At 36.0% G+C, this 144,060-nt stretch overlaps 5 protein-coding genes and 1 long non-coding RNA gene across 6 annotated transcripts; 3 read left to right on the top strand and 3 right to left on the bottom strand.

Moving 5' to 3' along the window:
* Window positions 1-226: 226 nt before the first annotated feature.
* On the bottom strand, window positions 227-6,088 carry LOC121409099. The gene is made up of 3 exons (XR_005969117.1): window positions 6,004-6,088; window positions 971-1,181; window positions 227-737 (listed from the first exon to the last, which is right to left on the bottom strand). It is a non-coding gene; the product is annotated as an uncharacterized LOC121409099 (long non-coding RNA).
* Window positions 6,089-6,126: 38 nt separating this feature from the next.
* On the top strand, window positions 6,127-22,356 carry LOC121409098 (E3 ubiquitin-protein ligase RNF34-like). The gene is made up of 7 exons (XM_041600916.1): window positions 6,127-6,294; window positions 12,181-12,586; window positions 12,815-13,375; window positions 14,349-14,486; window positions 16,026-16,227; window positions 19,079-19,111; window positions 19,563-22,356. The coding sequence occupies exons 2-7, from the start codon at window positions 12,302-12,304 to the stop codon at window positions 19,748-19,750; spliced, it is 1,407 nt and encodes a 468-aa protein (XP_041456850.1). The 5' UTR covers window positions 6,127-6,294; window positions 12,181-12,301; the 3' UTR covers window positions 19,751-22,356.
* A 1,081-nt stretch (window positions 22,357-23,437) lies between these two features.
* On the bottom strand, window positions 23,438-34,979 carry LOC121409100 (guanine nucleotide-binding protein subunit beta-like protein 1). The gene is made up of 9 exons (XM_041600917.1): window positions 34,883-34,979; window positions 31,842-31,966; window positions 30,850-30,972; window positions 29,654-29,772; window positions 29,196-29,309; window positions 28,238-28,366; window positions 27,608-27,696; window positions 26,645-26,751; window positions 23,438-26,323 (listed from the first exon to the last, which is right to left on the bottom strand). Exons 2-9 carry the CDS (start codon window positions 31,952-31,954, stop codon window positions 26,146-26,148), a joined length of 972 nt encoding a protein of 323 aa, XP_041456851.1. The 5' UTR covers window positions 31,955-31,966; window positions 34,883-34,979; the 3' UTR covers window positions 23,438-26,145.
* Window positions 34,980-38,443: 3,464 nt separating this feature from the next.
* LOC121409101 (centromere/kinetochore protein zw10 homolog) lies at window positions 38,444-71,486 on the bottom strand. Its single transcript, XM_041600919.1, has 21 exons — window positions 71,343-71,486; window positions 61,005-61,201; window positions 57,400-57,507; window positions 56,784-56,864; window positions 56,250-56,315; window positions 55,366-55,501; window positions 54,707-54,784; window positions 53,901-53,980; window positions 53,373-53,547; window positions 52,522-52,601; window positions 50,994-51,057; window positions 50,112-50,185; window positions 49,624-49,719; window positions 47,951-48,087; window positions 46,250-46,328; window positions 45,697-45,882; window positions 43,610-43,714; window positions 42,658-42,789; window positions 40,633-40,725; window positions 39,401-39,511; window positions 38,444-38,802 (listed from the first exon to the last, which is right to left on the bottom strand). Exons 1-21 carry the CDS (start codon window positions 71,377-71,379, stop codon window positions 38,689-38,691), a joined length of 2,229 nt encoding a protein of 742 aa, XP_041456853.1. The 5' UTR covers window positions 71,380-71,486; the 3' UTR covers window positions 38,444-38,688.
* A 9,696-nt stretch (window positions 71,487-81,182) lies between these two features.
* On the top strand, window positions 81,183-85,551 carry LOC121409102 (5-hydroxytryptamine receptor 1D-like). Its single transcript, XM_041600920.1, has one exon. The coding sequence runs from the start codon at window positions 82,104-82,106 to the stop codon at window positions 83,304-83,306; it is 1,203 nt and encodes a 400-aa protein (XP_041456854.1). The 5' UTR covers window positions 81,183-82,103; the 3' UTR covers window positions 83,307-85,551.
* An 18,042-nt stretch (window positions 85,552-103,593) lies between these two features.
* On the top strand, window positions 103,594-103,986 carry LOC121406965 (paired box protein Pax-6-like). The gene has a single exon (XM_041597839.1). It carries the CDS (start codon window positions 103,594-103,596, stop codon window positions 103,984-103,986), a length of 393 nt encoding a protein of 130 aa, XP_041453773.1.
* The last annotated feature ends 40,074 nt before the right edge of the window (window positions 103,987-144,060 follow it).

Genomic DNA, 144,060 nt, shown 5'->3' on the forward strand with positions numbered 1-144,060 from the left:
TTCATTCCGTATCTTTACATTTTCTTGAAGTGAATTATTTACGCCACAGTGGGCATCGCAGTGGCGGAGCCAGCTTTTTATAAAGTGGGGGGTTGGGTGGTACGCGAGGGAGCGTAGCGACCGAGTCCAAGCGAGCGGAGCGAGCGAGGGGGAGGGAAAATTTTTGAAAATCTGTGTGTGAAAATGGCGTTTTATTGCATCCAAAACACCACTATTTTTGGTATAGAGGTCGTTGCCAAATTAACCCCCATGAAAATTTGTAAAATTAAGTTGCATTTTCCTGCAATGTAAGGTCAGTTAACCTTGGAATAAGCACTGTTAGCCTAATACTTTTATTATGAACAGCTTGTCGCTGATACTCACTGGCAAATCTCAGTCAAATATGATGGACTGGCAGATGAGACGCCTTGGATGTTTCTGTACAAATCCCTGAACTATTTTGCTGGAACTTAATTAGCTGCAGGGTTGCCTGGTAGTGGATAGCCATGAGGGTGAGTCCAGCAAGCCTCTCTTCCCCCTTAGTCGATCGAAGATATGTCTTTACTCTTCTTGAGTGCCGAAAAGAACGTTCAGCCTCGCAGCTGGTGACTGGAGACGTGCAGCCCAGAATGATCAGCGTCCTGCTGTTAGGAAAAAAAGTCCTCATCTGCATGTCCCAGGCAGTCAACCAAGTTCTCAGGAAGCTGAGCTTTGTCCATGTTTTGAAAAAAAAATCTTGTCCAGCTCTGGATCTCTGCCTGAAACATAAATATATTAAATATCACAGTGCTGTCTCTTGGTGTCAAACAATTATTAATATTGAGTACATTCAAGTGCCAGCATAAGTATACAACTGTTTTCTGCATGGTGGGTGTCGATGATCCCGGGGGATGGGGATATATCCTCCCCCCCCCCCCTTCATGACCCATAAAATCAGCCCCCACCCAATATTGAAGGTCATAAGAATAAGAAAACTGGGAGAAAATGGTACCTTTATGTTTTCTGGTGAAGGAAGATCTGCTTCCCAGAACATCAGCTCCTGCATCTATTCGTCAAGAGCCTCTGCGTTAGTCAGGAGTACGCTCGGAAGAAGTCCCATAATGGACCTCATGCATCGGTTTTCTGGGGAGAATCGTTCTGTCAGACCTTGGCTGAAGCTAGAAAGGGCACAGCTATCGCTCTCTTGAAATATGTGCTATAACCTAAGAGAACAAATGACAATATATTGTCATCATTGAAATATACTATCTTTACAGAACATATAATTGCATTTGGAACTGTATTGTTGAAGATAACTTTAATTCAATAGAAATACTATTTCCGTGTTACTCAAAAACTGGTAGAAACTATCCATGCTCAAGGAGAATAATTCCGCATACTGAGGAAGGGAATCCCCATTTCTTTAGTGACTGACATGGAGCTACTTGTTATATATCCTTTATCAACTAGGAAATAATGACAAGCTGTACAAATAATAGAATTATAGAAAACGAAGATGGTTATTTTTAGCAAAAGATGACCCCTCCGAACATTAGGCTCCCATCTTATTGGCTAGATTACTGATAATGCGTCATTAAAGTCAGTAGGTATATCGTTCCTTAGTATTGCACATTGTCGTCAAGAATGCACAAATAATAATAATAAATGAAATAAATACGCAGAAATAGAATAAAATAAAGTTACAAGTTTAAAAAAATGGTCCCCGGATTTTTTTTTTTTTTTTGGGGGGGGGAGAGTTGCACCCCCCCCCCCCCTCTAGATCCGCTTCTGCATCGTATATATAACAGAGAACGGTTCGTGGTGAAATCGCGGGGCGCGATCTATAGCGCACTGTATCTGCGCAGAGAGGACGGTTCGTGGTGCGTGCGACGAATTCTTAACCGATTTAACATCATTAGGGAGGGAATTCCAAAGTTGTATATACCTTTACAAATAAGAGGTTTTTTTTCCAATTTGACCCTTTCTTGCCCCCCATCCCCCAAAAGAAATAAATTATTAAGACAAAAAAAGGAAGAGAGAAGAATAGGGTAAAATGTGATATATATTTTTTCAATAATATAATACTCCCAGGGAGTGGAGTATGTGCATACATTGTGTACGGGAATGACTGATTGAATCCGATGACCAGGGTATAATAATATATCTGTAAAGCCTTTATAGACACCAGAGGCGTCGATCCTGGGGGGCAGGGGGCGATCGCCCCACCAATGAAAATATTGGGGGGGGCAAACATATAATTTTGCCCCCCCCCCCTCGATAATTCCAGACATACCAACAACAAAAACCAAGATTGTAATGTTCAGCAAGCGAGATTGAGATACACAACTCGTTCTTTATTTAAAATCGTGCTCAAAATGTCTGCTTTTCAGATTGGAATATAAAATTTTTTAGCTCGCGCTTCGCGCTCGCATCATTTCTGTAGCAAAAACACATACTTTTCATGATTAAATAGGTAAATGTAAATGTCCCATTTTCAGTTTTAAGCTTCAAAAGAACTCCTGCTTTGATTTGCAATCATCTTTTCTTTTCTATATCTTGTTCTTTATCAAAAACTTCCATTAAACTGTCATATTTTCAGATCGAAATATCAAAATTTTCAGCTCGCGCTTCGCGCTCGCATCTATTTTTCTTTTAGATACTAATTTTAATCATGAGTACCAATAATGCTTAGAATATCAAGCTTTCAGGTCAGAATATAAATTTCAGGTCACGTACTATCTGTGTAGTGAGATATGTATCCTCCTCATGATTTACAAACAGGCACGCTTTTCCTGTCAGTATACTAAAAAAAAAATCAGCTCGCGCTTCGCGCTCGCATTTATTTTTTGGTGAGAGATATATATATATGCGTGTGTGTGTGTGTATGTGTGAGGATGTGTGGATGGGTGTCTTGTACGATCGAGCGCCTTTGGAACGTTAATGATTTTGCCCCCCAATCTGAAAAACGGATCGACGCCCCTGATAGACACGTCGTTCTGATGTATTAAGCGCTACATAAAAGCAGATTGTTATCAAAGGACAAGTCCACCCCAACCAAAATTTATTTGAATAAAAAGAAAAAAAATCCAACAAGTATAAGACTGAAAATTTCATCAAAATCGTATGTAAAATGATTTATGTTTCGCTTATCACAAAACAGTTATCTGCACATCCTGGTCGGTATGCAAATGAGGAGACTGATGACGTCATACACTCACTATTTCTTTTGTATTTTATTTTATAAAATATTCAAATTTTTTCCTCATTGTCAAGTGAAACAGTGACTAATTCCTCCCTGAACATTTTTTTTGCTTGTCTCTTTTCTGGTGCGAAATGTCCTTTATTTTTTTTGGTGGACGAATTTGCCCCCCCTTTGGAAAATCCTAGGTACGCCACTGATTAGCATTGTTATATGCAGAGGCGTCGATCCTGGGGGCAGGGGGGCGATCGCCCCAAAAATGAAAATATTGGGGGCAAACATATCGTTTTGCCCCTCCCCCCAATAATTCCGCATGTGCAACTAAAAATAAAATAAAATTGTAATGCTACACTGAAATCAGCAAGCGAGATTGAGATACCAACTCGATTTTGATTTAAAATCGTGCTCAAAATGTCTGCTTTTTCGCGCTCGCATCCATTTTTTTTTTTTTTTTGCTTGTCTCCCCAGAGGTCGGTCTGGTCAAGGAGTTATCGGGCAAGAGCCTGATAACTCCTTGGTCTGGTTACGGACAGTTCCCCTACCCAATAATGTATATGACAGCAATAATGAACAGAATCTCATGTTTCCGACGAAAAACACAGAAAAATTTTTCGCTCGCTTCGCTCGCTCCATTTTATTATATCTTTTATTTCCGCATGTCGCCGACATGATCACGGTATCGCCATTAACAAGGCCATACATGATTATCATGATGTATACTTATGAATACAAGTGAACCAAGACAAAGACATACGTTTTCTTACAAAATATGTTTTACCAACATGAAAACCAAAATGACGGAAAACGCTAAAATGTCGGTTAGCTCGCTCCGCTTGCTCGTAATAATTTATGAAATTCCATAAGTATCTAGTCTCCTGTTCAAGGCCGGATTATGAGTGTTACAAATAGAAGGACATGTAGCATCGACTAATACTTGATTTACTAACAAACTATTGACAAGAAATGTATGTTTTGACGGGAAAAAGCGAAAATTTCGGCTCGCTCACTCCGCTCGCTCGTAATTTTATGAAATTTCTTAAGTTTCTAGTCTCTTGATCAAGGCCAAATCATGAGACTTACGAGCAGAAGGACATGTATCATCAACTAATATGTAATCATTACCAACAAGCTATTGAGAAGAATTGTATGTTTTGACGGAAAAACGCAAACATTTCGGCTCGCTCGCTCCGCTCGCTCGTAATTATTCATGACATTTCTCAAGTTTCAAGTGTTCTGATCAAGGCCATATCATGAGTGCTACGATCCGAAGGACATGTAGCATCGACTATGATACCAACAAACTATTGACAAAAAGGTTATGTTTTCAACGCAAAAACGAGAACATTTCTGCTCGCTCGCGGGTCATGACTAGTCTGCAGGCACAGACCCTCATTGGAACTTTGATTAACAAGTGTGCATCCACGCAAAGACTAGCACATACAAAACTTGCTGTTCGAGAGCCTTCAGTACACAAGGCATGAGTAGGCTGCACATTCAGACCCTTATTTTGAGTGAAGGGTTTGCCCAGCAGACTAGGTCATGACCGCACTGTTACATACCCCATCCCCACTTAAATGTTATTGTCTTATTTGCAGCGCTGAAAAAAAAGGAAAAAAAATCATCACCTCCCCCCCCCCCCGCTCATCACTTTTTAGAGACTGGGCGGGAGATAAAAAAAAAATCAGCTCGAACCCCCCCCCCCCCCTGTCAAAAATCCTGCGTACGCGCCTGCTCGCATCTATTGTTCTTCTAGATACCCATCTTAATCATTGTTACCAAAAATGCTTAGAATATCAAGCTTTCAGGTCAGAATATAAAGAAATTTCAGCTCGCTCTCTAGTCATGTATCCATCCTCCTCATGAGTTACTACAAACAAACCTAATCATTAGGTACATTTTTCCTGTTTTCATGTCATACTAAAAAATATCAGCTCGCGCTTCGCGCTCGCATTGTTAGTGATCAAGCGCCTTTCAAATTGGAACGTTGATTCATGATTTTGCCCCCCCCCCCATCTGAAAAATCGATAGACGCCCCTGGTTATATGGTTCAGTCAAGTCGGTCCCTATGGTCAAATCTGTAAAAAATGAAATATTGTATAATTCAAACAATAGAAAACAAAAGAAATAGTGAGTGATGGACATCATCAACTGACTCATTTGCATGTCACTGCAGTTGTGCATATCACTGTTTTGTGGGGAAAAATAAGCGAAACTTTAAAACGCCATATAACTTTCTTATTAGGGGCCTGCATCCAATTTTGATGAAATTTTCAGCGTTATGCTATAGTTTGATTTTTCTCTATGTATTCAAATCAATATTTTGCTGGGTCAGACTCGACCTTTAATAATATATCACAATTTATTACAAATTGTTTGACATTTTATTCAAAATATACTACTATATTTCACTTTTTCTTTATTTGATTTCTTTCATATTGGTTTCTCTTTTTTGTTTCTTTTTTGTCGATCGTGCTGGGGTTGTGAAACTTTCTTCGTTGGGGTATCAAATCTAAATTTTCTTGCGGGACTGGGCCAGAGTGGGAACCTTTCTGCCATTTCAGAGCAAATGGTAACATATTTTAGAGCGATCCATAAACTTTCTTTTTCACTTTTTTTTTTGGGGGGGGCGTCATTTTGGTTTTCATTAAATGCTCCGTGTCGGATGCACACCCCCGTCCCTGAAAATAACTCCACCTTTAATAAAAAAAAAACAATATTTTATAAAATTAGCAAAAAAATTACAATTTTCGAGGATTATTCCCAATTTAAAAACCGGCGAAAACTCCATGAATTGGCAACTTTATTTTCGTTAGCACTACAAAATGTTTTCAGTTATTTTATTTTACCTTCGTACAGTTGGAATCTGCTCATTTGCGCAAGCGTACGTGTGCGTGTAACTTGCTTTCGATTTGCGATTGCACTCCTTGTTGCCTTGTATCTGTGTTGTGTGCAAATAGTACGTATACGGTACGGTAGTCCTTACGTACGACAGAGATTCCAATTGATGAATTTACCGTTGTCAGATGTAGAATTATTATTGATTTGGCATTTTCAGACGTAGTTTCGTGGATTCATGATGCGGGAATTAGATCTGCAGTAATGTTACCTTCAAACAACGACAATAATTGATTATTACGGTGAGTAAAAGAGTCATAAACTTAAACTTAGAGAGAACGCAAGTGAGTGTGACAAGAGAAAAGACAGTGACTGAGCGAGCAGTGGCTGAAGGTCCGTAGGTAGACGCCGCGCCAGCGGGGCCGGCGGCAGCCGGCAGCCCAGGAAGGCGGGATGGTCGATGGTAACACAATGCTGGAATTGGACTTTACTGCAATAATTTTTGTTCTAAAGTGTGGCCTTTTCACAAAATGAATTTTGCATCAATGTTTGTTAAATAGGCCTAGGCTTAATATAAGGCCAAGTAAAAAAAGTTGATCATCCTCGCGCGCATCTATTTTGGCCGCTGCATGGAATTTTTTGCTATTAACTTTAAGCCTAGAATCTAGATCTAGGCTACTATTTTCAAAAATTGGCAAAAAAAAAATTGTGATGTTCCTTTTTTGATGTTCCCTTTTTCATTGCAGCATCAATTTTCTTGATATTTACTATTTTTATGGCTGCTGAATAGCGAAAAAAATCCTAAATTGGCGAGCGATTTGCTCTCATGTGCTTTGAGTTTGGGATCTCTCTCGCAACTTCAAAAAAAAGGCTGATATCGCCGTAATTGCAAGAAAGAAAGAAGTGATTTGGTTTTCTATTGGAATTTTGAAGATACTATCATAAATTAGTGAGAAAATGAAGTTTGCAAACTCAGGAAAGATCACGGATTTCTTCATTTTTAGTGCATTTTCGGGGACCCCGCTTCCTGAATCTGAACTAATCCGTCACATGCTTTGGAAATATGGCGCAGAAAAATCAATTTTAATGACGTAAATTTGTATTTCGGCGGGTTTTTTGGTGAGTGATAGCACCTGTACTTCGATGTGTGTTACGGTGGTTGACTGCATGACTTGTGTGCTGGGATGATGTTATTGACTGCGCTGGCACAACATGTGAATTTGTGAAATGAATTGAATTTTCTGGCGAGTTTTCTAACGTCAGCAGGCAGTGCATTGAATATTTAAAAAAATAATTTCAAGTGGGTTATTCTTTATCAAGATTGGAAATTATTCATGGGATTCCAAGAAGTGCCAATTCTGTTCAAATTTGATAAACTTTATTCTTCCTTGAGCTATTCAATTTGATGGAAAATTGTAAAAAATTAGTTACTGGTAGTAGATCTAACACTAACAGTTACAAACATGGAATAATAAACATTATGTGAACAATTAACAATTAATTCAATCATCATTTAACATTTGATATCAATTAAAAAATTAATAAAAGTTGAAAAGTATTAAACAACATGTAAATGAATATACAAGCAGCTGGAAAATTGTGATGTGAAACCATGCCCAGAGGCCAGAGCTAAAAAAAGAGATTGGCTCTGGAAAACTAAAAATTTCTCCATGGTAATAAAAATGACCTCACCCCCATGCATTTTTTACCTTTACATATATATTAATATAGAATAATGTTTAAATCATTCACTTGACATGAACATCGGCAGAGCTGCCAAGTAGTACGGATTTTCAGTATTTAGTACTGAAAAATGAGAAGAATACTGATGGTTTCATGCAAAATACTGATTTCTCAAGTTTCAGTTTTCTGTGTTGTCCTATGGTATTTCTTTGAAAATACTGATTTCCTCCCCAAAATACTGATTTTCAGCTTTAAAAATACTGAAATGTTCTTGTTCAGGTTGGCAGCTCTGCATCAGTATACATACATGTATGTAAATACATCAATAGATTTTTATCGCATAATACATTTTCCATAGATTTCCAATCAATTGTATGTATATATATTATGCACATTTCTACTTATTTGTTTTTAAGATTGAGCCTGCATCGATCACATATTTCTACATGTAGCTTGACATGGCCTGACAACCATATAAAAAATAGAAAAAAAAAATAGTATATATTAAGGACCTCCCTCATCACTGATGTCAAAAAACGGGCCGAGAAAATGCCTCCTTGTTTTTAAAAAAAATAGTAAGATAGCAAATAGTAAGGACCTCCCTCATCACCGCTCTCAAAAAAACCCGGACGATCAACTACTTTCTTTTTTAATTGGCCTAATATTTTTTTTTTCTGAAATGAAATATCGTCTTGAGACAATTATCGCTAATCAGAACTTTGACTGAGTTCGCAAAAGGGGGCCGTTGCACATGTGCACTAGTGGACAGTGCGCGTGCACAGAACTAGCTTACTGCCCCATTTGCGATCCCATAATGCATTGCGGTTCTGATTAGCAATATATACCTTATGACAATGTCATGAATGTTTGCTGTTAATGTTAGCAAATGTTTGTTCATCCCATAATATCCAGACAGTAACATTGTTGATGTACTTGGATGTAGAGACATAAAGCTGGAAGCTTATTTGCCCCTCGTCACCTAGGGTTGTCTCTAGTATGATTGTAATTATTGGAACATATTCCCCAGATTGGAACATTCGTCAACATGATGCCTAGAAACTTAAAAGTGAAGGCACTGGGGATTACTGGTCCTACATGTACGTATGTATGCTTCCAAAACTTTAATATTACTACATGTAGTATGCAACACTTTCAAGTATTATGGGTCTATGTACAACTTTATCAAGTCCATTTTGGTGAGCCTCATTCTGCGATTGCAATTATATTGTATAGGCCTACATGTAATTAAAAAAAAAGAAATAGGGGGCCTAGTGAGGGATTTCATTGGTCTCTCGTTTGAATGTCACAAAGTATTGCGACATATGTAGTAGGCCTGAGTCATCGCGGGTTTTCCTCAAACCGGGTTTGAATGGGAAAAAACGGGCGGGGACCGGGTACCCGAAAAATTAGAATCATATTTCTTTGAAACTTTGACTGCTATGGCGCTGCCTGTATGAGAACCGATGATACACGGGGGAAGCAAGCGCCGAGAAAGCGATGATTCGGACAAGATTTAACTTTTAAAAAAAGTTAAGCAAAATTCAACTATTCCTATTTTTGAATATGAAATATTAAATCACACACAAAAAAATCACAGCAGCTTACATTTTTCTTGTCATGTTCGATCTTGCCTGGCAATGCCTGCTTCCGACGCGATATCGACGATCTTGGTTATGCATAATCCCAATAAACTCGAACAAAGAGAAAGATCTACGCATGTGCTAGCGCTAGCAAACACACCTACCTCAAATTAAACTCGCCCAGTCATGATTCTGGATATCGCACAGTGCAATGAGCCGAGTGCAAGAGAGCGGGGAGAGGAAAAGGGAGAGAAGGAGAAAGAGGGGGGGGGCGGGCGGGGCGGGATGTGCCAAAAAGGCCCGAAAAAACCACATGGACGAAAGAGATTTTTTTTGCGCACAACATAAACAATGGAATGGGATAATGTCTGCCCTTTGATTTAACAGCCATGCACCTCATGTTCAACTTTTGCCTTCCCGTCATGGAAATGACTGTCTTTGTCCAAACTCCAAACTACATGTAGCTCTTGATTTTATTTTTGCAACATCATCATCATTCTCATTTCTCATCACAGTCATCATCACTTTCCATGCATGGCCATCTCCAAAATCACAATTCATGATCATCATAACGAATTTCACCATTCAGGCAGTGACCACCATCATCATTGCAACCATGATTCAGTTGATAACATCATCATAGTTACCACCGCTGCCACCATCATTCATTATCATTATCTTATCATTATTATCATCATCATATTCGTCATTTTCATTAATCATTGCCAATTTGCCATTATTCAAAAGTCAAAACTCATTTATTAACAATATACTAGCTGTCTAGTAAATTTTATTATTTTTTTGAAAACCACTTATGAATACCATCAAAATGATCAAACGAATACGATCGCCATTGGAAAAATAAGTAGTGTCAGAGTTGTACTTCTAGCTAGGGCCTAGGATAGGATCGAAATAGTAGTGAAGGGAAATAAAGAATTTCATGATAAGCCAGGGCAAAACGCTTCTGAATTTGAACGAAACATGATAACAGAGTACATGACCTAACACATTACATAATATTGCCCCAAGAACGAAACCACACTCCAGAAACCGAAAAAGCAAGGTTAGGTCCCTGGATTGAACAAGCAGAGCACGTGCGATCATGCAAAGGGGAGACATTAACATAAACGCCTTCCACTTGTTCTGTCTCGCCAAGCATATGGATTATGTCTGCCCGCTGCATTAATCATGTTCCATTTTCTTCGACGAGAAGCATGATTACAAAACTTCCCATCGGCCGTCGTAAGTCTATTTTAACTAAAACCAAATTTGTTTAGACGTGGGGCCCTTCAAGTTCAAAAGTCATTGCAATTGATTGTCAAATGGAATGATAAATTCGGGGATAAATTCTTCCATTATTCGCATTAGATTTGAAACTACATGTATTTCTAGATAATGTTACTCATTTGGGCCGCACACGCTTGCCGCTTCAGCGCAACTGCGTGCTCAGGCCAGAGATATAGGCGTGGGTCCCGGCGTGGGTATGGTAGGCGCGCCAGCGATGTGGCGTAGGCAAGGCTGGCATAGCTGGCCGTAGATTGGCGCGGCTCTTCCAAATTGATTTGACGTTGACATACTTCTGTCTTCTGGTCATGAAGTTCACAAGTTTCGCTGCTTTCGCATGAGCACAAAGGCGGTTAACTGGTCACAAAGTACATGACAGTGATTTGAGAAGGTAGGAGAATGTTTGAAATAAAAACACGGAGGAATGATAAAGGATTTTATGGGCAGTTATTGTATGTGGAAAACCCGAAACCCGAAAAAGTAAAACCGGGTTTTAGGGCGACGGGCGGGGCCCGGTCGGGGAACCGTTTCGACTCAGGCCTAATATGTAGACCCCAATAACTGTTTTGTTAAAGTAACAATTTGAAATAGGCCTATTGTAACCTTCTTATGTTGCATCCAATTTTGATGAAATTTTCAATATTACAGTAGGCCTATGCTTGTTTAATTTTTCTCTATTGATACATGTACAAATCAACATTTTGCTGGATGGACTTGATCTTTAAGTAAGAATGTCATAAATTACACACTTCCGGAACGGCAAAGTAATTATGGGTAATTACTAAATATTAAGACACTGATTCAAAACACATACCTTTACTACACAACCGTATCGCGCATGAGCACACACACATTGATCGTACACAAAAGTGCATTGACGTACATGTGTACATGTAGCTGCATTCTCAAAACCTCTCGGGTAGAGGTCTGTGTTGGAACACCACCCTCTTATTTTAACAAAAATTATCACCCCCATTTTCAAAATGGAATGATCGTGCACAATTTTTTATAAACCTTATTTTGATACCAAATAATGGGAACTTGCTTGGGCAGCTTGATTGCTTTAGTGGGGCCATCTCAAACCGTTGCCCGAGTGGCAACTATATGTAAAAATCACACCGTACATGAATGTGCAAGTCAAAAGTGGACTGCACTTAAATCCTTTTTCTTTTTCTTGATATTTTAACCAAATGTTGCAACATTGCAGGGAATTATACAGTACAGGTACCAAAGATTACTGGTAATATAATATTTTTGTCAGGCAATGACTAATGAGTGGCACAGCAGTAAAAAAAATGCTGAACTAGCATGTTTGCATGTTATACTTTTCATGCCTATTCATGAACATCAATTACAGGTACATGATATTCAAGCCCTGTGTTACTGTAATTCCATAAAGAACCTAAACTTAAAATTTTGCCAAAATGCTAATTACACATGCAACTTTATTTTGTTGTTGAGAGTTGTAAAAAAAAACTGCCGAACCTCGCCAAGATCCACACATTGTGTTTTTGGAAGATGCACTGTGCAAGGATGTTGAAAAGGATACCATAAGTATGGTACTAAAAAAGTGCATAGGCCTAGGCCTTGATAGTTCAAAAATAAAATATACAATTTTGTTGATTTTGTTCTTGCTGACAGGTAAACATAGAGAATCCCGGCTTGTACCAACCTGTGTTGTCTTCCACCCACAATTCAAATCTTGTGCCGATTACATGAGTCTACTGTACCCTATTGTCCTTCACCCACAAACCTGCATCCCATGGGTTCAGGTGCAGGCAAACCTGTTGTGAGTCCTTCGGCAACCCCAGCCTACACATTTTGTTATAGCGGTGCTGGTGGTCTCCCTACCGGTGTCAGCCCACGGGAAGCCGGTGATAGTGTTGGTGTGGGAGTCCAAGCAGGTTCATCATCAACCTACCCAAGTGGGGACAATACCACAAGTAGGCCATCCAGCCAACAAAGTATTTACGGGGAAACTGTAGACGAAAACTGCAATATGGTGTGTGAAGCCTGTTCAACATCTTTTCATATCTTCAAAAGGAAGGTAAGGAGTTTTGCAATTTTGCATAATTGAGTTTGTTTTGGAGGTGGAATTATTTAATTTGATATTTCTGTGTCTATCTGCTCTGTATAGAGGAGGACCAATTTTTTTAATTTCATTTTTAGAATTGATATATTTTGTGGTACGTCCAAACTATTTATCTTTTTGTTGTTTTGCTTTTAGATACATGCATGTAGCATTACTTAATTAAATTTTCCTTTTGTTTTATAGTACCGTTGTACAGACTGTGATAAATACTACTGCTCCAATTGCTTCATTAAAGAACCTCGGAAATGTTGCAGTGCATGCAGTGCCATACAACAGAGCCCCACAAGGGCAGAACTAATGACCCTGAAGATTAAGGATCTCAGGTTGTATTTGAACACTCATAGTGTGTCAACCCAGTCTTGTAGAGAGAAGGACGATCTTGTGGATCTAGTGATGCAGTATGTCCAAGCACATCCTCAACCATCGGTTCGAGGTAATGCGGGAAGGGCGACACGGTCCTCGGCTTCAACATCATCGAACAACAGGACCAGCACAGCAAGACAGCCTGGAAATCGGGCAAGTCACCCACAGGCACAGCAGCAGCAGCAACAGGAACAGCAGCCGCAAGGACAGAGAGTGACCCAGAGGTTTGAGGAGATAGTCAATGACATTTTCTCCAGATTGTCTGATCAGGGAACAGGGAGCAGTGTTGATCCACCAAACTTTAACTTCTTTACTAATACATCTACTGGATCTCCTGGGGAAGGGATGACCAACAACACATTCAACAGTACTAGTTATTCTGTAAGTCCCCCTCAATCTCTAATGAATTGTCTGCCAATTTGAATGTGAAACCACATTTAATACAATGTTTAAATACAGTTTGCATGGACATTGACTATGTCAGTATTTTGCTAGGATTGAGAACTTCAGACATGAAAGTTTATGCATGGTACTTCCTCCCATTTTGGATTGAAAATCCTTGAAGCCTTCAGCACATAATCACTTTTTTTGAAGCTCTTGCAGAATTTAGAATTCATTATATTGTCACCAAATTTGAAGGGGATATCAGTGTGTAGTGAGATGGTTGGTATGCCCATTGGGGTGTCAGACAGTCTCTTGCAAATCCTAGGAATCAAATTACTGTACATCTTACTTACATGTAGCTTTGCCCAATGCCCATGAGGCTTGTCACTTACCGTATATTTGTCTTTGATTGGAGATGGGCTAAATGCTGTTATTAATCTGTCGGTCACTGCTTTGCCATGGTACATGTAATGACATTATGGCAATGTATGTATCAGGGGAAAACTCGCAGAGGAATGTTTTTATTCAGTTTTTGCACAATGCTCATGAGACTTTGTAGTTGGTATGCACATCAGTGTAAGAAGCTTAAAATGCATTATTCAACTACATGTATGGCAGATTCTTGTTTACCAAAGCTGCATATTATGGTGTTTCACATATAAGGTTGTTCTTTTGGGGCAGGTATTATCACCTTCATTGATAATAGAATGTTTACATTCCTGCACATTGCACATCACTCCAAGGTTTTTTTTTAGAATTTAATTGTCTTTTTGTAGGAGAAACAAAATACAGCATATCATTTGGCTCACATTGTCCTACTTGGATATACCATATAAATTTCATTCCCTATTCAGTGTTTTGTAACCTTGTCCTGTAGGTCAGATTGGATTGTAACAGTGATGCTGATTTCCCTGTCTGCATCTTCATCAGTGGTTGGTTGTTGGTAAATTTTTATTGTAATACTCCACAGGGAAATGACCAGAGATCACAGTCAAGGACAGCATGGACTAGTGGAAATTCTGCAGCATCAAACACAGCTACAACACCTCCCCAAGAGAGCATGCCATCTCAACAACACGAGGAAGCAACATCCACTCAGAATACAGAGGTAAGAGCCAACAAAGAGAAAGTCTGTTTAACATACACATAGTTTATGATCCCTGTACACAAATGGATGATGTGGCAGATGCAACTAATGCAAACAAAGTCATTATTCAAGGAATTATGCAATTTTGAAAAAAGTAAGATTCTTGCTTTCTTTTATTTATTTATTCATTTATTTATTTCATTTATTTATCTAATTTATATATTTATATTTTGTAATTTATTGATTTGTTTATTCATTTTTTTTCTTATTTTATTTTGTGTATTTATTTTTTTGGGGTAGGTAGTCAGTTGTTAGAACTGCCCCAAACTAATTTTTATACGCCCGTCTCGACGGGACGTACATGTATTACGGTATCACGCTCGGTGTCCATCCGTCCGTTAACTTTTCCTTGTAAACGCGATAACTTCATTTTAACTTAACCTAGGCTCATTTAATTTGGTATGTATGATACTAGCATGGATCCCAGGAAGCCATTTATTCTGAGGTCAAAAGGTCAAGGTCACAGTGACCTATTTTCATTGCACCCTTCTGCAGTCCTTGTAAACACGATAACTTCAGTTAGACTTAACCTAGGCTCATATAATTTGGTGTGTATGATAATAGCATGGATCCCAGCAAGCCTTTTGATTTTGAGGGCAAAAGTTCAAAGGTCAAGATCACAGTGACATGTTTTCACCTTACCCTTTTGAAGTCCTTGTAAACACGATAACTTCAGTTTAACCTAACCTAAACTCATATTGTTTGGTGTATATGATATTAGCATAGATCCTAGCAATTCTATTGATTTTGAGGTCAGAAGGTCAAAGGGGAATTCGCCATCTTCCACTCTTCTTGCTTGACCAATAGCTCCATTTTCCGCGTTTGAGACGGGCGTATTATGTGCTCGCCTTAGCAACACCCTTGTTGCTTTTGGATGGATATTTCTTACAGTACAGATGAACTCTAATAGGCCGGGGGGGGGGGGGGGGCATGATGACACCCTCAACGCTTCACATGGTTTTTTGAATTGCACAAAGACAGTGCTGCAAATTTTATGAATTTTTTCTTTGAAGTCGTGCACAACTTTTGAGACCCAATTCACAACTTATGGATACAGCATTGTGATACCATGCAACTTTTATTGAGACAGTTTCATACTGAAATTTTTTACTTTGTGTCCCAAGTCAATAGGAGATGAAATTCCAAATTGGTGATGGATTTTTCATTCTAATTGGTCTGCTTAATTAATTTGGGGTTAAGAAAACAAAGGAAAAAACTAAAAAATTAAATAAATTCTGATAAGACTTTCTGAAAACAAAGAAATCCAGAGATATCAGAAAGGGGGCATCATTCCCCCCCCCCCCATGCTCAATACATTTTAAATTGCCCAATTCTACTTGGGTTAAAACACAACTGTGCTGGCTGAAAATCATTTCTCTCCTCTAGAATCTGTTGGTATGACATACATGTACATGTAGTACTTCATTTAAATCTCTAGGTTATTTGTAATTTATATACACATTCTTGAATGTAAAAAACATTGCTATTGTTCCTCATTAGCAAACGCCTGTCCAACCATTGAGGAAACGAGCATCACTTAGTGATGTCGAGACTGTAGAAGGCATCGACTCACTCTCCATTAAACAACTCAAGGAAATATTAACAGCTAACTTTGTCAACTACAAGGGATGCGTTGAAAGATATGAACTCCAGGACAGAGTCAAAAGGTTATATGAAGAGAAAGAGCATCGTAAAAGGAAAGGTGAGAATCATATTCATTTTTTATCTGCTCATTGTTTGAGATAAGTTTTTGTGGGGGTGGTAGTTAAATTTTGGCTTAAGCTTTAGTTTGTTTGGTTTTTGTCTCACCTTCATAACAGAGTGAGACTGTACTCGACATGTAGGTGCTGTTTTCCGCTGGCAGTGGCGTCAAAACTGAAATGTCAACCACTTGAGGTTAAGTTTTTGAAATGTCATCTTAATGTAGAAAGTATATGGAACTTTTCAGGATACTTAAATATAAGGGTAATGAAGTATCACTGATCATCCTGCATGAGTTTCAGATCACATTACCAAGGTCAAAGGTCTTTTAGAGTAAATGAACTTTGACCATGTTGGGGTATCAACATTTAAATCTTAACCAAGTTCAAGCTTTAGAAGTATCATAACTTACAGGTACATGTAGGAAGTATCTGGACCTCATTCATTAAACTTGATATCTTTTATCACTTAGTCACATGACCATGGTCAAAGGTAACTTAGGGTCAGTGTACTTTGACCATGTTGCGGTATTTGTTGAAATACCATCATAACTTGGGAAGTTTATTGATCTCGTTCATGAAACTTGGACTTAACCCTAAATAGACTGGGCTATTTCGACGCCCAAGAAGACTGGGGGGGCTGATTCAGCCCCCCTTATGATCTCGGCCGTCGATCGCGCGATCGCGACGAAAATTGGCACACGCGTTACCCATGGCATTATCTACAAAACTATAACATCAAATTCTGCAAAAAATCTCATATGTCTCATTAATTATGCTAATTTATGCGTAAAATCATAAGTTTGCTCTAATTAATAAAATAATGCCCCTGAAATGCTAATTTTTGTTTCACATACTCTAGATAGGCATCTGATCAAATTGATTTAAAAAAAAATCAAAATCACATTTATTTTTTATGTATTCTATTGTTTTCTAAATTTCTTATGTATTTCGTTGTTTTTCAACTTTTTGTTTTTTATTTTTTTTTCAATGGAAATTGTCGGGGACTTTATTATGACCATAAACAAGATAAAATTAATTGATTTTAGGCAGTAAAAGGAAAAATAATGATACATTTATGAATTTTGGCTAAGAACACTATTTGCATTGGATTTGTACACAAATTCACGTTTTTGAGTAATTTTGGGTCTGCATGCACTTACGAAATGTTGCGTAATTTAACCGCGTACCTGGGGGTCACAATTGTGGTCTCAAAAGTTGCGCGAGACTTGAAAGTAAAAAGTCAGCGAGCGACGCGGTCAAAAAAATTTGCGCGGCAGATTTATCGGGAAAAATGTCGAGGGGGGGCTGAAGAATCAGCCCCCCCCCCAGTCTTTTTAGGGTTAAGGGTAATTAATCAAGTATTACTGATCATATCACATGAGATGAAGGTCAAAAGTCATCTCGGGTCAATGAACTTTGACCATGCAGGAAAGGTTAAGTTTTGAAATGTTATAACTTTCAAAGTAAATGAATCTATTGCATTCATCTTATTATGAGCAGAATTGTATCACTGATCATTTTGCACAAGTTTCAGAACACATGATCAAGGTCAATTGTGCCATGTTTTCTCATTGTAAGTAGGCACACAATTACTGTAGCTACTAGTCTTCATGTAGCTCACGACTTAGAATCAAGACTACATGTAGAATTAGGTTGGGCATAATTACTGCATGTCTCAGAATTGCTTGCAAAACAGGCATACGCATGTGCAGTTTGGCCATAATGCACAGCAATTCACAAATCATGGTGTACTGCATGTATCTTATACCCCAAATGATTCATGATGAAGTGAATGATGTGACAATTTGTGAACCACTCGCAAATATACTGTATGAACATGTAATTTCTATGCACAAGCGTGTCATGAATGTGGCATGAACTAGTTGGAACTACATGTATGTCAAAATATCTTAAAAATCTGATTTGTTTTTCAAGAGGTTGGTATCTCTGTATAATTGTCATACATGTACCTATCCACGGAGGATTATCTATTGTTGCAATAGAATAATCCTCCGTGGATAGGTCCATGTACATGTAGCAGCATTAATGTAGACAGTGTATTGTTAAAGTCCCAAGCAAGGGAAGAATCAAGAGCTTGTATTTCAGTGTATGCAATTGATGTGCACTGAACCTTTACATGCATGATAGGAGAGAATTCATTGGGGGAATTCCCTTCTTATGATTATCACTGTTCGTAATACCATGTAATTATGGGAGGATGAAATAGGAAATTAACCATTAACTCCATGGGAGGATGTTACAATTACATGTACGCTCTATATGGTTATTCTTTGTTCTAAAAAATTATGCAAATAAACATATACCTACATACATGTTTGTGTTTACAGAAAATGATTTTCAGTATGTTCTTCATTACAATACATTAGTACAATTACATACATGTACAATATTGTCATATTGTACATGTACCGGGTATGTATAATCTCCACCACTCATTACATGTTTAATAAAAATAAAACAAACAGTAGCAAACATGCACCGTCATTCCCTCAGTATCAGGATTTAATACTCCTTTGTACCAAACACAAAAATGCAGCTTTCATTTTTTTGCAGGTTACCAGGGATTCTAAAGGTCAATTGCAGATTATTTCATAGTTGTTTGAAAATGATTAAAGGGGATGGTCACCCAGACCAAAGTTTAATTGTAAAACTAGCTGATAAAATGATTTTTTAAAAATCCATCAAATATTGAAAAAAAGTTTTTCAAAGTTCAATTTTGTTTATTTGTGACGTCGTCTTGTGTGAGCAGCTGGGTATGTATTGTGAATTATGTGTAAATGATGCATAAAAAGTGTGTGTGTTTTTTTCTTTCTTTTTATTTCATCACAGAAGAGAAAAAAGATTCAAGGATTGCAAAGGAAGGTATGTATTGTTTTTTTTATCTCAGTTTTTTTTAGAAAGCAAGAAAGATATGTATCATTTTGTGAATAGGTTATACATTATAATGACACAATTTGTTTAAAGAGGTGAATCCAGCTGATGTCATTTAATTTCTCTGACTTACATTAATGATGATCTCACACATCACATGATGAATAAAACCATGTTTTACATTCTTTGTGCATAAAATTGAAAGAATTGAAATACATACATGTGCTGCATGCATCATGAATTTAAAAAGTACCGGTATTATCTCTTGGCTCAGGTTCATTCATTTCTAATTCCTAAATACATGTAGGATACTTCAATTGTATGCATATCTTGCTGTTTAATGTTTCTTTACAGTATAATTTGACTGATTTTTGGTGTGAGCTAAACCTTTGAAAAATTTAGAAAATACTAATGAATGTTTGTTCTTCTTTCTTCTGTTTAGGTGAAGAAGTACCAATGGATGATGAAGAAGAGAGCACTCTTTGCAAGATTTGCATGGATGCTGAGATTGACTGCGTTCTACTTGAATGTGGCCACATGGTCACGTGTACAAACTGTGGCAAGCGTATGAATGAGTGCCCTATCTGTAGGCAGTACGTTGTAAGAGCAGTACACATATTCAAGGCATGATAGCCTAAAGACCCTCATTCACAGTAGAGTACATGTACTTTCATAATGGTCATTTATTCTTTATTGGAATATGGCAATTCATAATTTATACAAATTATGTTTTTAAAACTAATATTTGCATCATGAATATGCTACCAGGCAAGTCAAAAAAAATGCTCACACCTAAACATGTTTTGGATACCCTAGAAATATTTGTATGAGAAGTAGATGTTTATATACATCATTCATATGAAGAAAGTTTTATCTAGAAACTAGTTGGTATCAATCATTTTGAAGCAAATCTTCATGTTTGGATAAATGAAAAAAATCAATTCACACCAAAGACATGCCTGATGAAGAGACAAATACTCTTCGAGTTGATTCCTCTCTCTCTTCTACAGTAATCCAACTCAAGTTGTCATTATTTTAGGAACCTTTGTGTAAAACTTCTTTATGATATCAAAATGGAATATAAATTTGGGTGTATAATCATAATAAGTTTTGGATTTGGCATCCCAGTGGATTGTCAGAGGTTTCTACCAATTTACATTGTAAATCCCAGGTTAATTGTAATATTATAAATCTGATAGTCTACATGTACATAAATGTTCATTATGCAATGATAATCCAGCTTCTAATGGGTAACTGCGAAAGTGCTGTAGTTTTATACTGCCTCAAAACACAATAGGGAGAGAGAATCATCAATAATTTCCTCTGTTTTCAATATAGAATATAAGAATGATAAAATACACGTATGTAAATTACTTTGGCACAAATTTATTTTGCACTCTTTCACCAATGCCCCCTCATCCACACGACCATAACTTGCACTAAAATAATATCAGATGATTTGGGATAATACACTCTTTTATGTGATGTTTACAAATTTACTATTTTGAAGTCATTTCTGAAGTAATTAGCCATGGTTAAGGTGTTGTGGGTTTTTTTTTACTTGCCATGTATACTGCATCTTTATTGTCACTGTAGAGGGGAAGATGTATACATTAACGAATTGTAAAACAGAAAAATATATTTTGAGTGCAGATTTCATTTGGTTGAGGTAATTTCTATAGTTATTAAAAAGCATTTTGACTGTGCAATCTTTCTTTCATAATTCAAAGAGTCCACCAAGGGTTTTTTTCTTGATGAAAACTTTTTTCTTTGCCACTTTTTAAAAAATTTTCTTTTGTTTTGATCTATATTCCCATTAGGGAAAATCTGCAGTGTTTTAATCCATCATGTTTGAAGATTATGAATACTTTTAGTAAATTCTTTGACTTTCATTCCTCATATAGACTCCATAAAAATAGATCTCAAGACTCTTTCCTATCACAAGGCATTGTTCCATGTCTGTCTGTCTGTCTCACCCTCTCTCTCCTCTTTCTCCATAATACTACTATAGAAATTCTGTATAACAAAGTCCTTTTCTATAATTGACTATATACTGAGTGTCCACTGTAAAATTTGTCCCAAATGCTGCTTCGCGATATATTTTCTATTTTGTTCATTGTTGTCAAATAATTAAAATCAAATCATGATTGATAAAGTTAAAATTTTACATCTCACTTGTGTAACTATCTGAAGGTAATCATGTCAGTTGTACCTTAATTTTGACATAAGTAATTTAAAGGTAGTGTACTACATACAATGCATAAAGTAATTAATCTACCGTGGAAATGAACCATGGGGCCTGAGGGGTTATGAGGTTTTGCATGGTTGAATGTTTGTGCTTTTCTGTTTGCCAATACTCCAAATATAAAAGCAAGACACCAACACATTTCCTGGTGAAATCACATAGAAATACAGTATGCACCTATTGTTACAAATCATAAGTATTCATCACTAGATCAATCGATTGTATTCCAAAATTTGATAGTAGTGTGAAACAAATGGAATGACACTGAGCTTAGTCCATGTTACACTTACTCCAGGATAAGAAAAAAATATTTCTTAAGAAATTATCAGTAAGATACAGAGAAGGCTGTATCATGGTACATGTAGAATATTTCTAAAGGACACATTTTTTTCAGTGAAGGTTTGCTGTCAATGTCCTGGTTTTGGTTTTTATTTTTCTTTTATTGTTTATATCTTACCTACTTATATATTTTATATTGAGTTTTAATTAAGTATGGCCATTTGTTCTTGCTTTAGAATCCTGTTGCCATAGCTTCTGATAATTTTCAAATCTGTGTGGACACAAAACATATTCTGTTATGATATGTGCATCAAGACATGTTAAGATGTTATATTTTGTGAAAATGAAAGTACTATCAAATCTTTTTTATTTGTGTAGCTGTGTAGGCATATAGGTCAATTCTTCAAGTTTTGTAGATGTGAACAATATAGTTATTTTGTACAGACTATACACTTCAGTATTTTATATTTCATATTAGTATGTATCTCTATTGTAAATGTAAATATACTAAAGATTTATGTATAAAACGATCATTTCCAGAAGATTTATTTTTTAATTATAAGCATTTTTATATTCTGTTAGAAGACGTTATAAAGTCTGCCTTATTTTAAGTGTAACCTCAAATATAGAAATTCACTTCATTGCTGAAGTCATGTTTAATGGTGATATTATTTGTTGTACTCAAGACTTTCAGTTAAATGAAGGATTATGCTTTAAAAAAGATGTCACTTTTACAGCATTATCACCCATTGCCAGGCTACTAGAGAAAGTTATTCATCATAGTTTTATCGAAGAGATACCAAAATATTGGGTATTCTGTTTCTTCGTGTCTCGGGTGTTGCAAGAACCTTATTTGCAATCAATTGTAAGTTTCAATATGAGATCACGTTAACATAGAAAATCAATTTATAGTTTCAATCACGAGGCCCAGGGCCTCGTAACATGAAGCTTTGATTGTTGAGCTTATTTCTGCAATCGCTTGCAATTATTGTGTATGATTAGTTGTAAATTCAAGCCACTATCAACCACAAAGCCTTGTTACTCTTAACTGACTCCATGGCCCAGTTTCATGAATATTTACATTAAAAGTTAACTTGCCATGGTAACTTCTGATTTGAATGTATGCTGAGCTCTATTCAGGTAATTACCATAATGGCAATGTTAACATAAATGTAAGTCTTTATGTAACAGGGCCTGTATGTAAATTTACAATTACATGTATAGGAAAGACCTAACATTTAAAGGACAAGTCCACCCCAACAAAAACTTGATTTGAATAAAAAGAGAAAAATTCAACAAGCATAACACTGAAAATTTCATCAAAATTGGATGTAAAATAAAAAAGTTATGACATTTCAAAATTTCGCTTCATTTCACAAAAACAGTTATATGAACGAGCCAGCTACATCCAAATGAGAGAATCAATGACGTCATTCACTCACTATTTTGTTTTTTATTGTTTGAAATATGAAATATTTTGATTTTCTTGTCATTATCATGTGAAATGAAGTTTCATTCCTTCCTGAACACGTGGAATTCCATTATTTTAACATTTTGTGCTTCAGGCAAGGAGGTCCGAATCGTCCAATTCGTAAAAATTGAAATATTGTATAATTCAAACAAAAAAAACAAAAGAAATAGTGAGTGACATCATCAACTCTCTCATTTGGATGTAACTGGCTCCTTCATATAACTATTTTCTTAAAAATAAGCGCAACTTTGAAATGTCATAACTTTCTTATTTTACATCTGATTTTGATGAAATCTTCAGCATTGTGCTTGTCTGATTTTCTCTATTGATTCAAATCAACATTTTTCTGAGATGGACTTGACCTTTAATTAGTTAACCATGAAATGAATTTGAAACATCGATTGATCTCAATTTTCTTGCAATACCTTCAGTGTGTTTGTCTTTGGCAACAAGATAAAATTGTGTTGTATTTATGTAGTTAAATCTACATGATGTACTATTTCTTTCACATACTAGTACACCAATAGGATATTGTTTCTTTTAAATGAACACTTGTGTCTGTATTCTTAAATCATTTTAATGGTAAAATTGATTAATTGCAATCTATTATTTCCTCTTTCATTTGATGTTAATATTTAGTTGTGGAGCAGCAACTCTGAGTCATGTGGTCACAATTATACTTACGCTCACATTGATTGTGAATATTCATAGAAGCTTACCTAAAAGTTTACTGTCTTACTCTGAATCTGGCGGGCGCCAGAGGGGCTTCGAACTCTTCACTTTATGCTTTTACGTATAGCTTGTGATGTATCATTATTCATTTCTTGCTGAAGTGCAATTTCAGATTGAGATCACCATTTTCACTCTTAAATGGGAATCCAACCCCTTCTTAGAAGTCAAATGTGAAAGCACAATAATAAGATGAACAGAATGGTGAAAAGTTAAATCAGACATGTGCCCAGTAACATAAAGTTATGCAATCATAATGTATCATCCATTGTATGATATAATGGTGTCAGCTTTCTTTGCACTTTAGACAATGATTGTTTGTGATGGTTAGTTACTAACAAATATTTTTGATGACTAGCATTTCATGTTAATTCCTAAGAGGCTCAAGCAGGTTTCTGTGAAAGAGAAGTGTTTGTTGAGTTGAACCATACAGAAATATTCTAGTCTACTACTTCATCAAAGTGATATTCATCATGGTTGATTTCATTAAAATGTTTGCCATTCTGTCTCTAGAATTGTGCTATCTAATTAGACTGGAATGGATTTCCCTTTAGAGCATTTCTTGTAAATCTAATCTATCTGGTGTGAGAATAAATGCACCTTTTGGAGATAACTTTTTTTCTTTTATATTTGTTTTTTGTTTTAGTGTACAATCTGTATGTATTGCATCCTATACCAAAACACGAAGATATATACTTGCAAGGTAATCTCAACTTGGGAAAATTGCAACCATATTTTCTTCATTACTCAATTCATACAACATCAGGGCCTCATCTTACTAAGAGTTATGATTGATCCAATTATTTCATTATTTAATAGAAAGAAATTGTCAGTAATTAGAATATCCTTTCAAAGTATCTAAATGTAACAACTTTGTGTACACATACATCATTATTCGGATAAGTATGCCTCTAACACAAAAATATTGCGTCAATAGCTTGCCATAATTGAAATGGATTGAATCAATCACAACTTATGTCCTAACGTTCAATCTTAATCCACCTTTCACACCAGTTTGTTGTATAACAAACTCCTACCATGATATATCTACATAATATATTCTCCAAAACTTGTGGAGTAACCTTTTGATTTTTCTTTTCAGAAGAGGATTTGCTTTCAAATGTTATTGAATCAATGATCTAGAAAATCAATAACAGGGTGTAAAAAAAAGCTCTTGTTGAACTATGAGCACTTTTAATAGTGGTTTTAGTGCTGTAACAATGGGTAGATTATTTTCTTGAATAGGTGATGATGGACTATCATTCTATTTTAATCCTTGATCTAAAAGGTTCTGCTCAGATTTAGTAGTAAACTGGACATCGAATATAATGGTGGCAACAAAAATCAAAATATTTCTCCAACTAATTCAAGCATCATTCATGACCATTATTCACGACAGATCACAGCAGGATGTGTGGTGAAAAAAAGTAGAGGACTAGTAACTTTTTTTTTTTTTTTACTTTTTTGTGTTTTTTTTACTAAATACATCTAAACACCTTCCTGAATATTGGTAAGTCAATCAATTCATAGATAAACACATCACATGACCAAAGACCTTGCTTTCAGACCCCTAGAATAGTTCATATCCCCATTCCTGGTACCAATAGGCCATTCCATCTTTGTATAACTTTTCATATTTCTTTCTAGTTGCATAATAGCAAATTCATGGACAGCAAAAACAGTTGCACTACTTTTTTTCTGTTCACATTTTCAATGGAGAGTTGCAAAAAGTAAATATCGCACATTCAGAGGCAATACACACACGAAAAGTGCATATTTTGGCATTAAATTTATTCTCTCAATGGATTATGGCCATCATATTACATTTCTTCAATCATATCTGTCCCATTATGCTTCAAAGGCCTGCTATATACTCCCATAAAACATCAATGTTTTAATCATAAATACAAGTTGCTTGAATTCTGCACTTTCTTCAAGACTAGAAAATATTAATGTAAACACATTTCTGGCTTTCACCCAGTGAAACAGATTGCATTTTTTTATTTAAAAATAATTCTAACATTTAAGAGAAAATATGGTATGAAGAAACATATTTTGGGGTTGTTATGCAGCACACACCACAGGCTCCATTGCATGACCACATTAGACATGCATTTTGAAGAAATTTCATACCACATAATCAGGTTACCGCTTTCCTCATCTGGTCCAGTTAAGTGCCACAATGCCTGACCAAGGGATATATATCAAAATAATACTATAAGAACTCTCCCACTGGGCCTGGTGCATCTATCCTCTCATGACTTTGTTGTATAGGCCTATGTATCCCTGGTACTAGTATTTTCAAGTCTTAGGGTCATTGTAAAGTGACCAAACACTGATATGAGTGTCTTTGCTTCCCGCAGCCATCAAGTAACCTTTACTATCTGTTCTTGAAGAGAAATCAAGAGAGTTGACTGTTTCAGAATGGTAGTTTAGAACAGCCAAAGGCTTTAGCTTCTTCCAAGTCCACACACGAATTCTAAAATAGAAATACAAATTAAAAAAAAACATGTCGGATGCATACCGGTATTAAAGAGTAAAGCACAAGTCTGCAAACTAATGGACAATTAAACTGCACAAAACAAATTATTAATAAACTTAACCTCTCATCTTCTAGTACCCAAAATCTTGTCAGCTCAATGGTATCAAAACTTTACAAACTGTATCTCTTTTCAGCTTTAAGTCAACCAATTGAGCAATGAAACTGAAAGTAAATTCTTACAAAATATCTTCACAATGCAATAGTTTGCTGTTTTGATCCATTTGTGATCAAGGAAAAATAGAAAAATGTAAATCTTACCTGGAATCCCATCCACCTGACACCAAGATCTTGTTGTCGTCTCGTAATGAGAGTGATGCTACTCCAGGATTTGTCAAGGTTATCTCTTTATCTAGAGTTATCTCACCCTAGATGTAAAAAAATTGAAGTAGATAATTAAAATTGGTTGTTAGTATAACTTTTCACTAATGTTAATAAAAGGCTGATTGATTGAAGATTAGTGTCATCACATTTGTTGCCATTCTTTGGAGAAATGTGTCATTAACTCTGACAGTGTCAATAGGTTTGTTAGCTGCAAGATTCTACGATAACAGTAACAATAGCACTTTTCTTGTGGCCACAAATCTACATATATATCTGTTCCAAAATATCTAGATAGGTTTTCATCTGAGTGCAGTCAAATCAATGCCTACACCAATGTCATCAAGACTTTTAAATTAAACACTATGACTTCTTAAATCTTTGACCTTCGTCAGAGAATCATCATTCACATGTCCATACAACAGCTAAGTACGAATTTGATCCCGAAATATGGCAAGAAAGAGATAATGAACATTGTGACCATTAAACTTTGACATCATGACCCCTAAATACAACATCACCATCATGTCAACATTTTGTGAACAGATGACATTTCAATGTAGATGAGGACCTATGTGGCCTTTGACTTCATAACCCCCAATTCTAATAAGATCATTCTCCCTCCAATATGCATACATGTACCAAGTTTGAAAAAAAAAATATTCAGTTATTGCAAGAAAGATATCTATATTTCAATATAAGACCTCCATGATCATTGACCTTTCTTTGACTTTGATGCTCCAAAAAAGTAGTAAAGACCATTATTACTTCATTTTAAAGATGCATGTTTGACGTTGATTGTCAAATGTCTCTAGTTATCGCAAGAACAAAAAAAAAATGAATAGACAGACTATTCTATTCCAAACATTATGAAACACACTGCAGTTTAACTTTTAAAATTACCTGGGATGTCATAGACCATGAAACTAGCTGATCAGTTGATGAGCCTGAGACACCTCTATTAGACTCTGAGCAATACTCCATACACATAACTGAACATAAAAGAATAATAAAATGAGTGGGAACCTAGTTGCAGATTGAAAACATACACAGAAAGCTCAATAATTTTACACCAAACCTACTTAAAAAAAGGTCGAGTCTTAGATATGTACGAGTACTTGAAATTTTGCAACCAAATCTTAAGGTCAATTTGGAAAATGAGTAAAATTTCAATGTTGATATTTAGAAATGTCCTTGATAAAAAAGTGTTTGCTTGTACTTCAAGCAATAGCTGCAAGTTACTATTTTTCAAGTATACTGTGATACATTCTTAACAAACTCTTTAAATAGTTTACACTTTATACACCACTTATTGATATCATAATAGCTGCTTTACAGGCAGGTTTAAGATACAACTTTTGTAACAAGCCAATATTGATAAACAGATCAATATAAAAAAGCTACTCTTTCTTGCACATGTCTCTTTATTTTCAAGTGTGTCTTGTGAACGAAAATTGCATTGCAAATCTAAAGGTGCCTTATTGCCACTAATTGCTATAAATAATTTTAATAAGAATTACAATCAATACAAACCTGGTTCTTGATGTAGTTTATTCTCACTCTCTATACAGCAAGATGATAGATTCCATGCAACTACACTGCCATTTTCGTAACCAATCAAGAGCCGCGTCTCATCTATGAACTTCATACACATCGGCATACCTGTGTGAATAATCATTTTAGTCTGCAACATCTAACAAGCATCCAATTCATGACAAATGCCCAGGCTGCAATAAATTCTGATTGTGATTTCTCAAAGACAGTGATAGAATAGGAGTTTGATAGAAATGTTGCTTTAGAATAATTGAGGATACAGATTTTTTTTAATTGCCTTTTTTTTAAGATTATAGATTTGACTTAAAGAATTTCACTCATGGGAAGTTGATGTTATTGTCGCAGAAGCCATCAACATTTAAAGGTTTTGTAGTGTTTGAACTGTAACATAAGGAGGGAGTGAGACAGAGATTAGTGAAAATTTCAAGAAATTTCAATACAGATTATCAAGATAATGATAACATGTGACAACAGTGACAAACTAGATTATCTCAGAAACAGCACATCAATTTACTTTTCCATGGCTAGTCTTTAAATATACCTATCGAGATAACTACCGGTATTAATAATACAAAGGATAAATTAGTCTATGATAAACAAATGTTTTTGAAAAAGGAATTGTTCCTATTTTGCTTATTGATAATATAATTATAGTGATATGAATGTATTGAGTAGTGAATTAATGTGTTATCACTTAAGTGGGCCTATATCACAAGACTACCCTGATCAGAATGTATTATGGGTGGTTAACCTGGCCAGGTATGACTAGTTGGGGGCTTGAAGTGGGGCTCGTTTGTTTGCCCTTTAATAGTCATGTAGACAGTAGACATTAAAACAAAATGACAAAATATAACACAGAAGAAAGTGGAGATAAGAAAGATAACTTTAGTAAACTCCAGATGATTATGAAAGGTTGTTAACTGATGATTTGACAAACCTAGAGGTTTATGTCCATGTGATGGTTGCAATTTGGCTTTCTCATGATGACCATCCAGAGAAATCACCCTGACCTCTGATATTTGACCTCCAGAAACTGCCAGGGAGCCATTACCTGAGTGTATACATATTTATAAATATGCTTGGGACATTGGTTTGCAATAAATGTCATGTCCATCAAGAAAGAAACTCTACGCACAGAAACAGATGTTTAAATCAAGGAAAATCTTACAAACACAATTTGATCAATACTGCACAAGAAGAAATAATGAACATGTATATCTAAACATATTGCTTTCAGGATTGAAGCAAGTTAAAACCAAGCTTCATGTAAGTTATGTAAATGTTTTCATTTTTTTAAATACCAATTAAGCAAAATTTATACCATTCGCTAAGGAATTGTAGCCTCATGTATAAGACTATGAAATTTACAGTAAGAATGAATTTGCATATTCCCACCGTGTTTCTGCCAGAGAGCAGTTTGGCAAAAGTTTGTTGTAGCTGATGTGATTGAGGTCTTGATGTCATATCTCCCTTCTGCTAGCTCCCATATATGAACATATCCATCACGTCCATGGCTACAGCAAGATGAAGGAAAAGACAACAAGCTCATGTTTTCACAGAATTCTTACATTATAGAAATATATTTTCTTACTTATTTTACATTTCAATTTAAGGACTGGGCATGTTTAGATACAGATACAAAGCTTAAAATGAAAGATTTTAACAAATTTTTTAACCAAATGTAAAAAAAAGCTGCAAATATTTCTTACATGAAGTTGTTTAAAATATGTTCACTTTTTCATTCTCCTTTGATTTGCCAATGTACAAAATAAATTGCCTATAAGGCATGTAGTATCAAATGTAGATACAGAACCTCACCCAAGTTTGCAACACATCTTGCACTATGAAGAAAGAGAGGACTCAGCATCAGTTGTCCTCCAGGTGATGATTGAATAATCCCACACTATTGCAACACAAGCACTCTCAGACTTAAAAACTGACATTAAAGAGAAATGCCAGTAGTTGCAGTAAACACTGATTTCATGAGAAAGTCTGTAAAACCAGGCTTAATTGTCAGAATATCATCGAGGATCTAGATCTGGTACAGTTACATAAGCTGAACTTTGTGAAATCTTGAAATCTACGCTGAAAAATGTTCACACTGGAGATCACCAACACAGATAGTCACACATGGGACAGTGTATTAATATTGCTGGAATAAAGACCCGACGGAAGTGACCGAATCCGCACTTATTTTGCTTATTTCTCAGCAATTACACAATTTATTCCATAATCCTTTGGCACATATTTTTATTCATACAAACAGGCACTTGGGTGGTCATTATATTAGATTCTGTAAGATCAGATTTTGAGATCGTTACCAAAACTGGAATTCATCTTTAAATAACTGAAATGACATATTCTGTCATATACTTAAATGAGATCCCATCAGAATACACACTTATATGTTGCACCAGAAATTCATGGGTCAAATTGTTTTTCTCCTTTTGTCAATCAAAAAGTTTACCTTCATATGGAAGATTTCAGCAAAGGCTGCATGCTTTTATTTTAGATAAGAGTGTTTATAGTTCAAGAGATGATGTTAAGAAATTAAGAACCTTGGCTGCATTGCATAGGCTACAATAACTGACCTGAGAATTTGGCCATTGTTCATTCCTTCAATGGTCAAGATACCTTGTCCACGATGACCATCTAGTGATGAAATACACCTCCTGGATGAAAGATCCCATATCTTCACATGACCACTAGTGCAACTGGATGATATGCACAGTTAAGGGGAGAAATGTGATCAGTATTAAATAGGACCTCTGTATGTTTCGATGACCAAATATTCAAGACATAGATATGTGCTTCTTAGTCCACAATAACTCATTTTCTACCCGTATTGTTTTATTGTAATCATAACAGCAAAATTCTAATAATGTCCATTGACCACTAATACACTGACTAGTCATTAAATTTTGGCACATCACAATCCAGTTTAAGTATTGTAAGTATCCATGTCATAATTACAAAATGTCCAAAAAAGCAATATCAATGACAAAAAAAACCCACAATGCTTAAATTAAAACTAGACTGTTTAAAGTTTATCTAACTTTCAGCTGACAATCACCTCACTTGATTCCTTAGATGTTTTTTACTGAAAAACTTCTGAACCACAAACCAAAGCTAAACTTTAACCTGTTTATCCAAACTTTATTTCAATCCACTTAAACCCTTTAGGGAAGTTTTTCTAATATTGTAATGCCCATTTGGTCAAATCCTACTTCTGCAACAGGTCTAAAACTAGTTTGATAATTACCAAGCCAATTGTCATTCCTGATATAAGTAGAGGCTATTAATATCTAAGGCCACCCTTCATCTGTGGATTATCATGTTTCATTTTCCTTACTCAATATTTATGACAAAATAAATGTGCCTGATTGAAAATTGTACTTGTTGAAGTCTAGAGCTGGCACTTCAAAAAAGTGTAGTCCATTAAAGTTACACTGCATAGCCAGGTCATCAATTGATCAATGATATGATACTGACTAACCAGTAGGGTGATTATGGGGATAAGCCATTGTGATGATAAAAATTGCCACCAACTAATATTTAACTGCATAACTCCATGTCTACCCACCCTGAAAGAATGTGTTCTCTGTATGAAGATGAATCCAGGGCAAATCTGACACAACTGACTGGAGCATTTGAACCTCTTAAAACAAAGATGGGGTCTGGTGATCTTCTGGCCATGACTCATCACACCTGAGGAAAAAAAGGCATAAATTGAATGATTAAGAGCAAGCAATATTTCTTAAGCTTACAGATCCGACAAAGAATTAGGCAGTCTTTGGTTATGCTTTAAATTTTGATTTTATAGCATTGCAACTTTGCAAGCAGCTTTCCCATACATTATAAAACATATATGCATGTAGTCAATATATCATTAGACACATTTATCTGTAGACTCTATTCTGAAGTCAGGTTTAACTTAAGCCTTGGTCTAGTGCTTGGGTTTATGGGGAAGCCGACAACGTAAAAAAAGTTTTCATAGACTTACATTTGTACTATTTTCTTACGTTGACTCATGACTGTGACCTTTAAATTGGATTAAAACAGAATATGGACAATTAAATTCAGCATCTAACATGTTGTATAAAAAAGGTATTGAATCATATCACTATTATCAGCCATTATAAAGATGACAATCATCATTATCATGACATTATTTTAACAAAAATTGTGATATGATATCGTCTATTGATAATTAAGAACTTTGAAAATTATTATCTGTCCTTCATTCTTTCCCATCAAGTCGCAACATGCAATACACAAAATTATAGCTTTTAATCTATTTTGGCTAATATCATATCTAATTAAGAAGACGCTGCGTGTGACACTGTCAAGATTATAATATAATTTATATCTCAGTGATTTATCTCAGCACAGAACTTCAAGTTGGTTACAAATATACAAGCAAAACTCTATCTTCTTTATCTAAAGTTTTGCATTAAATGTAGCTATATTACATGATTTTTCTTTTTTTTAAAATACAGACAAATTATACATCACTTGAAAGGTTTTTTCAAGACAAATTCAATGGTGAAGACCAAATTACAATTGGAGCACCATAACTGAAGATATGGCCTCTTAAAGGGACGCTATACGCGGAACTTTTCTGCCACCCAAGACAAGTACCCATTGGGTGGCAGATCTACAGGTACTTGTCGATCTAAGAAACTTCCATACTTTTTTTTCATGTAGGTTACTAAGTTAATTTGACTAAAATACAACACAAGAGGTGATCTTGTAGAGCATGGCTGTGTTACCTTCATATTTTTCTTATTCAAACAGCTTCTATTTGTGAAAATATAGTATACAAGAAGAAAGATAACAAATTAGAATAAGACAAGAGAAGTGCATGGGACGCTTTGCGTTGTTAAAAAAATTAATCAACTCTTGGGGGTCTCATTCCTCAACAGACTTTAATCAGAAAATAAAAATGAATGTCCCACTATACTTCCCGGTATCTGTAAGATTTATATCATTCAAAAGTAGAAAATTAAGTTTTGCAAGTAATTTTTTTTTTCTTTCTGTTTGTCCATGTTCACTCTGTATTCTGTATAATTACCATGATGTCTCAAACTTGTTTGCAGATCCGAGAATGCGAGATCAGACAGCTGGAGCTGCAACAGTAGCTAGAAATGTACTCCACTGCTTAGAATTATAGAATATATTAACATTAAATATATTGGAATATATAAAGTTAAAAAGCAAGTCTCTGACATTATCTGAATTTCTACTACATTTAAAATCACATTTACAAAATAATCTCCCTCCTAGTAAACATAATAAAACAGGGACCCATTATTGTGTACATCATGTGAATTGATGAGACAGCTTATTGATATGATATGACACAAAACAACAGAATATAGATATAGTCATGTATCTATTCATTTTAATACCAGTACCAGGCAGCAGTCAATGCATGGTCTGCGCCTGTACACCATGAAAAAAAAAATGAGACTGGAATTAAACATGCTTTAATTCCCACCTGTTTTTTTTTCTTGAAATATTAAGTTGAAATTATCATTAATTTATCATCAATACACATAATTCATGCAGAAATCAAATGCACAACTTATCACCTACAACTAATTTCAATGGGTTTAACAATAACATACATGCATCAAGTACCACACCCACGGCAACCACGCCCACTCACTCCTTTCGGTCAGCCATGGCACCAAAATCACACTCTAGGCGGCACAACATGGGCTTGCATTCGCCTCTTGCGCAGCTATGCGACACATTCTTATATATCAAAATTAGATTTTCTGATACAAATACACTTCAAAGAATTAATTTATATCTGATATTTGACTGTTCCCTGGGTAATTTTCTGTTTATACGGCTTTGAAGTAAGAAAATAGAAACATGATTTACCTTAAGTGTCAAAAAAACTCCTTTTTGTAACAAAAAACATTGCCGACATTGAACTGAAATCGTCACTAACTTGTAGAAGAAAGTCTGCCGATTTTAATGATACATAACACATGGTTATTTGATGCCCCTAGAGGGCATCAACAAGTAAAAGTAACTTGCAAGATTAACCCGGTTCTGGAGTCATATTTTCCAAAATGGCGACTTCCATCGTGTGACGACGGACAATTGGTGCTCTCGAAAACGGCCTTAAAAACAACATTTTGGCGATGCAAATGTGAGTAAATTGACTAGAAATAAAAAGTTTAGATATAATAGAAAAAGATCGTAACATTTTATGAAAAAAGGATTTGAAATGTTGATACACTGGCTCAATGAATTTTGCCCATTTTGTGTGTTGGCAGAATAGGAAATGTGTTAAACGCGAACCCGTTGCGATCGCTATCAAATGCCCAAGTGCTTACCTTAACTTAGGGTAAGATTTCAAAGTCCAATCTCTTTTCTTTATTTTGAATACGAAATCATGCGGACTCTTCCGACGAATGATTGCTGTGCAGACAAGTTGACAAAATTGTTCATTGATATTAAGAAATGATTAAGAACAATCACAAAACCAACACAAACACAGAACTCAGTATGTCGGACAGCATAAAAACATCATCGTTAGACAACACTCAAGTTCGATAAAAATAAACTGCTTAACCAAAACTCTGATTATTCAAGGTGCTAACTTACATTTGATTTCAGTTCTATGGACCTATTAATCTGATGTAAGTGAGAAATCTACCCTACGCGCTTTTCCAGCATTCCCAAAACAAATCATGTTAAGAGCAGACACCTCCGTCGATTGGTACCTGTTTAATTACAATGGAGATAACGCCATCTGTTGTTTGAAACATTAGAGTATTAGAATCTAATACTAGTAATCAGATATGGCTATGAAAACTAATAGTTTTTGTATAGTAATAATCATCGTGTCAGACTCTCACGTTAGACTCAGTTAAAATAAAAGTAAATGACGGGATCTTTCTTTTGTGATGTTAGGCAGATATGTCAACAGTATATATAAATAATTAAAAAAAAAAAAAAAAGCTTATTCCTCGCTGGTTTTCAAGATCAGAATCTACATCCTATCATTTATTTGCTTTTCTCCTCCCAAGTCATTTATCCCCCATCCTTCCTGTTTTTTCTATTACCATTCGAATTCTTGTTCTCATTTTCCATTCCCTGTTCCTGTAAACTGATCCTCATCCATCTCCTTTTCCCCACTTTCTCTCTCTTAATCAGTGGCGTAACGATCCAGAAATTTTGAAGGGATCAGATATGGTGTATCAAGCAAAATGTATAAAAAGTTGTGAGCAAGCGAGCGAACAAACATTGCAACATTTTTCTTTCAAAATCAAATCCAGGTTTGTGATAGAAAATATTTTAATTAACCATTATCTCTTGCATTTTCTCTTTTTTTTCTTGGTCATGATTTTCTTTCTTTTTTTGTGGGGGGGGGGCTGGGGGTCAAGCACCTCCCCCCCATCTGTACGCCATTGCTCCCCTCTCTCTCTCTCACTCACACACTCCCATTCTGTCTTGCAGCTTCATATTAAAAAACATTAAATAACATACACAAACAAGAAACATGCAATCATGATTTACAAAGCAGCATATTTATATTTCTATAATAAAAATCTGTACATAAAGAACAGCGAAGCAAAAATAAGATGAAAAAAAATCTGTCTGAAAATAAGGCTTTGAGATGATATACAAGCACTAACTTTGTTTAGGCATTAAACATGCTATGAACCAACAAGAAATGGAACACACACAAAAATTGCCCAATTAACCTGCCTCAGCTGAAACAGTAGTCTACAGGGGCCGTGGAACGGTTTTCAAAGTGGGGGGGGGCTGAACTTGCAAAAAATCACAATCATATGGTCATTTTTACGCTTTGGGAAAAAAGTAGGGGGCTGAAGCCCCCCCCCCCCCTTCCACAGCCCCTTCAAAATATGAAATACTTGGTAACATTGAGGCCCATCAGCAAATCCGAACTCCACTTTAAGAAAAAAATTAGCACATTATTATTTTCTTCTACTTAAAAAAAAACAAACTTGATGTTAGCTACTGTGTCATGAATTGTATTTTATTCACCATGATTATCAAAGTGATACCAACTTGTCATCATAAAGTATGGACTTTTATAAGTACATAGCAATCACAACAAAGATTTTCGATGATTTTCAAACAAGAGCTAACATGCAACAAAACCTGAGGATTGAACATAAATGGAAGACATCACGTAAATAATTATTTCAATGCTGTACAGCAACAGTGTGTGTTGCTTCGCAAAGGGGGGGGGGGGTCATCTGGTCATCAGCAAATTTGCCAATGGGCATTTCAATACCCTAATGCCAGCTCTCAAATCTTAGTCTTTTGGACTTGCATGAATTATACCAGAATTCTTTGGCCTTTCTAAAATATGATTTCCTTCAAAGTTTTTTTTCTGTGTCTCCTAAATAGTCTCTACCTGATAACATAATGATGATTAGTGGCATGAAAAAAGTGAATTAACCTGTCTCTACTATAATATGAAAATTTAGAAGTCAATGGATGAACCCTTTAAAGCTGGGCTATTACGAGATTGCATAGCCCAGGGGAAGGGCTGATTGCGCAAGAAAGAAAAAACTCCTGAAACTCCACGACGCAAACTTTTTTCGTTGAACAGCTCCAATTTATGATGAAGGGGGGGGGGGGGTCGAACAAGCCATCCCCACAGGTACTATTAAAGGGTGATAAGTTACAACAGTTAGATAACAAGAGGTGCAATATTAAGGCAAGGACTCTCTTAACCTTCTCATCTTATCAAGGTGTGAAATTGGTCTAGATCATTTCATCAAATTATAACATAGCTGCTTTTTTTTCTTAAAGGACAAGTCCACCCAAACAAAAACTTGATTTGAATAAAAAGAGAAAAATCAGACAAGCACAATATTGAAAATTTCATCAAAATCGGATGTAAAATAAGAAAATTATGACATTTCAAAGTTCCGTTTATTTTTAACAAAACAGTTATATACACATCTCGGTCAGTATGCAAATGAGGAACTGATGACATCAGTCACTCACTATTTCTTTTGTATTTTATTATATGAAATATGAAATATTATTATTTTCTCGTCATTATCATGTGAAATGAAGTTTCATTCCTCCCTGAACACTCTGAATTCCATTATTTTAATATTTTGTGCTTTAGGCAAGGAGGTCCTAATCGTCCAATTCGTAAAAATTGAAATATTGTATAATTCAAACAATGAAAAACAAAAGAAATAGTGAGTGAGTGACATCAGCGACTCTCTCTTTTGGATGTCATAACTTTCTTATTTTACATCCGATTTTGATGAAATTTTCAGCATTGTGCTTGTCTGATTTTTCTCTATTGATTAAAATCAGCATTTTTCTGAGGTGGACTTGACCTTTAAGAATTCAGCAAGACAGGAGCTCAAAATCTCTCCCTTGCACTTGCATGAACAGATAACCATAACTACATGCAGGACTCTCGAACAAAACCATTTGGTTATTTTTAACACATATATTTTTAAAATGTTACATATGATGGAAGACGGTAGCATTTCATAACTTTATTGTAGCAAAATCTAAACATCATATGAACAATGTTCAAGTATTTCATTTGAGAAAAGGTAAAGAGCTGATAAGGCCTAGTGCCAATTGATCTATTTGCAAATTTAGTATGCTCAATATGACTTCTAAACAAATGAAGATGCAAAGTTCATGCAGTACTTCTTGAAGAAAATAAAATAATACATGCAAATGCAAATAGTTGATTTTCTTTTAAAGAAATCAATATTATTTCACTTATAACTCGAATTCCATTGGATTAAAATGTTGATATCAAAACACTTGACCTAATCTCATATCATACATTTACTGTATGTTTATCCACTGGTTAAACTTCCATCACTGGATGCAAACATTGTGATTAAAAGCCCATATTTTGTAGAGTGCTATGTTTGTTTCAGTTTAAGCAATACAACATCTTTCTGGACCAAGTCTTTGACCTTTAACCTTGTTTGACTTCAAAGATTAAGATCAAAAGCCCATTTTCAAAATAGTTCTTGACCTTTCAGCATGAATTTATAAAATGCAGCAACCAACACTGATTCATCTTTGAGAAAATAAATCAAACATGGCTAGACATTTCTCTGCAATGACATGGCATTCTAATCACACAATGTCTGTTTCCTTGGTGCAACAATAACAATGACTTTCTCAATCATTTTTGCCATGGCAAGCTTCTGATTACATCCCAAATAATGGATCATCAGAATCAGCTCTCATGTCTTTTTTTTCTGAAGCCAAGGGTGTCACTTCATCTGCTTCAAATCTTTCATGAATCATAGTCCATGTCATTAGTAGATCTCATGATTGCTTGATTTATCTTGCATTGCCAGCCCAGCATTTTGAAAGGATGTTCATATCAAGAGCCTGGCTTAAAATTCCTTCATACTAATAGTCTATATTGTGAGTAAATCTCACGATGTTTGCTTGATTTTGCTAAGGGCATTGGCTCTTCTGTCTGTATTCTGGAAAAGAGCTCGGATCAATCCCTTCACTGTAGAAGCAGAGAATGCCAGAGCTAGAGGACCCTGAATGAGATAAAAACAAGGACACAATTTAACTATTAGCAGAAATAGTAGGAGTAACAAAACTGACTGTGTACAGTCATCATGATTTCCCATTGAGTGCTGAATGATTTAATTCCCACATGCTTTGTGCATTGATTAACTAGCTCAAGAAGGCAACAGCTCATTAACACATAATAATAATAATACTAAAAACCATAAGAACACTATATACTAGGTAAAGGCCATTTGTAGAGTGGACTTTACCAATTTGAAATATGAGTGGACTTTACCCATCTAAATATAAGTATAAAGGTCTTTTAAGCAATGATTAACAGCACTGATTAATCTTTTAAACACAATTAGCATGTTTGACGTGGCTACTTCAGATACCATCACTATTTAAAACATAATGGTTGTTTTTCACATAATTTGTTACATATTTTATCAAACTGGAATAACACTTACACCTTTTGATTTACAAAGCAAAAACCACATAAAAAAATGTTTTAAAAAGTTAGAATTATATCAACACCTTATTCAGATCTTCTTGGATAATTATATTAAGTAGGAGGTGAAACGATTAATACATGAGAGAAAATTATAATAACATATAAAATACCTTTCCGTCTGCCCATCTATCCACTATGGCTTGCATGGAAGCCTCAAGGATGAAACCAAGCTCTAGAAATTGCCTCCATTCTTTTACCATCACCTCCATTATCACTGGTTCCTAGAATTAAAGAAATTAAAGAATTAGAAGAGTGAACTCAGGAGCTTTTCATGTCATGCTAGTTGTAACATCTGAAATCACCTAGAAAGGAAAAGGATAAAATTTTCATGAAATACATACTCGAAAATGATAATTGGTATAAGTGTCAGGAATGGCAACACACTGGGTTGGTTTCAAGACCTCATATCTTAACTTTTAATTAAATTTCTATTTTGTTGTTGTTTTAATGACAAGATAGTATATCACAACTCTCCTCTTCATGACATGAAGTTACCACACCATGTCAGATAGCAGATTATCTTGTTGGATGAGATATGACTGCCATGATGTTTGTACACCTGATGATTGTACTTATTTAAAAGTATATAGCTTTGTTGTCCCAATGGGGAACTGACAAGAAAAACAAGTGGAATGCCTCTGACAGTCTTGCCTGCATTGTGTGATTCAATATAGCAGCAGTGCTGACTTTTAAAAAAAAACTATTAAAAAATTACTCAATAAAAACATCATTCATATGATAATACTTTGTTAATTGGCAATGACGTTGGTCCTGTGACCTGAAACTCAGACAGGATGTTCAGTAATACTTAATTAACCTTTTGTCCAAGTTTTTTTATGACTTAGGTCCATATACTTATATTTCAAATATTTAATCTCGGTTAAGATTTTAACACTGACGACACAGCCGTCGCCGTCAGAAAAGCGGCTCCTATAGTCTCACTCTGCTATTAGGCGAGACAAAATTTAATGTTACATTGTACAAAGAACTAGTGTATTTTAGGATAAGAAGGGGGCAAACCGAGTAAAGGTAGAAATATCTCTATTTTTTCAGCAATAGACAAATATGAGGAAGGGTGGGACACTATCTTTCATATTTTCAGAAAAAAATATATCAAATATCAATAAAAAAAACTCCATTCCTTGAAACTCTTTATACCATAAACAATACAAAGAATTTCAAAACTTCAGTCAAGACAAAAAATTGTTCTGCCACATTTCAGAATGCTCCCTTTTTAGGAATTTGTTTTCATCTGCTTTAAACAGATACATGGTGAAAGTGCATTCTATGAATCGTCAATAATGCTATATTTTTACCAGGTACATACTTTCAACCATCTTACCTCAGTGTTTGGTGGTTGAAGAATATCTGGAGTCTCCTCCTTGATCTTAGTGAAAATGAGATGGAGCTGAGAAGCATCATCAGCTGAGATGTCCTGATAAGAAAACAGAAGAAGGAGAATAATTGAGTAGGTGAACAAGATGACATAGTACTTAAGATATGTCTTCATCGGTCCAAAACCTTCAAAAGTGATTAGGCTATGAAAAAAATGCATAGCAAAATGTCACTTTATGTAAGCGACTACAGTGTGACATATGACTCCTATTTAGGATTTAAAAAGCAACTAAAAATTGTAATATACAGGAAAAACATAGATTTGTGAAGTTTTTAACTTTTATTATTATGGGTTTCTATCTATCTGCAATTCAAATTTTGATGGATCTTTGACAATGTGATACAGATGTTATGTCTTTGCTTGAGAAATCAAACTATGTAGTTTAGGGATACCTTCCAAAAACAAGTGTATGGGAAGACAGTTGAAACGTCTTCAGTGAGTTTATGCTAATTCATAATTGCTTAATGGTCTTTATCAACTTTTAAACAATATTTATCACAAATTAAATTTAGACAAAAAAGCAAAATTGTCAAAGCTCTGATGTTATCAATATAAAGTGGGTCAATTTTGTAACCCCCATCATACAAACTTACATTTTTTCTCTTCCACATTTCTGTATCATAAAATGAGGGCAACTACTGAAGTTAAGTTTGACTGGAATTACATTTGACAGTCTATTTCCTCAGTAATCAGCTGAGAATATCTACAATCTTTAATTGACCTGAATCAAACCATGTGTCCAACAAAGCATAGTAATTTATTTGTAGGGCTGATTATCATGACTGATTATACTGATCATCACACACATCTTGTCATACAAATCACCTATTAAATTAATAGCTAGACTTGCTTTACAGGGCCTTGAACACTGATCGCAAAAATCGTCAAACGTTCTTCCTTTTCTACACAATCTCCTAGTTTTGAGGTGTAAACAAATAACCTCATGAACCTTTGAAATTAGCACTCAAAGAAGATAAAAGAATGAACAAGATGTTTGAAGCCTACATTTGAATTTTTATAACTATTTCATCTTATATGAATATAGCATCACCTGGAAATCCTACAACATTAAAAAATATACAGTCCGACCTCTCTTATCCGGCCTCCCCTTATCCGGATCTGTCTATTATCCGGACGCACACTTGCCAAGATTTTTTTTAATGTTTTATTTAATCTACTACCGGTACGTGAGGAAATGAGATTTCAATCTAAACTCAATCCTATACGTAAACTCACTTTGATTACATATATGTCCCAACATAGTCACCCTACACCAAACATATTTTTCATGAAAATATCTCACCCAAATCACCAAAAGAACTTTAGGAATAATAATTTCCAGTAAATCAGGGTGCAGTGCAAACATTACATCACGTTTCTCTTTTTGCTTCACGGGAAAAACAACACATGTCTTGCTAGCTAACTTTAGGCCTCAATACGGACAGCGCCATCTATCATGTTTGAGCCTACAGTCAGTGTAACAATGGCTGACATTGCGAAGCTGCGATACCCGCTGCGATGATCTAATTTTAAAACTTGGTTTCATCAAGACATTCTCTTTCTTTCGAGGTATGCTCGATGTATACCTCAGTCATTTTAGCAGGTAAATTTTCCAAGAGTTTTGGCCATCGAAAGATTTCATTTCCATAAAAACACTGCCTATAATTTGCACCGACTCTGCAGTGAATATTGTCTTTACCGTATGCCCACTACAATAGAGTAGCTACAGCCGGTGGCCTGGGGAGGCAGCCGGCAGCACAGCTGCGTGTATTTAATATTGGTTCTCTCAGATCCGGATAAATCCCTTATCCGGATTGGTGCTGGTCCCAACGTGTCCGGATAAGAGAGGTCGGACTGTAACTTGTAATCTCTCCTAGGAAAGGATTATCAATCAAGCATTGAAACTAGAATCAACCTGCATCAACAACCTTGACAAATTATAAATATTGCTATAGAAATCATCATACTAACTTCAAGCCGTGTGATCTGTTCGACAACATGCATGAGAACCGTGTTGATCAGTGTTGCTATGGATTTGGTGTAAACATTTGCAGGAAGTACTTCAGCCCAGACAGCCTTGAGGTGAGTCCATCGATGAATCACCTTGGATAAGCATTCCAAAAAGAGAATAATGAAAACTAACACAATACTTATAATTGCTTACATAGCGCATTGACAGCAGTCCCCCCCCCCCAAAAAAAAGAAGCAATATTGAATATAAAAACTTCAATGATAAGGCTTAGTCTATAATTGTACATTGCTAGTGATCCATTGACCACAATTGTCTGTTTTCTTTATTTTGTTCATGTAAACTTAATAACCCTTTTAGATAAATCCTCATATTCCTCCTCACAAAATAAAGCAATATATCTATTCTCCTCTAGAAAATTAATTTAATTAAGATTACATGTAAATTCAAGAAACAATCAATGACCAACCTACATTTCAAAATCTACCTTTTTTATTCCTCCATTACTGTTTTATCAACATCTGGAATGAGGAGCATTTTCTCAATTCCTCATTTAACAACATTAATTATCCACTCTCTTCAAGTTTTAAGAATAAATTCATGTGAACTTAATGAAATATTTTACAAGAGAAGAATGATGAAATCCAAAGTGGCAAGCTAATGTGTGCATTGTGCCTTATGAAGCATTCATGGACTTTCTATTGGAAGGTAGATTTAGCAGTCTCATATTGACCACACATAATGGAATTAAGAATTCATGTTCAAACTATTTTCTACACTTTGCATACTTTATCATTGTGGTAATTGCTGTTTTAACACAACCTTGATTCATAAATCTATGCAGGTGTATTGAAGAAACAATTAGAAAGATGAAAGAATGAAACTAATCCCAATGTTGCAAATTTGAATATTTAAATGATTAATAAAGTTTTTTTGTACTCCCTTTACACCTACCTGTTTGATAGCACGATCAGCTGATTTTACTTTCTCTGCATCTGCAACCCTTTGGAAGCCTTCAGCTATTCTCACAGATTCAAGAAGCAAGTCTCGTTGAGATCTCTGTCAAATAATGAATATGATGATAATATTACCATAAATGAATACAATAGCAATTAATACTTGTATTCATCATTATCCCTTATTGTCCCAATTACTTGGTTGTTCTTTTTTTTAATGGAGAAAGTGTGGAATAGTAGAAAACAAATTTATCACATTTTTAATGATCATTCTTATTTTGGCACCTTATCAAAGACTGTGCCATGTTTTTAAGCATGAATCCCACTATAAGGGCACAATTGTCTTTTTGGTATTTTAACATCAGTTTTCTTACCAATAAAAGACAGAAAAGAGAAAGGGTAACAACAAAAATAAAGACAAGAGAAAAAAAAGGGATCTTTAGAACAAAACAAAGGAAAAGAAAAGTTTTTAAAATGAAAGAATGAAAGAAAAAAAATAAAAAGGAGAAAAGAAAGAAAGAAAGAAAAAAGAAAGAAAAAATAAAAAGGGAAGAAAAAGTAAGAATAAATGAATGAAAGAATGCAACAGACAAAATAAGGAAGAAATTAAACAATGTGTTCTTAAAACATATAAAAGAATGAATGAAAGAAAAATAGACAGAAAGGTGGAAACAGAGAAGAGAAGGAAAGAAAGAAATAAAGAAGAAAAGTTAAGAGACGGACATAACAAAGGGTGAATGAAAGAAAGGGTGGAAGGAATAGCCTCCCTAATTGTTACTACCAGTGGCCATCGATTTTAAACAAGAAAGAATGGGGCCATTATGAGATGTGATAACCCTCTAGCTATTCTGCTATTGTAAATGTTATCAAAAATATCGTGAAAGATAAGAAACATAAACGATAAGAACTTTTTCAGAATACCATGCAATTATCTCATTCAAGCATAATTATTTTCAGCGCGCTTATGTGCTAGTTATAAATTTAAAGATTTACTACATGTATCAATTATGTAAACTTTGCTATTGTTACATAATTACAAAGTTCCCACAACTGCCTTTGTGTCTTTTCATCATCTTTTAGTCATTGTCTAATATAAAAGTCTTAGGGGATGTTGCAAGATAATATTTGCAATCAATTGAAAAATTCTGGCGCAATTTTACAATTGATTGATCATTTTTAACTATAGCAAATCATATTACACTCGTTTCATGGAGCAGATCAGCAATCAATCGCAAATTTGCAATTAGCTGCACTTCATATGCTTGATTTTGGGAACAAAAATGGACTTGCAATTGATCACAAGTTTCTTGCAATGCCCCATCAGTAATACAGGTCCATGACTGGTATTGACACCTTATTATAGCTACATACTTCTGCTTTGTGAATTAGATAAACATGGACAAGGATGCTGAAAAACATGGATTTGTGAACAGCAGATTTAGAAACTTTTCAAACTATTAAGATGAAACAAGTATATGAGTAGATGAATTAGAACTAATAAAAAATACCCTTGAAAACAACCATTATTGAAAATGAAAAGCTATCAGTACAATAACCATGATTTTATAATTTTGCGTCTTTGAGTCGTTAATAGAACACATAGGCTCCTACTCTGAATTCGGGTTTGATTTAAACTCTAGTCTTAAGCTTTGGTTTAATAGTATGGATAGCCAATCATGACATCACTGTTCTCAAACAGTGGAGGTTCAATTCATGAGCTCATTTGACTCTCAAATCATTCCTAACTGTCTGAGGAGAATAAATAAGATAGCTGTCTTCACCATTAAAGCATTAGGAAAGAGCACAGTTAACATAAGAAAAATACAATGTAAATAATATATTGAAATTGTTGGCTTCCCATCATTTTAGCCCAAGGTTAGACCATGATCTAAGTTAAACAAACTTCAGAATATGGGCCATATAGTGTATGTGATGAATTTAAGATGCTTCCAGTCACATGCAATTTTTTTCTGGGCTTTATATTTGTAACATATCACAGACACATGTGAAAAGTGACCATGCAGCTCAGATTTTTTAAAGTCAAATCAACGTTAGCCCATGCCTTTAATTGAGAAATACTCTCACCATTTGAGCAAGGAACGGTGTGACAGCCTCTTTCCTGAAGACTGGTACAAGATCAACGAATAAAGAAGCTCCGTCGGACAGTGGGGTCGGAAAGGTATGCTGGTAACGATGACCCAACGTCAATAGATGATGGCTGATATACATACAGTTATTATGATGGAGGGCTGATGCTCGAGGTAGCTGATACTACAGAGGACAAGAAAAAACATTAAAAAAAAGAATAAATAAAAGAGAATATTGTAAAAGGAAGGACAACCTTTGTATGTTGCCCCCTGGAAAAGTATACTTGCACTATGACAGCCACTCCGTTTCAATAAAACATCATTAATAATCAATAAATGTTCAATATAATGCAGACAGAGAGTATGAAAAATGAATTACAAATGAGGTACTAAGAATTGACTCTTCTTTCTGAACATACATATTGTTATTTTAACAACTTTTGATTACTTGGTGTCGGGAAGAAAATCTTATTTGCAAGAAAATGTACAGATTGCAAAAGAGTAACTGTTATCACATAGTCTAGTTATATCTAACACTTGGGGATACTCACTAGACTTGTTTTATGATAATGAGGTACGACCTCACAGAAGAGCTGCAACATGTTCCTCACAGTGAAAAACAATTGAAAGCTGCAAACAATAAGGCATGAACAAATAATCAGCAGATTTTATCTTAATGCACATTAGAAAAAAATTGTTGTAATCCATTCAAAGATGATGAGTTGCTCATCTGAGATAATTACTTTACATGTGCTCAAAATGTAGATGTGTTATTATGAAATCCAGTTATAAAAAAACATCAAGGCTTGTTGACCACTTTGGGTATACTATAAATGGAGTTATTTTAAGGCAATACATTTCTATTTCAAAACAAGGCAAAAGCAATTTTGTGTCTCGCCCACTTTATATGAAAATAACCAGAAATATCATGATTTGTGAGGGCACGCAAGAGGATTATATCGAAACTTCATTGTGAAATGACTGGGATGGAATAACACTTGTCATAAGAGCCTTGCACGTAAACTTTAATGTTGACCTGAAAATGACCTTTGACCTTACCATGTGACCTCCGACTGTAGCATAACACGCAGGTCCCCCAAGTCCATCTACCATCCAAGTTTGGTTGAAAAGTGACTTACGGTTGCAGAGTTAGGAGTCATAAGAGAGTCTTGCATGTAAACTTTAACGTTGACCTGAAAATGACCTTTGACCTTACCATGTGACCTCCGACTGCAGCATAACACGCAGGTCCCCCAAGTCCATCTACCATCCAAGTTTGGTTGAAAAGTGACTTATGGTTGTGGAGTTGTGTGTCATAAGAGAGTCTTGCATGTAAACTTTAACGTTGACCTGAAAATGACCTTTGACCTTACCACGTGACCTCTGACTGCAGCCTAACATGCAGGTCCCCCAAGTCCATCTACTAAGCAAGTTTGGTTGAAAAGTGACTTACGGTTGCAGAGTTAGGAGTCATAAGAGAGTCTTGCATGTAAACTTTAACGTTGACCTGAAAATGACCTTTGACCTTACCATGTGACCTCCGACTGCAGCATAACACGCAGGTCCCCCAAGTCCATCTACCATCCAAGTTTGGTTGAAAAGTGACTTACGGTTGTGGAGTTATGTGTCATAAGGTTTGTGACAGACGGACGGACGACATTTGGATCCCTAAGTCTCACCTTCACCTCTGGTGAGCGAGACAAAAATCTTAATAATGTAAAGTACCTGTAAACAGAAAAATCTTCTAATCACCATATTTGCAATAATAAAAAACAATTCATTACATTAATGTGAATGCTTTATAACTTCTTTTCTAGAGCTTTAAAGTAATTAAACTCTAATAAAGTAATTAAACTCAAAATCCATTGTAGTATTCACTGTAACAAGAGATAACCATGTAATGGTCCATATGGGTAAGATCAGACTCGTAAGAGCTACAATTACTGAATCTTTAAACAAAGTTTGGATAGAGGGATTCCAACTGATCTACTATACCAAACTTTGGGGACAGAATTTTTTCCAGCATTTTGGTGAAATAACTACAAACTCTGACAATAACTCCACATACATGTCAGAAATTTGATTTTTTTAAATTTCATTTAATTGATTGTCTTCCTCTCACAGCTTCTTTTCCTCACCATACTCTTTTCAATCAATTCTTTCTCTCTCTCTCTTCTCACACTCTTACTCTCTCTGTCTGTCTCTCTCTTTCACTCTATTTCAATCATTCACCCACCCAACCTTGTACATACCATTGTTCCTGGCTATTGGAAGCCTCACACAAGGTCTGCTGGCACATGTCTAGAAGTTTCTGCACACTTTCACTGATAAGACATTGTGGGAAGGCCGACAACCCTGGTCCCAGTGGATTCTTCTCCTCGCCAGACCCCTACATACATAATGAGTCATATTAGAAAAGCTTTCTATTAGAAATTCATCTTTAAATGCCACTTTGACCTTACTTTCTTCCTTGCTCTCCTTGAAGGTAAAAAAGATAGTTGCAACAAACAATTATTTCATGAGAAAATCTTTTGAATCAAGATTAATTGTAACCATATAATTATATATCTAGATTTGGTACATTAATGTAAATTTATCTTTGTTAAATCATGAAATCTTAGCTCAAAATTTATGGAATTCCATGCTTATTTTCTAATTTCTCAGCAATTACATATTTTATTCTCCCGAGCCATTTGGAACATATTTTTTCCTACACATACAAACACTTGGGTGGTAATGTTATTGGATGCTGTTCAAACTCATTTTGTTACCAGAACTATTATTATTATTATTATTTATTTCGGCAATGAAAATAATAAGAAATTGGTACAGTGTAGTACAAAACATAATAAACATAAAAGAGTATAGATTGAGCACCCACTGGACTGCCAGGGTCAAATAAAGTTAACTGAATTACTGTAGTCAATAAAGACCATTTGACCCTATCCAGTGGGTGCTTACATAAAACAGAAGTGGATAAAAGAGTGAGTGAGTATGAACAAAAAGGTTTAAGATCAATTATAATAGAATAAAATAACATAGGTCTACTTGATAACACTTCATCTTAACTTAGAATATCGAAATTAGCTGTTTAAATAAATAATGTAACTCGTGCAAGGGTGGATATGGTCATTCATTAGGCATAAAAAATTTTCTTTAGTTCATTTGTCCATGAAATAAGTGAGTTTACAACCACCCCAGAGCACAAACTTGCTGGCAATTCATCCCAGTAACAGGGAAAAGAATTGATGGCTGATGGTGAATTTGTTCGCGCTCGGAGGTGGTTGAACTTCACGACCTCCAAATGCAGACTGTTAATCACAACGGAACATCTACATGTAACTGCATCACAACGTACAATACCATACAAAGCCTTGACAACATAAATTAGTAATGAAAATTTCCTCCTTGATTCCAATGTTTGCCAGTTGAGTACTGGTACTTATCTTTAATGCATACATGTATGAAACACATTGGAAAAGATTTGCATAAAAATCAATCTCTAAAATTTACCACTTTGCTCATAGTCAAACTTTTTCTTCCCCCATTCAAATGCAAAAAATTGGAGAAGCTAATGTATACAAGACTTTATTCTCCAAAACCATGTTGTATCTTGGAACTATACCAGTAACACATTTGGATATTAGTAATGGAAAGTGCTGAGATGAAGTAATATCTCAATATCTTAAAAACTTTTTTTTAAATAAATACAAAGAAGGAAACATAGCAAGATAACTTATAAACAAATAATTTTTTTTCAATGTGTCCCTAATCCCATAACAAAAATGCATGGAATTACATGTATTCACTAGCAATATGCCAATATAATAGGGAAAACTTGCATGGGTCTTGGAAGCATGTCCATGTTAAAAGAATTTAAAAAACTGAATATTGAACACATAATAAGTATATCACTGGCATGTACCTCTTCATCTGTTCTTATTTCATTCCCTCCAACTTGTACAGTATTATGAAGATCTTGCTGCATCAATCTTCGAGCTTCGACCAGCAATGCCTGACACTGCATCAGATAATAAATATATATATGCATGTATTTATAAAACTCCATCACACGTAATCTACTTTAAAGTCAAATGAAAATAAAAACAATTCACTAGGCTTCTATCTTCCAGCCACAATACATGGCATAACAATTCTACCAAATTAAATCATCTAACATATTCATGTCAATATAATTCCCCACACAAAAAATGAACAAATAAATAAATGAAAACAGAAATAAACATAAATGCTTAATACACAATGTTTCCAACTGACAAAGAAACTGAACCAAGATTTTATAAGTTCAATACAGTCTTTGTAAAAAAAACCCTCAAATTGGCAATTCAAGTGTTAAGAGTAAAAGAGTTTCAATCAGATACTCTTCATTCAAGAAAATAGAGTGCTACTTACCCTTTTATTAGCAAAATGGATATTGACATTTTTGCCGTAGTCTGTAAGAGGGTGTGAATCAGGTGCGATAAAGCCTGAATTTTCAACAACAACAAAAAAACACCACAGAACATATGTCAATGAAAACTAACACACATACATGCAATATATACATGTATATCTACAGGCACTTAGACATGGAGATATATCTCTTAGAAAGGAACATGTAATCCTTACATTAAAGAATCTGATTTACATCTAAATAGAATCAATATTTCATGACCAAATAGCAGCTTTTTACCATTTTGATGGTATATACAAACTGGCATGAAGCAATTATTTGAATGTTCTGGAAAACATCTTGAAAACCCTCCAATGTTCAGGTGATAATGGATTGCTTTCAACACATTATCTGATAGAATATAAGAAGCAATGAACCACAACAGTCCCTGTTTTTTATAGACTTGTCAGTGTCGGGGGGGCTGCCATTTCTTGACCTTGGATTGCACAATTGTGACCAAGAATTGCAGAATAGTAGAAAATGGCATAAACTATGCAATTTCACAGATAATTCTAAAGACCCCGCTTAAAGTAGCAGTAGTAGTAGTAGTAGTAGTAGTAGTAGTAGTAGTAGTAGTAGTAGTAGTAGTAGTAGTAGTAGTAGTAGTAGTAGTAGTAGTAGTAGTAGTAGTAGTAGTAGTAGTAGTAGTAGTAGTAGTAGTAGTAGTAGTACTAGTACTAGTAGTTGTAGTAGTAGAAGTAGAAGTAGTAGTAGTAGTAGTAGTAGTAGTAGTAGTAGTAGTAGTAGTAGTAGTAGTAGTAGTAGTAGTAGTAGTAGTAGAAGTAGTAGTAGTAGTAGTAGTAAACATTTTGTTGGTATTTTCATAATCATTATTTACCTACCTAAGCCTTGTAGAGACTCCTCAAACTTTCTTGTAGCATCAAATATTAACTTGTATTCATGCAGCTATGAAAGCAAAAGAAAAAAAATGACATAAGTTGTGAATAACATGAAGAAAATAAAAAATAAACCATAAAGCAAATATTAGATATTTTGTTAGGAAAATGTGGGGATCTTAAATGTCAAAAGTTTTGGTTTCTTATACCTTTTTGAGTTTCAGGGAGAAAAAATAACGATAAAGCAAATATAGGTTTATTTTGTGAGAAAAGTATGGAGATCTTGCATGTCCAATATTTTCCAATACTTATTTGAATTGTTTATATACAGGGAGATTCATCGATGTACATGACATGTACAGGACCAGCTAATGCATTACAAGTGACAAAGGTCATGTATGGTAAGGAGTTCTAAAGCTATACACGTCCTTAAACTACACACCACTCATTACACATAGATTTCAATGACAAAATGTGCACTCTGTGAATGGAACTGTGACTGCAGTGTGACGAAGGATTCCTATTCAGAATTTAATCAGAGGCTTAATAAATAGAGACTAAACTACAGAGTAAGCCCTCAACTCTTGGCAGTTATGGAGTTACAATCACTTCATTTCCTATTTTTCCAATATTTTCAATATACTTTAGAAATTGAGGCGCAGGAAATACAAAATTTTTGCAAGATAAATCAAGTACAACTGGGCGTTGTGGCGTGCGCCTGTAATCCAAGCTGTGGGGAAGTTACAAATTGATGCAGAGGTTCAAGGTTCGAGCCCTGATCACGTCTTTCGGATGGTGACGTTAAAGGTCGGTCCCAGACGTAAATAATCATACCTGACTGATACACGTCTGACAAAACTCAAATACTTAGCTTTTGGACCCCTTCCAATTCAAAATCAAAAGGTCTTCTGGGGGCCGTTTCATAAAGCTGTTTGTAAGTTATGAGCGACTTTAAGAACGACTGGTGATCCTTTCTTACACGCTAAACCATCGCCAATGAACATTTTGCTATATACTATTTACCACAAGAAATGATCATCAGTCGTTCTTAAAGTCACTCTTTACTTAAGAACAGTATTATGAAACACCCATCAGGAAACACTGCAGGATTTTTGTGTAGTTAGTTTTGAGATATTCTTAATTGGGTTATGATCTTTCATTGAAAGTTGTCATTTTCTTCAAGCAATCTGCTTATGATGACAAGTCTCCCCCTGCAAATTGTGTTTGTTTATAATGTGGTAGTAGATCATATCTGTTTAGAATGAAATTTTTAGGATCAGTTTCTTTTTCTATGATTCATGCCAAAAACACTAATGAATATATATCATTTTTGTTATGTAATGAAAATTATACATGAATGATATGAATTCAAAAGAAAACCAAATTATATGGAATATTTTTCACAAATTAGAGAAAGAAAATCTGTTGAAATATTCAAATTGTCATACTTTTTATTGCTTATAAACAAAGTGCATAGCTTTAGATCCCCCCATCATACATGAAAATAGACATATCTAAAAATCAAACATCCTACCTCTGTACTGGTAGCTGGTATAGAAGGAGTGAGGCAATCCTTGATGAGGACTTTAGACATGCTTGACCAGATTAAAGAACCTAACAGAGAGGCACAATTCAAGATAAGGAGGAAAATGCTTTAAAGGGGAGGGGCTAACCCCCCCCCCCCTAATTATTAGGGTTAGCCCAAACCAGTTTGGGCTATTTTGGCCCTTTCAATAATGTTGGTTAAATCAACACCCCTGTCCCTGGAGATCTGTCACCAACTGCATGAGTGCTACAAAAATATGCATAATGGTAGTATATGATGTAATCTACAAGGGTGTGTTGTTAATTTCTCTGACATAATCAGATGTTAATTCACATTAATTAATGCATAATTTGCATAATTATTGTAATTTAATAAATAAAGCTCCTAGAATGCTGCTTTCTGTGTAAAATTCTTCTGCACATTCATAAAAATAACAAAATTGTAAAAAAAAATTTGGTTCGGAAATGAATTTATAATGTACTTTACTGTTTTATGATTTCTTGTGTATGTCTTTGTATTTTAGTATTTTTATTTTTGGGGGCAGGGATTATTCATTCTAGAAGCCTTTTGAAAGATATCTATGGTAGGATAAATAATTTCAAACAATAAAAATGTAAATGATCATATCCTTAAGAATAAGGTGACAAAACTCCATTTGCATTGACTTTGTAAACAAAATAATGCTTGTGAAGCACTTTCATCCTGACGGGCACTGTTGCTCCAACCCCTTCAGCCACTTTAGGGTTTTATCTTAAAATGAATATATTCTTATTAAAAAAAATATGCACATGCTTCAAACTCCTAGGGGAGAATTCTACCTCATCAGATGAGAAACCTACCTAGAATACTCATGATACTTGTATCCTGACCATGACCTCGTTTCTTCACTACATGGCTTAAAAGTGGTGTACCAAGGGCTTCAAAGACCTTGATGATATCATCAAAGACACTTGTTGGAGATGGAATGGATGAAGATTGCTCAGTTTTGGCCTTCACTATGGAAATAGTCACTTTCTGTGTCATGAACAACAATAGAAAATAAATCCAACGACCTACATTGTTCATCAAGCAGAATAAAGGTAGGAAACCGGTATAAAAAATCATTCTTTTATCGAGTAGCTCTTCATTTATTGTACAAGTGTATTTATAGTTTGTATTTTAAAGACCTCTAAAACCTTTGATAATTGAACCTGCAACCCCCAAATCTGAATACTTGAACTAATTTCATTTATTCATACAGAAGATTCATTCATACAACAGTTTCAGCATTGAAAAAAAGAACAAAACAGAGAGGACCCATGATCTTAATGCCTGTGGATCCCCTTCTAGGCATCCACTATTATCATATCGATAGAAATAATGGTTACCTGTTGATTTGATTCAATGTTGAGATGGATATCTGTTCTCCTTATGATTGGATGAAGAATGTGCTCAAGTAACTTCTTACCTGAAATTTAAGAGTAATAACAGATATTTGAAGGGATCAACACTTGTCACACTATCATACTGTTCAGTGAGATAGGAAATGGCAAAACAAGTTATCACTTAAATCAAACTTTGGTCATATAATGGCAAATTTGAAGTCCTCATAGGTGTAGTGATTACAAATTTGTACAACTTTTAAACATTCACACCTTTCTTATTTTAATGTTAGTCTGATATTATTCAACCTTTTTCCCAACTCCCTACCTACTTTTTTTTTGCCTCTAAAAACATTTTTCTATCTGGGTTAGATTCCCCTTTATACTTTACTGATGAACCACACAATTAACTTCTGTATATGAAGCAATTAACAAACAAAAGAAAATGAATGTTTCTTAATTTAAGACATGAAAAATGTTACATTGAGATATGAATCATCACATTTTTTTAATGAAAGGTTTATGTTAAGTTTACTGGGATATCAAAGTACTAAAACTAAGGATGCATTGTGAAGTCTACAACATTCAATTTTCTATCTTCATTTTGTTACAAAATTACATATATTGCTGGGGTTGGGGTGTATTTTGAAACATTGATTTTAACTGGATGTACTTTCCGATAGGGGAGGGGGGAAGAATTTGTCCCTGCAATGAAAACATTATTATATCTATTGGGTGCAGTATGAGGTAAGGTTAGTCATATTATTGTCAAATGGAATATGGCATAAAATCCTATTAATGAAAATACTCACTAAAACTCTCAAGTTTGTTATTAAGACAGCCTGTGGTTTCCATTGCTTGAAGTGTACACTGAAACTTCTCATTTTGAACTAGAACAGGTATAGAAAAACGGATATTCAGCACATCATCACAATTTCCATGTAGGTAGAAATTACATTACTTTTCATAAACATTATACATGTGACCTTTGGATATAATATGCACGAAAGGCTGGAGTTGGTCAATTGAAAGAACTTCCTCAAAGTCTTGCTTTAGGACTGTATTTGTGTTCTTAAAATCAGATTTTTCATAATATTCAAGTAACTGACCTTTGAAGAAAATAAAAAAAAATGTAGGATACCAAACTCCTTTCCATAATTTTATCTGACATGAAAATCAAATATCTCAATTATCATCTCAGATACATCTAGCACTACGATTCATTACTTATTTTACTTGTGAAGATGAGTACATTTATTTTACCAGCATGTACAGTACGCCCTCAGAAGGCCAACGCATTTAGTTGAGAGGGGCATCCAAAGCAATTGCCTTCACTGCCTTGTGCTTGAGTAAGGCCTGGGCTTTTACCGAAAGTACATTTTCATTTTTGTCTCGTAAACCTCAAAATAACAAAGATAATAAGACTGAATAAAAAAACCTAAATATAATAAATTAATCTGTAAGACTTTACCCACAACAAGCTGAGGACTGATAACTGACTTGGCTCCTTTCCCTTTACCGCCCTCAACAGGTTGAAACAAGACAGTCTTTGACCAAGATTCTCCAAGATGGAAGAACAAGGTTTCCCTAACAACAGTTTCCTCGCTCTGAAATATGAATTCAATAGAGATGGATCATACATGGAGGTCATGCAAAACAAAACAAAAATAAGAAAAATTCCCCCCCCCCCCCCCACACGATTGCAACAATAATCGGTATGCACGTTACACATGGTATAATCCACAAAACTGTAATCAAATTCTTAAAACAATCTTGTAACTAATTCATTATGCAAACTTATGGCATAAAATCAAAGGTTTGCTCTAATTAACTGAATAAGGCCCAAAACTGCTAATTTTTATTCAAAGACTTTATAGGATTCTGAACAAATATTGAATTAAATTTTTTTCCTTTTGAATTTTATTGTTTTTTTTTTTATTTCTAATAAATGTGACTATTATTAATTATTAAATAAAAGAAATTCTCAAAGGTGAGAATTAAAAATCAAAGAAATATTTAACTGAACGATGGATCCAAAGGGAAGGAAAGAACGATTTATCATTTAAATAACAAGTGAGATCCCGAACTGTAGGACTTGTGTGTAAACTGAGTTTATAATCACTCTGAAAGAGAAACACTAGGATTAATGCATGGTGTTGAGTTACACTGTGGTTGACCAATATCAACCGATTAACAAGTTATGCAGATGGAATCATAATAAGGGCGCTATTGTGTGCATGTATTATGAAAACATACAAATTGAAGAAAAATATTACTGTTGCCAATTTGAAGAATCAAATCTGATCATTTAAACTTTCAAATAACTACATGGGTTAATGAGAAATGGCCTCTTACTTTCAAAGCATGAACTATCTTCATCTCATGGTATCCTGATCTACACAAAAGGTTGAGTTGACAATCCTTAAAGAGAAAAGGCAATAAGACTGATTTGTTTTTAAAAAATAATACAGCAGGGGTTGGGGGATAATGTAATATCTCTGTCTTGTTACATCTAACATTTGATTAATGCAATTAACCTTGCCAACAAATGATCTAAACCTAAATCTAAAATCAAAATAAAATAAATAAAAATATAAATAAAATAGCTGATAAAAATGGACTTGCGAAAGCTCCTCTTTTTTCTCAAAAGGAAATTCACTCAAAAGAAAAACCTCAAAAAAGATTTATAAAAATGAATGCTCCAACATCTGTATGTTAGAATAGAAAATATATTTTGTTTGTTTAAAAAGGGCAAAATATCCTTGTTCAATCAACCAAGTAATTTTGATATAACAATATTTCATGGAATTCTCTTCAAACACATTGACCCATTCTATGCTCTTGTGGTTTAGTGATCATTGGTATTTCATTGTCATGGAAAAAACTTACCAGTGAATCCAAGATGTTAGCAGCCTGCACATATTCCTCATAAAGAATACCTGTGTTGAACTCCTTCAGATCCTGATGAGCCTGCCATAGTATATTACAGTCATTGTAGTGTTAACAAGTTCTTTGACACCATTTTCAGAAGATAAATTTACATGTATGTTACTCGTTAGAAAAAGTAGATATCACATAGATTTTATATTGAAAAGTTTAAAATAATTTTCTTAGTTAAATCTGATTCAGCATTATGCTTGTTTCATTTTTCTCTATTCAAATCACTTGTTAGGGGTTTACTTGACCTGTACCAAAATTTAAAGATGATGAATCAGCAAACATGTACCACCATAGCGTAGAAGAATCTCAGGAGATCAAAATAATAAAAATCTCTTCAACTCCTGGTCTAAAAAATGTTTTGACTTGCGGATGGTTGACTTATGCAGATTCTACTGAATACTTTTTTTTTTAATCTGAGCCATTAATTCCTATAAATTGTTATCAAAACATACACGTGGTGATATTCAATATTTTCATATCCATTGTTATCAGGAATGACTGGGTTAGAAGTTATATACACACAAAAGGACTAGTGGAACAAAAGTAATCAAGTACGTAGAACTACCTTGCAAAGTGTTGTAAGGACAGCAATGGTTGCATTAGACTGATCTAGTTGCTTGCTTAACTCCACAACGTCACTTGTAGATGTTTTGAGTTTCACTCGAATGTCTCCCTTGGGTGGAATAAGAATTAAAGAAAATAAATACAGGCAGAGAACAAACTCAGAGGTACATAATGGGAACTTTCAAAGTAATATGGATCTTTAGCTAGTTAACTTCAAGAACACAATTACTTATTTAATTAGCTGCCCTTATGGAAACCTCAACTGACATGAAGTCAGTTTTCATACAATAAGACCAAGGTCTATACTATTAAATCTTAAATGTTAAAGCCCTTGGTATATTTTTTACCAGACATGAATCTATGAGCTGCGAACTTAATTGGTCAAAGGACAAAATTAATAAAATAGAAAGATTGCTTAACATTTGCAAACAACGAAATCTTACATATAAAGGTAAGATAATTGTCTTAAAAACATTAATATTGTCTACATTTGTATACACTGCTCAAATAATTTTTTGTCCTAACGACCTAATTAAAAAATAGACAAATTAATGATGAACTTTCTTTGGGGATCCAAAATTCACAAAGTAAAAAGAACTATTGTAATTAGTGATTTGTCAAAAGGTGGATTAAATATGATAGATCTAGATATACAGTTAAACAGTTTTAAGTTAAGATGGCTTTTCAAATATTTCGATGATACTAATCAAAATGGAAATGGATGTTTGATTATTTGTTTGATAAATTAGGTGGAAGCTTTATTTTGAGAAATTGTAAGTGTGATCCACAATATATCCTGTCATTGAAAACGATTCCAAGGTTTTATCGTGAAATATTATATGTCTATTTTACTTTAAAAAAAAGAAAAATTGCTTAAGGAAAAGAAAAAAAATAATCTGTGCAGAGATTTGCAAAGAATTGTTATGGTTTAACAACAATATCAGACATAATGGAAGGATGTTGTTATTTAGGAACTGGATACGGTCAAATATTTTGTTCATTGGTGATCTGGTATCTAAGAATACTGTTCTTACTGTAAATAGACCAATTTCACAACGTGAGAGGGCAGCAGACTGGTCGCCATGCTGCGGTGGGCGAATCAACTTTTATAGTACACAAGTCAATAGGGTATTTGGTACATTCGTTCGATTTTTTTTTATTTTGGACCAATTGAGCAGATTTCTTGTAAGATTCACAATGAGCATTAATCGGAAAAGTTCAGGTCGCAGCTGTGCTGTGTTCAATTGCCACAACAATTGGAGAAAGCTTCAGGATTGGAAGCAAAGTGAATGTGAAATTCACTCGCCTTGGACTCATGGAGCCTGTTTGTGTGTGAAGCCGTACTCCCTGCATAGGTTTCCAGGCCGTGATGAAGGAATGCGTCGCCAGTGGCTCTCTCTTCCCCTTCCTCCTTTCTCCTTCCTCTCTGTTTTATTCTCTTGCCTTGCCCCCTCCTTTTGGATACTTATAGGCCTGCATAAAATGTGGTGGTGGTGGTTTTTTGTGGGGGGGGGGGGGGAGGAGGGGGATTTATTTGATCATGCTTAGATGGAAATATCAGTCCCTCCCTCTCTCTCCCTCTCTATCTCACACTATCCCTCTCTCCCTCTCACTATCCCCTTCTCTGTATTACAACCCCGGGATTACAACATCCCCCTCTCCCCCCTTTCTCACACACTCTCTCGCTAGCCAACCCCCTCTCTCTCTCTCACTACCCCCCTTTCTCACTATTCCCCTCTCCCCTCTCACTATCCCCCTCCTCTCACACATACTCTCTCCCCCCTCCCCTCTCTCATCCTCTCTCTCTCTCACTCTATGTCTCGTTCACTCTCCCGCTACTCTCACACAATTTACTAGCAACAAGAAGTGAGCTCCCTGATGAAAACCAACAGCGATTCTTGGTCATCAACTCACTTTTACTGACAAAACTAAGGGGAAAAAGTAGCCAAAGTGCAAGAATTCATCATACCTTCATCGGTCAGATATGGCCATTGTCTTACATCGTCTACCCAGGTGTCCATGCTTTATTTTATTGATTTATGATGAAGTTAATGACACAATATCAGAGCTTATCTGTAATCTTTCATTGAATTTGTACACAGAGCCAATCGCGGTCAGCGCACTTGCCCACCGCAGCAATGGCGTCGCCGATAGAGGGCCAAATACATAAACCGGCCGTGAAATTGGTCTATAAGTTAAAAGAAAAGTTAGTCAATCTTCATGGACAATGGTTGTCAGAATATGCAGTTTGTATAATGTCAATACCAAAAATGTGGAGAGAACAACTAAAAGAAAATAACCTTGCTTTGTTTAGAAAATTTAAAAATTCAATCTTGAATGACGAGTCATGTATGCCATGCCATTTACCAAGAGATGTTGCAATTAAATGATGAAAGATCATGGGCCGAATTATTTTGGAGAGAAATTTTAGAAGAAGAAAATAAGAATTCTTGGTTGTTTACATGGACACTGAAACTCAAAAGTATTCAAGATAATGCCATAGTCCACTTTAATTTCAATCTTATGTTTAATTTATTACCTACTCTCTGTAACTTAAAAAAATGGAATTTAAGAAACACCAATATTTGTAGTGAGTGCAATAAGTTGAGTGATTTATTTCATTTGTTTTGGTTGTGTATTGAGGTTGATAAGTTTTGGAAATACGTTGAAGCACTCGTAAGAAAATGTTTAATTCAAAATTTTCGTTTGAAGCCTCAGCATATTGTTTACGGTCTAAGAAAAGAAAAAGGAAAAGAAATTCATTTAATTTTGAATTATGCATTATATTCTATTTACAAATGTTACAAGATAACATTAATTACAATGAAAAAGATGAAGTTTTATGATTTGAAAATTATGTTCATATATGTTGTGGAAAAAAGATATGATAATGAGAAAGGTAAAGGAAAGGAAAATTTGTATATGAATATGAGCAAATGGAATCTAATACTAAATAACTTGTAAAACTTTTGTTTGTGTACATTATATATTTTTATTCAAATAAAGAAGACCAGTACTGGTTTGAAAGAAAAAAAAATTAAATCTTAACCAACAGGAAATTGGAGTCTGAACTCTGTAAAAGAAGAGGTTATTAAAATTCAAAGCAATTAAACTATTTCACAGTCAATTTACTTTCTTCAGGGTAGCCACAACTCTTGATAAGTTTTGAATAAAACTGATTAGCATAAATTTAGTTTGATGTTTTTTTTTATATTTACAGACGAGTTGAGTGGTGGTAATTCCCAAATTTTAAATCAACCTTTATCCACATGTAAAATTAAAACTAGCAATTCAAATTTTGAAGCAAACTAGCAATTATTTATTTTCAAAGACATCATTTGAAATAACATTTGTAAGTAATCAAGAAACTGATTAGACTGTTGATTTCCAAGTAATAGCTAAACTTATTCTAGAGGTATCAAGTGAAGGCATGAAAATAAAAGAACAAGATTTATGCTTCCACTCCTGCAGCATAGTGCTTAGTAACTCATATAAATTATATCTTTGACAGTGATTGCACAAAACTTTTAATGTAATAAATTGTGATGTCAGTCAAATGATCAACAGTTTTGTAACAAACCCCAAATTAACCTGTTTTTATAGTACCTGTATCTTATCCCCAAGGTCATGCATCTCAGTATCCAAGGACCGTACTCTAGAGTGCATCTTTTCAATCTTATCCTGTGATGGAATAAAGTCCACATAGCGCTGCCTCAGGGCAACACTTATCTCCGCTTTCAACTCACAGATCTGGGTAGAAACTTTATCAATCCTTGTGGCAAGGTCTTCCTTTTCCATCAAACCTGGACAGAGAACAATTATCACAGTCATGCTTTAACACTGGGGTTAATACAAATTGGGCCACCTACCATGCTTCTTAATTTTCAAAGCTCTATAATCTTGAAAACTCCATGTATTAAATCATTCTTCCCATGAAAACGAAGACAAACATTTTACATCCTACCTGTCAATGTCGAATTAAAAAGGGAGAACTTTCAAACAAACTTATAGGTGAATTTACAAGGTTATATCATAACCCACTCACTGCAGCGAGGTTAGTATCCTCTTCCCACCTCACACGAATTTGTGGTTATAAAACACATCAATATCTTTATATATCACTTTCAATCTATAATTATCTTGATTATATCATAGACCCTAGGAGGTAGAGATCTATGTCTAAATTGTTTTAGAAATAAAATTATTAATCCCTACCTCCAAATCTTGGCCAAGCTACTCTGCATTCTTACTGCGGTCGAAATCACGCAAACAACAATCAAAACGTGAATAACAATCTCGATTCAAGCTGTCAGCGTATAATAGGAAATTGTACAAAATCTCTAGAAGTTGCACCTCATGCAACAACTTATAGTTGAAGAATGCCATCTTTTGACAAGAAAGGGCAAGAGCAAAAAAATACTGAGCACCTAGAATACAACCAGCAATACGAGCTTCTGATGTAAACAAAGGTAAAACAAGCGTATAAATAATATAGCAAGCCCCCTCGCAGCTCATGAACAAGAGGGAACCTTTTGGAACCCCAGTCTCGATCGGCCATTTTGTTACGATTCATAACAAAAATGGCCGATCAAAACGGGGGTAGGAGATAGTCTTGAGGACGCAATGATGATTTTTTTAGATATGTCATATACTTCTTCATCATTGACGTCTTGACACTCTCTCCATAGTGTCTTAAGCGAAGGACCAAAACAAAGATGGATTTCCCCAAGAAATCCATCTTTTTAAACCGAAATCACGAAAATTCTATCAATTTTATTAATTCTTACACCTTCCTACGCCTAATGCGTAGGAAGGTTTTAAATATCATTACATAAAAATATAAAAAAATGAAGATTTCTTACCTAACTGATGCCGCGTAGACCTCTCGTTCCACATGTAAACAACGGAAATACAATAGCGTCGACCCTTGAACCGCTTATGTATGACGTACTTCCGGAAAGCAATGCCGTCTAACGAACAATTTAGAGATAAAAATTCTTATTTAACAAATATAAGAATTTATTTTTTGATTGAAAATAATTCATATTATTATATATAAATTATTTATGATCACGAAATAAATTTTAATATTTGTTAAATAAGAATTTTTATCTCTAAATTGTTCGTTAAGACGGCATTGCTTTCCGGAAGTACGTCATACATAAGCGGTTCAAGGGTCGACGCTATTGTATTTCCGTTGTTTACTTGTGGAACGAGAGGTCTACGCGGCATCAGTTAGGTAAGAAATCTTCATTTTTTTATATTTTTATGTAATGATATTTAAAACCTTCCTACGCATTAGGCGTAGGAAGGTGTCAGAATTAATAAAATTGATAGAATTTTCGTGATTTCGGTTTAAAAAGATGGATTTCTTGGGGAAATCCATCTTTGTTTTGGTCCTTCGCTTAAGACACTATGGAGAGAGTGTCAAGACGTCAATGATGAAGAAGTATATGACATATCTAAAAAAATCATCATCATTGCGTCCTCAAGACTAGGTAGGAGAGAACTTTTCGCTTTTTGAGGTTCCAGTTTGTGCCCAGATGTCAGGAAACTCAAACTGCCACTCGTTAGACCTTCATCCATAGGCAATCCTGTATTTTAGGGGTCTAAATTATTTTAGGTTGCTAACTTCAGGCAACAGCTCCACGACCGCTGTTAAAGTAGTTCAGTAATATATATATCAAACCAACGGTAATCAGCGATACTTGTCATGGACATGGTGGGGGGGGGTATAGAATGAAGAAATGATAATTGCATTAACGGCGCGGCCCGCCATACCCGGCACGTACGTATGCACTACTGAACTATCAACTACCGTTAACCATGTTATGTTACCAGCGGTCGTGGAGCTGTTGCCTGAAGTTAGCAACCTATAATAATTTAGACCCCTAAAATACAGGATTGCCCATCCATATAATCGTGGTAAGTGCTTGATTTCTGGGCAGATATGGCATACTCGTGATATAGGCCCCGCTCGAGAAAAAATTTGTAATCGATCATACCTCAATATCTAGGTTGCTAACTTCAGCTCACTATATATACTCGTGATATAGGCCCCGCTGCTGTGTTGAATGGCTTAGAATGCCCGTTCGCGGGGCCTGTTTCACGAGTATAGTACTATAACCGTTATATAGGCCCCGCACTACGGCACTTCAGTCACTCCAACACAAGAGCGGGGCCTATATCACGAGTATATATTAAGCTTGCATTCTAAGATAGTCGCGAAACAGGCCCCGTCCAATGCGCTTGTCCCAGCATTCGCACGTGTGTGGGGCTCGGATGACGGCTATATTAGTATACTCGTTATCGAGGCCCCTTACACCGTTATATCCTGGAAAATAACGTGGTCATGGGGCTTGTTTCCCCGCGGCCGGTGAGAATTATCATGGGCGGCACTGTAGGGTGCCGGGGGGGGGGGGGCTTGGCAACAATTTATGTTCTAAATAAACAAGGAGAGAGGACATTAGTTTACTTCTTCAGAAATTCATGTATTAATATAGTTATTGACTTTATTTACCAATCGATTGTATTTATTAATTAATGTATTTATGTTTTTTCTTTTGTGATATAAAGAGTTAGAAGTATCACTCGTTTTAAATTAGTTTTATGTGCGGAAGTTCATTTATTTCAATCTATTGTAATTGATTAGTTAATGTATTTATGTTGATTAATAAATGTACATATATATTTATTCATTAATCATTTCATTTATTTGTTTTCATTTTTTTTCTTTTGTGATGTAGAGTCAGAGGTATCATTCGTTTTTTAATTATTTTTATGTGTGAAATTTTATTTATTTATTCATCAATCTATTTTAATAATTAATGTATTTTTAATTTATTAATTAATCAATCCAGGTTAATCATTTAATTTATTCATTTTCAGTTTTGTTTTCTTTTGTGATATAGAGAGTCAGAGGTATTATATTCGTTTTTAATTCTTTTTATGTGTGGAAGTTCATTTAATCTATCTATTTTAATTAATTAGTTATTGTATTTATAATTATTCATTAATCATTTGATGTAGAGAGTCAGAGGTATTCGTTTTTGATTATTTTTATGTGTGAAATTTCATTCAATTCATTTTAACTGATTAATTATTGTATTTATATTTATCTATTAATCATTTGATTTATTTGTTTTCATTTTTTTTCTTTTGTGATATAGAGAGTCAGAGGCATCATTCGTCTTTAATTCTTTTTATATGTGGAAGTTCATTATCATTCCCCTTGTTTTTGGAAAATAAATTGGAGCCCCCCCCCCCAGCATTTCATTGTAATTATTTTTTGTGGGGAGGGAGGTGTCATCAATAATCAAATTATATAGTTCTTGTATAATTTCCTCCGAATCTTTCACTTGACGTAATGCTGCGAAAGAATCCATTTATTCATTCATGTATCATATATCTATTTATAATCACCTGGATGTAAGTAGTCAATATATATTTATATACAAATGTATATATTCAAAATTCAATATTGTAGCATTCATCTGGCTTCCTGTGTATTATCAATTTATTATATTTTTTTCTTTCCTTTCATAAATGCCCCCCCCCCCCCCCCCCCCCCCCCCCCGCTTCCCCACTTTTCATCCATTCAGAAAAGAAAACGAATAGGCATATTTATTCGGGAAAGATTTAATAATTTTCTTTTGGTCAATTTCATTATTGCTTGAGGATACAGCTGTATCTACACTATATAATCAACTTAATCTGAGACTTGTCCCCCCCCCCCGCCCCAACAATTGGGGATAGGCCTATCATTATGCATATTATCTATTTTACGTATAAAGTAGGTCCTACTTTCAAAGTACAATTTCTGTTTTTACCTAAATATCCATTTATTAATCTTTTGTCTTTTAAAAAGCTTACAATACCGTTCGTTGATATGCCAGTATGATATGAAAGTATTTATAGCTTTATAGAGTAGAATTAACTGAGTATAATGTCGAAAATTTCATCAAAATCAGATAACAAATAGAGTTATTGAATTTTAAAGTTTAGCAATATTTTGTGAAAACAGTCGCCATGAATATTCATTAGGTGGGCTGATGATGTCACATCGCCACTCGTTCTTTTGTATTTTATTATGTGAAATTAGGTTCATTCAATTTTTTCCCTCCAAGAACTAGAAAATTGGAATGTCAATTGATTTAGTGCATTAGATATTCATAGCTGCAATTTATTTCATTATAAGGGAGACATATTATTCACACAAGTATGAAATAATTAAAAAAAACATGATTTTATGTAGTAAGATTAGAAACGGAAAGTGGGGATGTGACATCATCAACCCACCTAGTGAATATTCATGACGACTGTTTTCGTAAAATATTGCTAAACTTTAAAATTCAATAACTTTATTATTTGTTATCCGATTTTGATGAAATTTTCGGCATTTTGCTCAGTGAATTCTACTCTATGTATTGAGATATAAATATTTTCAGCCCGGACCATCCCTTTAATACTGATTAAGCCACTTGAAGATTGTTTGTAACTGTATTTGATTGTATGGTTTTAATGATAATGGATTTTTGTTTGCTGGAAATAACGGCATTCCGCATCAACAAATAAAAAAAAATTTGATCGATCGTCATTTCATTAATAATTCACTATCCAAATATTGCATTTTTTTCTTCGCCTACACGGTATTCATTTACTTACTAATACCCTCGCCCCCCCCCCCCATTTCCCGTTTTTATTAAAAGATTTAATAATTTCGGAAAAAGTGTCTCAATGTGTTCTTATAATTTATTTTTATGCACGAATTATTCTATTTCCTTTTCTGTGATTTTTCATTTTAAGGAATTTAATGTGTCCCCCAGATCCGAGATTTCGGGGCGGGGGGGGGGGGGGGGTGCAAATTTGAGAAGAAAGTTGGTGGTGCATAGGTCTGTCTGCATGATTGAATGCGTCGTACACAGGTACGGGTCCAGTAATTTTAAAGGGGCGGGGATACAGGCTGGTTGGACACATTGCCATTCATGAAATCCATGGTCGGCCACTCAAAGAGGAAGAGGTACAATTTTTTTTGGGGGGGGGTGATATGGTAGTTTATGTACATTTTACTTTAATTTTTACCTACAAGGTAGGCCTACCATACGGCCGAAATAAACGAGAACGCTAACTGCGAACATTTTGTGTATTATAATCCATGTATTAAGCGCTATGACTAGAGCACACTAAGCTCTCTTTAACCCTAAACAACAAACATTTATTTAATATTTAATTACTAAACTAAAAAAGGGAAAAGGACTTTACAGTGACGCATTAACAGGATATGAAAGGGGCGCGAGCTGATTTTTTTTCACACTTGAAAATAGGATGCGAATGCTATCGAAGTTCGAGTTGAATTTTGTTGATATATATCGACACGAAAAGAGTATGTTTTTAAGCACTGCTGACAAGTAGGAGTGAGAGGGGGGCATCTTGTTCAACACTTAACTTTTCTTGTAGAATTTGATCCATTGCAAAACAAACTCATCATCATCAACATCATCATCATATCACCATCACCCTCAGCTATTTGAAAGAATATGCCCATTCTGCTTTATCAATGTTATAAATGTATTAATTCAATTAGTATAAGTTTGGGATTGTCATTTTTTCAAGCAATCTGCTTATGATGACAATCCTTCTCCTGCAAATTGTGAACATCATATAGTTAATCATTTTTGTCTGGAATTATCTTTTTAGTAATCTTTATTTACAATTTATGCCAAAAATGCTAACATATTATGTTTATTATGTTATGAAAAATGTATTATACAAATGTTATGGATGCAGAAGAAAACAATAAATCAAATCAATCAAATCAAAAATAGTGTATTTTGAATGATTTCCGTATTGGCGTTTTCCTTGAACCGTTGTCTTCTTTGAATAGATGGGAGCATAAAATTATAGGTCTATAATTATTTTTTTATTTGGGAGCAATATTTTTTTTACCAAAATCCCCATCATCTTGGAGTATAATATTTTTTTCTTTTTTTGCCACTTAATAAAAAAACCCACAGCACCCCCTACTTAAAAATCGTTCCCAGTGCCCTGCTTAATCGTTTATCGAACATTTGGCGGGGATATTTTTTGTTCATTTCTCTATATTTGAGATTTACATAATTCTTGGTTTGATAATCAGATCATGCTTTATTTTTCGTTTATATAATTGTATTTCTTGAAGACAAAATGATATGACTGTTGTGTTTCAGTGACATTTGTTACCTTGTCAGTTTCGTCCGTTTAATAGTTTCTGGAGGGTAAGAAATTAACTTTATTTTTAGCATTATATTTACGATATATATCCAAAATGATATTGCTTGCATCATGTTGGATTCATCTGCAAATATCATTATTTGACATTGATTTACATGTACATAGTTTCATACTAACATAGTATCCTGTTTCCAGGCGACATCCAACAATTCTATAGGCGCTGTTTGTCATGCAGTTGCATCATACATATTCAATGAGGTCACAAATCGTGGCATGTTCTGATAATGTTTTTAATAATTATATAAATGCACAAATTTAGAATGAGAAATCAGATAAAGCACAAAAGTATTTCTAATTTCATTTTTCTGTTTTTTTTATATACAAAAGCCAAATCACAACACGTTTTTCTCGTTATGATTTCGTTTTTGTGTTTTCAAAAACCAAACTAAGTGGCTGATTTCCGTTTTCGCTTCTTCATGATTGGAACAGAAAACAAATCAATCAATTAGTACCTTGATTGTGCAGGTTACTGGGCAAGTGAAAGTGACAATTACAATTGACCTTAGCAAGACATCCATTACATAAATGGGTAGAATACAATTTCATATAATAAACACTAATTAAAGTATGATAATTTCATTAGAGAATATCGAAGTTCTTAACCAAAATGCGAGACAATAAAACAAATATTTTCTTCAAACATTTAGTTTAAGAATATTTTTTTTCTATGTTTCTGTTTTATCATCAACTTTGCGTCAGGGTAAAATGCCCCCTTATCGTGTTACTTAATAGAAAACATTTTTTCCCCAAAACACTGCAAACATGAACGAATAAATGAATACATGTATATGAATAAACCAGGAAATGAATAAGTAAGTGAAACAATACGAAGGAGAACGTGAAATAAGTAATGCATTAGCCCCCCCCCCCTCTCTCTCTCTACAGTTTCACGTATTGGCTTTAGTAAGATAACAGAATATATTTTGTTATATATTTCTAATACTATACGGAATACAGAGAGAATCCATAAGCAAAAAAGAGAAATTAACGATAATGGTTGGTCTAACATCAAATAAAACAAAAAGTTTTATACAAACAAATACATCAATATTTAAAGGACAAGTCCACCCCAACAGAAAATTTGTTTTGAATAAAAAGAGGAAAATCGAACGATCATAACGCTGAAAATTTCACCAAAATCGGAAGTAAATTAAGAGAGTTACAACATTTTGAAGTTTAGTTTGATTTAAAATAATAGAAGTAAATGCACATCCAGGTCGGTATGCAAATGAGGAAACTGATGACGCAACCCACTCACTATTTCTTTAGTATTGTATTGTATGAAATATTATATTTTCCAATTTTCTTCTCATTGTCAAGTGAAACAATTCCCTCCTGAACATATGGTTCATTCACGTTGGCCCGTATTGTATAATATGTGAAAATGAAATATTGCATAATTCAAAAAAAAAAAGAAAAGAAATAGCGAGGGACATCAACTGTATCATTTGCATGCAAATGAGTTGTGCATAATATATATCACTAATAAGCGAAACTTTAAAATATCACAACTTGAAATATCCAGCGTTATACTAGCTTGATATTTCTCTATTTATTCAAATCAACATTTCTCTGGGGGTGAACTTGACCTTTAAACAAAATATAAATTCCTGTTATGTAACGAAAAATAAGGTTACTATAACACCTTCAACTACGACTAATTCAAAAAAGGTAAACAATTATTTTTAATTCAGATTATATATTTATGCTTTTAAACTGTCAAAGTCATTCATGCTTGAATGATCGAGGAATCCTCTGAGAATACCAGGTGAAAGAGAAGATAGGCTAAGCTTTACAATGATTGCCGTCATCATTTTGTATAGCCATTATAACTAACCGAATGAATAAAAATAAATGAAAAATAAATTAAATGTATGACCCTGTATCACCAAAAGAACTCAGATGAAAAAGATGAAAAATAATAAATATATAGATAATAAATAAATAAATGAATAAATTAATCAATTAATTATTTTCCAAAAATACAAAGAATTAAAAACGAATAATACCTCTGACACTCTATATCACAAAAGAAGAAAAATATTGAAAAGAAATATATTAAATGATTAATGAATAAAATTATATAAATACATTAATCTATCAATTAAAATAGATTGACAAATAAATTAAATGAACTTCCACACATCAAAAGAATTAAAAACGAATGATAACTCTTACTCTCTATATCACAAAAGAAAAAAACTGAGAACAAATAAATTAAATGATTAATGAATAAACACAATAATCAATTATAATATATTTATAAATGAATGAAATTTTACACATAAAAATAATTAAAAACAAATGAAGATTCTGACTCTTTACTTCACTAAAGAAAAAAAAACTGAAAAGAAATAAATTAAATCAATTAAAATAGATTGATGAATAAATAAATGAAATTTCACACATAAAAATAATTAAAAACGAATGATACCTCTGACTCTCTACATCACACAAAAAAAATGAAAACAAATAAATTAGATGATTGATGAATATACATTTATTAATCAATAGAAATACACTAACTAATCAATTACTAGTACAATAGATTGAAATAAATGAACTTCCGCACATAAAAAGAATTTAGAACGAATGATACTTCTGACACTCTATATCACAAAAGAAAAAAAAAACATAACACTGAAAACAAATGAATTCAATGTTTAATTAACACATTAATTAATAAAAACAATCGATTGATAAATAAATGAACAAGTTAATAACTATATTAATACGAATAAATCGACAAATAAATTTCTGAAGAAGTAAACTATGTCCTCTCTCCTTGTTTATTTGGAAAATAAATTAGAGACCCCCCCCCCCCGCCCCCACCTACAGCGCCGCCCATGATATTCTCTCCTTGTTTATTTAGAACATAAATTGTTGCCAAGCCCCACCCCCCCCCCCCCCGGCACCCTACAGTGCCGCCCATGATAATTCTCACCGGCCGCGGGGAAACAAGCCCCATGACCACGTTATTTTCCATGATATAACAGTGTAAGGGGCCTCGATAACGAGTATACTAATATAGCCGTCATCCGAGCCCCACACACGTGCGAATGCTGGGACAAGCGCATTGGACGGGGCCTGTTTCGCGACTATCTTAGAATGCAAGCTTAATATATACTCGTGATATAGGCCCCGCTCTTGTGTTGGAGTGACTGAAGTGCCGTAGTGCGGGGCCTATATAACGGTTATAGTACTATACTCGTGAAACAGGCCCCGCGAACGGGCATTCTAAGCCATTCAACACAGCAGCGGGGCCTACATCACGAGTATATATAGTCATGATAGTGAGCTGAAGTTAGCAACCTAGATATTGAGGTAGTATAATCGATTACAAGTGTTTCTCGAGCGGGGCCTATATCACGATTTTGCCGATTTCTGTTTTAACTATTTATTCGGAGAATTATTTTGACCATACTTCACGCTTGTCAGGTGAGTATCATATGCCTATGATACACGTAAGGTCCTGGGCTCCCGCGCCCGCATAGCGGGCGGGAGTTCCCTGGGTTAGGCAACACCGAACACCGTTTGTACGGTATCGGTACGTGTACCGTACCGGTATGCATACTTGATCACCTACTCACTCACACTCACAGTCTAGTCAAATGTTCACAATCCCTGTTTACAAAAAGCAGATATATTTACAATTAACAATTCATGGATATTTACCTGTATTCATCAATACTTCTGTCACTAAAGACGCCATGATACACTGAATGCCCGAACCTTTTCCAATAAATTACCGTTGATCTACCGCTCAAACGTGATTGATTATTCATTCATTCGACGCATCGCAATCCTGACCATGGGATCTTTAGAGACACAAATAAATACAGAAAAATAAAGAAGCGCGCTGACTGGGATCATGGAACTAGAACTGGGATGCCGATGTACTGGAGAATTGTCGACTGGGACTACAGGCCAGGAGTACAGGCACCCATTCTAATAAAAACTAATTTGCAGAAGGATCTCCGAACCAAGCGGATGGATAAGAGCAGAAAGAAGAAGAATGTTATATATAAGAAGAATTGAAAGTGCAATTACATTCATTTATTTAGTAATTTCCCCTTTAAGGATCGATATTTTGGAATGATCAAGAACATTCCACAACAAGTTTGTAAAAGCTTTTGTTAAGCAGGCCTCTGCCGATTTAAAGGCCAAGGATAATTGTTATTTGTGAATAGAGACTGCCAAACAATAGATTGCTACACAAGCTATGATTACACTGAGGTCATTCAAGAGTGTGATTGCTCCTGAAAGAAGGAGAATGTTCTTATAAAAGACAATACCAGAAGCTTCCATAATAGTGAATACTAGAAGCCTCTAGAATAGTGAATACTACAAGGATCTAGAATAGTTGAAATTAGTATATAGGAAAGCTGGCAGATCACATCATACCAGATCACTTTATCAGATCACAGCTAAGAGTTTCACGCCAGACTTTATGTCAGAGCAGTTTATTTCCACCTGGAATAATTAACTTCTGTGGAATTATTTGCACACCCTCAATGAAATGTTTACGGTTATTTTGAGAGAGGAATTCTCAGTTCTCATCGAGATCATCAACATCATCAACCCGTTCAATGAACGCTTTTCAACCCATGGATTGCTGAAATTGACTGTTCATCATCAACATCGTCTTCACGGACATTTCAACTCATTACAGTGACTCTTGTTATTCATCATGCTTCAACATCAGTTTCATCATCGCCATCATTGTGAACTTTTACTTTTCGCCAGCCAACTTGGACTCTTATCTGGATACTATCATTTGGAATACCGTATTTGCCAGAACTGATTTCAAGAGACGTAAGACCATTATCATTTATGATTTGTTTGTGTACTATGCTTAATTATTTCTTGTAATAAAAAGAGGAAAATCTAAACCTAAATTTTACTTGTTATTTGTTGCAGTATCGTAACAAGAAGAAGAGGAGGAAGGGGAAGAAGAAGGCCGAAGAAGAAGAATAGGAAGAAGAAGAAGGAAGAAGAAGAAGAAGAGAAGGAGAAGAAGAAGAGGAAGGAGAAGAAGAAGAGGAAGAAGAAGGAAGAAGAAGAAAAAAAGAAAAAGAAGACCACTTCTACGAGGAAGGTCAGAATGAGTCATGGCTGCTACCAAGATGGTTGCAGCTAACCCAATAAACCCTCTTTTCAGGTACAAACTGAAGAGTGGGAGCAGCTTGAGCAGCATGAAGTCATACTAATTTCAACTTGTTATATGTATATATATATATACCTGAAGAAGACGGAGGTCCGTCGAAAATTCGAGGAAATAAAACTATATTGGCTTTGAAAGCATTACCATTTATCTCCAGCATATTTTGTTACTATAGTATTAGAGAAGCCAATACGTGAAACTTTAAGATATATATATATATATATATATATATATGTGTGTGTGTGTGTGTGTGTGTTCATATATTAGGTCCGTGGGACATGACCCACTGTGTCCTGCATGCACCCTTAAAATTCGGAGGGGGATGGGGACTTGCCCCTGTCATACACCTCTTCTGGCTAACTCCAAGAGTTCGTTAAAAAGTTTGTTCACGAATTATCAAGATGTAATGTCCTGACGTTTTCATATTTTTACGCTTTTCCAAGACTATATAATTATGAGGTTCGATAATTATAGCTTGTGACTAGGAAAGTAAAAAAAAACTCTACCCCCCCCCCCCCCGAATCACATCTTTGGTGTCCCTCCCATTGAGAACGCAACCTGATTTTCCTTTTTTTAGATTGTTCTTTGGGCCTAGCTGATGTTGCCATCATAAAATGATGAAAAGTAGCCCATGCCTGCCACGTACCGAACTTTAATTAAATTTAAAGTACAAGATTTTACATCAAGCTAATTAAATGTGAACACTACTTTTTAATCTGTCCATGTTGGGAGCTAAAGGGAACGTGTTGACGGGAAGTGAATTCCACCGTGACAGCCAAGCCGTCCTAAAATTTTGGTGAAGAGAAGTGTTTGATTTTGGGACAGTGACTCTATAGGGGTTGGCAGCTGCTGTAGAGCGAGTCAATCGGACATTTGGAGCCAACGAGGGAAGAATCCCAGACAACTCAAAAGAGATGGTTTCAGGATCGAAGAAGTGGCGGAAGAAGGTAAAGAGAGATGCGACATTTCTTCGGTGCTCGATTGGATAAAGCCCAACTTTGAAAGGGTCTTCAATTCTCAGGAGGCGGAGTGCTTTCCGCTGTAATCAAGATCCAGCTAGTACCAACTCCAGCCCAAAACGGACATGCATGTTCCATTAAGGGCCTAATAATTAAAATTATTGTAGATTGTGACTCTATATCCTAGCTTGAATGAAAGGAGATCTCTCAAGCGGCTCGGGATGTACAACCTCTTCATAGGCGGATCCAGGGGGCGATCGAGTCCCCCCCCCCCCATTTGCGGAGCAACAAAAAAAAAGAAAAAAGGGGAAAGAAGAAAAACTCTAAAACACGCGCACACAGTGTTTATTGAGATATGCATCTTGATCTTTATTCAAAAACGTGCTAGAATTATCCAATTTCGCTCACATTATTAATGTACAAAGATATCAAATCACTCATCCTTTTTCATAAATTACAAAACACAAATGGAGTGTCCCGAAATCTCAAAATTTTTTTCCGCTCGCGCTTTGTGCTCGCATCCATTGTTTAGTTTTATACCTATATCGTTTATTTAAAAAAAGGGCTCTGAACCGCGATTTTTTTTTTAGGTCGGAATTAAAAAAAAAATCAGCTCGCGTTTCGCGCTCGCATTATCTAAAAGTTTAAATATGTATCGTCATAATGGCTAACTGCAATTCGTCCTACAGGTCCCTTTTTGGTCAAGCCAGAATCCATACTAAACAAATTCTGCTCGTGCTTAAGCTCGCAGTAATTATCTAATAACATACGCATCTCTTTCAGGTTATTGCCCAGAATATTCAATTTCCAGGACAAAATACACGAAATTCCAAACATTTTCAGCTCGCGCTTCGCGTTCGCACTATTCAAATATAGGGCTTATAAAATTATTACATTTTCATGTTGTTTTATAAGAATAAAGCTAAGAAATAACTGTAAGGACATCGGCGTTTTGCCCCCCCCCAATTTCCACGACCAAGAAAATTGGAAGAAAATGGAAGGGAAAGGTATGAAGTATAGGCCTATATAAAAATATTCAAATGTTATATCCAAATCTATCACAAACTTTAATTTTGGAATTAAAATGTCAAAATATTTGCTCGCTCGTTTCTTATTAATTTTACGCAATATACCGTATATCGAGCCCCCTCAAAATTTGGGCTCATTACGCCACTGAGACAACCCCTTCAAAGAAACAAACAAAAATGAACTTTGAGCGGCCAATCGGGGAAAATATGGGTGAAAAAATTCGCCCCCCCCCCCCCCTGCTCTTTGCAACCTTTTTGGCAAGGCATGTGACGTAGGGAGCCCAGGTCAAAGTGTTCGTGATTGTGACACCAAGTAGGTGTTACCATCTTGTCTGGTTTTAGGGCTGAGTTTATAGAGAGGAGGGTGGTTCTGGCTTCGCTTCCTGCTGATGATTATCTCTTCTGTCTTTTGTATATTATGATTTTCCGTAACTTTCGCATGCTTAACTAATATCTGATAATTATATTTTTATATTTCAATACGTAGTTTTGCACTAATTGCAGTTAATTTGTTTTCAGATATATCGCACAAAACACATCATTCCAATTTAATCTATAAAATTTATGTTCCTTTTCCACGCAACTCAATTTCTTTGCATGTACATATTACTATAAATAAAAGATGATCAAATCATAACTATGCATTTATTATTTAAAGTTACCTCTTAGAAGATTCTAATTTGTTTCATACGTTCTCACATGCTCCTCCTTACTTTGCTCTTTCTATTTCTCAGATATTTGTTTCTGTTTAATCATAAATGTCTTTTGATGACATTAAAATCTTTGTATTTTTACAAATTTTCATGTTCATATTGTTCGTAAGCCATTGACCAGTCAATGGGAGAACCATTAACATGATTAATATGAACCAGTGTCCTTTTGGCTATCACTGGCGATCAGTCAATTGTTATATATAAGAAGAATTGTAAAAGCAATTACATTCATTTATTTAGTAATTTCCCCCTTTAAGAATAGCCTAGAATGATCAAGAACATTCCAGAACATAAGCTTTTGTTAAGCAGGCCTCTGCCTATTTAAAGGCCAAGGATTATTGTTATTTCTGAATAGAGATTAATTTACAATAGAATTTTATTGGTAGTGGAATTGAATAGGCTTAGCTATTTTGTTGACACATGTTAATTTCAATGAGGTCATTCAAGAGTCTTCTGGAATTTGACTGCTCCTGAAAGGAGAATGTTTTTTAAAGACGATACTAGAACCTTCCATAATAGTTAATACTATATAGAAGCCTCTAGAATAGTGAATACTAGAATGATCTAATACTAGAATGATCTAGAATAGTTGAAATATGCATATATAAGCTGCAGTTTCTACAAGGACATCATCACATCATATGAGATCATCATATCATACCAGATCACTTCACCAGATCAGATCAGAGCTAAGAGTTTCACGCCGTCTTTATTTCCACCTGGAATATTTATCTTCTGTGGAATTATTTGCCCGCCATCAATGAACTAATTGCAGTTATTTTGAGAGAGGAATTTTCAATGCTCATCGAGATCATCAACCTCATCAACCTATTTAATGAATACTCTTCAACCCATGGATTGCTGAAATTGACTGTTAATCATCATCAATATCGTCTTCACGGACATTTCAACTCGTTACAGTGACTTTTGTTATTCATCGTGCTTCAACATCAGTTTCATCGTCGCCATCATTGTGGAATTTTATCTGGATTTTATCATTTGGATTATTAATCGGATATATTGCACATCTGTCACCTCAAGAGGCGTAAGATATTTATTTATGTTTTCTTAGTTTTTGAGTGTTATATTTCCTGTAATAAAAGAAAAGGAAATTCAATCTTAAATCATTTCATTGTTATTTGTTGCAGTATCGTAACACAATGGATTTTTCAATTTTCTATCCTTTTGCCAGATATGAAATAAAATGAATGAATAAAAACCATGCACATCATGTACATAGTGACTGAGTTCAGAATTATTTGAATACAAATTTCTACACGGTTACCCAAACCATTGGAAACATGGGTATTCGTACAGTACAGGCCAAAAATTTGGGGCCATCCTCAGATTTCAGAGATAATGATACATAATGCGGCATTCCGCCGCAAATAAGCAAATGTATTGATACTGAATGGGCTCAGACACTTCCATTACATCACACAAGCATGTTTGACTGCACTTCTGTGAACCCCAGTCGGTTTTCACAATATATTCCAATCTTATGCAAACCTTTAAAATTTGAATATTTTTAAAGCAAAATTTGTTTTGACAACCTGAAAGTTTGCCCGAGGTTTGGCTTCCCTTGCAGCAAATCATATATGCAAACTGGATTCTAGCAGAAGTTTGAAGGTTACATGGTGGCATAAACAGTCACTGAGGTTTATACGGTACACCAGATGACATGTCCTGGAAAGGACTAAAAAAGATAAAAATGCATTGAGGGAGAATAGAAATGGAGAGGCGAGAAAGTAGAGGTTAGAAGGTAGAGTATCTTTCGGAAATTAGTGTAGCATACGTGCAAAGAGGACTGCAAAATTGAAAGCGTGGAAAGCTTGAGCAGTAGGCAGGATGAGAGGTATAAGGCTGGTTTAATTGGAGGGGTGAGAGAAGATTGACTACATTGGAGAAGGCTGGCTTGAGATGGCTAGTAGAGTTGTAGAGCAGGAGAGAAGAATGGACGTTTCAAGCCAAGTTGACTGTCCCATTAACAGGTTGACATACATTATATGTCGCTATGATAGACAAGCCTCAAACAAGCTTTTTGGTTGTAAAAAAACCTTTGCTTTTAATATATTCAAATTTCATGCATACCTTTGAATTTTAAAAATTTGCATAATATTTGATTATATTATGGAATACGACCAGGGTTTGACAGAAGTGCAATCAATACTAGTTTGAAACATGCATGTGTGATGTCTTCTAACTGCTTTAATCCATCCAGTATCAATACATTTGAATGGATGCACAATGCTGTGTTCTGTATGATTTTCATTTAAATCTGAAGGTGGCCCCGAACTTTTGGCCTGTACTGTATGAGCTATATCCCTATATATACATCTAATATATAAGAATGGACGTTTCAAGGCAAGTTGACTGTCCAATTAACAGGTTGACGTACATTATTGTTGCTATGATAGACAAGCCTCAAACAAGCTTTTTGGTTGTAAGAAAACCTTTGCTTTTAATTATTGAAATTTCATGCATACCTTTAAATTTTAAAAATTTGCATAATATTTGATTATATTATGGAATCCGACCAGGGTTTGACAGAAGTGCAATCAATGCCAGCTTGAAACATGCTTATGCGATGTCATGGAACTGCTATAACCCATCCAGTATCAATACATTTGAATGGATGCAGAATGCTGTGTTCTGTATGATTTTCTTTTAAATCTGAGGGTGGCCCCGAACTTTGGCCTGTACTGTATGAGCTATATCCCTCAATGATAATTTCCCATAATTTATTCATTCACAAAATAGTAATAGCAATTTGATGATTATTTTATTTTCCGATTCGTGTCTACTATATGAAATAACTTAATTCTTAAAACGACCACCTCCCTTATTATTGTGATTTATTTCAATTTTAGTTCACTCTCTCTTCCATCCACTTCCCTATCTTCCTCACCCCCTCCCTTCCTCACTCCCCTCTCTCTTTTAAAGAATTATTTGAGGGGGAAATTCCCACTAAAGTGTTAAGTACATCTTAACATCATCAAGATTAGATATCTCATGAGGCTGAACTCATCATGCGAGCGCAATCACAATGATTTTTATCATTTTTCGTAACCATCTAACAGCTTGGTTACGTAAATCACTGAACAGAATCGCTTGCAGTGACTCATGATGAGGATACATATCTCACCAATCAAAAAATAAACTTGCAAAGTTACGATATTTTAGAAAAATACCCTAGACATGGTCAAAGTTCATTGACCCTAAATGACCTTTGACTTTAATCATGCCATACTTGATTACCTTCATCATGCTTATGTTCAAGTTTCATGAACAAGGTCCATACACTTCAAAGCTAAGATGACATTTTCAAAAACTTAACCTTGGTTAAAATTTTAATGAATGACGACGCCGCCGTCGAAAAAATGCTATTTTGGGCTATGCTGTATAGGCGAGACTAAAATTAATGTGAAAATAAAGTTGGCTCATCGTGGCAGTGTATACAAACTTTATGAACACCCATTACCTTTTCCACTGCTTGCTGATACCACGCTTGTCATTGTGCGATTTGCTCCTTTATCTTTACCTTATATCATGACACATCCTTCAAAGGTAGCCCATGACACCATATTATTTTCATCAAAAATACGAAATCAAAAGACGGGTCTTCGTTTTTTATGAGACATGCTTTACATACATCTTAGTTTCCTGGCAACTGTATGTACTTAGACTGGCGTTGATTGACTTGAACACTAGCATTGTTCCATTACCCAGCGTCTTGATTCTAGAAATCTATTTATTAAACTGACATCACTCAAAAGCGTAAACCCTAGAGCAAAAAAGCATGGAAAGACAGGACTTCTTATTTTATTATTTTTCATTGTTTTACGTATGTATCAGGTTTATTATTCACATTTTACAATTGGGGGAGGGAGAGAGTGGTCTTTTTATGGAATTTATTTTCTACTTGGCAGCGATTTTCTGTGGAAAAAATAGAAGGTAGTCATGGTAGTAGAAGTACTTTAAAAACAATTTAAGATACAAAACCAGATGAATCCCCATCTTTCCGCTCTCGATTCGATTCGATGCTATTGTAAAACTATGCTGCTGTTTTCTGCTCGGTCATGTTGGTGGCTGTGACCATGGACTTCGGAAAAATCATGTCAACCGATAACAAACTTTGTAATGCATCAATGTACAGGCTAATAGTAATCTTTTTTTTACTTTAACAGGTGGTCCTTGAGGACAAGTCCACCCCAACAAAAACTTGATTTGAATAAAAAGAGAATAATTCAACAAGCATAACACTGAAAATTTCATCAAAATCGGATGTAAAATAAGAAAGTTATGGCATTTTAAATTTCGCTTATTTTCAACAAAATAGTTATATGAACGAGCCAGTTACATCCAAATGAGAGAGTTGATGACATCACTCACTCACTATTGCTTTTGTATTTTATTATATGAAATATGAAATATTTTTATTTTCTCATCATTGTCATGTTAAATGAAGTTTCATTCCTCCCTGAACACGTGGAGTTCCATTATTTTAACATTTTGTTCTTCAGGCAAGGAGGTCCTAACCGTCAAATCGTAAAAATTGAAATATTGTATAATTCAAACAATAAAAAACAAAAGAAATATGGAGTGAGTGACATCATCGACTCTCTCATTTGGATGTAACTGGCTCGTTCATATAACTATTTTGTTGAAAATAAGCGAAACTTTGAAATGTCATAACTTTCTTATTTTACATCCGATTTTGATGAAATTTTCAGCATTTTTCTGAGGTGGACTTGACCTTTAAATCGATAATTTGAAACTTACTTGTTGTTTATGAGGATAATATAAAAGGTTTTGATTGAGCAAGATCTTTTCAATTTTTATTTTTCATTTTTGCAAAGAGCCTACTACAAAAATTTGCGAATCATCAAAAAGCGAGGGGCAGATGAGGCACTGCACCACACAATTTTGTTGGAAAAACTAGTTTTTGCCCCTCCTCCATATGCAACTAGACAATGCACAACTAGCACAAACATGAAATGTTTTTGTCAAGTTTTTATTTTCAATTTGTCAAAAATATAAAGACTTGGGGGATTACACCGAAATGTTTTTCAGCTCCTGATAAAAAAAGCAATGTGATGAAAGGGTATTAAATACTTATTAGTTTGGTATCAAATTCGTCATGAAAACACAAATATTTTATAAGATACAGTAGATTGTATGATATTTGGCAATTGTCAACTTTTCTTGAATTTCCTAGGTGTATGTAAACTTCTGGTCTCAACTTGCATTATTTTGTATTTATTTATTTTTTTTGTTATATTGTATGCTTTTTAACTTTGTTTGTCAACTCACATTTATAGTCTTCGGACATTTTGATGAGTACACTATAATAAAACCGAATTGAATTTGAATTTGATTTTGAGTTTAAATTTGAATCATCCCGTGGAGATCGTGGAGGTCCATCTATTGTGTTTTTGTTATTATCATGTTTCCTTGCTTTGAAGAGAAGATTTTATATTTTTGTAGTCAGGTTTCCATCTATTGTGTTTTTGTTATTATCATGTTTCCTTGCTTTGAAGAGAAGATTTGATATTTTTGTAGTCAGGTTTCCACGAATGTATGTCCTCGAATTTCTTTAACAAATTAAACTTTAAATGATTGTTAACTACTATGAATAAACTCTTAGTGAATGTAAAAGAAATAGAAAACAGAACATCTAAGAATATGGCGCTTAAAGTATTGTGAGGAAAAAAAGAAACAAAGCTCAATAAACACTGCATGACCAAATACTTCAGATTTTATATTGCCCCTGGAATCGATAAAAGCAATTTGAAGAATCAAAAACATTTTTGACGCATTTATGGATTCGGCTTAGGTGGAAATGTAGTTAATTTCTTCTTAAATGTTGAATATTCATCGGAAGAAATGATGACATAACCAAGTACAAAAACAAATCGTTGATCATTAACCAGGCAAATCAATCTTACACGTGTTGCTAAGATGCTCCAAGGCAAGATTACTGAGTGCATTTTGTCTGATTTGAGCAAATAAATTGGTAATCCCGCTGAAAACGACCAAGTCAATTTTGGTCTCTATCAACATCAGACTCGCATGGAAAAATTGTCAGGAATTACAGCGTAAATGAGGACATAAAATAGGACAATGTTTGCGATGTTCGAAGGAAGATTTGTGACGTCAATATAGGAGACCCACGAAGGCACCTCTCGTGGCATGTTAAAATTATCGAACGTAAAACCCGCGCGGGAAGACGCACACTAGCTATCATACATCACCGATGTATGGACGCCTGAAAAATATTTTATGGTATTGGTGAACACAAAAGCAACGGACTTTACTTTACGGGACATTTCTCATTTTATTCTGAACTCCTAGTTCTATCTCTAGAACAGTATGAAGATGAAAAGGCATTTCAATTTTTCTTCTGTTACATCCGAACTCGCCAACTAAACTGGGAAATGAATGCTTATTGCTTAAAAGTGGAAGTCAACTTTTAGGGGAAGAAAACACACAATTATTTTGGATTATGCATTTGAAGTTCATTTCATATCTGACTGGAAGATTTGGCAATCAATAATCGTGCTGGATCTCAAATGATGAACGTATCTACCCCATCAACTGATTTTTTAATTAACGATTCGACATTTATCCCAACTGAAGCGGACGTCATTGACTACAGCCAAAGTGTCTTGATTTTCTTTACCGTCATCATGAGCCTGCTCACCGTAGCTATGGCCGTCGGGAATATTTTCGTCATCGTAGCTCTCGTCACATTGAGACCCCTGCGTTCGGCGTCCAACCAGTTGACGATCAACCTCTGCGTCGGTGAGACAATCCTTGGGCTTGTCGTCATGCCATACGGGACCATGACTATGTTCTTGCGCATGCCGGTATGGGGTGAGGCCACATGTATAGCTATGGCTTTTATCAAGATGACCATCATGTATAGTACGAATCTGACTTTGATGGCCATTGGTATTGATCGATACATGAAAGTAAAACACACCACGGTCCATCGTTTGCGATTTAAAAGACCATTGATCATCATCCTCATTACGTGGATCCTTAGTTTGCTATCTGCATTACCCCCTCTTGTTGGTTGGGGTTGGTATCACTGGGTTCAGGTGAAACCCATATGCACCAACGACTGGATAGACAGCGTGTCATATACATTGTTTTTAGTTATTGGTTTCATGTGTATCCCGCTTTGTGTTGTTTTCTATTGCTATGGAAGCATTGTTCGTGTTGTAGTTCAAAGTCGACGACGGCTCGACGTTCATCAGAGAAAAGACATAAAAGACGCCACTCCTCATACGAGTGGTGGTCTGGATTCTTTGGAGACTAAATCAGAGCAAGTCGGGATACACCTTGAGCCAGGAAAATGGGCAAGTCGCACAGATAGAGCTGTCAACACTCTAGCTGTAAGTGTCATTGATACCCCTCCACCCCGTCCGCAGCAAGATGCAGTCAGACCGGAAATGCAACCAAGGTTCCTAGGCCGATCAAATGGGACAGAAAAGAAACCGATGAAACGGGTGAACAGGGCGGACATAGCAGTCATAAGAACTATGATCATAGTAGTCAGCACTTATGTTATTTTCTGGTACCCCTACATAATTTGCATGTTGATTAAAATCGTGACAAAGGAAAGGATGTCTTTCGTTGTTGAATCAACAACCATTGAACTTGCTTATATAGGAATGGCTCTGAATCCCATCATCTATGCAGTTTCGAACAGAGGATTCCGACGTGATCTGAAATCGACTTTTAAACGAATTTACAAAAAAGAAAGATGAATGTAGCATCTATTCCTAAAGACCACTTTTTTGGATATTGCCAAAATATGAAGAACATGATTGTACATGATGTACGTTTGCAAATTAAAAATACACAGAACGATGACATTCCCGAGATAGAAAGAAGAATTGTTAGGATTATATTTGCAGATGACCAACATCTATTCCCATTTACTAACAAATAGTAATGCACTATTCTATAAAAGAATAATTACATTTAAGTAGATTGGATGAGAAAAGCATTTTGTATCATGGTAATTAAGACATGAAACTTTCATTTGGAAAGTTAGAGAAGCTTCTTTGGATTAAGGAATTCGCTTGTTCACCCAAGGTAAATCGCGACTGGGTTTTCTATTCTTCGTCGTCAAAGTTTGAGAGTTTTATATGGAAGACATAATTTATTTCATAAGACGAGTCATTTTTGTCTACTCCTACTTCTTGAAGTTTTTTGGGGGATATTAAATGTATGAATTATTCGTGCTATTTTGAATATACATTATTGCATAAGAGTCCATGAGGTCATTCGCATACTAGTATACTTTTGTAATTATCTCTCAACGCATGCCCAGAAGGCAATTTAGTTTGTATTTAATGTTACAAGTGCATTAATGTTACATATTACTAAGAAATAACGATAACTAAAGGAATGTGTAATTTCTTTGATCTGATGTTGCATTAAAAAACATAGGGGGCCATTACATAAACATGATAAATAAAGTCTGCTCGCACATAAATACCTAATGTATCTTTATGAATGACTTGATATTGCAAGCCGGATTGGATTTTAACAATTACCTGTTACATCAGCTAAGGAATTTCACAACATCAACAATCTTTACAAAGTATTTTCTTAATGGAAAACCATATATATATCTGCTACATATTCAATTATAAAGGGGTTAATCATAAATGCATATTTTGTGGAGACACAAGATGGTGTTTCAATTATCTGTCACTAGAGTAACGAATAAATTACTAAACACCCGAGATTACTTTAGTTAGGTTTTAGGTTCTTAAATATCTTTCGTCGCTGCAACTACTTGAAATATGCATTTGGTCAACTCCCTTGGGAACGCTTACAACGTACAGATGATAAAAAGGCAGAATAAATATATCATTGAAATGAAATTAGAAAAAGGCGATGCGTTTTTTTCAACTTGATGATAATCTTTTGTCAGTGTTTTAGATCTATGATGAAACGGGGTAACCGCGGTCCCGCTGTGATCATGATTTTGAAGTGAATTAAAGAGATGAAAACTGACAAAAATAGAAAAAATGAAGGAAGAAGAAGACCAAAAAAATGATGGCAACTACTGCAACTTTCCACCTTACACTTTTGTTTTTTTCATGAATTCGTCATTTCAGTTACGTCTCAACCTCCCCAAAATGAATAACAATTTTTTTCCTTGGGAAAAACTTTCTCTTATTCAAGTTATTTCATCCACTTTAGCGGACATTGAAATATTCTAAAATTGTTCAAAGTTGATCAAAGGAATTTTTGGAATTTGTACCCTTTCTTAGGTAAGCATGGCTAAGTATACAAGTAAACGCATGGATCTCCCCGAACGCAGACAATACACACACGCACACCCTCAAACTCACACACCATAATTTGCTTCTATATTAATCACACCATGCCAAAATGCATCAAGTTCATATGACTGCAAATTTGTCGTATGGAGCAAGGAAATAAAAAATGTATGCCGTGACGCAAACCTCTAAAATATTTCCTCATGAATCTATCCAGCTAATAGAACACGTAACTTTACCCCCCCCCCCTCCGTTAATACTAACGGACACAGATGCAAGGGTTGTTTTTTATATAATATATTATTGGTTGCAACTGTGCGTCCTTGGCTCATGTCTTAATATGATTCTAACTTGATTTTTTATGAGGACGCCTGACTGATCATAATGATTCAAATAGAAAAGGACAGATGATGAAAAGATTGTACCATGACATTACGTCAATGGTGACATGATAGACATGTATATTGTTAATTGTATGTGAAATCAATCTGAGTTTGGTAAAACGCCTTTATTAGATAAAACTGCAATGTATTGATTCTCCTCAAATGAGGAGAGTGTATGCAGTATGTTTCACGTGACAATTAAATCATTGTCATGGCTTCATAAATTGTAATTTCAAACAGTTTATCTCGCGCTCACTTGTTCATCCGGTTTATTTTCAATTGGTCTTATGCCAATTCGTCCAATCACCGACTTTTCTACTATCATTTGGTCTACCATCAGATAATCCACATGGTCTAATTGCCATTTCGTCTACTAACCAGTTGGTCCAATAGCCATATTGTCTAATTGGACAAGCATAAATTGGGCGAAATGAATGAAAATAAAATAGATATTAGACCAACTGGTTATGAGACGGAATGGACGAACTGGTGATTAGACGAAGTAATGATTGGACCGAATGTTTATTGGACCAAATGGTTGTTGGACCAAATGCCGATGGACGGAATGGCATTATAATAATTAAATGAAGGTAGACCATGTGATGAGTGGACGAGTTGGCAATAGAGCATAGGAATTGGCAATTTACCTTTAATCCCACCATGATTTCCTTTACATTTACCTTTCAACACACACACACAAACCTTTACTCCCAACGTCCTTAATTCAAATAACACATCATTATTAGAACTATAATCATGAATTCACGTTCGTCTTTTTTGTAAATGTAATTTAAGACATTCTCTCAAATTTCCCATTTCCTACATTCATACGCACACACCATATGACTTATACCCACCAAGTTAAAACCCACACATATCTCCAAATTTCCCAGCTTTCTTATCCTTCCACCTTTCCTGCCTCCTATATCCCATACACACACGTAAAGACACACACACCACTTTATCTTCCCATTTGCCTTCCCTTCACATGGACTGCTCACGGGCTGCTCACACACTGTTAGAAAATTTATCCTTAAAATAAAAGAAGTTCCTGCAGCAGAGTCACGAAAACACCTGTAATCTTACCAGATCGCGCAATCTTACAGGAAACTGGTATTCGGTGTATGAAACCTTACAATTTCCTTTGATAAAACACCCTTTCTCCCTTTTTAAACAGACCTGTTCTGTTAAATTGCAGAAAAATTCCTGCTTCGTGAATTTACAGAATGATTTTGTTATTGCTTTCTGCAAAATCTTCTCTTTTTTTCTGTAAAATCAGGGTTTTTTTAACAATGCAGACTGTTTAGGGCATACTCCCCAATACCAAACAACCAACTCATCTCTTACCATTTCCAATTTCTGCATTTAATTTAGAGCCCCTCCCCCCCACACACACGCAAGTACATACCTTCGGAAACACCTGCTAACACATCTCCTATTTCTTTAATCATGTACACCTCCACATTTTCGAACTCACCCATTCTGTCTTTCTCGTACATCCATCCCAAATAACATCACTGGCAATTCTCTTGGCTTTCGAATCATCCTTCTCCTTTATGCCATTTCACAGTTCTACCTTCGCATGTGCAGGAAAATGTCATTTGAGAATAATCATCAAGGTGCTTTTCAAATTCACTGACATAGGCATATGTGATTTGATGATTATTCACGTATTCCTTTTACAACATTCAAGTTTTCACAATAATTTGTATTTGAGAGTAGACCAAAATAATAGTCAATGTGCCAAAAGCGAACCATACTAAATACAACACTTTCCAAACTTCATCACAGACATACTGTTCCAGCTACCTGGCTGTCAGTTGCCTCAGCTAGACTGCAGAGTCTGGCTATGCTAATGAGCAAATAAGCAAGATCTATTCTAACCCTCTCGTGGTTGAATCCACCTCCCTGCAGAATCTCGTTATTGTGAGACTTTCTTTCTCAAATACTAGTAATTTAACTACTTCATCTTCAAGTGAAATCAAATATTGTTGAAAGAGTAAATGTTACTGTATTCTAATGATCATTTATTTTGAATGAAATGACTTGATAAATAAGTGAATTTTAGGCCTAAATAAATATCTTAAATGTTTTCTCTTGCAAATTGTGCAAAACTGTTTAATCTGAGCCCAAATAATATCTTTATCATCGTAGAGTTTAGGCTTATTATCTGTACTTTCTCATAATGTCACTCTTGATATGTGACACCTTGGAAATGGGTAAGGATCCAGCAATTAACAGAAAGATACCAGACGATTACCACATGGTGAGTGTTGCCTTGGGTAGGCCCGGGAGTGTAAACTGTTCGAATCTTGGCGGGCGTGTGGTATTTTTGACCAATCAGAGTGCAGTTTACTTGCTTTCAAGCTGCAAAATGTACTTTGCTTAATAAAGGGTGAATCCTGACCCATTTACAACACCTCTTCTTATACAACCTATATCATATTAAAGCTTAGATCTTCAGCTTTATCATGATTTAAAAATTATTTCGGCTCAAACAGATATAAAGTGTAAAAAGAACTTTGTTCAGGTGAAAATAATTATTTTGTGCCATGTTTTAGATCAAAAGTTTTAACATCACAAAATTTTTGAATAAAATCACAATTCACCTTACAATGATCCAAAATTATTAAATTTAATGTATAATTAGAGCAGAAATGACAGAAAGAGAAGTTTTGATCCGCACCCAGTTCATTATGCAAAACCTTTCTAGTCATGAATATCACTGGAATAAATGAAGCTATTTTTTGAGGACCTGCCGACTGACTGGCTTTCATCACATCTACCTCTCTTTCTTGACACTATCTCTCTGATTCTCAAACAGTTTATGCGAATTCATACTTGTCATGATAATAATTGAATTTTGATAAAGTCCCACACCCCATGGGGTATGCATCCATGGGCGTCACTCCGAATTTAAGCTGGGGAGGGGGGAGACACAGTATCTTGTCGTCTTTAAAGCTATACTCTCGTTATAATGCTATAACCCCCCCCCCTTCTCTGCCTCTCTTGTTGTCACACTGTTTAGTTTCCTTGGTAAACTTTTTAATTTTTGAAAAATATATATCAGCGGTACAAGCAATGGTTTATCATTAACTTTGATAACGTCTCGGGAATTTGCTACCATTCTTTCATTTCCAGTAACTATTTTTTAACAAGAAAATCTGGTAATTATTTATATAAAGACAATTAAAGTTTGACTGCATTCTTCTTTGTTCTTCACCTAAATTATTTTTTGTATTCTGTTCAATAACAACAAAAATGTGAATGTATTTTGATTATGTACCTCATAAAGCCGAAATGAATACCATAGTAATACGAGTGCAAAAAGCGAGCAGAAATTTTATTGCACTAATCAGGCGAATCTGAGGCGAATACAGTCATGTCTCACTGTCAAGAGTATGACGCGTGCGCGAAATGCGAGCTGACAATAATTTAGACCAGGGCCTAACGAGACGTTTTAGCACATTCTGTAATCATAAAACATGCTACTTATCACGCTTTTAACATGGAGAAAGCTTATATGAAGAGGTTACTGTAGGTATCTCTCGAAAAAATAATGGTAACGCCAAAGTCTCTTTGAAAATTTTGGATCTATACAGTAACCTAAAACATGACAAATTTCCGAGTATTTTTGTTAACATGAACGGGAATCCTATCGCCCTGAAGAAATAGGTGTTATGTGAGCTGAATCTGTTTCATGTATTGACACGGGAAAGGGAGGGGATCTTTGTTAAGGAATATTGGTGTCTCATAATCAATTAATGCGAGCTTTGGTATTTTTTTTTATATAACATCTGCAACTTTTGCTCAATTTTTGTAATCATGAAGAGGTTTACCCCCCCCCCCCCCCCCCGGGGTGACGCCCATGACTCCATCCTATACCGCATAGCTCGATCGCTTGTCCCTGTCTAGTTTTCTTCGCTTTACAGTGACAAAGTGGTAGCAGGCAGGCAAGACGATTTTCAGTCCCTGAGCAAAAAACAAAAAAACATGACAATCGCCTCAACTTTACCATTAGCCAAGTGAGTTTCGAATGATTTTAGCGGTCCCAATGAACATAAAATAAAAGCAAGATATTATTAAGTTAACCTATTTAAAAACTAATTTCCGTTTTTTGAGCAAAAGTTATCAAATGAACTGTCGGATCTGAAGAAAATTGACATATTTCAAAGCAAACAATCATGAAGCAAACTTGCACAGCGACACCACGTTAATTATGATGGCTATTGTTCAGTGACAGGCAGGTCGAAATCTAAATAAGATGTGGAACTGTTGGGTTTGTTGGTCTTACCTTCTGACATTTGCGAACTGAAATGAACAGAGGAAATTATCCTCAACGTATCGAGCTTTCACAACCAATCATTCTATAAGGTATTCGCTAAACAAGCATCCTTTTGTCGCTTGACCAATCATTTTCCCTAGAGTTCGTATAGACATTCGCTATCCGCCATATATCATGCCTATATGATATATACATTTCACTTTCGTATTTAATTGATATATTTCACGAAGATCATCTCATTAGACAATAATTGTCGAATTATTTTTTTAAGAATAGTACAGCCACTGTACCTAATATACATGTACATGCCAGCAAAAGAATTTAGACAAAATCGCGTATATTCTAAAATCCACTTCTTTCCTGCTCTCTTGTAACGTCTTTAAATGAAAAACTTATGTGATTAAAATAAAGGAGCTTTCTCTGAAGTCAAACAAGACTTGATTATTTTCATTGTTATTTTCATCAAAAAAAAATTTGTGATATATTTGGACAAAAAATATTCAAGTACCATACAAAAAATCTTGCTTCACTCCTTTTCCTTTCCTATTCTTACTCCATGAAAATCCGGGAGGCCATTGCCCCCAGCCCCCCCCCCCCCTTCATCTGTATGATTGGAATGTCCCGATGATGGATATAATGCATGAAAATTTCCCCAGAAAAAGTTCATTACAAACTCAAGCCCACGCATACTTCCTCAAACCCCAACGTTAACACACGCACGCGCGCACACCCTCACACACACCCATACACACGGAGAGAGAGGAGAGAATATATTTCCAGCGTGTGAATTTTGGTTGGCGATGGGGTAGCATGTCTAAATGGGTTTGTCAACGCTGAGTACATACCCTTCAAGGTGGGTGTTTCATAAAGCTTTTTGTAAAGTTACGAACGACTTTACGCACGACTGGAACATTTTCTTAGGTCATAAATCAATTACATAGGGATATCACATAGCACAAGAAATGATCACCAGTCATGCTTAAAGTCATTCGTATACTACGAACAGCTTTATGAAACACCTATAGATCATGGAGCTACTGTACATAGCTCCATGCTGAGATCTTCCCCAAGTGCAGCTAGTCAAAGCAAGAACCCTTATTATTTGGTCATTAAAGGCATTAGTATCAGGAAATGTACGAAGTTTTAAGTGCATTGAATTGTTGCTGAAAATGTGCTTTGGCGGCTTGTGAACCTGTTTCCCTTAACAAAAAGGATTTCTCTTTATTACGCCGTCGATACACTCTGAAAAATTTTACGTGACGCCCCATAATACCCTTTCATCTAGTTTATACGTACTATTACTTGAAATAGACGAAGTCCCTTTTTTCAAAATTAAACCGCCATAATGTACCACTACTCAGTAGCATTGTGGTCAGAAGTAATTACCGTATAGGATGGAGAACATAAAGATGAGAGAGCAAAGGGGAGAAAACAAGGTAGTGAGGAATTCAGACGGGGATGGAAAACAGAAGGAATAACCCTCGTCTACATAAAAAATATATTAATTGATTTTATTTGTTACGTATGCAGTATAGTTCATATCGGACATTATATCTTAGCTTTGCCCGATGAAGGTGATAGTTCCCTCAAAGTGCGTACTAACATCTCACACTGAAATACGTCATAACAGAATTATCATTTCAACATTATTATCAACATTGTAATTATAATTGAATTGCATTGAATAACTGCCCTAGCTATATGACATCTTAAATACCAAATCCATATATAAAAATTGTGAATTTTTTTTTTTTATTAACTTTACTTGTCTCCACTGAAATTTTCGGAAATTGCACATCGTTTTTTAATTTCAGTCCCTCGGGATAATTGTCTCGTTACACAAATAACGAACGGTAATGATACATGGTACAACATGATAAAAGGAGGGAGGTAAGACATATTAAGCAGAGTTTCTTCTAAAACGCGAAAAAGGTTTAATAAAATTCTTAAGGTTTATTTGTGTTCAAGAAATCCAAGTGAATATTAACAGATAATCAAGATGAAGACCTATCTTCTAATAAAGTGAACTTGAGAAAAAAAGAAATGAAGAAGAAACAGGGTCTAATACAGAGGGAAGAGAGGATATGTAGAACCATCCAATTTGCTTGCACACACACACCCAAAGATACTGGGTTGAACGATGACAGGATTTTTTTTCATAAAGCAGGAGTATGGCAAATTTATCAAAATCAGAAGGGTATCTTTACTCAGCCCAAACCATCTTCATCCCCTCTTAATAAATGCAACATTCGCAAAATTCATATCCCAAAAAAGCAGTCAAACCTGAGCCAATGTAAAGAGTTTACATGAAGCACAGCCTGTGAGAACCGGGCAATTTTCGCTTTCCATCTTTTCGAGAATAACATTATTGAAAATTATATGAAGCCTACATCTTTTTCGGAGTTAATCAAAAAATCAAACCAGAACCTTGCGTCTACTAGATTTAATCTAATTTTATCAAAATGTCACAACCTGCATGCGATTCGAGACATTTTCTAAATCATAAAAATTGTTGATCAAATCAACCTAATTTCCTGAGCATATTTCATATTCATCACGCAAGAGTCTTTTATTTGATCTCAGTAAGTAATAATCTATAAATCTGCAGCCGGGATGGAGAGGATACATACTCTTAATGATTGATAGGTTTCCATTTGATAAAAAGGTTACAAAGATATTCAAATAACGAGGATCCTCTCCAGAATCCGTTATCAATCAAAAAGGGAATGCATTAATACAGCGACACGTTAGGTAGCAAATATACAGACTCATAGTTATGGCGAACTAGAAATTTTCTTTTATCGTTACCTAATGAAACTATTTCCCCTATACAATGATATTTTTATTTACTAGCTTCCAAATCACTTATTTCATGAAATGGTCACCCTTGTTGGCCCTCCAACATGTCCAACACTCTGTTATGATTATACACATATAGTCGCAGAAAACAAACGAACCGAGAATCAATTGATATTTTACCATAACTTCCTCACTAAATATCACGTAAACAGAAAAGTAGCCCTTTTCACATTTTGACTTAAGGTTTTATATTGGTCTGTAAGCGCATAGACCGTTCATATCTGCGACGTATGGGCGGAAGATTGTCATGGGAACGGTATAAATGATAGAGTTTGGCATAGTGAATAGCGCGTTCAAATCGAGTATTAAAATTGAATTTTAGCTGATGAGATGGGGCGAATTCATTTCAACTATAAGAAATGTGATTGAATCAAAAACTATTTTGAATCAATTTAAAGTAACCATTGACAAGACGAAGGTAACTAGCAAAGTCTATTTGCAGCTTGTTATTATCATTCATAGAAGTAAAAGTAGTAGTAGTAGTAGTAGTAGTACCGGTCCGGTATTATTATTATCATCACCAACATCAACATTATTATCGATAACAGTATGAAGGATCACTAATCATGATATCCGAAATTTAAAGCAAGCATAAGGGTCGCTAGTAAATTGGGAGAAAGGTTTAACTGGGGCCCGTTGCAGAAAGAGTTGCAATCAATCGCAACTCTCAAAATCACGCGCAACTTTATTTTCAACCAATCAACAGCGCGCATTTGGGACTTGCAATTGATTTTTTTACTTGCGTTTAAACGCAACTCTTTCTGCAACGGACCCCTGTTCATATTCCTCGAAGAGGTGTGAGACAGTGGCGGTACGGGGGGGGGGCGAATGCCAGAATATTTAAAAACTAAAAAAATGTATAGTAAATGTTCTTTTCAAACTGTAATGAGCTCCAAAACAGCATTTTGCAGGTCATATAAAATTCATGTCGCTCGCGCGTCACGCTCGCAGTATAGCCGTTGAGATAAATTAATGATCCGTTCCAATCGGATAACGGGGCTTAGAATTCCAAGTTAGATTAATTTTCTCATGTTCCGAGTTTTATTTGTTTTCCTGCGTGTCCATAAATGCAAAAAGTGCTTGATATCAACATTTTCCAGCTCATAACGTGGAATGGGGGCTGCTACTTGCTAGTCTTTATTTTTTTCATCATTTTAAATAGTGACTCTTTTATCCGACTTTGAGAAACAACCATCTTCTACCATCAGGAATAGCGACCCTCATGAATCCTAATATGAATATGGAACCTTAAATGAATAGACTATGTCTTTATCTAGCGCGTGAACCCCATAAATAAGGCCTCTTCTTTTCTCTATGCATAATTTTTCATGAGGGAATCCAACTTGGCCTTCCTATAGTTTCAAAGCACTTAAAGCTCTGTTTTTAGTTATAACACATTTCTGTCCGACCTCAATAACAAGAAAAAAACAATGTTCACTGAAGTATACATGACTTTTCATGGTGAAATGTAATTCATCGATCTAAATGATTGGTTCATTTCCCAAATGTAATGTCCTTTAAACATCCACTGAAAGAATGTCCTCTAAAGGGGCCGATATTGATTTAGCTACCTACACTTGGGAACGGCTGACATTTTTCATGTTCTTCATGGAAATAATCTGACTAGAGGGCATGGTTATAACATGTCTCAAGGGGGGAGGGGGCTGTAGCCATCTGCGTAATACATCATAGGAATACAGATCTAATCTTGAGCTACATTCACACTGCTCTTATCACAAGCAGTTAACATGACTAAGTAAGTATTTTTCAGAAATAGATTTGAATAATTTGACATTATTATTAAATTTGATAACCCCATCGCTGGCCCTTCCTATGTAATTCAGGCGATTCAATTGGCATTGATGAAATAATACTGGGTCATGACTGTCGAACACGGTCAGTCTCATGTCTGTACGACATTTACAGTAAAAGGGGTGAAATTAAGGTGCAAATTAGCGGGAAAAGGTGTAGAGCTAGTAGTAATCAGCATTATAATATTTAATAGTAAATAGTGGTAGTAAAATACGAGCTGTGATTGGCTGGATTTGTACCACGTGACCTCCCTTCAAAAAGTTATATTGTACATAATTTATGTACAATATAACTTTCGATTTTTGGATGGCAAAATCCATGATGGGGGGCTTAGATTAAGGGATCTATTTACTATAATAAATAGTGAACGTTCTATCATACAATATTACTGGACTATATGAACTCCAAATATAAAATTATCCCTCGTGCAAGCCTATTTCACCTCGGCCTTCGGCCTCGGTGAAATAAACCTGCACTCGGGATAATTTTATATTTGTCGTACATATAATCCAGTATATTGTACAATAGATTGTACACTATATATTTATTATAGTTACACATAACAATCGCCACCGCACCTGCGCAGGCCCGCAGCGTGTGATAGGGGTGCAAGTTTGAACCTCGCGTACTTTCGTTTGAGGGGAGGGGGACCCCAAAAAAGGGCGCTTATATGTCAAAATGGGCATTATGGTGCAAAGGGATGTTTTCACCATGAGATTATCAACTGTGTAAAATAAGTTGTGTGTTGTGTATAGTAATTAAGTTTCAAAGTGATTTCTTATATATTCATATTTCCGCGAGCAAACGGTTTGTAAAGATTTTCACATCCGAAGTTGAAAAACTCGCTTTTGGTCAATATTATGGTGCTGATTACTGTTAAAAGGGCATCCTTGTGAAATGTTGCGAGCGCGAATCACGAGCTGAAACTTTTGGACATTTCATGCAATAAGACATGAAGAGTAAACATTCCGAGTAGTTCTTGTAATAATGAAAATTCTATACTGACCAGAAAAAGAACCCGTGTAAGACTGTATTAGTGAGTCATGAATAATAGAAATATCTCACCAATCGAATAATGCGAGTGCGAAGAGCGAGCTGAAAATTTAGAATATTCTAACCTGAAATCTGGACATTCTAAGCATTTTGTAAACATGAACAGGATTAGTACCTTACTAAGCAAGAATTGATGCGAGTGCGAAGCGCGAGTCAAATTTTTTGTGATTTTCTAACCTGAAAACTGGAGATTATCAATGTTTTTTGTAACCAGGAACAGCATGAGTACCTTTAATAAACCTGATGCATGCATTGTTGTAACCATGAACAGGGCACAATAATTGATGCAAGCGCGAGCCGAAAACTTTTTGATTTTTTTAACCTAAAATCTATGGTGTTTTACTTCAGAAAGGGTTTTTCATTTTGAAAAAAGGCACATTTAATTTTGAAAAAGGGCAGTTTCCATTTTGTAAAAAGGGCATGTTTTCCTATCCAGGGATTTTTTTTGGGGGGGACAAGTGCCCCCTGCCCCTCCTATTCAGCAGCCCCTGTTTATTTATCTGGGCTCGCCTGACATTGTATACAATGTCAGGCGAGCCCGGAGAAACAAACTTTACTTAATGTAATATTTATTACCTCATTTCACAATTATAACACATTTCTAGTGGGGTTCACTAACTTTTTAACACAAATGCATGTCTCTGCATTATAAAATAAATTTTCTCCGGCCGACTTCAGCAGAAAAAGAAAATTGATTTCATGATCACGAATTCAACTTCCAGCAATATCTGCGTCTATCGTTTTACATTGAATATATAGACCAAAACTGTGAAATTGAGAGATCGGCGAGGGTAGAATACCTTCTATACAATTCATCTGGTAATTCACTTTTCATCATTCAGACAGCAACATTATCATATAATAAGGAATGTAATTCAAAAACATCCTTCATGATCACGAAACCTATCAACAAAACCTACCATGTTAACCGTACTTACAACTCCCTCTCTCATGCAACAGAACAGTAACACACACTCAACCGGGATAAAACATAAAATATAATGAAAAAGGAGTTTGGTTTATACTATTGCAATCATTTATTTTAGCAGAATGATCAAATACAAAAAAAGATTCCTGATGTAGTTGTTAGACTTGCTTATAAATTGCAGTAAAAAAATACACACATAATTCATAATACTGTACCATTCATCATTATACTTGCACAATTTTGTGGTTATGAAAATATATAATTTTGAATAAATAGAAAAGCATAATTTTTACAATAAATTACTAATATTACAAACACACACCCATGCTATTCAAATCTTACATAATATTTAAAAAGATCCAAAGGATGGAGTAATAATCAAATGGGAAAAGCATAATTTCAGTGTAACACTAACAAAGTAGAGGTTTCACGGTACATTTCGTATCCTTCAAGGGGCCTTCCCACTGGGTTGAGGGTCCAGTAGGTGGAGGATTAAGTTTGTCCACAAGACTACATCAAACATATTTTTTCTGCTTAGCCTTATAAAGTCCTTCCTTTCGGATTAAAAAAATCCCGAAGGTGGATGGTTTAATGCAGTTTAAATGCCCATGCAATTTTCGATTATTACTTATCAGGAAAAGCGGAAAAATATTTTGATGTAAAGACAAACGTACGTAAGCCTCCATATCAGTGGTATATGGTTTAGACGGACGGCCAAAACTTGACGTCTTGACAAGTGTGTAGAACAGGAGTCTCCACACATGCCAAATCACACGTATTATGAGTGAGATTTGATTGACTGGTCGGCCCATAATAGCCTTCTAGTTAATAATATCAAGACTTGAATATAACGGTAAAACAATATTTGAATACCACGTTGTAACTATAGCATTTTCAGTAGTATCTTACCATTAATATTACATACCAATCACTTCAATCACAATGGAATAGTAATGAGCCACGTCCATATTACAAAGAAAATCTGTTTATAATTTATATACAATGCTGTTTACTATATGAATTATGAACCTAACACTAGTTGATTAAACGGTTTAAACTATTGTTAAAAATCAGTTTTATTTTAGAATATATTTCTCAATGAATTAAGCATGGTTATTTAAACTTTTGAACTACTGTAAGATTCATAAACAGCATTGTATAAAATTATAAACAGAATTGTCACTGTGTCAAATAAAATTGACTCCCAACAATATTGGATATTTCAAAGAAAGATCAACGTTTCATTTGATCTGTGGTATCACATTGAATGTCACGTTTCTCCATGTTATTAGGTTAATAACATTCTTTTGATAGAATATCTGAACGGTAAACGTACACTCTAACAAATGAAGTGCTAATTCAGCTCTTAAAGAGCGTGTATAGTGACTGCAATTCGGAATGCTGATTTGTCTAGTTCAAATTTGAACAAGAAAAATCAGCACTCCGAAGTGCAGTCACTATACACGCTCTATAAGAGCTGAATTAGCACTTCATTTTTTAGAGTGTACTAAAGGATTGACTTTTACATGTCAAGTTTGTATTTTCTAAGACCAGGAAAATATTATCAATTATCAACAAACTTAAAATGTTGGACAACAAACTGTCCACTGTGTTGGGTATTGCACGTTGGTAATATATTCTGGGCAATTATTATCATATTGAGCAAATTTATTACCCACATTAGTATCAGTTTTTATTACCAAACTTGGGCAGATTTTAATAAATAGTTGCGTGGACAGTATGTTGCCCAGGATTGGTTAAAAGTTGAGCATTTCTTTTGCCCAACTACTTTAAAAGTATTAAGACGTACCTTTGTAATCTGAAAGAGACATTTATGAATCTTAGGTATTTGTTTTCCTAGATTATCAGTGATTTGTTTGCCTGACTTTTTTTTAATCTGGTCAATTTCATACTATTTTCAGTCTGGGGTACCCCTTTAAGCTTGTTTTCAATACAATATATATATATATATATATATATATATTCACACACACACAGAGGTGTAGATGATTTTTTAACGATGAATAGATATATGGGGGGGGGGGGTGTGTGTGTATGTATATATATATATATATATATATACACACACACACATACGCACACACATATATATATATATCATTGTTCAAGACTCATTTACACTTGACAAAGAAAATAATCAACGAGGTTGTCTGACAGTCAAGCGACTCAGGTTCGCTCTAACCTCTGAAAAACACTAACCTATCATCAGTGCTATATTCCCGGCAGAGAATTCTTTTTCAGCCTCACCAAATTCTTCAAAAAGGGAGGGTAGCTATGGGAATCAAAATTATGGCTACAAATATTTTCTTTCCCCATTTCTTTCACACATTATGCATAAAACTTGAGATTTCAAGTTTAGTATAATCCAATCAATGCCTTTGATACACAAATATCTTGATACAAATAATAAATGTTTAATCCCCATCACCCCTAAAAAAATAATAAAGAAAATTTGATTTAACATGAGATGAACGAATGGCTACACCCACTATCACTAGGTGCAGTGATCAATGATTGTAGGAGAAATCCCCCGGAGGGGCCACTTACGTTGACGAGTGGATACCATGCGCGACCAAAAAAACACGTAAAAAGGATGTCTTTTTCACGATAGGGCACGTTACGTACGTAACGTGATAAGGGTGTCAAAAACACAAAAATAATGAAAAAAGGGTATCTATTTCGCTAGGAAAATTACGTGTTTAGGGTCGAATTTGCGTGGATGATAAAACAAAATTCAAATGTTTTATAAAGGATGTCCTTTTTGCCCCAACACTTCGTGTTTAGAGTCCGATTTGCGCGAGGTGTAGAAGATGGGGTCGTACTAAACCAAATAAGGTAAAGCCGACGACCGAAGGACCCGTAACAATAAAACATTCCTGTACTTGTTTAGGGGTTCATTTCAGGGAATATTTTCCAAGAGTATATCGTTTTGTTTCCAATACTTGTTAAGGGTAGGGTTTCACACGCCAATACTTGTTAAGGGGTGCATTTTCAGAATATGGAAATTACGTGTTTAGGGTGATTTTCGAGACCCCATGGTCGCGCATGGTATCCACTTGTGAATGGAAGTGGCCCCCCCCCGGGAGAAATCCCTCAAAATCACGGTAAGATTTCCAGCTTCAAAAGTGGGCTAGTTGCCCTGGCTGTAACAGTCGATAGAGATATACCAATGTTCGTGAGTTTGGGTTTATTTTGTCCTTACTGTGCCCTTCATATTAAAACAATTTTTGTTGAAAAATGTGCTTATTGAGAGGTAACATTTCATTTGAAATAGCATGTAACCTTTCATCCCGATTTTACCACACAGAAAGTAAGTTAAGAATATTTTTGTCTGCTCGCAGTACGCATTACAGTGATCAGCGCATGCGTAAGATGTCTATGAATGATCCTCACTCAGACATACTTCCTATAATGATTTGCATTACCCGCAAAAAAATGAGGTGCTAAATTTTGGGTGCTGATAGAGATTCTACACTTGAAGTGCCACACTCAGCATTTGACAGTTTGACTTGGACGAGGAAACCGAAACGCGCTGAATATTTTAGTGCCGAAAACGGGTGCTGTAGCAATAATATACGCGGCACTTGACATCGAGCACTGACTCAAAACCTGATCTGATTGGTCGGTTGGTAAGCTGGAACCCAATTTTGTCCCAGACTTGTTCTATCACGATAATCGTCTGCAATTGAGCAAGCAGAGCGTGCACGAGCATCTGCTGCTTCTTCGATCACCTGTCCGGATATCTATGGTTGGCCGTTCCCTCCAAAACGTATGCCAAAACCATACGCGTGCAAGTCAGAACGTACGCATGGTTCTTTCATAAACGTACGCGTGGATCTGTCATTACGTACACGTGGTTTTGTCATTAAATACGCGTGGTTCCCCGAAAAATAACTCATAGATCAAACCACGCGTACGTAATGGCAGATGCATGCGTACGTTATGCAAAATCAACACGTATGTAATGACACAACCACGCGTACGTTATGCCATAACAATGCGTGCTTAATTACAAGACCACTTGTACGTAATTCAGTAGGCCTACATTTCAGTACAACAGTCGTACAACCAATTATAACATGCAAAATGCAAGAAGTGTCACAACTTACCCCACCTCCCCTAGACTTTTACTGCACCGAGTCTCCACAGCCAGTGAAGCGTTCGGGCTGGTTCAGTTAGATTATTATTCTTAGATAACAACCTATAATTTAGAACATGAGCTGGGATTATTGAGGCGAGGAGGGGTTTATTAATTTTGGGGGGTTATGTTATTTTCTACGATTTGATCATCTGTACACCCTATAGATCTAGCAAGTTGTGTCTGTGAGTGTAAGACATAAAAAACAAACATAGGTATGTATATCTACATGTAATAGTGAAAAGTGATATTTGAAGTTCATAAATTGGAATGACCTGAATAATTTTTAATTGTATGGTACACTTTAAAAAAAACAGCACAGGGATCTGCCAGGCTAGGTTTACAATAACCCAACCGGCTGCCCTGAAGACTTGCATGCAGTTTGTTGAAGTGTACAACGTGTAGGAAAGTGTGATGGCTGCTGAATTGCCTAGCAAGAAAATTTCATTTTTGCTCTTTGATTCTGAAATCTGGAAAGTGATTTATTCGAGAAAATTTTATTAGCTAGTAGAATATCCCTTCTACTACCACCATGACCACGGCATCTTTTTTTGTTAAGAATTTTTTTTTTTTTTTGGGGGGGGGGCATCTAGAGACCTTCTGTGCAGTTAGCTTTACACCGGAAATATTATGTCGAATTTTTGTGAGAAATTAGCCTACCTTCTGTACATTTTTTTTCTTTAACTTTGTCATGATCTTAGACTACCGTACTGTACTCAGAATGTCTGTAAATCCTAGATTGTTGTACTTTTTTCTATCGTAGGCCCTAAATCTAGATTAATTTCGCTTTCTTATTCTATTGCAGATCATGGACGATTTTGTAACACAAAAACTGAAAGAATGGGACCTTGAAAGGGTCAGTCAGAACATTGAAGATGACTATACATCTTATGTAGCATGTAAAATCAATACACTTAGAATCAGGACCCAAGGCTTGCAATGAATACTATTGATTGTGTCACATCTTCAGGTCATATCATATTTATATAGGTACATGTACATGGGCATTTCCACAGTAAAAGGATACTTTTCAGTAATCAGGTTATTTTTATTTATGTTTTCAATGTGCAATACCACCCCCCATACAATACAATCTTTTAGAACACTTCAATGAGAGATAACTTTGCTCAAAAATTGCTTAAAACAGGCAATCAATTAGAATTTTTCATAAGACAGTTTTTTTTTTGGGGGGGGGGCGTATGTATCTGTGTACACACATATGAAGGTCAAATTATAAATGTTCAATGGCCTGATATTGATTAGAAGAGATATCATCAGCCCTAAATTCTATTGAATACTGTGTTTTATGCCATTTATAGACATAGTGGTGAACTTACGTAACGTGGACAGGAAATGCGACATTTGTGGATCGAATCATCCAACTATACTTCCTCAGTTTTTGATCAGTGTGCATGAGAATTGGCACACACATTGATCTTGGGGTGAAGATGTACATGACATATTTTATATTTTTTTTAATGTGCTGGAAATTTTTGGCCTATCATTGCAATAAATCGGGTAAAAATCTTGCGGATTGAACTACTTCCTCAGTTTTTCACCATACGCTCATGGGATTTGGCACATTTATTGGTGTTAGGGTGAAGATAGGCAAAACAGAGTTTTCAAATGGGTCTGAAAATGTCAGTGTTGTCATGGCTATGGCATATGACAATAAGTAAGGGACGTGACGGGCAGGGGTATTAATCACATTCAATGATATGTCTAGTTTATTATGTTGTAACAACTCTTGCATTGGAAAATCAAAAAGTGGAAATTACCTATGAAAAATTTATTAGATAAGCCTTCTCTGCAAAACAATTGATAATTAGAGCTACACTGTGTCATTTTCTAAAGATTGTGTTATACAAATGTGTATTTCCACCATTTAATTTGCAGATAATGAAATAGACCAAGTTGGACTGTTCTTTTTCAATGACACAAGGGCTAAAGAGCTCATCCCCCAGTGAGACCAAGGCTGAAGTTTTTATCACAAGTGGAATGCCCTGGCTGTCTCACTTGCATCACGCGATTCAACATAGCAGCAGTGCTGACTTTGAAAACTACTATAACTCGCACAAGATGTTCAGTGATACTTGGTTACTCTTATTTCCACATTTTATGAACTAGACCAATACTCTTACAGAGATAGGATGGTAATTCAACAAATACCCCTAACGTGGCCAAAGTTCATTGACCTCATATGACCTTTGTCCTTGATCATGTGACCTGAAACTTGCACAGGATATTCAGTCATACTGGATTACTCTTAAAAGTCAGATCCATAAACTTTCAAAGTTATGATGGTAATTCAACAGATACCCCCCATCATGGCCAAAGTTCATCGACCTTTGTCCTGTGACCTAAAATGCCCACAGGATGTTCAGTGATACTTGATTACTCTTATGTCCAAGTTTTATGAACTAGACCACCATACTTTCAAAGTTTTGATTGCAATTCCACAGATACCCCCCAAATCGGCCAAAGTTCATTGACCCTAAATGACCTTTGACTTTGGTCATGTGACGTGAAACTTGTGCAGGATGTTTGGTGATATTTGATTAACCTTATGTCAAAGTTTAATGAACTAGGTCCATATATTTTTTAAGTTATGATGACATTTCAAAAACTTAACCTCAGGTTAAGATTTTGATGTTGATTCCCCCAACATGGTCTAAGTTCATTGACCCTAAATAACCTTTGAACTTGGTCATGTGACATGAAACTCTAATAGGATGTTCAGTACTACTTGATTAACCTTATGGCCAAGTGTCATGAACTAGGTCCATATACTTTTTAAGTTATGATGTCATTTCAAAAACTTAACCTCGGGTTAAGATTTGATGTTGACGCCGCCGTCGCCGTCGGAAAAGCGGCGCCTTTAGTCTCACTCTGCTATGCAGGTGAGACAAAAATGGGAGGAATACTGATGGAATTCGAGAGACCATCATGGAACTTCTGTCTATGAATGTACACTGTTGGTCATAAAGGTGGAATAAAATATTTTTGAATAAAAGTCGACAGTTTTTTTAGTATTTTAAAGGCTACACGTAGACAAAATGGTAATTGAGTGATTACATAATGTTTCCCCATTACACAGGTGACATTATAACATGAGAAATTTGGATTACATAATAAATTCTTTTGTTGTAGACTATAAAAGCCTATGCATGTGATATTCTATCCCTTTCCCTTATTTGGCACTGTGTATAAGAAGGTTGCAGTTTTTTGAGTTCCTCATACCGTTTGAAATAAAAATCGGTAGAGACGTTCCCTGGACTATGCCTGGTCCAACGGCAACAGCAACACGCGAGAGAGTGGTAGCACTGCGACAGGAGGGCTACAAGCAGACTGATATCGCAGAAGTCCTAGGGATATCACAGAGTGCAGTCTCTAAGATCCTGAAACGTCAACATGAGGAGGGGAATGTGCGGCCACGGAAATCTCCAGGACGTCCCAGATTGACCACAAGAAGAGATGATCGCCAACTGTTGAATTTCAGCCGCAGAAACTGGAAATTGCCCACGAGCCGTCTTCGTCGATTGTGGAGGAGATATCATGGGATCAACGTTTCCCGGTCAACCGTTAATCGCAGATTGCTCCAACATGGTTACCGAGCACGACGGTTGACCAAATGTCCGTCCACACCTGTCTGTTCGCCACAGAGTAGCTAGGGAGCACAGAAGGCTTCATCCAGCACATTGGCAACATGTAGTCTTAACGGACGAGAGCAGGTTCATCCTTGACCGAAAGGATGGGGGACAACGAGTTCGTCGATTAGCCGGGGAAAACCTTCGCGATGAATGTATCCACGAGATGACTCAAGGCGGAGGCGGCTCAGTGATGATATGGGCCGGCATCCATTATGGAGGGAAAACGCCACTGGTGGTTCCGGACGGAAACGTCAACGCCGCCGCCTACAGGGATATCTTGGAGTTCCACTGTCTTCCATATGCAAGACGAGCGTATGGGCACAATTTCCGACTGCAGGATGACAACGCTAGACCGCACAGGGCCGCTGCAGTAAGGGAATTCCTGGAGGCAGAGGGCGTCGTACAGTTGCCATGGCCAGCTTGTTCGCCTGATAGAACCCCATAGCATACATGGGATGCCCTAGGCCGAGCCATCAACGACAGAGAGGTCATTCCTCAAAATCTGCAGGAGTTGGCAGATGCTCTGAGGGAAGAATGGAACGCTATGCCTGCTGACGTCATCAACAAGCTTGTGGACAGCATGCCACTACGTCTGCTTGCCCTGGTTCACATACCCGATACTAGCGACTGAGTAAGAACAATGACTCATGTTTGATGCAATTTTGTCCATGAAATCACAAAAAAGAAGTCATCTGGAAAACTGAGAGAGATTGAAAATAAATATTCATGATCCTTTAATTTACTGTATATTGTCGTCATTGTTGTTCTATGCTCATGACATCCATCGCTTAGGACATAAACTTGTAAAATATCACTGTCAAACGTGTGTAAAAGGCAGAATAATAAAGTAAAGTGGTTATCATGCACCATAAATGCAGTATTCAAATCATTTTGTAATAATTACGCTGTGAAAATTTGGTGAAAAAAATATTCCACCTTTATGACCAACAGTGTAGCTATGTCATAAGTGTCAGAAATCATCAAACTTGTTGTGAGGAAATTATCAAAGAGGGAGATTGGACGATTACCACTCTGGCAACAATATCAACATTAGCACTGGAAGCTCGCCATTTGGCAGATTTGGAAGTGGCAGAGGCAATGAGGAGAGGAGACTCTACTGGAGTACTGGGAAATTGTATACATGGCGACGGAACCACCAAGTACCATCGAAAGTATCAGAACTTTCAGTGCACACTCCCTGATAGGACACAAAAGACATTTGTCCTCACTGAGGGAAGTGGAGACACCGATTCAGTAGTAAAAGCATTTGAGTTGCGCATGCGGGAACTCGCCGAGGCACTGAGTATTGCAGGGGAGGGAAACATGGACGAGATATACAATGAACTGATTACCAATATCAAATCGACCATGACAGACCAGAGGCCTACCATGCCACAATTCAGTGATCGTGTCAGTGCCATGAGGACTGGGCTTCTTCCGGAGGTGATGAAAAACTGGGAGACAGTGCCTGAAGACGTAAAGAAGTCAGCTGCAGAATTTGGGACATTTCTTTGTCGCATGCATCCACTCATCAACTATGCCGAGGAGGCCAACAAGGTTCTAAAATCATACGAGGATATTGCCACAGATTGTAAACTGGGCAACACGGTCATCAGTGGTGAGGCAGGGGTGACACGTCTTGTAAGAACTGCCAGTAAGCGATTCCACCATCGGGGCTCAGACAAAAGTGGAGTTGAGGACTCGTTCACATCTTACCAAGCTTTGGAACTGATATCCTGCGCTGTCTTGCTAATTCTAGAAATACAGTGCAAGGATCAGATCCCAGGGGGTAAATACTGGCTTCCATCAACCTCCACAGAAGAGAGGTACCAAAATGTCCCTTCAACCAACCTTGTCGGGGAGCAGGATTTCGCTCAATTGGACTTCTTGGTCAGGACAAAACCTGCGGCTAGAACAGTCCAAAGAAAGAGCACAAAAGGACGGAAAGCATATGGCTGCAGTCTTTGATCTTCAGCAAGTTATGTATCTCCCAAAGAGTTCAAGATCGGAATTATTTTATAAGAGACGCCTGAGTAACTACAACTTTACAGTCTACGAACTCGCTTCTCACGATGCTTGGTGTTTTCTTTCTCATGAAGGTATAACAAAGAGGGGTGCCTGTGAGACTTCTTCCTACCTCCACCACTATCTCACCATGCTTGACAGAAAAGGCATTGAAAGTGTTGACTTGTATGCAGATGGGTGTGTTGGTCAAAACAAGAACAGCATTGTGGCAATCATGATGCAACAATTCGTGAAAAATTCAACCTCTGTGAAAAAAATCACAATGCGATACTTCCCAACTAATCATGGGCAGTCAGAGGGGGATGCAGTCCACAGTGTAATCCATAGAAAATTGAACAGTATTCAAGAAATGGTCCCGCACAACTTGAAACAGTGATCAGAATGTCAAGAAGTAGTCCAAGACCGTACAATGTTGTGCAGGTCAATGCACATGTCAAAGACTGGAAAACCATTGGTCAGCAGAGCGGTATCCTTCGAGCTAGAGAGTCTCGAAATGGGCAGCACATCGACTGGACAAAAGTAATGGCTCTGTTGTTCACAAAAAACTCTGCAAGAGATATTGGGTTCAAGCAGTCCCGTAGTGAAGAGGAGTTCGACATCATTTCTTTAGATGGTGTTCAAAGAAGTGAAGCAGATCTCTCCAGTATGTTGGAGCAACCTCTTTATAGGTCTGGGCCACCAAAGCTCCCTCTTTCCAAGTACATGTATTTGGATCTTCAGTCACTTTGCACAGGAAATACCCCAACTATTTGGCACAGTGACTGTCAAAGATTTTATCAGTCTCTGCCTCACTAGTTTGAATAAAGGTTTCAGAAGGATGACAACTGTCTGCATGTTCATTATTATTTCTTTTCGTCATCATTGTCATCACCATCATTATCATTATTTTCAACACTATTATGTGGAGCAAGTCAATTAACATGCTAAAGATGGGAAGACCATTGGTCAGCAGAGTGGTATCCTTTCAGTTAGAGAGTCTCGAAATCGGCAGCTAGCACATTATTTGGACGAAAGCAATGGCCCTCTTGTTCACAAAATAGAGTGCAAGACATATTGGGTTCCTTGGGTTCAAGCAATCCCACAGTGAAGAGGAATTCGACATCATCTTATTAGATGGTGTTGGAAGAAGTGAAGCAGATCTCTCCATTGTTCTGGGCCACCAAAGCTCACTCTTTCCAAGTATTTGGATCTCTAGTCACTGTGCACAGGAAATACCCCCAACTTTGGAGATTTTATCCGCCTCTACCTTACCAGTTGAATGAAGGTTCAGAAGGATGACGACTGTCTGCATGTTCCTTTTTTTGTCTTCATCATCAAAGTAATTGAGAGATATTACGATCCCAGCAAAGCGAACATTATTCAGATTTATTGCTGTTGTTGCATGTTCTTGTTCTTGTTGAACAGGATGTATACTTGAGAACATTTTTAATTGCATGATTACATTTTAGATCACAAGTTTTGATAGTTCGGCTTTGTATGCACAAAGAACCAATTTAGAAGCGCCAAAATTGAAGGAAAAAAAAATTACTCTAAAACAGGGACTAATTGTCCTTTGAAGGACTCTTATAAATCATTTTAAATATGATATCACTTCTGGAATGAATGTAAAAAAGACTTATTTTACCCTCGATAATACAATATTTCTTTTGTTCTGCCTACTTGAACTGTGTACATTTATGTTTTACTTTGTAAATTAATAATAAAAATAATAGCTTGTTTTTATATTGTGCCTTTTCCATAACTTACCTAGTGACTAAAAGCGCTTCACAATCCTGCATGAAAGTACACCATTCCCACTCCATGGGGAGCGTTCCTTGCATTCACCTCAGCCCCATAGTAGCTCTAGCAAACTCAATAATTTTTGCATCCTACTGGGTACCCATTTAACACCTAGGTGGAAAATGCCAAATGCAGATTAACGTCTTGCCAAAGGACGCTAGCGCCAGATGGGAATCGAACACATGAACCCCGACTGAAGGGCGAGAAAGTTTATTTCAATAAAAAGTGAAAAATCAAACAAGCATAATGCTGAAAATCAATCTAGATCGGATGTAAAATAAGAAAGTTATGAAACTTAAAAATTTTGCTTCAGAAAAGTTACATGCACATCATAGTCAGTATGCAAATGAGGGGACCCATGATGTCACCCACTCACTATTTCTTTTGTATTTTATTATATGAAATATGAAATAACCTAATTTATTTATTTATTAGAATTTGAAACAAGGTTCGATTCCTCCCTGAACACATGTCAAATTAATTTTTGCAATGTATTGGTGTTCACATAAGAGCTTCCTTATTATCAAAACTGTAAGAAATGAAATAGTTCATATTTCATATAATAAAACACAAAAGAAATAGTGAGTGGGTGACTTCATCAGTTCCCTCGTTCACATACTGACTAGGATGTGCTTCTGTTATGTGAAATTTAGCAAAATTTTACGATTTCATAAATTTCTTATTATACATCCGATCTTGATCAAATTTTGAGAATCATGCTTGCTTGATTTTTCTCCTTTTATTGAAATAAACTTTTTTTCTGGAGTGGACGTGGCCCTGAACATGCTTAAGGCACATTAATTGTGATTTAATGTCATGTAATAGTTGCGTGGTGTATGCATCTTTTCAAATATGTTGACAAAATCTCACTGGATTGAAAGTATATCAACAATTTATCAGTATTAAAATCATTTAATCTATTTTTCATGGTTTTGTATAACAATTTCAAGAGCTCAAGTATTACTGTTCTATATAAGCCTTTAAACTTCTTCCAAAGCAGGCATTCAACAAAGTATTAAGTTTAAATGACAAGATATTACATGAGCGTATTCATGAAAAATAATGCAAATGAAGTGAAATCCTTGTTGTATTGAATTGATATGCAATTAATCATTTGTATGTTGAAGTGTTTTGTGTAGTGATAAAATTAGCTCATCTTTGATTTGAAAAAAGGACAGTCATTGCTATGAATATTGTCTTAATATGTATCATTGAAGAGCTTGTAAAACTAAGATGCTGTCTTAGCAACTTAGGAGTGATAAATAAGTATAATGCTAGAAATTCATGTAGTATTCATGTTCATTTAAAGAAAATCAAATACATGAAAATATTAATTAAAAAAAAACGCATTTTCGGAATATGTCTGTCTGATAGGAGGTTCAAATTTATGACTTTTTATTTCGGAATTTGGTAAGTTTGATATTTAGGAGTTGAGTTTTCATTGATAACTTCTTATTATATCTGATAAACTTCTGGCAAGTTATCAGGTTGTCAATACAATTTTTTAAGTAAAAAAAATGAAGATGTAAACTTCCATTGCCTGACTACATTCTGAGCAATTTTGACAATTTAATTTAAATTATTGAAAGTGACATGTAATATATCTTTACACTGAGTATGATATTGCAGACTAGAAAGACAAATATTTATGAACCATTTTAATCTTGTATCATATATTTAGTCATTGAACAGTGTACAGCTTTAATTGAAATGAAATGTTATTTATGACTGAAGGTATATACTCAAAACAGAATGACTTTAATTTTCTTGTCACAGAAATTGAACCATACCCTTATTAGATCTGGAAAACTTCTGGCAAGTTATCAGGTTGTCAAAACATTTTTTTAAGTATTATAAAATTTGAATATGTAAACTTCAGTTGCATGACTACATTCTCTGCAATTTTGACAATTTTAATTATTGAAATTTATATATATTTACTCTGAGTATGATATTGCAGTCTAGACAAATATTGATGAACCATTTTAATCTTGTATCATACATTTATTCATTGAATAGTGTACAGCTATAATTGAATTGAAATGTTATTAATGGTTGAAGGTATATACTTTAAACAGAATGAATTTAATTTTCTTGTTACAGAAATTGAACCATACCCTTATTAGATATGGAAAACTTCTGGCAAGTTATCAGGTTGTCAAAACATTTTTTTTAAGTATTCTAAAATTTGAATATGTAAACTTCCGTTGCCTGACATTCTCTGCAATTTTGACAATTTAAATTACTGAAATTTATATATATTTACTCTGAGTATGATATTGCAGTCTAGACAGACAAATATTTATGAACCATTTTATTATTGTATCATATATTTATTCAATGAATAGTGTACAGCTATAATTGAATTGAAATGTTATTAATGATTGAAGGTATATACTTCAAACAGAATAATGTAACGGGCCTCTCCCTGATTCAAACTAGGATTTTAAGTTTACCTAATTTTATATTAAGAATCGACTCGAGTCCCTCTATATCTCTACTTCTATTTACCTTTTTATCTTGTCTGTCTCCCTCTCTCTTTCTCTTCCTGCTCACTCGAGTAATTCACTATTGTGCTATACCAGTTTCACTTTGTAAGTTATATTTTCAAGGTAACCAAATTGAGATTCTGATTATCTTTATGTCTGGAGTATGAACACGAACTATGGTCTGGATTGTGTGTATAATTTTATTCAGCCGTGTTTGCTTAGTGCAAAAAGGCTTGGTTTTGGAAACACTGTATGAACACTCTTATATGTAAACAAAGCGGACGCGGAACGACGCGCCGTTCCGGTTCACATAATCTAACTATAAATCGTAAAAAAATACTTCAAAAAGAATTATTATAAAATATATGTGCCTATGATAAATGTATAGTATCAGAAATGAGAACAAATTACTTACCTTCATTATGCTATCCCTCACTTGTGATTACTTAAGAAGTCGAAATAGTTGAATTTACACTTCTTTTGCCGTTAACTTAGGATCGGATTGTTAGTTCAAACAGCGCACGCGCAAACTAAGAAAGATGACTACGGATCCTCATATTGTTCTTTAAATAATTGTTTATTATAATTAAATGTCTTTACAAATAAGAGATTGAAATAAAAATGTCTTATTACATTGTATAAAATAATAATGCAAACTTTTGCTATGTTTTTATTACTATAGCAGTTACAGTTTTTGTATAAATAAGCATTTTAATTGGATTTTGTAACTTTCGAGGTCCGTTGGTTCTATAGGCGCGCCGCTCTCCTGTACAGCATCGCACTGCGGCTACGTGCATAGGCTTTCCCCCACGTACGCATAGTTTGGAGCTTTCCCCCACGTACGCATTGAGCGCATATATAGAAGTGAATTTTCATAATTCGGGCAGACTAGTTTCTGACACGGCCCCAACTACTTAAACTGGCCAACGTACCTTTGTACACAACTCAACTCAAACTAGCCAGACGGAACTCTTGTTTCTTTATTATTGCCTAAACAAATTAGGTAATTAACGAATTCCCAAGTACTTTTTAACAACTAAGAATATACCCGAATAAATCATTCGAATATTGAACTATTGATTAATCACCAACAACGATATTTATTATCAAGTTTATTTGAAATATAGAAATATTAGTCCCCTATCTTAAAGAATTAATAAAGAATGAAATACATGTATTAGAGTTGATTAATGATAATACATAAATCTGAAATAACAATTTGTAACGGTGGCGAAATAATTGTTTGATGTACAGAATGATGAATTATTAAAATTATAATTTTTGTTTTTCTTGTTGAACCTGAAATCTTGTCTCCAAACCATTGTGTCTTCTTTTCTTAAGTGTTCCATTGCCTGTAATTCTAAAATCATATACTTTGATTGAAACGAACAAAAATAATTTATCACAAACACCACCTCCTTTCATATTTCCATCTATTTTTCTCTCTTCATCTCTCCCTCCACCTCACCCTTTTTAACTGTCTTACCGCTCGGACTATCCTGAAAATATTAAACATCTTATTTTCTGCTAAGGGGTGATATGGCCACCAATACCCGGTCAAGAGTGAAAGGGAGTGGGGGTGGTGTGGTCGAAACCGTAGAGGGCGACGGTGACGGCCGGTACAAAACTGGTGTCAGGAGTGGGATGGAAATACAGGTAGAAAGTAATGGAACTGAAGAAGATGCTACCAAATTGATCATAAATAATTCAGGAGAACAAGTTGAACTTAAACAGAATTTGAATGAGTGTAAGAAAATCGAGTCAGAATGTGACTCAACTGATTCTGAGACTGAAAAAGCCACTTATGATGCTTTGAAAAATAGGCTATCCCAAAGATTCTCTTCCTCTAAGCAATCAGAAAGTTACCTAATGGAACTGCGTGGTCACAAAAGAAGACCAAATGAACCTCTCCAAGAACTTGGGAGAAATATTAGGGAATTGGCAACAAAAGCCTACCCCGATTTTGACTTTGACGGAATAGACCGTCTGGCTAAAATCCACTTCATGGATTCAATTCAGAGCCCTGAAATTCGAACCGGCATCTTCCATGCCAAATCAAAAACTTTAGATGAAATGATTGAAGCTGCAATCACAACAGAAACGTTTCTGATAACAGAATCTGAGCGTTCTTGGAAAAAGAACACTCATAATAGAGTTGTAGGAAAGGAAGACACAAGTCAAAATGACTTGCAGAGAAAAATCGACATTGCTGTAGAACAAGCTTTGCTTAAGCATGATAAACCGCAATATTCTGGCAACAGACGGGCCAGAACTAATGACCAATCTCGAACAATCACGTGCTACTTTTGTCAGAAACCTGGTCATATTGCAAGGGATTGCTTTATGAAGCCCTCTGACATTCATCAGGCACGATCTAATGAACAACAACGAAGTCAACCTAGAGGTCATTTAAACGACATAGGGCCACCCATGGGGGCATTGGCGCACCCAAACCGACGTTAGAACCGGCCCCAACACCTACGAGTGAGAACTATGATAGAATGACCGCAGAAAAACTTCCTTTCAACAGCTCAAACTGTAATGGTTTATTTGTTAAAGTTAGGATCCATGACAATGATTATAGATTTCTGATTGATACTGGTGCTTCTGAGTCCTATATATCTAAACAGGTGTATGAGAATATCCCAAGTAAGGATAGGCCTTTATTGCAAGAATCAAACAAAAGGGCAAAACTTGCTAATAACGCCCCTCTTCCCTTATTCGGCGTTGTAACACTTGAACTAAAGATAGGCCCCACTTGCGGATTCACTAAGTTGTTAGTCGCAGACATAGGCAATGATGGAATTATAGGCCTAGATAATTTGTGCAAAATGGGTATCAAGTTAGATCTTACGACTTTCCAACTTTCCACTAAGTGGGGAGACATAGAATGTGAACGTGATGACGGGGAAACCCTATTCTGTCGTATAAGTACGTCAGAAACAGTAACCATTCCTGCAGGACGTGAAGTCCTAATTAGAGGAAAAATAAAAGATAGATTGAAACCAAATAGACTGGGTATTGTAGAGATGGACAAAGCCAAAAACCATCTAACCCAGAGTGGTTTAATTGTTGCTAGAACTTTGGTGAGAACAGGGAATGAAGAAATTCCTGTTAGAATTTTCAATCCATCACCGTCAAACAAGGTGATTAAGAAAGACACTAATCTTGGTACAATAACAGTAGTAGATGAGAATGAAGTTGAAACTGTACCAAAGTACACAAGGTCTAATTTCGACAAAGTGCCAGAGCACTTACAAGACCTACTAGATAGAAGCACCCAAGAACTTCCTGAACAAAATCATCAGGACATAGCAAATTTGCTAATAGAATTTCAGGACGTCTTCTCCAAAGGAGACAATGATATTGGGAAAACAAATCTAGTTGAACATCCAATCAACACGGGAACGCAGCATCCCATTAGACAACGACCTAGGAAGCATCCTTTAGGTCAGAAAACTGAGATTAACGAACAAGTATCAGAACTATTAGACAAAGGTCTAATTGAACCTACGGATAGTCCCTGGGCCTCCAACATAGTTCTTGTTAGGAAGAAAGATGGTACACAGAGGTTTTGCGTCGACTATCGTCAACTTAACGCTGCAACCATCAAAGACGCGTACCCATTACCATCCAGTGATGTACGCATCGACGAGACACTTGATGCATTATCAGGTGCTCGTTGGTTCTCAACACTTGACTTGGCCAGCGGATATTGGCAAGTTGGACTCGACCCCGACGCAAAAGAAAAGTCCGCTTTCTTAGCGGGTGGCGGTCTTTACGCTTGGAATGTTATGCCTTTCGGATTATGTAACGCTCCCGCCAACTTTGAACGGTTAATGGACAAGGTACTAGCCGGTTTGCACTGGGAAACACTCCTGGTATACTTAGACGACGTGATCGTCTTTGGCAGTTCAATACCTGAAGAACTCGCTAGGCTTAAACAGGTGTTTCACCGACTTAGGCAAGCAAACTTGAAACTGAAACCGAAAAAGTGCCATTTGTTCAAAACCAAAGTCTCCTATCTTGGACACGAAGTGTCCCAGTTTGGAATATCTACTCAGACAGAAAAAACCGAGGCTATAAAGAACTGGCCTACTCCCACAAATGTGAAAGAAGAAGCTTTCTCGGATTGGCTTCATATTACAGGCGTTTTGTGAAAGACTTCAGATCAATTGCGAAACCGCTTCATCAACTTACTGAGAAGCACCGTGCCGGGCGGTTCGGATGGAGTCCCGCCTGTCAAAATGCTTTTGATGAACTGAAACTTAGATTAACGTCTGCCCCGATTTTGGCATATCCTCGCTCGGATGGAGAATTTATCTTAGACACAGATGCTAGTAACGACGGCATCGGTGGGGTACTATCTCAAGTCCAAGACGGGTATGTACGGGTGATAGCTTACGGAAGCAAAGTCCTTCGTAAGAACAATAAAAGGTGAAACGTCAGGCGATCCAAGTATAGGTTGGATTGAGTTTAATTAACCGTGACCGAGACATCGTTAACACATACATCAAGTATGGAACGCCAAGAGGCATGATGCTATTAATACAAATAACTCATACTGGCGTGACTACTTTTATCTTGTCTTGTCAATCATGAAAATGTATGCACAAGAACGATTGATGCCTGAAATAAAATCAAACCAGTATGAGTAAATTTAACAACGATATCGTTTACAAGCAACCTAAACACACGTAGGAAACAGCATATAAGTAATAACTGTAATAATGTAAGCTTTTGCAAACAACCTTAACATATACGTTGAAAATTGTATGTTAAAACATCTGCATAAAAATAAACAATCAAATATTATAAAATGATTACGTACCCTGAAAGCCATCATAAAAAATTAACCAATAAAACTCTGTGACAAATATTCCATCATTAGTATCTAGTGTATATCAAACTGCCTGATCTGCATACAGCAGCACAATAACGTTTTAACCAATAAATTTTACGCATACTAAAACTATCATAATTTAACTAAAGTACAATTTTTTTTTTTTTTACTTACACCAGCGGGTCAACCGGTATAAACCCAACTACTAAAAATAAATAAAAATAATACCAAAACCTTTAAAACTATCATAAATTAAACTTCTGTACGACCCTTCTACTCAATTCCTTCCAGTGGTTACAAAACTTAGCAACACTGCATCCAATGACCTTAACATGCACTTAAATGTATATGACATATAAATAATCAAAATATTAAAAACAAAACGTTTAAACTGATAATCGGCGGTAACACTGTTCTATATACGGACCTGTTCTCTCATCTCAACTATTATAAACAAATCATAACTACATGTAAATAATCACTTCCCAGTTATAACTTACAGGTTTAAAAACCAGTAGTCATGTACATGTTTGCAAATTAAATTAATACTAAACTTGCCCTTGTATAAAGATTAAATAGGCATCATTTGTAGTATGAAGCACTATACTAAACTTAGCGCACATATAACTGTATAAAAAATAAAACAACATAAACGTAGGCTGGCGTAAAACACTACTAACAACTGAAATCAAACACAATTCTTCTTGATGTCTTTTCATATCCATTGTTATAAACATCCCAATAATACAACATGCATCAGCACGCATTGCAATCAACACATTGTGAACATCAACAGTTGAAGGGCAACAATCAACCCATTCATAGCAGACAAAGCCCCAAATCAGGCCCACTACATCATTCATTAAACAACCAACTAATCACAATGTATGCAAAAGCTGAGAATGCATGTGAAACATTACACCCAATTACTCCAAAATTTAATGTCATGATGAATAAGCCACAGGACAACATTAATCGGGCATACCAACTAATTATCAATGAATGTAAACATACAAAAATCAAGGGAGCAATAAGTACTTGCTAACATGCTAATAAAAAAATCCCAACATATGAAAGCAGATTATATCCCCGCAGTATCAACACGATCCAGCATAATCAAGGTAAAGGGGTGCAATTAAAACATAATAATAATAATAAAGCAATACACAATAATAACGAAACGGGTAATAAACATTATGACAGACAAGCACAAAAAGTGAAAAATCATACAAAACAGTAATCAGCTATCCAATATAATGAAGGTATCAAATCGTATTAAGCTGCAAAACAATCAAACATTTTACTGTGTATGAAGTCCATGACATCATAATGATACGAGTCCAGAAAATAAACTTTCTCTTAGACTGTGATGCAAAAATATGTAGAAGTCCATGTGAGATGTAGACTAGATGTCAACTTAAATACTAAGGTGGCAAGTCCAATAGCACACAAGAGTGAAGTATGTCCATGTAAGCAAGGTCAGCAATAACCAGGGCAACCAGAACCCCTGACGGCTCATTGAGATAGATCAAGCCCAAGGCGAACAGCGATCTTTCGCGAAGAAGAGCCCAGCTAGATGAAGGCGGGCGAGGACCATGAGACCAGATGGTCGGATTCCCAGTAAGGCAGGAGTGATGGTCACCAGAGCCAGTGTCACAGGGCATACACCATGGGACATGGTGTGTGGAGGACTGATCAAGGTCATCAGAGGTACCAATCACAAGCAAGTGGTCAGTCAGTGAAAGGACTAGGCAGGCTGAAGTGTGGATAGTTGGGTCAGCAAAGTTCGCACTCTCCACAGAGGGGTACCAACTAGGAAGGCAGGAGAATATGTCCAAAGCTGGAGGTTCAGTGAGACTTGGGATTGCATCTAGTGAGTCAACCAGGCTAGAGAATGGAGGCAACGTTTGGACATCGAACACGGAAAGATGGTACGGTCGACGTCGCGTTGCAGGGACATCCCAATTCCGCAGGCAATCATGGTAGACAATGCTATCACTGCAGATTTCCACGGGTGAGGAATGATAAGGTGCTGTACTGCCAACGTCGTTCTGGTGATGCATCTCGAGAAGTGTCCTTATCGAACGGCTGTCGTTACAAACTCCAATACGACAGGATGGAGTGGTTGCGATAACGTGATCGAATGAGTTGCGATCAATACGACTGTCACATAACTCGGTTGTGACTACGGAGCAGACGGAATCGCTATGGACAAACGAATCGGATACAATCGTAGTATTTGCGGTATTGCTATGGTACGATATGCAACATTCAAGCTCAGATTGGACAGCACGCTCATCAATGCAATGGTGACCAACAATAAGTTGCTGAGTATCAGGAGGAGCTACCGGGTTGTCATATCCAGGGTTACATGTAAACTCATTGTCATAGACGCTGCACGTTGGAACTACAGAGTTATGTTCAGTACTTGAAGCCACTGTACCAGGAAATTCCAGAGCAAAGCTCAGTACCGGGACTACATGTATGTCATTAATATCCTCCTGACTACCAACAGCGATATTGCAACCGATATCACCGAAGACTTGAGCTCCATTCTCTTTACAAGAGAGATCAACATGATGGTAAACATCACAACTCACATGATTATTCTTGTCTCTACAACTCTCTTCATTCAGATTATCTAATTGAGTACATGCTACCTCAACAGACTCAGAGAATTCAGGACTATGTGTTACTACATGTACATTACAACGCTCAAGGACTGAATCTTGGCTCAAACAGTGCTGAGGATTACTGCCCTCACTCTTGCTCTTATCAACAAGTGAACATGTGTTCGTGTTACACCTAATTGCAGTCGTACATTGCTTTGGATCTCTATCACCACTCTCATTCTTACGAAATAGGACTGCATCTAGACTCATACGGTGTTCAAAATCATAACCCTCAATCTCATTCTCTTGAAGGATGAAATCACTATCATTACTCTCAGTCCTATGACAAACTGATTCAGGAGTCACACAGCAATCAACAACATTACTCTCGTTATCAATCGTCTGTAGGACTGAAGCCCTTTGACTCTCTTGGTAATCGGGCATGTCAGAACTTCCATAATCTGCATCACCATTTACATCACCTTCTGAAATGACAGCACAATAGGTGTCCACTGGGTCAGGACCAACATCAGCATTAGCATTCTTATAAGCGACACGCACTGTCTGGGATGTTACACTTACGGAGTCACTTTCGCACACACTATGAGTAAGACCAACAACAGCATTCTCATTCGCAGCAACACTGTCTGTCTGAGAGGTCACAAATACGGCGCCACATTCAAACTCGCTATGACTCACATGATCGTAGGCGCTATTGGGAACAACGCAATTCACGCTCAAGGCCGAATCATACTCACTGGCGGTATAGGAACCATAAGAGTAACTGATGTCATAATCGCCAAACGTGATCAAGCGTTTGGATGGTCTAATCAATACGTCATTGCATTCCATGAAAGGAGCACCTACTAAGACATCCCCTCCATATGAATCCATGATGTCATCGGTAACAACAAATCCATCAAAAACTAATTCACAACCATTATGACTCAAATAAAAGCTGCTGAAGCCAATAATGCATGACTGTGGTACAGGGACCACTTCAGCAGAAACAAAATAGGACTGAAAATCATCACAAGTACCATCATCAACAACAATATCAAGACCGAGGTCGTCAGCCGTCGATTGCCTCACCATACTGATTGTGGAGGCACTAAAAACATCAATCTGCAAGGTTTGTTCAAAATCACATCCCTGAATCACAGCAGGGAACGAAGGCCTACTGCTAGGACCACTAGTAGTAGCGCGTCGCTGCTTCGACGCGGTGCCCGTGGGCGTGGACACATCCGCGGGCCCGGCCACGGTTAAAGCGCATCTGTGTGCCGACGCAACGTGCATCTCAATAAATGGGACTACACTAATCCACCCTACCCAATAAATAAAAACTATACCTGGGTTATCACCGTAAGTTACAACGGAACGCCTGATCCCTTGTATATGGGCGAGATTCACCTCCGTCTATATTAATGGTAGCTTAATTTGGCCCTAGGTTATGACCACCGCATGACACCACGCAAGAACAATAAAAGGTGAAACGTCAGGCGATCCAAGTATAGGTTGGATTGAGTTTAATTAACCGTGACCGAGACATCGTTAACACATACATCAAGTATGGAACGCCAAGAGGCATGATGCTATTAATACAAATAACTCATACTGGCGCTTAGCAAGTCAGAAAGAAACTATTGTGTAACTAGGAGGGAACTTTTGGCAGTAGTTACTTACTTGAAACACTTCAAACAGTACCTCTACGGGAGACATGTAACTGTTAGAACAGATCACGGAGCCTTAAGATGGCTAACTAACTTCAAACAACCGGAAGGTCAACTCGCGCGTTGGTTAGAAGTTGTATGTGCATATGACATTGAAATAGTACATAGGGCTGGTAGAAGCCATGCAAACGCAGATGCACTTTCGCGACGACCTTGTAAACAATGCGGTAGGGAATCGGATTGTAATGTAGAACTTGTGAAAACGGATACGGATATCGGTCGGACTTGCGTTATTGAATTGACAAGCACAAGTAACGTTGAGATTAGAAAGGCTCAACTTGAAGACCCATATATCAAGCCGGTAATTGAAGCTCTAGAACAAAGTACAAAACCGACTAAAGAGGAAATGTCGCCTCTTTCGTACAAAACGAAGGTGTTATTAGGACACTGGGAACAGTTAGAGATCCACGACGGGATTCTCTTCCGAAGATGGGAGTCGGATAATGGTAGAACTGTTAGGAAGCGACTAGTATTGCCAAGTAAGAGTATTCGTGAAGTGTTAGAGGAACTGCACTCGGGTGTATTTGGTGGACATTTGGGGTCCACCAGAACTTTGAAGAACGCTCAGTTGCGCTATTACTGGGTAGGAATGAAGGCGGATGTTAGGTCCTTTATTCGTGAATGTTTGGCATGTAATAGAAGAAAGTCGCACGGACCGAAACGAAAAGCACCTCTACAGCAACGACGCTGTGGTAGCCCAATGGAACGGATTGCGTTGGACATTCTAGGTCCACTTCCCATCACCGAGGATGGAAACAGATATATTTTGGTAATAGCGGATTATTACACAAAATTTGTAGAAGCATATGCAATTCGTGATGAACAAGCCCACACGGTGGCTCAGAAATTGGTAGAAGAATTTGTTTGCCGATACGGTGTACCAATAGGGATACACACGGATCAAGGTCGAAACTTTGAATCGAACCTATTCAAGGAGGTTTGTAAGATTCTAGGTGTTAGGAAAACTAGGACAACTGCGAACAATCCTAAATCGGATGGGATGGTCGAACGCTTCAATAGAACCTTGCTTAACATGCTGGTAACAATGATAGACCCTGACAAACACCAGCAAGACTGGGATAGATATATTCCTTTTGCTGCTGCCGCGTATCGTAGCACTGTATATGAAACAATACAAGAAACCCCAAACATGATGATGTTTTGACGTGAAGTTACCCATCCTGTAGATCTTTCGTTTGAGCAACCTGATTCAGAACTACACACTGATTACGCTCATGATCTAAGGAATAGAATGGACAGTATATACATTAGGGTAACAGAACAAAGTGACAAAAACCTGCGACGACAAAAGAGAAATTATGACAGGCGAACTGATAGTGCAACATACACCGTTGGCCAATTCGTTTGGCTTAGACATGAATCTCGAAAGAGAGGCATAAGTCCGAAACTAACAAACCGGTGGGACGGACCGTTTCGGATTATGACCAAACTATCGGATGTGACTTATCGAATTCAGCGATCTCCACGAACCCCTCAGAAGATCGTACACTATGATCGACTGAAACCCTACAATGGACCTGAACTCGACGCTTGGAAGAAACCAAGAACCCCAAGAACTCTCACTCAGAACTCTGTCGCTACAGATACCCCCGACAGAACTTTGGACGGAAATAGGCGTTACCCACAAAGAAACAGACAACCCCCAGATTATTTTTACTAAAATATTATTAAACACTGAACAAATCTTTGTGTCATTACCTTAGATCGTCATGACGTTTGATTGCGAATTTTGCAGTTACAAAACAGCCCACAAAGAAGTCCTGGGAAGGCACATGATGAGGAAACATGAACGACAAGTAGTAAAAGGCAGCAAGGCTATCCGTCATCACAGGAGACGATCCCCACACAGGAAGACACCTCCTCACACGTCCAGATCCTTTACAAGTGTAAACCGCTTAACCAGCTTGAGTCCAGATCCTACAGTACGCCACCCCACTCGTCCCACCCTCCCAAAGTTCCGAAGAGCCCTCCGTCTCCCCTCATTAACCCCTCCCAGGATGATTTCCCCCATCAAAGATCCGGTTTCCTTAGATGACTCCGACGACGATAGCATGTCCATTCATATTGACACTCCAGCTCCTGAACCCACCAACACCCATGCTCCTACCCCCGCAGAACCCGAGAAAGACGCTCCGACTCCCTCTCTCCCTGATGTTCCAGCAGTCGCCAAATCCACTAATCCGACCCCAGCCCGCGAAGAAGACGCCATCAGCCTCGTAGCACAGACCGAGTGGGAGGAGGCCTTCGAAGATGTGAGCACGCAAACTACCGACCCTGAAGATCACATTTCTAAGCTCATGGAAAAGTGTCGGATTTCTTTGTCCAAGAACCCTAATAGTTCCCACTCTTGCGGCGAGTCCCAGAGCTATTTTCATAACTTACAGAATAAAGAAAGCGTCACTCGGGTTGTTGAAACCCTTCATCTTCCCGGAGGAGGCTTTTATACTCGTTTTGAGTATAAGGTACGCAAATTCTGAAGCCTCCTCCAACCTATCTCTAACGTTTCCTCCTTGCACTCTCGCACGCTATCTCTGTCCTTTCGTTCTTTTCTCTCCGTTTCAATAATTCGAGTGAAGTTTTGACATGTCAATTTTATTATGTACATTTAAATATATATATATGAATGTTTTCTGCTCTCTCTGTCATCTTCTTTTCCTATCACCTTCTTCCTGCTGTTCTCTTAATTCTTTCCTTTCCTTTCTCAAACAAAACAAAAACTTTGTAACGCCACTGATAGGAATATGATGATAAATGTTATTTCTAAGTTTATTGCACACTTTGATAAAGACTTCATTGGGAGGCCGAAAACATTAGACATAATTTTTCGAGGTGAATTGACACCTCAGAGAATATTGGTCAACATTTGGCAGAAGAAGAAATGCTAATGAGTATTTGAATAAATGATTGATTGATTGTGAGGCGGTGATTGATTGATGAAATGATGATGATAGGACGGTTCCTATCGGGTGATGTTATATGTAAGTTTGTATATAAGGAAATTAAGAAGTTGTACTTAAAAGCATCTCTTGTATCTGCCAAATAGACTGTTCAATATGCCATTTGGAATTCTTGGCGATTCGAGTTTGTTAATTGCCAAAAATGAAAGTTTTGTCTGTAAGGTGTTTTTTTTTTTATATATGAAGTCTCTATTATGTGAGCATTCTATATACAAGTACGTTTTAAAATGCGAGGACGCATTTTTAGAGGGAAGGAGGCTGTGTAACGGGCCTCTCCCTGATTCAAACTAGGATTTTAAGTTTACCTAATTTTATATTAAGAATCAACTCGAGTCCCTCTATATCTCTACTTCTATTTACCTTTTTATCTTGTCTGTCTCCCTCTCTCTTTCTGCTCACTCGAGTAATTCACTATTGTGCTATACCAGTTTCACTTTGTAAGTTATATTTTCAAGGTAACCAAATTGAGATTCTGATTATCTTTATGTCTGGAGTATGAACACGAACTATGGTCTGGATTGTGTGTATAATTTTATTCAGCCGTGTTTGCTTAGTGCAAAAAGGCTTGGTTTTGGAAACACTGTATGAACACTCTTATATGTAAACAAAGCGGACGCGGAACGACGCGCCGTTCCGGTTCACATAATCTAACTATATTACCGAATAAATCATTCGAATATTGAACTATTGATTAATCACCAACAACGATATTTATTATCAAGTTTATTTGAAATATAGAAATATTAGTCCCCTATCTTAAAGAATTAATAAAGAATGAAATACATGTATTAGAGTTGATTAATGATAATACATAAATCTGAAATAACAATTTGTAACAGTGGCGAAATAATTGTTTGATGTACAGAATGATGAATTATTAAAATTATAATTTTTGTTTTTCTTGTTGAACCTGAAATCTTGTCTCCAAACCATTGTGTCTTCTTTTCTTAAGTGTTCCATTGCCTGTAATTCTAAAATCATATACTTTGATTGAAACGAACAAAAATAATTTATCACAAACACCACCTCCTTTCATATTTCCATTTTTTTTTCTCTCTTCATCTCTCCCCTCCACCTCACCCTTTTTAACTGTCTTACCGCTCGGACTATCCTGAAAATATTAAACATCTTATTTTCTGCTAAGGGGTGATATGGCCACCAATACCCGGTCAAGAGTGAAAGGGAGTGGGGGTGGTGTGGTCGAAACCGTAGAGGGCGACGGTGACGGCCGGTACAATAAATTCAATGTTCTTGTTACAGAAATTGAACCATACTCTTATTAGATCTGGAAAAATTCTGGTGAGTTAGCTGGTTGTCATAACAATTTTTAAAGTATAATATTTGAAAATGTTAATACGCGAATCTACTGAAGTTTATCATTCATGAATTATATTATTGTGCAATGTTTATCAACGGGTAAAGGTAAAATATACTCCCATAGCCTGACTACATTCTTCGCAATTTTGAAAATTTGATTTAAATTATTGAACTCTATATATCTCTACACTGATTAGGATATTATTGCTTTCTAGACAGACAAATCTTTATAAGCCATTTTAATCTTGTATCATTCATTTATTCAGTGAATAGTCTAATTGAATTAAAATGTTATTAATTATTGAAGGTATTTAAAATAGAATGAATTTAATTTTTTTGTTACAGAAATTGAACCATATTGTAATTAGATTGTGAAATGCATGGAAATAGTAGGAAATGTAATTTAGGAGAATTGCTGAAAAGAATGTCAATGAACTAGATCTTTCAATTTTGTTTTTGTCTATGCTCTTTAATTTAATTAATTTCCCTTTTTCTTTTTTGTCCTTTACGTATATCATTTACTATTACTATCTTCCTATGACGGCAATCCCGGGATGGCATGTCTCCCCCCCCCCCTCTTTTTTTCTACTGGGGGATCATTCACCCTCGAACCCCCATCCAAATCTAAATATATATTTTTGTATATTCCAAGTCATGAGGCCTAATTCAAGTTAGTCCCTTGTTTATATTACAAGAGTTATTTTTTATGTTAAAAAATATTATCGGTTGCATAATATTTCTTAGCAAAATTTTCAAGCTCTTTTGCATATCATACCGCTTGTGAAGACCAACAAAGTACTGGTACTTAATAATTTTACTTTGGGTTACTAGAGATTGGGAAACGAACGAGAAGATAATACAGTGGGAAGAGCTAGTGGTTCCGGGTGGTGGTCTAACATCTGATGAAAAGGTCCGATTAGTAAAAAAGGGAGACTGAATGGAAGACGAGTGTGTATGTTATATAAAGTGACCTTTGCGAGAAATAACGTAGAAACTATTGATTATCTACTCAACATCGTGGTAGAATGATGATTAATTCTTCCACTATGTATAACTCTTATGCATTATGATTTTTATTTTTATTTTTTATTCAATGTTATTAGATATAACACTAATCAGAAGTTCAGGAATCACTATCACAAAGCAAAGCAATTTTTTATTTATTGCATTGATAAGAACAATAATAAAATCAATTGTACAATCCATTATAAAGCTTCGTGTTTCGGGGTCCATGCTTTATGCACGCACTAATGATAGGATAAACATAAAAAAGTCCTTTCATGAGAAAACAAATCGCACAGTAGTTTACTAAAAAAAAATTTACGAACTGACAAGAAAATCCACAAGCCCATTCCTTTATCATTCCACAACAAATTATATACCATTGCAAAGAACTATTTATAAGCAATGCTTTTACATATATATTAAAGATTTAAACTAAATAGAATAAGCTTTAACTTGAATTGATTACAATTTATCAAATTTATACATAGTTCAACAAAAAATGGCAATGCATGTTAACTGCGCACCATAAAATTGCCAGTTCGTGGTAAAGTTTTTGAGTGCGCATACTGAATATTTCCTTTTCACAAAGTGGGAGGCAATTTTAACATCAAATTGATGAAAATTACGTTTATCAAATTAAATTTGCTTTGATATTTGAAAAATTCAAAATCTGCTCTTTCTAGACATAACAAACTCGTTCCCTGATTCTAATGTAAACAATATGTATTATAAACGTAAACATTCAAAGCGAATTTCTTGGAATCAATTTTTCATGAGCCGCGCATTTATCTGCCACTTCGTGATACAAGGGACGAGATCTTCAGGATTGTGATGGGGTATGCTTGTCCGAAGTGTGGGAATTTTGTGGAAGAGGATGCAAAGGTGTTACTTTGGCACCTTCAGCATGTTCATGGAATCATTAGTGGCCGTACTTTTACAAGGAGTATACAATGTGGTCAAGAAGGTTGTCTACTTACCTTCTCTGGGAGAACTCAAGTCTTCAGACGCCACTTGGAGAGTGACCATAGAAATAATGAATTGCAGTTTATGCCACAACCTTTTGATGGACAAGCTGATTCAGATGATGGCGATGGAAACGGTGACCACATACAAGTACATGATGGAGAAAACTTACAAAATGATACTGCTGCAGAGATGTGAGATAATTTTGGTGCCGAAGAGCTACAAGAACGGGCTGCCATGCTTATTTCTGGCCTCCTTGGTTCAAGCAGTGTAACTCACTCAGCCGTCTCAGAAGTTGTTCAGAACACATCTTCCCTTGTTGAAGACGTATGCATGTATGTGAAGCATAGAGTACAGGGTTTGCGGCAGCCGTGGGCATAAATGCTGAAGAGGAAAACTTCCAAGCCCTGGTACATGACATAGAGAATGTTTCACATCCTTTTTCAAATCTGAATACAGAGTATAAGCAGAAGAAATTTTTCCAGAATAATGCTCTGTTTGTGCAACCTGAGGAGTTACCTTTGGGTATTGGCTATTTTCCGCAAAATAATCCAGAAACTGGCAATGTCCAGCAAGTTCAAAAAACTATATCATATCAGTATGTTCCAATAGAAAGCCAACTGAAGGTGTTGCTTGAATGAATTCATTTGAGAAAAATACAGTCTTTTTAAAGAGAGTTTGAATTTGAAAAGTGTTGAACTTTGTTGAGTATTGTGGTCAAGGCTATTCCACAATTTAGAATATTGCACACAGAATGAATGTAAAAACAAGAAACCTTGGGTTGATAAAATAACTTACATTGACACGTGTCATTGCAGTCATGCTAACTTTGGAAAGTGTCAACAAAAATCAATGATACTCTGATTCTAGTAAAGTAAATTTTCAGGGCATGGTACATTTTAGATTAAACTTGTTAGATATCCAAGCATTGCAAATCTTGATTAGAAACTTCAAGCATTTCTACCGACTTTGTTATTATATTATTTATGTCCATATTTCATCTTCCACAGATTGGGACAAACATTCCAGAGTATCTGGAAACAAAGAATCAGACTCAGCCATTCATCTTGGTGCTTGGCGAAACCCAAAGTCCAGAGCAGGCTTTTGCTGTAGTGGAGAAGAGTGCAATCCCTGCCAATGGTCTGTTACATGCATTGGACATCTGTTTCAAGTTGATATACATTCTAGATGTAGATTACCCATGGCAATCTATAAACACATGGGACCTTGTGCAGAAGTTTTTGTTTGGTCTGGGGGACGACAGACGTTTTCAGTCTGTTCCATCAGTGGCACTTTTGACAAATTGTTTGCAAAAAATGTGAAGTAAGTCACTTATAATTGGGACAATTCACATCAAATAACCTAATTTTCAGAGAATTGTTAACCTGACCCCCTTTGAATTTTGCTAAAATTTGCACAAAATGTTCTTTCTTTTTTTTGTTCCATCTGAGAGCTACATGAGCTTCACCAAAGTTCTACAGAGTTAAGAAATTTTGACTAAATTTTGATAAATTTTCAGCGTTAAGTTTTTTTTTTCTTTATTTATTAAAATTAATATTTTTCCGGGGTAAACTTGACCTTTAAGTTCAATCACATTGAATGAATTTCTAATCGCTTTAATCCGTGTCCTTAGGACACGTCAAATGTCTAGTTTAATTTAACTAATTGCTTGTGAAGTTGTATTTTGAAGATATTTATTTCTTCAACCATTTTCATTGACAATATCTTTGAATGGTAAAGATTGATATATTGGTTTGTGCACTTAAACTATTCATACTGTATTTAGCCTCGAAGCTTCGAGCTGACTCGAAAGAATGATAAACGGTATTTTGGAAGTATATTAGGCGTGCATGTAATATTGGACAATTTCTTGTACATGTATTGATTTATGCAAGATTGCTTATTGTTGTTTTACTATTATTAAATTTCAGGATAAACCTTGTGCCTGACATGCATGGTGTCACAGCTTTGCCTTTTGTGTACAGAGTTCTACGAGATTGGGAGACTTTTTAGTCGTGCACCTTACGCCCATGACAAGACTAGTCTGCAATCCCATTTAGGAGCAATTAGAATTTTGCGTATATTTTAATAAACTAGTAAAATATTCTTATGTGAGGTTCAGAATTAGTATGGGAATAGTAAAACCTAATTTTTTGTTAACTGAAAGTCTTTAGATCATAATTAAAGCCAAATCGGCTGAAGGTTTTAGCCGATTGTAAGGGTGCTATGACTTCACTGTGGCCGGGAATTAATCTTTGTTTTTATACCGACAAGTAGAAGGGGGCTTGCAATAAACAACTTAGAACTTTGGTTAGTATGATTTCCTGTACATGTTTTATGTTAATTTCTATAACCTATTTATCCAAAATTGGGTGGCAGACTGACTAGTCATGGGCTTTACACTTGTATTTTACAGTATACATCATTAAAGGTACAGTTTAAAATTTTTTAAAATTTTAGATTTTGCTTGAATTGTGCATAAATCATTTCTAATGTGCTGGAAAAGTCACACTTGGAAGTTTTAAACAAAAATTATTATCGTTTAATATGTTAAAAGACGAATTTGCTCCTTACGCATTTTGTCTTTGGAGAATTACATTTCTCTTGGTGGTGTTTGTTTTTTGCATGGTTTTCTTGCTGTCGTTAACAATTTGGATATTTTTTTGGCATAGCCCCCCAAAATGTTAAACTGTACCTTTAAGGATAAATAGAATTCTTCCTATTGTTGCTTCGATGAGTTTTTGAAAACGTCTCCTCAATTTTAAAAAATATGCTGTACTTGCAGAGTCAATTCTTCACTACATGTACATGAGAAAACATCATTCGTAGTTCCATCAGACAAAAAAAATTCTTATCGAATTGGACAAGTTTGTAGTAAATCTGACAAGATATTCTTATCAGAAAATTTGACAAAGATTCCAATTCACTTTTTTTCTCAATTCATTATTTCATCTGACAAGATATTCTTATCAAATTTGACAAGTTTATCAAATCTGACAAGATATTCTTATCAGAAAATTTGACAAGGATTCCTATTAACTTTAGATGACAAGATTTTACTTGTCATTTTGACAAGATTCTATTAAGTGCCCCTCAGACAAGGTAAACTTGTCAAATTTGACAAGTTTCTATTCAACTTTGAGTAGGTTGTTTTTAGAGTGTACACCATAACATATTTGTTTCACATAATAAAAGGATTTGAATGATTACAAGTTTTCGCAATTAATAATGCAAATCTTCTTGCATGGCTTGATAAAAAAAAATTCTTATGAAGGAAAATTCAATGGTAAAAGTTTAAATGAAAAAATAAGATAATTCAAGTAAATAAATACATTTGTAAATAAAATTTTGACAGCATAAATTAAACATTATGGCAAAGAGGAAGTGTGCTGATAAGCAAGAAATCTGATCATCGTACTACTCACATTCTGCATTTTGGCGCAAGCCTCGTTTTGTGCACCCGACAAAAACCCCTTGTTTGCACAAGCATGAAGAAAATTTCTTTTTTTTTAATGGCATTTCAAAGATAAGATTTTAGAGCATCTTTTTACATCAAAATATAGATATCATAATTTGAAACAAATTTTTTATAGAATTTTCAAAACTGTCCCGTTTTTTTTATTTTCACTGTATATGATTATGTCTTATCCTTTTTGATAAGTGCTGCATATGTTTTGGCTATATGACAATAGATTTTGTTTGTGTGTGAGCTGATGAACTATATAACAATTACATTATGATTGTATTGATGATGTTGATAAATGGCATTAAAATTTGAAGTTTAAAACATAGCAAGCATTTTTGACAAGATTTTTCTATTCATTTTGAATAGAATCTGGTAAGTGTCCCTCGGATGAGTTTTTCGATTCAAATTTGAATAGATTCTATTCACATTTGAATAATTTGTTATGAGAGTGTATCTAACATCATCACTGCAGAGTTCCCCATTGCCAACACCTGTGCTCTGCAGCTATAGCTCTTCCTATTCTATCCTCCTTTTCTTTATTTTCAGAACGTATGATGGCTGCAATCAAGAGCCAAACTGTTTTTTCAATGGCATGATAATGGTTGGTAAATATGGTTTCTCTCTCATTTTTTTTATGTTGTACCTGAGACAATTCTCTACTGTAAGGAAGGTGATATTTATTTCTCATTTTAACAATGGCGTCATGGTCCATTCTCTCGATTAAAAGGAAAGTCACAATCCAGAAATCTTATAGTCTTAGCTAAACCATATAAAAAGCTGGGAGAAAGTCGAGCGAAAAATAACTTAGATAATGCCCAAACAGCACTGTAATGCAGAATCATGATTTGAGAAGACGTCACCTGACCTTCCATAAAAATAACAACCAAAATAAGGAAAATTGACATCCTCCTTTAAAGGGAAAGTCCACCCTAACATTAAGATGGTTTTGGTAAAACCGGAAATGTGCGAGAAACATATCGGTGAAGGTTTGACGAAGATCCATCAAAGGATAAGTTACAAATTTTTAAAGTTTTAATATTGTGACATCACTTGTGAGCTGCTCTCCCTATTGTTGTGTACTGTAATTTCCATAAATTTCCACTTTTCATGGTTCTTGATGATGGAATAGATCTTTTTTATAGAGGCATGTGTAAAAGCATGTGTCTGATGACATATCGAATGCACAGGTAAAAAAGCAGTGATGGATTCCATCTAGCTGTAGTTGGGTTTTTTATTGTTTACTAAATTTGATGTTATTCAAACTGAACTTACAGAGAACTCTCTTTAGTATCTGAATTATTCTTGCCAAACTACTTTTATGTGTTGCAGGGGCATCTGAAGCTCACATTGCAGAGAAAGTAGAAGTAAGAATTGAAGAGTCTCTCAAAGCAAAGAGCTGCAGTTGACAAAACTTTTGCCTCTGCAGTTTTTGATCTGGAACAGGCCATTTACTTGCCCAAATCCCAACAATCTGATATTTTCTACAAACGTAGACTGAGTAACTACAACTTTACAGTGTATGAACTTGCAAACAAGGACAGGTGGTGTTTTCTTTCACGGGATTCTGAAACAAAAAGAGCATCCTGTGAAATTGCCTCACATGTCCATCGGTACATTAGAGGTCTTGATGAGAGGGGTGTGAAACAAGTAGAGTTCTACTGTGATGGATGTGTCGGTCAAAAGAACTCCATCGTCCAAACAATGCTGCAACATTTAATTGGGAAGGCCCGTTGAATCAGTCACGATTAAACCACGGCCAGAGTGAAGGCGACTCCATGAACAGCGCCATTGAATGAAGTGTTAGCCGTGTGAAAGAAGTTACAGTGCCGACTCAATTGAGCACCATTTGTTCGATGGCTCATCTTCAGCCCCATCCTTATCATGTAGCGGTGGTCCAATCAAAGGATATTGATGATTGGAAGAATGGTATTCTTTATAGTTCGAACCTCTGAGGGTGGACAAACAGTAGACTGGAAAAAAATTCATGGCTAGGAAGGTATTGAAAGGTGAAGTAGAATCCCTGTACTTCACTATTCTCACACTGATAAAAAATTTGATGTGATCAGGAAAACCAGCAACAGAGGGGTGAAGAGGTCAATGAAGTGACACCGGGTCACTCTACATGAATGGCCCACCAAAGCTATCTTTGGGTAAATATTAGGATCTCAAGGCCCTCTGCAGTGGCACTACACCTGTAGTCTGGCACCCAGTCCACCAGGCTTTTTATGATCAGCTGCCTCACTACTATACTATGCTACGAGAATGATATCAGTTAATTGTTGCTTTAATATTCTTTTTTCTATAAATAGTAATCACAGACCATACACATATAAAGTTGGATCTGCTAAATTGTGACAAGCTGTATTTGTAATTATGATACTTTGCTGATTTTCATATCAGTGATTTCAATTTTATGTTCAAAAATGGATGTTTGTCACAGTAAAAATGCTGTGCAAAATATCACTGTATAAGAGGCGCTGTATATTTTTATGAACAACACATATTTAAAGTTTAATAATAGGCCTATCTATATAAAACAGTTAATGGACCTGTTTAAGGTCCGTAGAGAAAAGGCTTGAACAAGAGTTGTTAAAGATCTGTGCATGACGTAAAGCGCCTACGTACGTACACACGCACGTACGTGTGCGCAGTGGTGGAACTTGGCGTCAAGTCTGATCGATCTGGAGACCGCTGCAGTGCACTGAAAAATCGTGTTTAATCTCTATTTTAGAAAATAGAAGTTTTGGGGGTAACAAACCTACTTCAGGTTTTTTATGTTTGTTAAATTTCTATTATCACTCATAAATTGCCACCAATCTAAGAGGGATGATGTTCTTCAGAGATTTGAAGGTCATCTCCAGTTCCAGGCTTAAGGAACAGGCAGGGGTCAACAAGCCCTTTGAATATAAAATTTTGTTGCATATTAATGGGTGATACACATTCTGGCTAAAATTACCTTGGTAAATCCCTTTAATCATTATAATTTCTCCATTATATACTTGTAACCATTCCACTTGTAAGATTGAATATCACTTGCAGGCAAACACATTTAGTTTGAAAATGCTGAAATTTCCTCACCTTCATCCTTCTTTCCTTTTTTTTTCTTGCTCCCATTCTCATTTTGTTTTCCCTTCCTTCACCAGCCACTTATTTGCTCAAACCGTATTTTCATAAAAAACAGGTCAACAAGAAAATTTGGCTTTCAGTGTACTTCCTGTGAATTTGATTGGCAGAACACAAGGGAAGAGGGGGAAATGTTCCATACTTCAAAGTCCTGAGTCATTCATCAATCTCCAACCAGTAAGTATCGATTATCACCTTATTTTTATGAAGTTTTAATATTCATATATATATATATATATACATAGTATAGTAAAAGGGCGGAGCGAGTTGCTTAGATGCTTTCCTGTATTCTATAAAGTTCTCAAAATATCCCTATTCAGGCAAGATTGTCAAAACATATCAGCTACTGTAGCACTCCAGGCATTTTGATTGGTGAGTTATGTATATATCAATATTAATTCTATAACAAACTTCTAAAATCCTCATTTCATCACAGGTTATCAAAAATTTTGACTTACAATTTGTGTTCGCATTGATTGTTGAACATATAACATCTCTTGCAACTGTTTCATTACAAAAGAGCTTTAAATGTCGTTTTCAAGCCATAATATTACCAGATTTCGCACTTTTATTAGGCTTTTTAGGTGAATAAATAAGATATTGATTTAATAATCAAACTGTCCCTTTTTCAGAATGAAATATCAACAAGTTCCATCTCGCATTTAGGAAGAGAAATAGGAAGATAGTCATCACTTTCATATGACAAAATGTTCTTAGAATGTCCCGGTCCTATGTCAAAACTCAAAGTAATGATATTGAAATACATCAGAATTTTTAACTGAGATCTATATCCAGATCACAATTTTCCTACAAAGTGCTTGAAATTGAGAGCTTAAATTCACCCTTTTTTCAGTCTCGGAATATCAAATATTTTAAGGTTGCGCTTGCTTTATTGAGTTTCATGATTAGAAAAGTAAGTATTTGGAATGCCCAGATTCTATATCGCGCATGTTTATTCAGATACACAGCTTGATCTTTATCTAAAATATCCAATGACACATACCATCATTGCACAAAGTACTCGTTTCTAATTTTTCTATCAATCATTAAAGGATACTGTATAAATTTCATTCTAGGATGCTCAGGATCAACTATGAGAACCTGATGGAAGAACTTGGCAAGTGTCTTATGAAGATCCTCGTGGTGAGGAAGGAAGGAAAAGCACCTTCAGAGCCTCTTGCTGATGTCGTGATTGTGCTTGAGGGACACAAAGTGATGGCTGGATTTGACAGTGTTGCCACAGCTTGTGTTTTGCAAATGGGTTTGATATATGCTGTGAACTAAAGCAACCCACCTAATCTGAAGTACTTCTTTGAAGCGAATCAAAAGATATTTCTCAATTTAGATTCAGGGAAGATGTCAAAAGTGCATACACTGAAAAATAAATCACATTCGTAGGTTTAGAAGACAAAGACAACAACGCTTGCGATCATTCATCAGTTTGTGATAGAAGACTGTACATTTTAACTACTTTGAGTGAATTAAAACTAAAGGTACCCTTCAAAATAACTGGCTTTGTATCAGTAAGTGTAGGTGGAAGTTAACATTCATCCTGGAAATTCCACACAAATTGTCTGTTGGCCGAAATTTTAAGATGTACCATATCTTCATGTATTTACTGTATTGATATAAAAAATTCAAAATGGAGAATTGTTAAATTTACTTTTCACTTCATTATAAAGGGATAGTCCAAATCATCTTATAGATGATTTTTCATAGCAACATTTGTATTCATCAAAATCAGATAAAAAATTTAAGTTTGGGAAACAAACTAAGCACTGGAAATTTTTTACAAGCATGCAGTAACCAAGGCTGATGTCTTTTTCAAATTATTTGCATGTTTTGTTTTAATAATTGTATATCATAACATGTATCACTAGTAGTAATATGTGTTCATTTTTTTAAGGATAAATAAATAAACGTTCTTTACATTTTATGTCAAAGAAAATGCAGCTGCATGCTCACATTAGAATTGAATGGTTGAGACAATATTGTGATGAAGATGTACAGTCCTTTCCTTTTATAGTGAGATGTTCCTTTTATACTCAGATTAAGGAACACAAGGCCCATGGTAGGAGAGACGAGAAGGACAAGTCTGCAATCATCAATCACCCTCACATGCATGATCACCGGATCCTTTGGGATGAGAGTAGACTGGTCACCCATGTCCCCCATTGGCATCAGCAGAGAGTCAGAGAAGCGTTGAAAATTGAGGAACATGACTGTTCTTTAAGACAGCAGCCTCAAACTCTGCAAGATCTGACTTACCATTCTAGACAAAGAGGCTAATTAGCCTGCCAGAACGTTCCACACACGTGTGAGCATTGCAGTGTACGGGCAGAAGTGGTGGCTTTTGTCATTCATGCTAATCTTAGCAGGAATGATAATTGACAGCATTGCCAGTGCCACTGGTTTCGTGCACCCAATTTTATGTGTTGTCACCCACGTCTGCATAGTATATGTAGATGTCATGAAATTCAAATGTCATTAACAAATGAAATACAAATCTCATTAACATTTCTGTTCAGGATGAAATGCCTTCCCCTGTTATCAAGTACAGTGGCTAGCTAACAGAAGCAGCAGAGTTCCAGATAGCTGTGGATAGAGTGGTTGTAACAAACAAGACATCAGCGCCTTCAGCTGCTACATGGCAGCTATTTATACATTCAACATGCACAATATTTGATGTGTGCCCAAGACAGCTCTGAAAGGGTCATCCTGTAACTTGAAGACAATCAGTCCATTCAACCTTTGCAAAACGTGGTCCTGTAACTCAAGCAACACTCTGTGTTTTGTCACTGCATATTATGACTAAAGTGGGTGAAATTGAATTTGAAGTTTGTTAAGTAAGCGCAATCCTTAATGTGTGGCCAAGACAGCTCCCCTTGTTAAAAGAGTGATCCTAGAACTTAAGACAATCAGTCCCAGGTATGAAGTATGAGAAATCATTGATTGCTTCTTTGAAAGCTAAGTGAAAGGAAAGCTTTAATAGGAAGATTTAATGAGAATTTACCTGTTAAGTCATAGAGAAGAGACTACATGTCTCATTGGGAATAATATGAGAACCCGTTGATCACGTGTGTGTCAATCTATAAAGCAGTACAAGGCTACAGGTGAATTACAGGAAGAAGATGCTGAGAACTTGCCAAAATAAAGTTATGCAAGTCACAGGGTGGGAGAGGCTATCAAGGCATCCAACAACAGAAAAACTCCCAAAAAGTAATGGGCCTACCTGTACGAATGCAGTTCAAGACTAATTCACCTTGTGAAGTCAATGTTTCAAAACTGCCTGCAAAAATTAACCAGTATTCTGAAAAGGTTTGCAATAAAATGTTTGGAATGTCTTCTCTGACATGAGGTAACACTTTTTCTGGGTAGTCTTATCATACTCTTTGTGCATGCAGAAATTTCCAACAAGACATCTGTACCCCAAGCATCATTATCTAGCCAATTATGCCTCAGCAATCCAACTTTTTGAACCTCTTATATTTTTATGGGTTATGAGGTTTGAAGCTAAAAACAAGTTTGCATGCAGTCTCATATTATGTGTATTATCAGAATCCAGCCAAGACATTGACCTTATATTTTAGCAAGAAAAAGAATTCTCATTACCAAGAGAATGGTCCTGGGACCCTAGCGCTGCAAGCTCCAATCAGGCATGCAGAACTTGTTTCACAGGTAACAGATGTTGCTCTCTATGATGATTATTCTATTGTAACTTTGGTGATAACTGTTAATTTCACGAAACAAAACAAAAGTCACACTTGGGGATCATGCATTTGCACTTGCTGCCCCAAAACTATGGAATAGCCTGCCAATCGATTTAAGAAGCTCTCCAACCTTGGCTCTCTTCAAATCAAAATTAAAAACATATCTCTTTAGTTAAGAAAATCTGCTGTGTAGACATAAGTAAAAAGAGCTCTGAACAAGCGCAGCTGAATATATCCATATTAATGCTTATTATTATTATTTATTTAATGGCATTGAGTACTCTTAAGGTTCTTGTTTTATATGTGGCTTCGAAATAGATGCATATGTCAAATGGAAAAAATGTCTGTTTTTTTTGTTGGAGGCATGGAATATCTTTTTCATTCTCAGGACAGAAGAGTTCAAAACAGAGTTTTTTTGTCTACCATTTGATTGTAGAATATTACTCGTTCTTTATTTCCTCATAATTTTATTTTCCCCTATCTTTTGTGTTTTAAAGAGCTGTATTATCCAGTACTGAATTACTTTTTGACTATGGGTTCCAAAAAAAAGAAAGTAACCATGGAATCAGATATCACCAATAGATGCTGACATTGCCAACTGAATACATGCAAGTCTGAAGAAAACTACACTGAGGACCCCCAAAAACCTATTGAAATCTATGGGTGTATAGTATGTATTACTCTCCTTCAAGCAAACCTGTTCAGAAACTGAATTACTGAAGTGGATTGGCACAACTGAGAAGAAAGAAAAAATCTGTTAACATTGAGGAACCACAGAAGTTACCATTATAATGTATCAGTCCTTGAGAAAAGGGAAGGAGCACTCATTGTTGTGTACTGTCCTGGATCAGTGGGTAATAACAAAAAATACTTGAAATATTATTATTGTTACTGATTTATTGTGAAGTCTGACCCGTGAAAATACAAATGCTGTTTGAAATCAGATGATGAACATGATCCCATGCTTCCAGCAAAGAATAGGAGAGACATTAAGAGCCACCTATATGTAGCAAGAAGGCTGATCCTTACAAGAAATTCTACCATACATGAAGAATGACAGTTACCAGACTTGTCTGATCAGACAAACTGATAATGGCATTTGCTGAAGTGTTAACAGAGAAACATAGTCATGATAAGACCAAGACTCGTACATCAGGCAAAGGTCAAGAGAGATTGCCAGAATAATGCAGTAGTAGAGGAAATAAAGATGGGAAGGCACATGCTGACTGTGCAAGTGTGCTTTGTGCTAAACATTTATGGCAATTGTAAAGTCTACAATGCTGGCAGCAGGAATCAAGGCATTAAGTTAGCTTTACTCCATCACTAGTATTTAAAATTGGCCATTACCTGAAAGCATGCTGTGAGATTCTTCAGGGGCAAAGTCTTATCAAGATTGATGGAAGTGCTTCAATTGTACAGTATCCAAGGGGTGAGGGTATTCCCTTTAACTTTGAATTCAGTCTGAACCTCGTAGAAACACACATCAGGCAAAGAGAAAATTAAGTTCTTTTGTTTAACAGCAAATATGATATAAAAGGACAATACTTATGGAGCACCAATCTTTGTGTAAATTTTAAATGACAAAAGATGTTACACATTTACTACGATCATTGCAATTCAACTTTTTAAGTCTAAACTTCTTGGGTGGTATTCTGATGGCCATGGTTAAGTTAAACCTTGCTGAACTTAAACCACACTTTTACGGAGTGCTGGTTGTCAGCACATATTTCTGTACAATCTATCTTCAGTAGACAGCACATATTTCTGTTCAAGCTATCTTCAGTAGACAGCACATATTTCTGTTCAAGCTATCTTCAGTAGACAGCACATATTTCTGTTCAAGCTATCTTCAGTAGACAGCACATATTTCAGTACAAGTATATTAGCTATCTTCAGTAAACATCACATATTTAGGTACAAGTATATTTCGCTATCTTCAGTAGACAGCACATATACAGTTGAAGTATATTAGCTATCTTCAGTAGACAGCACATATACAGTACAAGTATATTAGCTATCTTCAGTAGACAGCACATATTCAGTATAAGTATATAAGCTATCTTCAGTAGACAGCACATATTCAGTATAAGTATATAAGCTATCTTCAGAAGACATCACATATTTAGGTACAAGTATATTTAACTATCTTCAGTAGAAAGCACATATTCAGTACAAGTATATTAGCTATCTTCAGTAGACAGCACATATTCAGTACAAGTATGTTAGCTATCTTCAGTAGACAGCACATATTCAGTACAAGTATATTAAGCTATCTCCAGTAGAAAACATTTTAGTACATGTTAAGCTTATTATGTTCCTGTAATAGCTAGCTTTTGTAGACAGCACATATTTCTATTTTTTGTTGAATTACCATTATCTGTTTCCATTTGATATAATATCATAATGATCTGCTTTAGTGTTAAATGGTTCCAAGCTGAGAATGATTGTTTTTAAAATGATTACAATTCATCTTGTAATTCTTGTAATACATTCACATATGTATTCATTCCTTCATTCACACAGGCTGTTTGCCTTCATTAGTTTTTACAGGGCTATTGGAAGAAGTCGCTCAGCAGTAAGTTTAGAAATTGCAGGAAGCGTCAGGAACGCGATAATCCGTTGGCACAAATGGAAAAAACCAAAGGCGACTACATCCAAACGAGACCAAGCAAACAAGCAGATGTATGGTATCAAAAACTACCTACCTCCGCCCCCTGAGCGTGAAGATTAAGGAACCATCAGTGAACATGTCAAGATGTTCCAGATTGAATCCAGAAAAACAAGACAGGACAAGGCAATGATAGACCATCTCATGTCTGTCACTTTAGCTCATAGGCAAAATGGTATCAACAACATCAATTGGACTGTACCATACATGAAGGAGATGTACCCTTGCCTTTTTCATGAAGATCAGGTAAGTTTAAAGGCATTGTTAACATTGTTTCAGTTAGTCAGTTACCCTAGCAGTACTGGTGGGCTGGGAGCCCCCCCCCCCCCCCCCCCACCCCTCTTTCGCACAATATAATTGCAAAAAAAGGTTTGACCTTATCTATAGACTAATTCAGGGCATTATGCTCAGATAGAGCTCTAATGTATACAACGCCCTATAAGGAAAATGTAAGAGTAAATAAGTATGTATAATCAATGAGCCCTTTTCTTAATCTCACCCCTCCCATAGGAAAGACCTAACTGTCATCCTTGAATGAATAGAAATAACGGTACTAGCCTGATGAACACTGCCCTTTTATCAATTCCCCCTTCTCTTAGAACAGATCAAATGGTCATCCTTGTATGAAAATAAGTACAAGCCTGATAAATACTGCCCTTTTCTTCAACCCTCAATGATCACCCTAACACCAAAACAAACTATCTGCATGTAGAAGAATGAATGAAAACAGAAGTAGTTTTCCTAAGAACAGTATAAATCAAAACCTGTTAATAACGACATTTTTTCTTAAGATTTGGACGAACTTCAAAGAAGAATACGCAATTGGAAAAAAAGCAGAGCAATCGTCTTTGTATTTGAATTTGTCCCTAAGATTTGGGCGAACTTCAAAGACAGTGGCTTTCCCAAGAACAGTATGAATGAAGAACCTGTTAATACTTAAATTTGTTCCTAAGATACGGACGAACTTCAAAGACACCGGGTTTCCTTTGATCAGATATGAACCTGAAAAAATAGCGCAAAAAAATGTATAAATTTTCACCTGAAAAGCTCATCGAATCACTCATTTTCCTCACACCCAAGGACCAGCACTGGTGACTGAAACAATCGCTCCAAGTATCTAGAATCATGGGTGATTCTACAGCAACCCCTGTCTTTGCTGCGTTGTACTTTATTCAGACAAAACCTTCCAAATTTACTTTCAAATCTATATGATTTTTCCATATCTCAAGTGCAATCTTTGGTGACAAGCACAGTCGAGGTAGTTCAAGGTCTTGCGCATCACCCCACAGAGAGTCAGCATCCATCAAGTCCAGCTACAATAAAAGTGAATGCATCATTCATTCATGTCTAAAAAAAATCCACTTTACAGACAGGTGGTGAAAAAACCTCCAAAGGAAAAATTAAATCTAAAAAGAAACCATCAGATACAAACCAAGACGAGCCCCTCAATCCTGACTCTTCATCACCTTTCACTCAAAATTCAGAATAACGCGCACGAAATCATACCAGATTTGGCTTTCAGGTGTCCTGGTACGATTTTGTGGGCGATATTTCCAACCATGGCACTGTAAAGGATGTTCTTTCATATATATCATCCTCGCTCGACCAATTAAAGGAAATCCTTATACAAGGAACCTCCCAAAAAAGATTTTATGACCGCCTTGTCCTTGTCTCGGACGAACTTAACACCCAAATAGCCTTTCCCAGGTCCTTGGTGAGGGATTTTGATATCAGAACCATTCTAGAGAGAATAGAGCGGGTTCATGTTAGAACCGGGTTTTTAACCCTGTTGGTGGTTATAGACGTTAAATGGATGGTCTTGCCGATGACAAAGCATGCCTAAGAAAAAGATCAATCACTACAGTGCCATCTTCTATTGAAGATGAAACGTTTCGCTAGTGCAATTGTCATTGCCATTGCCAGATATTTTTGACCATACCTATTAACTTTGGTCCTGCAATGACTGCCCGCCCACCGCGGGACTCAAGAGGCTGCAAAACTCCATGAGCTGGCAGGCGTTTAATTAGGAGAGGTTGACTCAACCTCTTACCCTAAATTTCAGTCCATACTCCATCCTGAATGTAGAATGGTTAGGTATAGAGTGTGACATAGATATGCAATTATTTATGCAGGGCCCCCCCCCTCTGCTGCTTAAACGATCTAACTGTATCTTAAGTGCGAGCACGTGTTCGATAATACTGTGCTTCCCGGTCGTAGACACCACCATGATTGCTCGCAGATATTTTGCAATGCTTGCAAATATTTTGTTGATGGGTCAAACCATGAATGCTATATAAAGGTAACCAAAATTAGCCCAGCTACTATTTAAAGACAGAGGAAGGAAGTGCCCAAACAGAACTTCATGAGAAAAAGAAAAATAATAATGAATGAAACAGCAAACACCCATTAAAGAAAAAACAGCGAAAATGTAGTGAAGAAAGGGGGGAGAAGAAGAAAACAATTTACCCACTCCACAATTATACATTTACTTTGATTTCGAGTGCACCCAAAATACAGGTTCCCACGTCCCTAACCTCGTCCATGCAAGATGGAAATGTACTTATTGCATGGAAGGGGTGGAGCCCGTTGATGAAGTCAGTTGTGGCTATTGTGACTCCTTAGGAGAAAGGGGAAATAACATTTCAGGGGAGGGATACATTAGAAGAACACAGTGATGTAAGAGCCATAGCACATAACAGTAAGAAATACGATTCATATTTTCTTCTCAATCATATGATTGCCAAAGGAATTATTCTGGAAGTAATCATGAATGGTGGGAAGATCATGAGTTTGAGAACCCAAGATCCGAAACTTGTAGTAAAAGAATTTCTTTCAGATGGGGCTAGCAAGACTTTTGCCATAAAGGAGTTGAAAAAGGGCTTCTTTCAACACTTTTTCACCATAGAATCCAATGAAAGCTATTTAGGGCCCCTTCCCTGTAATAGTAATACTACGGTGTTTCTTCCAAGATGAAAAACACTCTTGAAGAATTCAATGAGTGGTACCATATCATCCCAGAAGATTATGTACTTGATTTTCAGAAGGAAATTTTGGATTATTTTAAAAGTGATGTTCAATTTTTGCATAAAAGTTGAAAATTATTTAGAGATCATTTCAAGAAAAATACCAAAACTGAAACAAATCCAAGCACATGCAAACTACTTCAGACCAGGGGGCCGTTTCATAAAGCTGTTCGTAAGATAAGAGCGACTTTAAGAACGACTGGTGAACCCTTCTTATGCGCTAAACCATCATCAATGTATTTACCACAAGAAAGGATCACCAGTCGTTCTTAAAGTCGCTCTTAACTTACGAACAGCTTTATGAAACACCCACCAGATACTAAAGTGTTTAACCCACATGATGGATACTCCACCCCAAAGGCCCATTCACTGAAAGCTGGTGAATGGTTACATTATAAGGCCCGTACATTAGGGATGGAGGTGAGCACAAAGTACATGGGCGTTACGTGGACAGGTACAGCCAGGATAGTGATACCAAAGTAATATTCGAGTGGTTTGGATGGTACTTCCATGGTTGCGAGGTATGTTATAACCCCAACACCATTAACAAACGTTTTAACTAGAAAATGGGAGTTTTATACAATAAAATGATACATAGGATTGAACTATTGAAATAAAGGCTGGCTATGTACTGTTGAAACAATCTGAGAACATGACTGGGATAGAGAGACTTCAACTCATCCAAGATCTCAAAGAAAACTTCCAAAATCCTCTTAACCCCCATCTTTCTTTTTACGGAGGGTATACAGATGGGTGTAACCTCTTTTACCAGGCAAAACCTGGTGAAAAGATTCTCCACCTGGACTTTACAAGTCTTTATCCGTACATCAAAAAATTTGGAAAATACCCTTTGGGTCACTACTGTCACTTCATGACAATTTCCCATCTGTCGGTCAGATATTCAATTCAACGTGAAATTACACCTCCAAAAAACCTCTACCACCCTGTACTGCCTTACCGATCCACCGATCCTCCAATAAGTTAGCGTTTCCTATCTGCGCGGCATGCGCAGAATCCATCAATCTAAGTGTGCACATTCAGATAGTGAGAGAATACAGCTATTATGATCTGCATATGCATGAGGTGTGGCATTTTGAGAGATTTAGCCACTATCATAAACTCACAAAATTGGGTGGTCTTTTTGCAGGGAATATAGATGCCTTCATGAAAATAAAGCAGGAGGCATCAGGGTATCCATCCGATGTGAAAACACCGGAAGAGCAAAAACAATATGTGAAAAACTATTTCAAACACGAAGGTATTTAGCTTGATCCTCAAAATATTGTAAAGAATCCAGGCCTACGCGCCATTTCAAAACAAATCATCAATGTACTTTATGGGAAATTTGACAAGCATAATAACTTGAGGCAGACCAAGTATGTAAAAACATCTGTGGAATTACTTGAATGTTCAATGATGACGGTGTTACCATTCATGACATTATGGTTATGAAAGAAATGGTACAGATAAATTACACACGCAGCGAGGGGTTTGTAGACCAAAATATTAACACTAACATTATCGTAGCAAGCTTTACCACTGCCCTAGCAAGCTTGAAATTGTATTCTGTATTAGAAATGCTTGGGGATAGAGTCCTGCACTATGATACAGACAGCATGGTGTTTAGAACAAATCCTTCACTCGAATCCTCTTTCCCCAGGAAAGGCGATTATTTGGGGGAACGAACGAATTAAAACCGACCCTACCAATGAGGAATACACTGAAACATAGCTGTGTCGTGGCCCCAAAAATGACAGTTACAAAACTAACTTAGGGAATACCGTCTGTAAAGTAAGAGGTTTTACCTTGAATAATGCAAATTTGCTTGTTACCAATCATGATCCATTCAGAGAATTCGTATCTGGAGCGGTATCACTGGCCCAGCGGTCAGTGATGTGATATTTGAATGGAAACACGATGATCCAACAAAAACCAAATTTGTGGTCCATGATAAAAGAATGGGCTCAAAGGATGACGAGATAGATTATCAAATCATAGTGTCAGTCATCTCACAAACTGAGTTCATGAGTGTAATAGAAGCTGTGAAGGTGGTTGCTGGATTTGACAATACACACCTACTGAAAGTGGCTATGGTCCTCTTGAATAGAGCCATAATGGATAGAGATGGAAATGCTATGAAGACAGAATTTGAAAAATTTCTGAAACTAATGGAGTACAACTTGGAGGTAGAAGTATCTACACATGCCCTTAGAACTCTCCACGAAGTTAAACATAATAATCCACAGCTACTACCAATGATTAATGATGTCATCCTGTCCCAGCATCTGCTAAAAGATGCATGGAGGACAAGGAAAATGAGACAATGGAATGAACCATAACCCTATGGTTTAACAGAAAATGTCA

The sequence above is a fragment of the Lytechinus variegatus genome, chromosome 2 (assembly GCF_018143015.1).
Source record: "Lytechinus variegatus isolate NC3 chromosome 2, Lvar_3.0, whole genome shotgun sequence".
Lineage (NCBI taxonomy): Eukaryota > Metazoa > Echinodermata > Echinoidea > Temnopleuroida > Toxopneustidae > Lytechinus > Lytechinus variegatus.

What these genes read in the sequence shown, in the direction of transcription:
- LOC121409098 (XM_041600916.1), top strand. Translation starts at nt 12,302, where the DNA reads ATGGGTTCAGGTGCAGGCAAACCTGTTGTGAGTCCTTCGGCAACCCCA. An exon ending in TCAACAGTACTAGTTATTCT is followed by an intron (nt 13,376 to 14,348) that starts GTAAGTCCCCCT and finishes AATACTCCACAG; the next exon opens with GGAAATGACCAGAGATCACA. An exon ending in AGAGCATCGTAAAAGGAAAG is followed by an intron (nt 16,228 to 19,078) that starts GTGAGAATCATA and finishes ATTTCATCACAG; the next exon opens with AAGAGAAAAAAGATTCAAGG.
- LOC121409100 (XM_041600917.1), bottom strand. Translation starts at nt 31,954, where the DNA reads ATGGCCAGAAGATCACCAGACCCCATCTTTGTTTTAAGAGGTTCAAAT. An exon ending in TGCTCTCTGGCAGAAACACG is followed by an intron (nt 29,310 to 29,653) that starts GTGGGAATATGC and finishes GTATACACTCAG; the next exon opens with GTAATGGCTCCCTGGCAGTT. An exon ending in TCAGGTGGATGGGATTCCAG is followed by an intron (nt 26,324 to 26,644) that starts GTAAGATTTACA and finishes TTTCTATTTTAG; the next exon opens with AATTCGTGTGTGGACTTGGA.
- LOC121409101 (XM_041600919.1), bottom strand. Translation starts at nt 71,379, where the DNA reads ATGGCGTCTTTAGTGACAGAAGTATTGATGAATACAG. An exon ending in AACAGATCACACGGCTTGAA is followed by an intron (nt 40,726 to 42,657) that starts GTTAGTATGATG and finishes TTTTCTTATCAG; the next exon opens with GACATCTCAGCTGATGATGC. An exon ending in ATAGATGGGCAGACGGAAAG is followed by an intron (nt 38,803 to 39,400) that starts GTATTTTATATG and finishes TATCTCATTCAG; the next exon opens with GGTCCTCTAGCTCTGGCATT.
- LOC121409102 (XM_041600920.1), top strand. Translation starts at nt 82,104, where the DNA reads ATGATGAACGTATCTACCCCATCAACTGATTTTTTAATTAACGATTCG.
- LOC121406965 (XM_041597839.1), top strand. Translation starts at nt 103,594, where the DNA reads ATGCCTGGTCCAACGGCAACAGCAACACGCGAGAGAGTGGTAGCACTG.